This window comes from Elephas maximus, chromosome 22, assembly GCF_024166365.1.
Source record: "Elephas maximus indicus isolate mEleMax1 chromosome 22, mEleMax1 primary haplotype, whole genome shotgun sequence".
Lineage (NCBI taxonomy): Eukaryota > Metazoa > Chordata > Mammalia > Proboscidea > Elephantidae > Elephas > Elephas maximus.
Genome location: NC_064840.1, coordinates 25,929,698 through 26,054,157, shown reverse-complemented (window position 1 = coordinate 26,054,157; position 124,460 = coordinate 25,929,698). Strand labels below are relative to the sequence as shown.

The 124,460-nt window shown below is 49.4% G+C and overlaps 5 protein-coding genes and 1 long non-coding RNA gene across 8 annotated transcripts; 4 read left to right on the top strand and 2 right to left on the bottom strand.

Moving 5' to 3' along the window:
• Nucleotides 1-7,652: 7,652 nt before the first annotated feature.
• SF3A1 (splicing factor 3a subunit 1) lies at nt 7,653-32,349 on the bottom strand. Its single transcript, XM_049865655.1, has 16 exons — nt 32,266-32,349; nt 24,507-24,628; nt 20,418-20,625; nt 18,931-19,188; nt 16,853-16,927; nt 15,700-15,850; nt 15,169-15,362; nt 14,145-14,262; nt 13,868-14,053; nt 12,242-12,363; nt 11,893-12,138; nt 11,124-11,331; nt 10,514-10,668; nt 9,107-9,208; nt 8,924-8,995; nt 7,653-8,143 (listed from the first exon to the last, which is right to left on the bottom strand). The coding sequence occupies exons 1-16, from the start codon at nt 32,326-32,328 to the stop codon at nt 8,042-8,044; spliced, it is 2,382 nt and encodes a 793-aa protein (XP_049721612.1). The 5' UTR covers nt 32,329-32,349; the 3' UTR covers nt 7,653-8,041.
• A 113-nt stretch (nt 32,350-32,462) lies between these two features.
• On the top strand, nt 32,463-58,292 carry CCDC157 (coiled-coil domain containing 157). Its single transcript, XM_049865467.1, has 12 exons — nt 32,463-32,675; nt 46,167-46,286; nt 48,835-49,093; nt 52,383-52,554; nt 53,235-53,880; nt 54,610-54,687; nt 54,950-55,140; nt 55,689-55,865; nt 56,007-56,299; nt 56,969-57,419; nt 57,872-57,954; nt 58,043-58,292. The coding sequence occupies exons 1-12, from the start codon at nt 32,630-32,632 to the stop codon at nt 58,290-58,292; spliced, it is 2,766 nt and encodes a 921-aa protein (XP_049721424.1). The 5' UTR covers nt 32,463-32,629.
• Nucleotides 58,293-58,599: 307 nt separating this feature from the next.
• RNF215 (ring finger protein 215) lies at nt 58,600-67,269 on the bottom strand. 2 transcript variants are annotated; one of them, XM_049865657.1, is made up of 9 exons: nt 66,974-67,269; nt 66,517-66,660; nt 66,018-66,089; nt 65,854-65,939; nt 65,341-65,497; nt 61,395-61,514; nt 61,178-61,321; nt 60,822-60,924; nt 58,600-60,734 (listed from the first exon to the last, which is right to left on the bottom strand). In XM_049865657.1, the coding sequence occupies exons 1-9, from the start codon at nt 67,259-67,261 to the stop codon at nt 60,712-60,714; spliced, it is 1,137 nt and encodes a 378-aa protein (XP_049721614.1). In that variant the 5' UTR covers nt 67,262-67,269; the 3' UTR covers nt 58,600-60,711. The 2 variants fall into 2 exon arrangements, with proteins under 2 accessions (XP_049721614.1, XP_049721615.1); XM_049865658.1 differs by lacking the exon at nt 61,395-61,514.
• A 14,150-nt stretch (nt 67,270-81,419) lies between these two features.
• Nucleotides 81,420-108,581, top strand: SEC14L2 (SEC14 like lipid binding 2). 2 transcript variants are annotated; one of them, XM_049866480.1, is made up of 12 exons: nt 81,420-81,604; nt 83,672-83,747; nt 90,531-90,574; nt 91,113-91,172; nt 91,426-91,614; nt 92,299-92,394; nt 92,584-92,644; nt 93,298-93,381; nt 98,038-98,144; nt 98,227-98,366; nt 98,507-98,676; nt 106,767-108,581. In XM_049866480.1, the coding sequence occupies exons 1-12, from the start codon at nt 81,551-81,553 to the stop codon at nt 106,895-106,897; spliced, it is 1,212 nt and encodes a 403-aa protein (XP_049722437.1). In that variant the 5' UTR covers nt 81,420-81,550; the 3' UTR covers nt 106,898-108,581. The 2 variants fall into 2 exon arrangements, with proteins under 2 accessions (XP_049722437.1, XP_049722438.1); XM_049866481.1 differs by lacking the exon at nt 98,507-98,676 and having other exon boundaries at nt 81,422-81,604; nt 106,767-106,880.
• A 1,427-nt stretch (nt 108,582-110,008) lies between these two features.
• On the top strand, nt 110,009-113,283 carry MTFP1 (mitochondrial fission process 1). Its single transcript, XM_049865924.1, has 4 exons — nt 110,009-110,156; nt 111,087-111,214; nt 111,746-111,978; nt 113,024-113,283. The coding sequence occupies exons 1-4, from the start codon at nt 110,096-110,098 to the stop codon at nt 113,094-113,096; spliced, it is 495 nt and encodes a 164-aa protein (XP_049721881.1). The 5' UTR covers nt 110,009-110,095; the 3' UTR covers nt 113,097-113,283.
• A 5,185-nt stretch (nt 113,284-118,468) lies between these two features.
• LOC126066012 (uncharacterized) lies at nt 118,469-120,171 on the top strand. Its single transcript, XR_007514986.1, has 3 exons — nt 118,469-118,556; nt 119,348-119,446; nt 120,010-120,171. It is a non-coding gene; the product is annotated as an uncharacterized LOC126066012 (long non-coding RNA).
• The last annotated feature ends 4,289 nt before the right edge of the window (nt 120,172-124,460 follow it).

The window sequence follows — 124,460 nt, the reverse complement described above, 5'->3', positions numbered from 1 at the left end:
CGGGTTGGCCCGGGCGGGCCTCTCACCTCCAGCCGCGCCCGGGCAGGTGGCCCAAGCGTCTGTCATGGCTTCTGCATCTGCTTCTGGACCTCCGCTCCTCGCAAGACCCCAGGGACGTGGGTAGGAATTGTTTCACCCATTCATTTATGAGAAACTCTGAGGAGACCCAGATGGATTTAAGGACTCATGGGGAAACGCAGCGACTTAAAAGGCCCGCCTGAGGAGGTCTGGGGACCATGGTTTCAGGGGACATCTAGGTCAATTGACATAATAAAATCTATTAAGAAAACATTCTGCATCCCAATTTGGAGAGTGGCGTCTGGGGTCTTAAACGCTAGTAAGCAGCCATCTAAGATGCATCAATTGATCTCAACCCACTTGGAGCAAAGGAAAATGAAGAACACCAAAGACACAGGTAATTATGAACCCAAGAGACAGAAGGAGCCACATAAATCAGAGAGTACACCAGCCCAAGACCAGACGAACTAGATAGTGCCCAGCTACAACCGATGACTGCCCTGACAGGGAACACAACAGAGAACCCCTGACGAAGCAGGAGAGCAGTGGGATGCAGACCTCAAATTCTCGTAAAAGGACCAGACTTAATGGTCTGACTGAGACTAGAAGGACCCCGGGGGGGTCATGGTCCCCAGACCTTCTGTTAGCCCAAGACTGGAACCATTCCCAAAGCCAACTCTTCAGACAGGGATTGGACTGGACTATAAGATAGAAAATGGTACTGGTGAGGAGTGAGCTTCTTGGCTCAAATAGACACATGAGACTCTGTGGGCAGCTTCTGTCTGCAGAGGGGGACAGAAGCTGACTGAATGGACACAGGGAACACAGGGTGGAGAGGCGTGGGCTGTCTCATTGGGGGGAGAGCAACTAGGAGTACATAGCAAGGTGTATATAAATTTTTGTGTGAGAGACTGACTTGATTTGTAAACTTGCACTTGAAGCACAATAAAAAAATAAAAACGCCATTCCTGAGCTAGAAGTTTGTCCACCCCTGCTCACCATTCCTGGGGCTTAAAATTAGCTTGTGGAAGACCTAATTATTAAGAATGACTCGTGTTTATTGAATCACTCACTGCCCCAAGCTCTACCTACCTTTCTCTTGTAATATTTTTCTTCAACAGCTTTATTGAGATATGTTGTTGTTAGGTGCTGTGGAGTTGGTTCTGACTCATAGCGACCCTATGTACAACAGAAGAAAGTACTCACCGTCATGTGTCGCCCTCACAATCGTTGCTAAGTTTGGAGCCCATTATTGCAGCCACTGTGTCAATCCATCTTGCTGAGGGTCTTCCTCTTTTTTGTTCACCATCTACCAAGCATGATGTCCTTCTACATATCTGAAATACTTAAGTTGTCCTCACCTCTAAAGAGTATTCTGGCTGTACTTCTAAGACAGATTTGTTTGTTCTTCTGGCAGTCTATGGTATATTCAATATTCTTCGCCAACACCATAATTCAAATGCATCAATTCTTTGTGGTCTTCTTTATTCATTGAGATATAATCCACTTCAATTTAAGTATATTGAGATATAAAATGCACCCTTTTAAAGTGTACAATGCAATGGTGTTTAGAGTATTTACAAGGTTATGCAGCTATCACCATAATCTAATTTTATAACATTTTCATGACCCCTAAAAGAAACACCATACCCATTAGCAGTTACTCCCATTCCACCCTCCCCCAGTCCTGGACAACCACTAAATCTACTTTCTATGTATTTACCTTTTTTAGATATTTCATACAATAAGCAGTCTTTTGCATCTTATTTCCTTTGCATAATAATGATTTCAAGGTTCATCTGGGATGTAGTACGTATCAGTACTTCATTGTTTTTTATGGCAGAATAATATTCCATTGTGTGGATAAGCCATATTTGCTCATCCATTCATCAATGATGGTCGTTGGGTTGTTTCCAATTTTTAGCTATCGTGAATAATCCTGCTATGAACATTCAGGTACAGCTTTTGTGTGGACATGTTTTCATTTCTCTTGGGTAGATACCTAGGAGTGGAATTGCTGGCTCATATGGTAACTCTGTTTTAACTTTTTCAGGAACTGGCAAACCACTTTCCAAATTGGTTGCACCATCTCTCATTATCTTTTAGCAATGGATAGTTACTATTATTAGTCTCATTTACAGTTAAGGGAACCAAGGTACTGGAAAGTAGAGTCAATTGCATAAGGTCCCAGAAGTAGCTTGTGGCAGAGTCAGGAGTTAAACCTCATTCTTACCAACAGCTCATACTGGGAGGGATAAGCCAATTGTATCTAGATGGACTTAGCCCCAGTAGTAGACTTCTGACCCCAGGGATTGTCACCTCTTGGAAACATACTGATAGTCCTTCACTTGAGTCTAGTAGTTTATGGCTTACAAATCATAAACATGTTGTCATACCATGCTCCTCTGCACCTGTCAGGAGAAAGGCCCAGAAAGAGGAAGGGACTGGAAGAGCCAGACCTGAGCTGTAGGACCTGGGACAGGCCACCAAGGGGCCCAAGGCAAGTCCCAGGCAGGGGTTTAAGCCTTGAGTGATTTCACCAGCCGTTTCCTTGATGCCATGTGGCCTAGACATTCTTAAAGACTTCACCATGCAGTCTTCACATTCCATGGATTTCTGGTTTTTCATAAACAGGTCAATAGCAAACATGGGAGTGGCGTAGTGGCTCTGTAACCAGAGGTGATGTGCGCACAGACTATTTTGTCTTAAACCCTGTCTGGGAGGACATTCCTCCTCACCAGTGGCTCCAGACAGCAAGTTGGGCTCTTAGTCCCAGGTCCCAGGAGGAATTCCTGGTCTCTCTCTGGCTGGGGCAGAGTGAGCTACACATGGGGCTGCGGGGTGGGGTGGTGGGGTGGCAGGGGCAAAGCCTGACTGGCCTGGATCAGATGTGAAATCCCAAGGATGACAGACAGCAAAACAAAGTATCCATAACTCTATGGCTCCATAATTCTAGTCATATCTCAAACATATTCTTATTGTGAGGGATGTTCACGTCAACACTATTTGGGGTGGGGGTAATGGGGCAGGTTAGAGCCACCCAAATGTCTATCTGATATATCTCAAGTTAAAGCCTTGATGCTTCTAATTACCTCAGAGCACCCAGGATTCAAATCTCTGTTCGTTCGGCATGCTGGCCATGTGATCTTGAGCAAATCATCTCTCATTGAGCCTATTTTCTCATTTGTAAAATGAAAATACCTCCTTGGAGTTGTTCTGAGGCTTTAGTGTAATAACACGTGCAAAGCACCTGGCACATGTAGACAACCAGTAAATGGTAGCCACTGGTGGCAGCATTTGCAGTCTGCAAAGCACTGTTAAATGCATGATTTTTGTGTTTCTCATTACAGCCTGTGGCTGCAGCAGGGGAGTTCACTTAATTTAACCAATGGCACTTGGCTTGTGAGACTTCAATTCATGGCTGTGCCCCTCAATAATTACTTCTTGTGCAAAATTGCTTAATTTCTCAGAGCCTGTTTCTTCTGCTGAAAAACAGTAATAAGTGCAAGCTGCCTGCCTCTGAAGCCTCCAGCACATGGTAGACACTCGATGTGTTCTTTTACTTCCTAAAAACTACAGAGCTCCTTATTGCACTTAATATGTCTTTACTTAATACTTATAATACACCAGACATTACTCTAGTAAACAACAAAGGCTTGGCCTGAGATGGCTTACATTCCAGTGGAGGAGGAACAAATACGGAGCATTTGTCAGGCACTATGAAGAAAAATAAGACAAGAATGAAGTATATAAAGTACTACACCCTACCTATAGAAAATGTTCTGGGAGCGGGGGTGGGGATGTTAGCCTGAGACGACCTGATGAACATGAGGGACCCCCTCTCACGCCCCATGAGGATCTGGAAGGAGGTTCTGCAGGGCAGCTAGTGCAAAGCCCTTTAAGAAGCAAGTTCAGAGGATGGTGTGGTTAGAATGGAAATGAGGTAGCAGAGAAAGGAGTGAATGAATGATGAAAAAAATGATCAAAACAAATGCCCTGCAGAATCACATGGTTCGTTGGAGTACAAACTAAGAGGACTTTGGCAATGCCGTGAAGCATCCTGGTCAACTGGCTGTTGTGGATGCTCTCTTAAAGGTGAGAGATGCTTCGCCAGGGCTACAGGAATTTGTTGCTGTCCTGGAGTCTCGTCTTGCTGGGGTCGTTCTAGAAAGCTTGGCCCAAGATTCTCATAGGCCCCTGTGCAAGCCCCTCCCCTAGATCCTGGAATGTGCAGTTTGCATGTGCTCAGGAAACCTGTCAGTGTTGGCAACGAGCAGACGCCCAGATGCCATGGTCTTTATTTGTAATGACAGCAGAGCAGAGGCTCACAAGGTAGACTACCGGTGCCCAGTAGCCTCTGAAGAGCAGAAAACGAAAGGTTTTTTATCCCAAGGTTTTTATACTGAGGGTATCCAGTAAGAATCTTTTGATCCAAGTGGTATACAACACAACTCAAATTGGCTTAAAGCAAAACTAATTAGTAGTTCCCATAGCTTTAAAAAAGCCCCACAGATAGGGTAAGCTTCAGGAAGTTTGATTCAGTTCGTACCTTCAAGGCTATGGCCTATTTTTCTTTTTTCCTCCTTTTCTGTTTTCTGTCCTGGGGCTGCTTCATCCTCAAGTTAGAGGCCCTCACAGCAGCAGTTTCAGGACTCCCACCCTTCCTACATATCTCCACAGAACAGGATGACTCTTCTGGTGGCTTCTGCTCAATGGTGAAAACATTGTATTGCCCTCATGTCATTGGTTTAAACTGGGTCACATGCCCATCCCTGATTAAATCACCACAACTCAGGGATAGAGAACATTGACTGGCTTAACTGAATTTAGTTAAGGCAAGAGTAGTACCTTCTCTGCATGAGTATACACTGTCCTGCTTCACAGATTGTGGTGTTTGGGGTACCTGAAATTGCTCATCTAAATGGTCTCTTAAAAAAAAAAATTAACGTAGAACATTTATGAGCAAATCCCCAAGTGATTAATAATTCTGAGACCTTACATTTTACTTTTGATAAAAAATTTAAGGAGCCCTGGTGGTGCAGTCTGGAAACCCTGGTGGTGTAGTGGTTAAGTGCTACAGCTGCTAACCAAGGTCAGCAGTTCGAATCCACCAGGTGCTCCCTGGAAACTCTAAGAGGCAGTTCCACTCTGTCCTATAAGGGTCACTATGAGTCGGAATCAACTCGACGACAGTGGGTTTGGTTTTGGTTTTTTTGGTGGTGCAATGGTTAGGCGTTTAGCTGCTAACCAAAAGGTCAGCAGTTTGAATCTATCAGCTGCTCCTTGGAAACCCTATAGGGCAGTTCTACTCTGTCCTGTTGGTCACTATGAGTCAGAAATCAACTTGAGGGCAATGTGTTTGCTTTTCTGCCTTTTTGATTTTTGGATTATAGGGATAAATGATATATTACCTATGGAGCTGTTATAATTAGTTGCACAGCGTATTTCCATTCAAATACAAATCCTAGCATGAAATAACCATTGTATATATTCTATAAAACAAGACATAACTTTCAAAAGCAAAGTGGGTCTGATCATTAGTGGTCCCTGCTAGGCTACATGTGTTCATTTCAAGCAGCTGGTGGAAATGAAAGTAAAATACTTTAATGTCTAAGACTCTTGGAGCCCTCTTCATGCAACTCTGGAATCATCAAGTCCAGCCTGGTATTCCCAAAGGCTCCCCCACAGAAGTATTTCTCCCCATTTCAGTCGGTCCGATGTGGAGGAGTAGACAGTGTGTTAACCAGGCATGGGTGAACTGCTCTGGCCTCCCAGAGCCCCTCGCTGGTTATGTGACATTGGATAGGCTGCCTCATCTAGAAAATGGGGCCGATAATCCTGAGGGGGACACAGTGAGAACTGGAAAAGCTCACCGTAAAAGCACCTTTGTAAAAGGCAAGATGGTGCCCACATGCTGCAGGCCCTGAACAGGAAGCATAGAGTGCTGGGCTGCACGCTGGGCTTGTGGCCACTAATGGTCACAAGGCAGCCTGGTCAATGGGCCTTCTGCAACAGAGAGAGCCAAGACAGATGTTCATTCAGGAGCTCTGGGAAACTGGGTACGCTCCTTGGAGAGCTACCCAAAGCTCCATTCATTCACATTCCACCTAGAAGCATTCTAGCCTCTAGTCACCTCTGTCACAGAGGTCCTGCCCAGGCTCTGAGCCCCATGGTCTATGTCCTACTCCAGTGCCAATCTGAGGAAGAAAGGGGAGCCTGGAATGGTGGACTCATCCAGCTCTCCTGAACCCTCTTCCTACTTGGAAGGAGACCCAGATAGTGCTCAGGGGGCTTTTTGGTGGTAGCCAAGGAAAAGCAACTCAAACCACAGAAGCCATTTCAGGAAGCCAAATTTCAGCCTTGGCCTCTGTAGGAAACTTCTAGCAGCCAGGAGGAGACAACAGACAGGGTGAGGAATGACACCCCATCAACCAAGTTAAAAATGTGAAGGATCCAGCAATTTTTAATGAAGCCATGTGACTGGCACTGTAAAGGGGCAGCCTAAGCCCTTAGTTTGGAGTTGGAAGCCTTGAACTTGGCAGGGTAGGAGGGGTAGGGTAGAGATTAGGATACTGGTTCTGTGACCTTGGGTGAATGGCCTCACTCCTGAGTCCTGGAGATGATCTCTCGGGGAAGCTAGGAGAACCAAATAGAGGGTCTGCAAGTAAAAGGCTGAACACATGATATCTTCAGAATTAGGTCTGCTTTAACAGCAGGAAATAGTTATCACCAGACTCTCACCTTGCTCCCTCTTAACACCAACAGCAATGCCCCTCTGCCTGTGACAGCATAATTCCAAAAATATGAGCCAGTGTTTGGCTCTTATTAGGGGGCAGGGACTGTGACAACTGCTTTACACACATTCCCTTTGCATCTTCTGTGACTTTGGGCATGCGACTCACCCGCTCTGTGCCTCAGTTTACTCAAGTGTAAAACAGGAATACTCACATGAGAATTACAAGAGTTAAAACTGATAGTGTTTAAAACAGTGACAGTTAAACGAGTTAAATTTGGTAGTCCTTAGAACAGTGTATGGCCTTGACACAACATGAGCATTTATGAAATAAATACAATGTTAAAAAACCTCATCATGTCCTTGTGCTCATACCAGGGTAAGCCACCTGCCCCAGGTCACAGAGCCGATCAGGTGATGGGTGAGTCTCACCTGCACGTTTCCTGCCCGATGAACCGGGAACTGCATCTCATCATCCCGTTCTGTGGTAGGTACATGGCATGTTAGTGCGTTAAATATACATGGCCTGGTTAAGCGCTATGGCTGCTAACCAAAAGGTCAGCAGTCCGGATCCACCAGGTCCTCCTTGGAAACTATGGGGTAGTTCTATTCTGTCCTGTAAGGTGGCTAAGAATCAGAATCAACTCGACGGCAATGGGTTTGGTTTTTTTTTTTGGTTACGCCTTTGAAGAGTCAGAATGTTTTAAAAGGAAAACAAAAAGTGTAATGCTTTTAAAAATGTTTTAAAAACAAAGACTCTAATACAGAAAAGCTTTGAAAGTGGCAAGAATTTAGTTAAAAACTCTGGTATTCCTCCGAGGAGAAGGGATGCTACAAGGGCCACGGTCCACACAAGGTGCAGATGGCCAACGGCCAAGTCTTACTGTATTGATTTCACAAGAAGGGTCCAAGAAGTTTATTGATAGCCCACAGCAAGATACAAAATAATTCATGATGATGATAACCATATTCTCTCAGCCCAGTACCACCTGGCACTAGGCAACTATTCCATGGGCCATCGCTGGGCTTTCATTTCCTAATGGGCATCCTGAAAAAACAAATCCCCTCCAATCCAGACTCTGACACAAAGGGATTCCAGAAACCACTGCGAGGAAAAGTGGTTTAGAAAGTCCTGCTATACTACCCAACAGGGAACTGGTGGAGTGAAAGAAACTCTGTAGGATCAATCTGAACGTCCACAGAGAGTCAAAGGAAAACAAATGAGCAGGCAGTTTGGGGACAGGAGAGATAAATGGCAGTGGCTGGGACCTGACAGCAGGTTGCTCTCTTCTACTTCTTCCTCCCACCTCTCTCCTTGAGGGCCAGGTGGATAATGGCACCGTTAGCCATGTTATAGTACGCCAGCGAGTTGGAATCCTTGATGAAGATGCCCTGGAAGACAGATGGCGTGCCTTAAGTATTAGGCAACCCAGTCTTGAGCACACTGCAGCCACCTTCACAACTCCCAACATTCTGTTAACACTCTGGACTCAGAGAACACAGGGGCTGGAGGGGAGGGCATCAGAGGCCCCTGGTTCTGCCCGGAATGCTTTCTCCTTCCTTCCTACCAATCCATGCTCTTCACCTTTGTCCTCATTTGGCTCAAAGCTCAACTTCCCAAGAAGCTTGCCCTGACTAACCCCATAGTCTTGACCCTCAAACCAGAGGACCTTTAGAGATCACTTAGTCTAACACCTTCAATTAACAGACTAGGAAACTGAGACCCAAAGTGGTGGGGTTAGTCAAAAGTCCAAAGAGGGAGCACACGGCACCCCAATGTGACCTCAGACATCAGACTGAGCTGGATCATCACCTCCATGACCATTCACCAAGCAAGGCTGCCTGAGAGCACGCTGGCTGGTGTGGGTGAGTTGGGGAGGGAGCTCCTAACACTGGACCAGAGCACTCTCAGGTCTTAGGCCCAGGTCTCCACCTGTCATTGAGACAGAGGGTTTTCTAGACCCCACTTAACACTGTAGTGAGGCCCTCCCAAAGCCTCACCCTGTCAGGCTAACATGCCTCAGCACTCTCAGTCAGCACCATCACTTCTAGGACAGACTCAGAGGGCCAAACCAACATGTCTTCCCATTTGTGTTTCCATGGAAGACTGAGCTTCTGGGACACCAAAGGTACTGGCACCCAAGCAGCAGGACCATGGACACCCTGACTCACCTCATACTGTAGCTTCTGTTTCCCTGCAGGCATGCCTGTAGCTTCATGAATCTTTACCTTGATGACAGAGACCTATGGGAACAAGATGACGTTTACCCCCCTTGCTAGGGCCAGCTGGAGGAAGCAGCTCCCTGCCCCCTTAGTTCCCATGCACCTGATGCCACGTGGGGGCAGCAACCCTACCTGGTCTGTGAGTGGGAGGGTGAAGACCAGCACCTGCCCATTCAGTTTCCATTCCGTCTTATCCTGCATGTTGGGCACCTGGACTTTGATGGACACCGGACCCTGCAAAAGGAGGTGGCCATTATACCTGTGGAGCCTGAGCCAATCAAGAAAGATGGAATTATGCTCTACTATCCCTGGGCCAGGAGCCCTGGTAGCATAGTGGTTAAAATGCTCAGCTGTTAGCTGAAAGGTCGGTGGTTTGAACCCAACAGCCGCTCCGCAGGAGAAAGATGTGGCAGTCTGCTTCTGTAAAAGATTTACAATCTTGAAAACCCTATGGGGCAGTTCTGCCCTGTCCTATAGGGTTACTTTGAGTCAGAATCAACTCAACGGCAATGAGTTTGTTTTTGTTTCTTTTTTTGGATCCCTGGGCCAGTCTAGATAATGTCATTTGCCCACCAGGGCCAGATTCTGGTCCCTGATTGACCACTGACACCATTTGTGATATTGCACAAGATGTTCTCCCATTTCAAGATCTTGGTTTCTCTACCCTGCCTCCTGATAATTATGGAACTGAAGTGAGGAAGTTATGTGAAAATGTTCTGCAAATCTCAAGAAGCACCATGTGAGGGTAAAAGTATAAACTGATGTCAGAAGACTTGGGTTCCAAACTCTGCTTCCCCACTAGCTGGATCTGAGTCTCAAAACCATTGTCTGTAAAACAGGGTTGATTCCAACTACTGCACAGTAGTACTGTTGTCAGGATTAAACGGAAAAGTACCGTAAATGCTTAGCACTGTCCTGGCATTAAGTGTTTAAGAAATAGAAACTATTGTTAGAAAGAAAGAAAAAAAAAAAAGCAAAGAAGATTTGGCCAAATCCATGGAGAAGGAGAACTGGGATTGTTTCTGCCCCTCCTTTCCCCCATGGCGCCAAACAGCTTCCCTAGGGACCAGCAGTGCTAAGGTTCTAGCACCCTAACAGGACACCACCACCACAGGCAGACCTCCAAAGGCTGGAACTGAGAAGGAAGGTAGCCTTGTTTATTTAGCTTCTGGGCACTGGAAGACTTAATTCTAATTATGAAATTCCGTGTTAACTCCCCAGTCACTCAGAAACTAAGAACTGTGCCCAGGATTCCTTCCAGGTTTCCAGGGCCCCTTTCACATGGTAGTCCTGCTGCCCACGGAGCTGAGTCTCCCCGCTGGCCTCTGTAAGACTTCACACTTGGGGTGCCTCAGAGTGTTGACTCCACATTTAGTATTTGCTCAGAAGCTGTCAGAAGACTCCAAAGGCTGACCTAGGTCCCAGGAGAAGCCACAAGTGTGGCAGTAGAATAGGGCTGGCTTGGGAATGAATGATCAGAGCGGAACTAGACCTCTGGCTAACACTCCAGGCCCACGGCAGCACTCTCAGACCACATACCTTGTTTCTGCGCAGGAACTCCTCCTCAGGCATGAGACTGTCTTCTGTCTTCAGTTTCTTAGAGGTAGGCTCATCTTCCATGGGAGGTGGAGGGTGGACAGGAGGCATTGGGGCCGGAGCTGGGACGGGTGCCACAGGTGGAGCAGGCACAAAGGCTGCAAGAACAGGAATAAGCAGGGCCGTGAATGGGGGCAAGGGCTCTAGGATTCAGGGTGATAAGAAGTGAGAGATGGATCATACTGCCCCCCGAGTCGGAGGGATGAACTGACACTCCTCATTGTGCCCAGCAGTCAGCAGATTCTCAAAGAGGGGACCGGGGAGGCTACCCAGATTGGGCAGCAGAGGATTGGAGGAAGGGCCAGGCCAACGGATGGAGCAGGTGCCTGACCCCTCTGGTCCTCTCTGGGTGCACAGATGCCAGCTACCGCAGGGCAGCCTCTGATCTACCCCAGCTACCATCTCGAGGAGCTTCACATGGGGAAGCCAGAGCTTTCCTCTGGGCTGGCCCCCAGCTGAAACAGCTGACACTACCGTCAGCCACTCCTCTGCCGACAGTTCTTGGTCTGTAGTCCCTGACCCGATGGCCTGGAAAGGAATGCGAGACACTGACCTGTTGGCACAATCATGGGGGGTGGGCGGGGTGCCATAATAGGGGGTGCTGAGGGAGGCATGGGCACCACGTTGATCCTGGGCGCATGGATGATGGGTGGCATGGGGGCGATCACTGAGCCTGGGGGCAAGCGGACCACGGATGCCATCGGGGGCCGGGGCATGACGGGCACTGCAGACACCACTGTGGTGCGGACAGGAGGCGGCATCTGTCGGGGTAGAGGAACCTACAGGTCACAGGAAGGCAAGGCTGGACTCTTACGGCACACACAGCTGGCAAATGGCCACCTGCAGCCTCCGAGGATGGGAGCTAGACAGCTCCAACACAGTCTTCCTGTGGCTGAGAGACTGTCGCCTTACAACCCAGGGCACTTGACATTGCTGAGAGGCCAGGGCAACACTCTCCACTTGGGACTCGGTGGGTCAGAGTCAACCAGCTGCCTGTGGTGGACACTGAGAGAGCCACTAAAGAGGATGACCTCGAATTAGCCTCCTGGAAATGGGCCAAAGTCACAAAGACCAGTTAAGCCCTGCAGCCTTTCTCTGCCTCAAAGCAGCTTCATAAATTTGTCACTTGCTCCCTCCATTCTCCAAGTCTCCTATGCAGATGGAAGATCAGGCTAGATGTTCCCACTTCCACTAAAGGCATATCAACCTCATCCACTTAGCACTTAGGACCCACCACAGGGCAGCAGCCCGTCTTAGCCAACACCCCCCGACCCCAAGAACCAATTGCTAAAAAATAAGTAACAGGGTGGCATCTGGCTTACCGTGGGTGGTCGGGGCACAGAGGTGATGGGTGGGGCTGAGCTGGGGATACTGGTGGCTGAGGATGGAGGTGGTGGCTGCTGGGGGATTTCATTGGGCTTGCTGGGGCCAATTTTCTCTTTGGTGTCGTCTTCCGGCACCAGGCCCTTGGCCTTGTGGATGGCTTCAATCTGCTCCTGGAGGGTGATATTGGCCTGGGCAGCCTGTTGGGTCCGGGCCATGCTGCCTGAGTGGCCATCCCAGGTCACCTGGAAGGGAAAGCAAAGTCACAGCTTGTCAGGGCTTGTGGAATTGAGCCTAAGCATGGGAGATGAAGGGCAAGGAAGGCATTAAGATCCATTTTAGTGGCACCTTTTCCTCTGGCTTCTGGATCTCCTCCTCACCGATCTTCTTACCAATGGCTGTTTCCTCCACACCGAAGATATCGGTACGCCGTTCAGCCAACTGTTTTAAGCTGCTCTCAATATCCAGGCCTGTATAATTGCAGAACAGAGACCCGAGATATAAAGGAACTGAACTAGCTGCCCCACTGACAAGGCAGCAACCTTCCTGGAGTGCAGGGTGGAGGCTGGTTCCATGGGACGAGACCGGCTCTGGGTCCAAACACAGCACTCTTGTCCCCTAGCCTGGGGAAGGTTTTCCAACAAGCAACCAATGCTTGTTCAACCCCTCTGACTTACAGAACGACAGTGGGCCAAAGAGGGTAACTGAGAGGACAAGGTCACAAGAATGGCAAGTGGGAGGGTCAGGATTAAAATCCTGGTCTCCTCCCTTTGGGGGCAGTTTGCTCCGTATTGTGCTGCTCTTCATACACTAGTAACTGGACCACCCTGATGCACTTCACATGTAGCTTAGCTGAGGAATTCAGGGCACTGTGGCCATCAGTCCCCTCATTCTGACAGCCCCAGGAATAAGCGTCCCTCCTGGCTAGCTGGATCTTTTCCTGGGATGTCAATGGGCACATGGTATCTACATCAGGTGCCAGCCTTTGGAGGATTCCTACAGAGAGTCCTTCTGGAAAAAGAGAGTTCTTTGAAGCACTAAAGGTTGAACCTATCCTCAAAAGTTTGTGTTGAGGGGACATGTAAGTCAATTGGCATAATAAAATCTATTAAGAAAACATTCTGCATCCCACTTTGGGGAGTGGTGTCTTGTTCTTAAACACTACCAAGCAGCCATGTAAGATGCATCAATTGGTCTCAACCCACCTGGAGCAAAGGAGAATGAAGAATACCAAAAACACAGGGTAATTATGAGCCCAAGAAACAGAAAGGGCCATATAAACCAGAGACTACATCAGCCTGAGACCAGATGAACTAGATGGTGCCTGGCTACAACCGATGACTGCCCTGACCAGCAGCAGGCCAAGAGAACCCCTGAGGGAGCAGGAGAGCAATGGGATGCAGACCCTAAATTCTCATAAAAAGACCAGACTTCATGGTCTGACTGAGACTGGAATGAACCCAGAGGTCATGGTCCCCAGACCTTCTGTTAGCCCATTCCTAAAGCTAACTCTTCAGACGAGAATTAGACTAGACTATGGGATAGACAATGATACTGGTGAATGAGCTTCATGGATCAAGGAGACACATGAGACTATGTTGGCATCTCTCCTGTCTGAAAGGGAGATGAGAGGGGAGAAAGGGTCAGAAGCTGGATGAATGGACACGAAAATAGAGAGTGGAGAGAAAGAGTGTGCTGTCTTATTAGGGGGAGAGCAATTAGGAGTATATACCAAAGTGTTTACAAATTTTTGTAGGAGAGTCCAACTTGATTTGTGAACTTTCACTTAAAGCACAATAAAAATTACTTTAAAAAAAAAAAGTTTCTGTTGACCTCAACTGTTGCTTTCTATGTTTGCTTACAGCAACGTTCACTATGGTTTTGAGATTCCCACGGGCCAGGATGAGTCAAGGCTGAGTCAGAGAAGAGGTGCAGACTGGGCGGGGAAGTCCCAGGACCTGAGCCCCACCTCACCTGGCGCATACACCTCATCATCGCTCTGCTTCTCTCGGATGGAGCGATCGCGCTGCTCCAGCCAGCGGGGGTCAAGAAGCCCAATGCGCATGTGCTCCTGCATTTTGCTGGCGGGGATCTTCTCCCCCGTGATGGGGGACACAAGATACTCATCTGGAGCAGGAGCTGGAGGCAGCGGCTTGGATGCTAAAACAAAGAGAGAATGGGCAGGTCTGAAGAGCACAGGATGGCATGTAGAAATTTCCACGCAGTCCAAGGGCTGACAAGAGAGCCCTACCTTTGGGGTCATAGTCTTTACGGACAATTACTTGGTCTGGAGTAGGGGGCAGAGGTGGAGGCATGGGTGTCTCTGGGGGTGGGGGCACTTTCTGCCCTTCTTCTTCATCATCTGAACCCTGAAAAAAAAAATGGTGGCAGGACTCAGAGATGGGACAAGAGGCCACCTCCCTGCAGCTGAGCCTTGGCAGCTCTCAGGATGGCAAGGAGCCGTGGCCCCTACCAACCAACATCTGTGTGCCTTCAGGAGCAGCCAAGGCCACCCGGCAGCAGGCCAAGCTGTTTCCTCACGGCATGAATGGGAGAACTGGGGGCCGTGGTGCCAACACTCCTCCCAGGCATTTCCAGCAGCTGGCACCAGGCAGTCCCAAGAGGCCAAGGGCAGTTAACATGCTGGGGAGGGGTGCAGGGTTGAGTAGGCGCTCAATGGTAGCCGCTCACACAGAGCAATGCTGGGAGGGAGAAAAAAAGTCAATTCCCACAGACACAGGGACCTTTTCTTCTCAGGCTGCACACAGATTCCTTCCAAGGGGAGGGCAGCCGGGCCCTGAAGATCCTATGCAATGCCTGCTTGGAGGGCCTAGCTAGAAGGGAGCAGGGTGGCCGAAAGGAAGTGTAGGCTACATTTAGAAAAGCTCTGGGAACTGCTGGGCCTAAGCTCAGTGCTCAAAATGCTGGGAAACTACAGAGTGACGCAAAAAGGCTGCCCTGGCTGTGGGCTGAAGTGGAGGTGACCCGGGGTGGCGGGGGGAACAAGACCTCTGGGCAAATGGGGAGGCCACAGGACAGCAGTGCCAGCAGAGCTGTTAGATCCTTGCCTATCAACGACTCTTTGTTGCCTGAGCCAGAAAGCAGCTCTGTGTTGCCTCAGCTTGGGTGGCTGCATTGCCAGTGCATTCTTGTTGAGGGCCCACGCCTCCCTTCAAGGCTCAGAAGGAGCTCAAGCACAGACTCTGTGGAGAGCACCCCAATGTCTTCGGGCTCCAAGGGAAAAGGTCATCCCATAGGCCCACCCAGGCGCATACCTCATCCATGTCCTGCACTTGGGTGTCCTGGTCAAGCTGGGAAGGAGGCTCTTCTGCCTTATCCTGTTTCTCGTCCTCCTCATCAGACTCGACCTCCATCTCAACCTCCTCACTCTCCCCAAACTTCTCATAGCGCTCCTGGATGAGGATTCGGGCCCCCAGCTCCTCAGGGGTGGTGGGAGGAGGGAAGTTCCCTGGCAGAGGTAAAGCAGAGTCAAAAGGATCCCTCCAGACACTCCTTACCAAAGGCCCCTCTATTACCCTCTCGACTGGGAGCTCTCTGAGGGATGGAGCTGTGTCTCACTTATCTCCACATGCCAAGGCCCACCTAGGGTCTGGTATAGGAAGTATTTGTTGAACTGGGTTTAATTGTTGGCCAGGTGGTAGAATTGAGTCTTCAAGTACAGATAAACACGTGGATAAGGCCCGCTGAGATTCACTGTTCCCTGGAAATGGTGAGCTGTGTGAGGTCTCTAAGGATGGCTCAGAGCGCTGGCTCTTCATTTGTGGCCACTCTCCTCAAGGACCTACCTTGTTCGTTGGGCTGGAAGTCCACTGTTTCCACTACCACGAAATCATGCCAGTCAATCTGAGCATAGGCCACCCGCTCCTTCTCCTTCTCCTCCTCCTCTTTTTTTCTCTCACGTTCCTGGAACTTGGCCCACTCCACTCGGTAGCACACCTGCAGGAGGGGTGGAAAACAGCACAATACTGAGATGGACCAGGCTCTTCTCCCAATGAAGTGGTCACCTCCAGTGCTTTCACCCAAGAAAGTACCTTCTTCAGCACAGAAACTGGCTCTGCCCATAATAGGTACTTCCTGGAGCAAAATTTAGTATTTGTACCTGACTTCAACCACGTCTAGGGAACCCTGGTGGCACAGTAGTTAAAGCACTCAGCTGTGAACCAAAAGCACTCAGCTGCGAACCAAAAGGTTAACAGTTTGAACCAGCCAGCTGCTCTGTGGGAGAAAGATGTGGCAGTTTGCTTCTGTAAAGATTTATAGCCTTGGAAACTCTACGGAGCAGTTCTACTCTGTCCTATAGGGTTGCTATGAGTCGGAATCAACCCGACAGCAGCTGGTTTGGGTTTTGGTTTCAGCCAGGCTCAGAATTTGGATAGGATGAAAAGTCTAAATGCTACAGAAACCTGTCTGGGCCCCAAGGCAGCCATTTATTATAACCTCAAAGTGTTCTGCATGAGTTTGCAAGGTGCCCTCTGCTCAAAGAGGAGCAAAACCATCCAGGAAGTCTGCATGACCAGCAAGTACCCACAAGAGAAACAGCAGTCTCAAGGTCTCAGGAACAAAAGCCTTCATGCAGCCAACAAAAAAAGAGCCAACACCAATATGCCTTCTCTTCTCAGAAAGCTGGGGGTGGGAAGGGAGTGGGGTGTGGAGGCTTCAAAAGGAATCACCCTAGGACCTGCTCAGGCACTGGCTCTCTAGCCAGAGTAGAAAAGAGGGAGACCTGTTAAAGCTGAGAGCAAAGCAGAAAGTAGCGTTAAGTCTGGGAAGCACAGGCTCCTTTGGCCTTTGTAGCCATAATGCCTTTCTTCCCACCTCTACTGAGCCCAGGACATAACAAGGTACTGTTGCAGAGACCGTTCCCAAACACAAAACAGAACCCAAACAGTACAGCTTTCACCATCAGTAACTGGCTGTAAGAAATCCTATTCAGTTTACCTGATCCAGAACTTCTCGGGGATTTTCAGCTTCTTTCTTGAGCTTTACAAGTAAGCCTTTTGGTGGAATCAAGATCTGAAACACAGAAGAGTTAAAGCAACTGTCAATACAGCATCGTCTTCTGACACAACATGGGACAAAGAGCAAAGAGGATGCCTTACTGGGCCTGTGGTAAGACAAAGGAGATGGGAAGAACACAGGATTCTGGGTCCCAATCCTAGCTCCATTTGGCTGTGTGACTTCGGGCAAGTTAGTTAACCTCTGTAACTTGGTTTCCTTCTACAAAATGGTGACATCAGTGCTTAAAGTTGACAGCATCAACTTAAAAGGTTGTTATATGGATTAGCAAGAAAGTATGCAAACCCACCAGATTACTCACCAGTCAGGCTGTGATGCTGCTTTCACAACTGCTGACATGCTACCCTTCTGCACACGCTACCCAGGCCTCCCAACTCCTCCATTTAAGATTGCACCCACCTGCCCTACACCTCCCAATATTTCCATCCTGGTTTTTTTCTCCATAGTATTTACCACCATCTAGCACACACTGACATCGTCCTTGTTTGTTTCTACTCAACTATACTAAAAACTCTACAAAGATGGATTTCTCTGTCTTGTTTGTTATTGCTATCTCTAGCACCTGGAAGGGGACACTCGCTATGTACTTGCACTGGGTTTGTTGTAAATAGCCAGTTATTCCAAACGCCCCAATAGTATCTACTGCCATTGGCAGGTGGAAATGGTTCAGCCTTCCTCCCCTGGTCCTCCTTGTACCTCTACCCCAAAGACTATCTGCTTCTAGAGTTTCCCATGGTGAGAGACAGACACCAGCATCCTGAAGTTAGAGTAATAAACACCAATACCCAAGTTCTGAGGAACAAACAGGAAAGTAACAGAATAAAAAAAGGCATCAGGGGACCCATAATCCTGGAAGCAGTCCACTGGGAGAAATTAACCAAGAGGCTTGCATAAAATTGGTACTGTGTACTTATAAAAACCACCTTGGGCCTTCAAAGACTGTTATTTTAGCCACTCTACTAGCATCTGGGTTTGGCTGTTTTCTAAGCACACTCATTTTTACAATTCTTTACAGGTGTATACTACGAGTGATCGTTAAGTCAGAGGAAGTCATTACCAGTCCTTCACATAGATCTTTAATATGTTGTTTCTAGGCATCAAGAACAGATGTGCAGACCATCGTACTGAAAATAACCTCTGCTAGTGTGTCCTAAAAAAAAAAACTGCCACCGGGCAAATCTGCACCAGTGTATACTTCACAATAAATTTAACGATTTAGCTATTTTAAGTACCAGATTGACTGGTAATTAAGATCTTAGGCTCCAGAGTAAAAATGCCAGAGCTCAAGTCCCAGCTCTGCACCTTCATAGCTGAGTGACCCTGGCCAAGCTATTAACTTCTCTGTGCTTCAGTTACCTCTTCTGTAGAGAGCATAATACTGGCTACCTCACAGGTTACAGGTATTGAACGAGAAAACACTGTAGATGTAAGTACTCGATAAATGTTTGCTATAGTTACGTCTAGTACGTTAAAATGTTTTCCAACATTTAAGTGTTACTTCTGACTTATTGGTACTTTATACCAGTTGGAAAACAACAAAGGTTTTAGAGTCAAATGTGGTTTAAATCTCAGCACAGCTACTTCCTAGCTGAGAGACTGTGACTTTACCTGAGCCTCAGTTTCTTCTGAAAAATGGAGGAAAAACACTCATGGGTTCTTGAGAAGATTATTAAGAGCTTGCTTCTTCTCGAGCCCCAAGCTGCTGAAAATTTCAATGTACTTAAAAACAGTACCACTTGGCCTTGTCACATAGTGGACACTCACTGAATGGTAGTTATTAACCAAGCATCTCATTTCTCTTTAAAAACAAGCAGTCTATGTTGGCTTTTAAAAAAGAGGAAGTGAATAGAAATCAAGACTTCCATTAAACTGGAATTTCTAACACTTGCCCAGAGGCACCACAGACAAGTCACTTTCTCATGAACAACGAGTGGACAGAACGCTTATAGCTAGGTGCCTTTTCCTCCGGCCCAGGACCCTTGCCCTCCGTGACCAGGCACCTTGGTATACTGCTCCACCAGCTTTGTAAAGTAGTTGAAGAGGCTATGTTGCGGGCGAAGAAAGTCAAACTGGTAGTTGCGCTGTTCTTTTTGCATCAGCTGCGTCAGAAACTGGCGCCCATTCCGGGCCACAAACTGAGCCGTTAGCTTCACCACATCCAGGTCAAAGGCTGAGATGGAGGGTGGATCTGCGATGAACTCAAACTCAGGAGGGGGCTCTTTGGGCACAATGGTCTCTTGGATCACCTGGGCTTGGACCTAAGAAACAGAGGGAGAGTGAGGAAAGAGGCACAGGGGTGAGCTAGATCCAGGAAGAGTGGGGTGGGAATGCCCCATCCAGCAAGGTGGTGCTGACCTCTCTGCTTCCATTAAACACACCCACATCACTGGCACCTTGTGTGAGAAAATCCTAACTCATAAGAGCACTGATTTCTTGGCTAACTGTGGTCTAAGTTCCCTAAATGGCCTTGAGTGAGACCCGTTCCCCTCTATTTCTGAAACTGAGGGCCATAGCTGGGCAACAGAAGCTGACAGCAATATGGTTTATTAAGGATGCACCAAGCCCTTCCATGCATGCAGAGGACCCATTGGACAAGGGACTTTCACATTCATCTCACCTCCATATGAATCACATGAGGGAGACTGAACAGATACTGTGAATCCTCTTTGTAGATGAGGAAACTGAAGTAGCTTGAGGCTCTACCAAAAAACCCATTGCTGTCAAGTTGATGGCAACTCATAGCGACCCCAGGTGCAGTAAATCGTAATGCAAGGTCTCGGAACCTGACTTCAACCACTCACCTTTTCTTCTCACTGCAAAATGAGGTGCTGCCTTTTCCACCACAGTTGAGAAGTGGGGCAAAGTGAGGGCGCCAGTCCAGTTCTGTACAAGGTGCCAGCCCTTCCTTCTGTCATTCCCACCAATAGTCCCTAGTGCTGAATCTCAGTGTTCCTGAGCACCACACAAGGAGCACGGTATTAGGTTGAGTCAGATGTAGGGATAGAGAAGAGAGGAAGGCACCGTGCACAGAGGGGCCCACAGGCCACACTGCATCCTTGAGCACAGCAGACAGGTCCGTCACACATCACAGTACTGTTCCCACACCACAGACAAGGAAGAGAGTAGGGGCAAAGAGCATGGACTTTAAAGTCCCAACTGTGTGGCCTTAGGGAAGTCACACTCACTCCGAGCCTCAGGTTCCTCATCTGTAAAATAGTACTCTGTTGGTCTCCTCTTTAGCCACTGTAAGGAGTCAATGAGACAAGCTCCTGAAGCACCGAGCTCAGGGCTTCACAAGCTCAGTAAATGCCAGCTACCATTAGTACTTAGCTTTCTGAGCCTCGGTTTCTGTCTCTATAAGATGGAGATAACAACCTTCCTTCTCTCTCTGGTGGTTGTGAGGTGTGGATAGCAGATGGCCTTCCCCCTCCCTGTCCTTGCCTCCCTCTTGGCCCTGGAACAGTGAGGGGAGGGGCTGGGTTCCAACCTTCTGGGGCAGCTGCTGCTGGGTGGCTTGTTGCTGCTGCTGCATGACCTTGGGAATGGCAGCTGAGGGCTCCTGAGCTTTCCCCTCCTTGAACTCGCTGACCTTGTGGCGGTAGTATGCATGATAAGGGTCATTGGGGTTCAGAAAGTTGAATTTGGGGTTGTTGATCTCATTTTGTCGTATCCTAGCTTCAAATTCAGGCCCATTTCTGGAAGGAAGAAGAAAGAGAATCACATCACAACACTGAGACTGCTTAGATCCTGAACACCCCCCCTTAAACCTTCTTGACACTACCACTGCTCAAAATGAGACTGCCCCTCAGCACAGCAAAGGGCCTCCTTGTACCTCCTGGCATCAGTGGTCAATGTCATCTGCCTCATTTGGCCCGGTACAGGGCTCCTTAATCACAGGATCTCCTAGACCTCAGTCATTCCTATAACTCCTCTGCCAGTTTTGCCATTACCAAAAGCATCTGGACTATCGCTTTTTCTCATTAATTTTTTTAACTGAATTTGCAAATAGTGTTATGTGTATTTTTATAATGATTTAGCACTTTAAAAAATGAAGGTTTTTATTACCACTTCATATAAAAATCAGTATCACTTCACTAACCAAAAAAAAAAAAACAAAGGTAGCCATAAAATCAAATAAATGAAATGTTGGCAAATCTTAGCTAGAAGCCAGCTGAGACTGAGGCCAGTTCTCTTATTAAAATGGGGGACTGGCAAGTGCTGGAGAAGTGTTAAGGACACACTAGCACCAACTGAGACTTTGTCCTTTGAGGAATGAGAAAAATTAGAAAAAAACGTGAAAATTCAAACTACTTGATTTAATGCTTTGTCCAATTGCTGCCTAAACTCACCTAATTTACTACTGGTGAGGCCAACACAGGAAACACTGTTCTCCAAGGACCTACATCTATGCTGTTGCCACCAGGTCTCCCTGTGTAAGGCACACTCAGATGACAGGGAGCAGTAAAATTAGTTCCTGGGGTGGTTCCACAGATGCACCCCCAGGTCCATCACAGCCATGCCTGCCTTCAAAGCCTTAGGATAATGAAAAAATGTCCCTTGCATGAGGTGTGTTGTTGTTGTTAAGTGCCATAGAGTCAGTTCCAACTCATAACGAGGCCAAGGGAACCCTGATTTTTAAAGAGCTCCAAAGGCGTTGGTCAGAAAGAGCACCGGTCTTACAGACACAACATATGGACACGTTCAAGTTTCAGGTTCACTAGGTTGCTATGAGTCGGAATTGACTCGACGGCACTGGGTTTTAGGTATCAACTCATTGTGTGACCCAAGGTAAGCTACTGAACGTCTGTTTGTCTCAATTTCCCTATGTGTAAAACGTGGCTACCACCACCTGCCCTTTCTACTCTGAAATATTATCAAGAAGACTGAATTAATTAAGGAGATGCCAAAGTCTTTTTGAATTTTTTTTTTTTTTTTTGTAAACACAAGGGACTGTTTTTTCTATGAAGGCTAAAAGGGGTTGTTCCTAAATATTTGGGATGATTTAGGTATTGAAAGATGTCTGCGGGACTCCCATCATGCCTTTAGCCAGAGTCCTGCACTCAGAGACACCCCAAACACACCACTGCACAGCTCCAAGGGCTGCAGCCAGTCAGGTCGTCCCGCTCTCTTCAGGCTTTCACGCTCCTGGGCCTGGCAGTCAGTTAGACAGTAGAAAATGCTGTGCCCATTATCAGCTGTCACAGCTATCCGTGCCCCTGTGGTGGTCAACATCCAGGCTGGTTACTCAGCATGTTCTGATCACACTCTGTGGTGTGACTTAACACCGTGTGGTCTCAACTTGACAGCGAAGTAGTCTAACTGGAACCTCATATTTTTGGAAGAAGTGTTTTTCCCCCCTCCTTAAAAAATACAAACCATACTGTAAGGAATGCAGTTAAATATCGCTGAACTAGGCCACTATACCCAGGAACTTCCCAGGACAGACTGATGGAAAAGGAGGCTCTCGTTGTCTCCTACACCACTGCCTTCTAAGCCACAGCCTTACCACATCTGGCAACAATCTGAAGGATAAAACAATGAGAAGGCAGGCATGTTCATTCCAAGCTGTCCTGTTGCTTTAAAGTTGCTCAATGTTAATTTTAGAACTATACTCTAACAGGAGGAATAGATTTAGCAGAAAAGACATTGTGACTCAACCCAGCTGGTGGGACTTTTTTAGGGGTAATTTCCACTTCAGTTTCTTGCCAGGGAAATGCAAGGAAGGAAAGGCCTAACCCAGAGGGAGAAGGAAAAAAAAAACCCTTTCACAAAATCACGCTCAGTTGTTGGTGACTTCTACTGCGTGTTCCATCGATGCATGTGAACCCAGGAAAAGTGAGGCAGAGGGTCCCTGTATGTGTGGTTTACCCCAGAGTGATACCCTGGTAGTTCCCTTCATCTCAACCTGTTTATAAAGCAAGTATACAGATTGCAAAAATGCCTACAAAAGTGATATAAACAGTAATCACACCTATAAACCCATCTATAGATATGGGGCTATGTATTTATTTTTAAGGAAACTTGGATAGACTTATTTCTGTGAGAACAGAGGCTGGCACTAAATTACTGAAAAGCTATTTGGCAACGTGTTTAAGAAAACTTTAAAAATGCTCTTTGAGCCAGTAAAGGGCTATTCAGCATTTTCTCCTAAGGAAATGATCTAAAATGGAAAGAATATGCTCAGAGATTTCCCAGAGTCTCGTTTGCTGAACAGAAATGCTGGCAACGACCTAAATGGAAAATAAGGGGAGATGGTCAAGTCAAGGAAGGTCAATTATATCCTCCCAGCAGAAGACAACACAGCATCAGGAAGACGACAGAGCAACAACAACAAAAAAAAACCCACTTACAACACAAAGTGAAAGGTAGGATATGAAAGTATCTCTGCTGGTCATTACAACAATCTTAAAAAAAAAAAAAAGATGACGTGAAAACAAGACAGCTGAACTATAGTGCTAGTATGATTGTAGGTGTTTCTCACCCAACGTGCTTTTCTAATTTATTGTTTTTAAAATATCAAGATAAAAAGAGGAAATCTGAGAGTTAATATGAGGCATTAAAAATTTATCTTAAACCCAATGCAGGATGCCTACATCTAATGCAGCTCAATGTTTAACCCGTCACAGACCAGCTTTTGACTAAATACCCAGGTTAATCAAAACCCTTGGAATGTGATGAGATGAGTCTGCATGGAGCCTGATACAGTAAAAGACATCCGCCAGGGTAGCATCTTTCTAGATTTAACCTTATCAAGTAGTTACGGAAGACAGGGCCAACTATTAAATGATGTACTGTGATGGGGATGCCACCTCAGGGGAGTGAAGAGCCTATGTCCTGATTGAGGGCAGCAGTTCCACTTAGCACCAGCTTCCTCCTTCCACGTAAGCCAGAAAACCAGATTTTTATGCAACATCTCCTGATTTTTAAAAGTGGCAATCAATTTGAATTTTAAAAAAGTACTGCAAGGACAAACAATCTGTAGGCTGGATGTGGTCTGTCATCTGCCAAAGGACCCGCTAAACTAGGGGGTATGTGGACCTTTGGAGTTTGCAAGGGGCCATCGACAGGGTTCCATTTGAGGGTGTGTGTGTCTTTGTGCGCGCGCACATGCTGGGGAGGAACAGGAACTCTGACTGATTCCCATCCCACCTGAGAAGACAGCAGCAGCTAACATCTGTATAATATAACTGAAATGCCTCACTCCTGCCTCACAACAGTCTTAAGATGGCATTTTATTCCATTTTGCAGATTGGTCCTTTAGAATTGCGGAATGTGGTCCTTGTACAATGAGAATGGTCAACTCTTTTTTTTCCTTCCTCAGGCCAGCAGCTCAGACACACTGCCCTTGACAATACAGCTTTCCAGGCATTTCCTCAACCCAGTTTTCGAAGCGCAGGCTCCTGATGACTCTGGGACTGGGTTTGCCTCTCACTCTGCCCATTGCCTACCTCACCACTGTGTTGTGCTTTTAAATGAACTTACGGGCCTAAGCCAACAACTTCCCCTTGTGCTGACTCAGGAACTCTTGGTACGAAAATCTCCCTCTGACTCTCACGCCCAGAAGCAGCAGTGTTACCTGGCCACAAAGCTAGCAGTCTTGTCGACAATGTTCCTGACCTCTGGAGGAGGGTAAATAATCCCCACCACTGGCTTGGAAGGGGTAGAATCTTCCTTTGAGGATGCTTCTTCTTCTGTTGGCTGTAAAAAGAGGAAAAGGAAATAAGGTCTTAAAGTTCCTGGTTTGGGGCTGGACCCCCACTATTAATCTCCATTAGGACATTGTTGAAAGTATAGGCTTTCTCCCCAGAAAAATTCCACAGACCTCCCTCGGTTTAGACCCCTCTGCTCCAGAAGAGCAGTTCTCTGAACTGCACTGCACTTGCACATGGGACTCTCCTGGGGAATGAGTCAAAGGAGCAGCCTCCCTGGCTCCACCCCAACGAGACTGCCCCACAGGAACCTGGAACCTGCATTTTCAACAAAGTCCAAGGTGGCCAGATGCAGGGGAGCTCTGATTACATTCTGAGAAACCATGCCTGTATCCCCACACCTAGTGCAGAACTTGGCTCAGTATTTTTTTTTTTTTTTTATTGTACTTTAGGTGAAGGTTTACAGAACAAACCACTTTCTTATCAAACATACATTGTTCTAGAACACTGGTTAACAACCCCACAACACATGAACACTCTCCCTTCTAAAGCCTGGGTTTCCTGTTACCAGCTTTCCTATTCCCTCCTGCCTTCCAGCCCCTGCCCAGGGCTGGTAAGCCCCTTTAGTCTTATTTTGTTCCATGGCTGGCTCTACATGTTAATGACTGTTTGCTGAATAAAAAAAATGGGAAACTCCTTGCTGGCATGAGTGCCCTTTCCCTCAGCAACCATTTCATGGTCTCACCCATCGCTGAATGCTCAAATGCTTTGTGAAACTGTTTTGGAGAAGTCAACAGTAATTGTCCCACAAGTTCTGATACGCAGTATTTTAATTTCCCCACCAGCTTCTTCCCCTGAGAAAACAAAGGGTCAAGTCTCCCATTCTAGAAAAATAGTTTCTTCCTTGCCCTAGTATTCCTATCTGCCACTGCCTTCTCTCTCCCCTTCCTCTGGCAGCTAAACATCTTGAGTTCTCAGTCTTGCCATTGCTACTTCACCTCCCATTTGGTGCCCATCTATTTTAAATATTCTTGCCAAAGTAAAAAAAAAAAAAAACTGTCTCCAGTCAACTACTGAGGTAATCTGAGCATGTAACTGGTGATGAAAACCAAAAACCAAACCTGTTGCCGCTAAGTCGGTTCCAATTCATAACAACCCTATAGGACAGAGTAGAACTGCCCCACAGGGCTGCCAAGGAGCTGCTGGTGGATTTGAACTGCTGACCTTTTGGTAAGCAGCCAAATGTTTAACCACTACTCCTCCACAAAACTATTCCCTCCTCAAGTCCCAGGCCCCATCCTCAGCTCTTGTTCCTTCTTGCTTTTGACCACTCCATCCAGGTTTCCTTCCTGGCCTGTTTCACTTTCTGCCTTTACATGTTGGAGACCCTCAAAATTCTGTTCCTGGTTCTCCTCACAGTATTCACACCGTCTTCAGTCAGACACTTGTAAACACATCCTTCACTTTCACTCTCAAGTTGGCGTCTTAGTCCAGATCACCCTCGTGTGCCACAAAGCCTTAGATCCAGCTGATTCATGGATACTAACCCCTTTCCTTGTGAATGGCCTACAATGTACCTGGTTATTCAGGCCAGAAACTTGGGTCTTCTCTCTCTTCCTGATCCTCCACATCCAAACAATCACTAATGATTATACCAAACCAAAAACCAAACCTGTTGCCCTTGAGTCGATCCCAACTCATAGCAACCCTACAGGACAGAGTAGAACTGCCCCATAGAGTTTCCGAGGAGCACCTCATGGATTCGAACTGCTGATCTTTTGGTTAGCAGCTGTAGCACTTAACTACTACACCACCAGGCTTTCCAAAGATTATAATAACTAATATTTACCAAGCACATACTATGTCCCAAATACTTTTCTAAGCACTTTAAACATACTAACTGTTGCAGCCAACAACTAGCACCCTTACGAGAGCCCTATGAGGTAGGTACTCTTACATGACAAAAACGAGGCATGGATAGCTTAATTGGGCCAAATGGCAGAGCCAGGATTCCAACAGAGTACTGTGGCTGTAGAGCCTGCACCATCAGCCACTTTATGACAAGAGTCTGACTGTCCTCCGCCACTGTTTTGACCAGACCGTCAGCATGCTGAACAGACTGACTGCTCCCCAATCCTCCTTTGATTCTCCACATCGCTGCCTGCCTACCTGAATTTCTCAAACACCATCTGTCAGGTTTCCTGCCAACCCCTAAGCAGACACTCTAAGCAAAGGTCCCTTGAGGAAGTGATGACTTCCAAGCTCTTTGCATGTTGGAACAAAAACCTGATGTCCACACCATTAAATTTAAAAGTATTCTATACTCACATCTCTTGTTTTTGTCGTCTCTCTCATATCAGCAAAAGGTTCTGTGAGATGCAGAAAGCAATTTGGCCTTTGTTCTGGCTTCCTTAGAGCAGGCCTACATCTGAAACATGAGGGCTGACCAGACCAAGAGGGGCCAACTGGTGGCACAATGTTGACCAGCCTCAGGAGATATGATATAACCTATCAGGACCATGTGATGAGGCTGACAAAAGCCCTGAGCCTCCTATTTGGAGAATATCTCATCTCCAGAGGGTCACTGTCCATAAGGACATGGAAGTTCTGTACTGGGACCCCTCCTAGGCCCCACTCTATGTGCCTCTTCATTTGTATCCTTTTTGGTTATAATAAATCTTTAGTATGGTAGAAATACACCACTTGTCTGTCAATTTATTGTACAATGGCAGTTCATATATTGCTGTTATGCTAGAAGCTATGCCACCAGTATTTCACGTATCAGCAGGGCCCCCCATGGAGGACGAATTTTAGCAGAGCTTCCAGACTAAGACAGACTAGGAAGGACCTGGCAGTCTACTTGTGAAATACTTATGAACAGCAGTGGAACATTATCTGATATAGTGCTGGAAGATAGCCTCTCAGGTTAGAATTAAAAAAAAAAAAAACAACCCCACTGCTGTAGAGTCAACTCTGACTCATAGCAACCCCACAGGACCAAACAGAACTGCCCCACAGAGTTTCCACGGAGCACCTGGCAGATTCGAACTGCCGACTCTTGGTAGGCAGCCATAGCACTTAACCCACTATGCCACCAGGGTTTCAGAGGGAACTCAAAATATGACTGGGGAAAAGATGCGTCCTCAAAGTAGAGTCAACCGTAATGATATGGATGGGGTAAAGTTTTTAAGACCTTCGTTTGCTGATGTGGCACGACTCAAAATGACAAGAAACAGATGCAAACATTCATTAATAATCGGAATGCGAAATGTACGAAGTATGACTCTAGGAAAATTGGAAATTGTCAAAAATGAAATGGAATGCTTGAAGATCGATATTCTAGGCATAACCGATCTGAAATGGACTGGTATCAGCCATTCTGAATCAGACAATCATATGGTCTACTACATCAGGAATGACAAATTGAAGAGGAATGGCATTGCATTCATTGTCAAAAAGAACATTTCAAGAACTATCCTGAAGCACAACTCTGTCAATGATAGGATAATATCCACACACCTACAAGGAAGACCAGTTAACGTGACTATCATTCAAATTTAGACACCAACCACTGATGCCAAAAATGAGGAAACTGAAGATTTCTAACAACTTCTATAGTCTGAAATTGATCAAACATGCAATCAAGATGCTATGATAATTACTGGTGATTGGAATGCAAAAGTTGGAAATTAAGAAGGACTGTGGCTGGAAAATATGGCTTTGGTGATAGAAACTATACCGCAGACCACATGACAGAATTTTGCAAGGCCAGAGACTTATCCACCAGGCGCCCCTTAAAAACTCTATGGGGCAGTTCTACTCTGTCCTATAGGGTTGCTATGAGTCATAACCGACTCGACAGTAACGAGTTTTTTTTTTTTTTTTTTTTTAACTACTTATTCATCGCAAATACCGCTTTTGAACAACGTTAAGTGGTTACTATACGCCTGGAGCTCACCAGGTGGAATATAAAGGAAATCAAATCAACTACATCTGTGGAAAAAGACAATAGAGAAGCTCAATATCATCAGAACAAGGCTAGGCAACTCCTGTCTGGTGGCAAGATAAGAAGAGGGGGGACGGGAGCTGGTTGAATGGACATGGGGAATACACGGTGGAGGGGAGAAATGTGTTGTCTCATTAGGAAAGCAGCTTGGAGTACATAGCAAGGTGTGTATAACTTTTTGTATGACTGACTTGATTTATAAACTTTCATCTAAAGCACAATCTATCAAGCAACCAATCAAGAAAGAAAAAACAAGGCCAGGGGCCAACTGCAGAACAGACCATCAATTGCTCACATGCAGGTTCACACTGAAGCTGAAGAAAATTACAGCAAGTCCAAGAGAGCCAAAGCACAACCTTAAGTATATCACACCTGAAATTTAGAGACCATCTCGAGAACAGATTTAACCTACTCAACACTAATGACCAAAGATCAGATGAACTGTGCAATGACATCAAAGGTATTAGATATGAAGAAAGCAAAAAACCATGTAAAAGAAAGAAAAAAAGACCAAAATGGATGTCAGAAAAGACTCAGAAACTTGCTCTTGAATGTAGAGTAGCTGAAGTGAAAAGAAAAAAGGATGAAGTAGAAGAGCTGGACAGAAGATTTCAAAGGGTGGCTTCAGAAGACAAAGTGTTATGATGAAATGTGAAAAGACCTGGAGTTAGAAAACCAAAATGAAAGAACATACTTGGCTTTTCTCAAGCTGAAAGAACTGAAAAAAAAAAAAAAACTCAATCCTTAAGTTGCAATACTGAAGGATTCCATGAGCAAAATACTGAATGATGCAGGAAGATGAAAGGAATACACAGAGTCACTGTACCAAAAAGATTTAGTCAACACTCAACCATGTCAGGAGAGAGCATATGATCAAGAACCGATGGTACTGAAGGAAAAAGTCCAAGCTGCACTGAAGACATTGGTGAAAGACAAGGCTTCAGGAATTGGCGGAATATCCATTGAGATGTTTCAACAAAGGAATGTACACTGGATATGCTCGCTCATCTATGCCAAGAAATTTGAAAGAAGCTACCTGGCCAACCGACTGGAAGAGATCCATATTGGCCCATACCAAAGAAAGGTGATCCAACACAATGCAGAAATTGTCAAACAATATCATTAATATTCCACGAAAGTAAAATTTTGCTGAAGATTACCAAAAAATGGTTGCGGCAGTACGTCAACAGGAAACCGCCAGAAACTCAAGCCAGAATCAGAAGAGGACATGGAGCAAGGGATATCACTGCTGATGTCAAATGGGTCTTGCTGAAAGCAGAGAATACTAGAAAGATGTTTACCTGTGTTTTATTGACCATGTAAAGGCATTTGACTGTGTGGATCATAACAATTATAGACATTTCGAAGAACAGAAATTTCAAACACTTAATTGTGCTCATGTGGAACCTACACATAGACCAAGAAGCAGTTATTTGAGCAGAACAAGGGGATACTAAGTGGTTTAAAGTCAGGAAAGGTGTACATCAGGGTTGTATCACTTCACCATACTTGCTCAATCTGTATACTGAGCAAATAATCCATGAAGCTGGACTATATAAAGGTGGGAGCATCATGACTGGAAAAAGACTCATTAACAACCTACCATATGCAGATGACACAACGTTGCTTGCTTAAAGTGAAAAAGACTTGAAGCACTTACTGATGAAGACCAAAGTCTATAACCTCCAGTATGGATTGCACCTCAACATACAAAAACAAAAATCCTCAGAACTGGACCAATAAACAATATCATGATAAACACAAAATACTGAAGTTGTCAAGGATTTCATTTTACTTGGATCCACAATCAACGTCCATGGAAGCAGCAATCAAGAAATCAAACAACACATTGCATTGCGCAAATCTGCTGCAAAAGACCTCTTTAAAGTGTTCAAAAGCAAAGATGTCACTTTGAGGACTAAGATGTGCCTAGCCCAAGGCAACCCATGGTATTTTCAATCAACTCATATGCCCGCAAAAGCTGGACAATGAATAAAGAAGACCAAAAAAGAATTGATGCCTTTGAATTACGGTGTTGGCAAACAATATTGAATATACCATGGACCATCAGAAGAACAAACAAATCCATCTTCGAAAAAGTACAGCCAGAATGTTCCTTAGATGCAAGGATGGCAAAACTTCGTCTCAGTGTTTCAAACTTTGGGCATGTTATCTGGAGGGACCAGTCCCTGGAGAAGGACATCATGCTTGGTAAAGTAGAGGATCAGCCAAAAAGAGACAGACCCTCAATGGGATGGACTGAAACAGTGGCTGCAACAATGGGCTCAAACATAGCAACAATTGTGAGGATGACACAAGACCTGGCAGTATTTTGTGCTACTGTACATGAAGTCACTATGCGTTGAAACAGACTCAACAGCACCTAACAGCACCATGGTAGAAGAACAGTCCGTCACTATCCTGCTTTTCTTTTTTGTCTGTCTACAAAAAGTTCAAATCCTCAGAATTATACTGCCTGCCACCACCCTCCCAACCCTATACTTCAACCACAACTATCTATTTAACCTTGACCAGGGCATCATCGGCTGCCTACTTTGGTGCCTTTGCACTTATTATCTTATCTGATGTTACTTTATTTTTCCCCAGTGCCTGGTTATGTTCCCTGTTGTATTCTGAACCCAAGGCAGTAGATACTAAGTGCTCGATAAATGGATAAAAGCTGAATTAAGAATACTATCTCCCTTCTCCAAACTCCTACTCATCCTTCTAAAAACAATGTATCTTTCACCCCTTGGGCTTCACCTTACTTAACCCCCCCTCTACCCCATCAAAGCAGCGTGGGTTAAATTACCATTTTTGTCCCTGTTACATACTCCTATTGCAGGGCATAGACCACCATGCTGCAATTACCCATGGGCATTCTCCCCCTTAGCTGATTAAGAGCTTTTCAAGTGGTGGTGAACTGGGTAATTTATGGTGACAAAGACAATAAATATTTGTTGAGTTTTCATGTATATGTCTCTCTCATTAGTCTGTGAACTCCCTAAAGCAGGAGCTGGGCCTCATTCAGAGCCTGGCACACTATCTTGTAGATGCTGACAATTAACATCTAAAAGTGGGAAGTACAGACTGGAAAATTAGGGATTACTGGGCATAAGGCTTGGAAATCCTGGTGGCGTAGTGGGTAAGTGCTACGGCTGCTAACCAAAAGGTTGGCGGTTCAAACCCACCAGGCGTCCCTTGGAAACTATGGGGCAGTTCTACTCTGTCCTACAGGGTGGCTATGAGTCGGAATCGACTCGACGGCAACGGTTTGGTTTTTTGGTTTGGGCATGAGGCTGGCAGGGAAGAGGGGACGGGGGGGGGGTGGGCTGCTGATCAGTGCTTCTCAAGATTTTATGTGCATATGAATCACCTTGGGTGCACGTTAAAACGTAGGTTCCTATTCACACGGGTTGGAATCAGATATTCCCGGAATTCTTATAAGCTCGCAGGTGATGCTCATGCTGCTGGTACGCGGACCACACTTTTAAGAACCACTGTTGCAACATTCTCTTGGTTACCAAAGAGCAGCGCGGCACGGGAAGCGCGCTGCCTCCTGGGACTTGTAGTCCCTCCAAAACGGCCGCTTCTTCCTGCACGCGTGAGGAACACCCGCGCCGGGGGGGAGGGCCCAGGCCTAGGCTGGGGCTACCGGTCGAGGTACGGGGGTGCGGTACCTGTTTGGGCTCGGTGGCCACGGGCGGCGGCGGAGGCACCGCCTGCACGGGTCCAGCCGGCATGACTGCGACGCTCAGGGCTGCCAGTCCGCCTTGGTTTCGGTCAGCAGTGCTGCGCCAAGACACCTTCCCTCACGGACGGTACGACGAGTTCACAAGATGGCGGCGGAGACAGCCGAGCGAGTAATCTTCAACCAGGCGAGCCTGACGCACTTCCGGGACCGCCCCTCGGCGTGGCGTGGCTTCCCCTCCCTCCCCCGCTGGTACTGGTTTCACGCGACGCCGTTGCCATGGCAGCGGTTCGGGCGCCTTACCTGGGGTTTCCGGGGATCCAGGGAGCCGCAGGCGTGCCAGGGCCAGATACATGAGCCGGCCAGATTCAGGGGCTGAGGCCACGAAGCTGAAGACAGGTGAGATGTCCTACATCTCCCCGCCAGCCGCTCCCCGCACACACCGTGCCTCCCTGGCCCCTCATTTACTCCACGCCTGTTTCCCGCTCACTTAGACCCGCCTCCCAAGGCCCCTCAGACCGCCTCCTCAAAACTTCGCCTCCCTGCTGCCTTAACCCTTCTTATTCGCTTTAGACCGGCATCCTCCAACCCCCTCAACCCCCTTTAAAGTCACAGACCCTAACTCTCTCTGGTCTCTTTCTCGCGGCCCGCCTTTTTTAGGTTCCACTCCCTTCTCTCCATGCCCTCCTCTCTCCATAGGCCCGCCCTCAAACCCCACTGGTGAGTCCCTGCTGACCACGCCCTTCGCTCCCTCGAATCCTGTCCCTTTCGCTTCCCCTCCCGAAGCCCCCTCAACCCTGGCTCCTTTCCCCTCAACCCTGGCTCCTTTCCCCTCCCTCCTGGCTCCAGAATGCGGGGAAGGGGTTCTGAGCAGTGCCTGAACCTGTTTTCTCACCTGTGAAATAAGGGTGATAGATGGTCTCCATCATACACACACTATAGCTGGGTTGTGTCATTGTTGTTATAATTAATCGAGAATACAAACGACAGCTAGGATTTACTGAGCATTCACCATGAGCTGGACCCTGTGCCCAACACTTTATGTACATTCTATCATTTATCCTTTTTAGCAACCGATTTATAGATGAGGACAGTGGAGTTCAGAGTTAGCACAATGGGAATCCAAACCCAGGCCAGACTTTCTCCTCTACAAGTGCAATTTGTTATTCCTGTCTTCACTGGTCCCCTCAGTGTCTCCAAGGATCCAGGCAAGGTTCCTTCAGTGTCTCCAGGGATCCAGGCAATTAGCATTCCCCGAGTTAGAGACTGACAGCTGGTTTTAGCGATTCCAAAGTGTTTGCACGGTGGTGACCTTGATTCTGACCAAGGTAGGCGTAATCTTTACCAATGACGTAGGGTACTAGAACTCAGAGAGGGAAATGGGGCTTCAATATTGAATGGAAGGGGAGGCAAAAGCTTGCATTGAGGTCATGGAAGCTCCATAGACACATCCAAACTCCCTGAGGGACCCAGCTGCTGCTGGGCTGAGGACTGTGGGGACTGTGGCCTCAGGAACATCTAGCTCAATTGGCATAACACAGTTCATAAGGAAAATGTTCTACATTCTACTTTGGTGAGTAGCGTCTGGGGCATTAAAAGCCTGTAAGTGGTCATCTAAGATTGGTCTCACCCCTTCGGGAGCGAGGGAGAATGAAGAAAGCTAAAGATACAAAGGAAAGATAAGTCCAGAGGACTTAATGGACCACATTTACCACTACCTCACCAGACCCCACAACCATCACTGACTGCTCTCACAGGGATCACAATAGAGGGTCCTGAAAAGAGCTGGAGAAAAATGTAGGAAAAAATTCTGACTCAAAAAAGACCAGACTTACTGGCCTGACAGAGACTGGAGAAACCCTGAGAGTATGGCCCCCAGATACCCTTTTAGCTCAGTAATGAAGTCACTCCCAAGGTTCATCCTTCAGCCAAAGATTAGAAAGGCCTATAAAACAAAACAAGACCAAAGGGGCACACCAGCCCAGGGGCAAGGACTGGAAGGCAGGAGGGGACAAAAAAAGCTGGTAATAGGGAACTCAGGGTCCGGACAGGAGAGTGTCATGGGGTTGTTAACCAATGTCATAAAACAATATGTGTACTGTTTAATGAGAAACTAATTGGCTCAGTAAACCTTCATCTAAAGTACAATTAAAAAAAAAAAAAAAGCTTGCCTTGAGCCAGGGGGAGCTGAGGAGACACAAGTTAGCTGCTGCTCCTACCTATTGGCAGTGCTGGCTTAATTGGTGACTATCACTTTTGTGGCCATAGGTACAGTGGATGGTGCAGGGCTGCAGCTCCAGGCTGAGGAATTACAGAGAAAATCCTTATCAAGTCTGCTTTACTTGACATGATTCTCAAACCATGCGTATATTTGCATATCCCCAATTTTCAGAAAAACAATATAAAGTAATTTTAGGTGTTTTTCAATGTTATGTTTTCCTATTGTATATTCTCGTTGCTTTGCCAGAATCTAAGGGGCATTGATACCTAAGATGCCCCCAAATAGCAGCTATAGTGATTTGAAGGTGGACAGATTGGTGTTTCATTGTGTCTTCAAGAAGCAAGCCCATGAGTTCCAGGCACTTTGCCACCTGCATATATCTCTGCCCAAGTTGGGGCTTCTTGCTTCTTTCATTTGTCTCCTTCCCCACCCCCCACCATTATGGGAGGGAAACCCAGAATGTTTCAGTCTGTTTTTTTCCATTGGTGTTTTCCTCACTCCTTAGGGACATAAAATCTCTTGAGCAGCAAAATCTCATGACAGGTCAGTGCCTGTGAGGGATGTGGCCCATTCTAGAACAGTGCATGCATATGCCTGCCAAGCGGCAGACGCACATGGCCTTCCCAACCGTGTAGGTGAAGCCCATGGAGCTCACAGACCCAAGGCTGACCCACAAAAGAGACCCTCAGACATGGATGGTGGGTCCTTGAGGACATGGCTCTATGTACCCTCCTCAGTCCCCAGTTCTTCACGTGGTGCCCGGTGTGTAGTAGGTTCTCAGTCCACAGTTGTTAAATGAAGAGACAGTGTCGGATCCTCCACACCTGCACATTCCAATACTGTGGCCACCAGCCCATGTGACTGTCAAGCATTTAAATTGGTGGCTGGTCCAAGTTGAGATGTTCTATATCAAATACACACTGGCTTTTCAGGCTTAATAAAACAAGAAATGAAGAATATCTCCTTAATAACTTTATATTGATTTCATGTTGAAATGAGAGTATTTTGGATTGTTGTTGTTATTGTTGTTAGGTGCTGTTGAATTGGCCTGAACATAGTGACACTGTGTACAACAGAACAAAACACTGCCTGGTCCAGCGCCATCCTCACCAGCGAAGCTAAGGTTCAGCCCGTTGTTGCAGCCACTGTATCAGCCCATCACATTGAGGGTTTTCCCCTTTTCCACTGACCCTCCACTTTACCAAGCACAACGTCCTTCTCCAGGGACTGATCCCTCCAGATAGCATGTCCAAAGTATGTAAGAAGTCTTGCCATCCTCACTTCTAAGGAGCATTCTGGCTGTACTTCTTCCAAGACGGATTTGTTCGTTCTTCTGGCAGTTCATGGTATATTCAATATTCTTCACAAATACCATTAATCAAAGGTGTCAATTCTTCGGTCTTCCTTATTCATTGTCCAGCTTTCACATGTATATGAGGTGATTGAAAGTACCATGGCTTGCATCAGGCACACCGTAGTCCTCAAATTGACGTCTTTGCTTTTGCACACTTGTCTTTTGCAGCAGATTGGCCCAATGTAATAAGTTGTTTGGTTTCTTGAGTGCTGCTTCCATGGGCATTGATTGTGGATCCAAGTAAAATGGAATTCTTGACAACTTCAGTATTTTCTCTGTTTGTTATGATGTTGTTTATTGGTCCAGTTGTGAGGATTTTAGTTTTCTTTATGTTGAGATGTCATCCGAACTGAAAGCTGTAGTCTTTGATCTTCATCAGTAAGGACTTCAAGTCCTCTTCCCTTTTCAGCAAGCAAGTTGTGTCATTTGCATATTGCAGGTTGTTAATACGTCTTCGACTAGTCCCGATGCCACGGTTTTCTTCATGTAGTCCAGCTTCTCAGATTATTTGCTAGGCATGCAGTTCGAATAAGTATGGTGAAAGGATACAACCCTGATGCACACCTTTCTTGATTTTAAACCATTCAGTATCCCTTTGTTCTGTTTGAATGACTCTCTCTTGTTCAATGTACATGTTCTGCATGAGCACAATTAAGTGTTCTGGAATTCCCATCCTTCACGATGTTATCCATAATTTGTTATGATCCACTCAGTCGAATGCCTTGCATAGTCAATAAAACACAGGTAAATATCTTTCTGGTATTCTCTGCTTTCAGCCAGGATCTATCTAACATCAACAATGCTATCCCTTGTTCCACATTGTCATGGATTGAATTGTGTCCTCCCAAAATATGTGTTAACTCAGTTATGCCATGATTCCCAGTATTGTGTGATTGTCCACCATTTTGTCATCTGATGTGCTTTTTCTGTGTGTTGTAAATCCCGTCTCTATAGATATTAATAAGATGGGATAATCTTAATTATGTTGATGAGGCAGGACCCAATCTATAAGGTTAGATTTTGTCTTAAATAACTCTCTTTTGAGATATAAAAGAGAAAAGCGAGCAGAGAGACATGGGGACCGTATACCACCAAGAAACAAGAGCCAGGAGAATAGCGCATCCTTTGGACCTGGGGTCCCTGCGCTGAGAAGCTTCTGGTCCAAGGGAAAATTAATGACAAGGACCTTCCTCCAGAGCCGACAGAGAATGCTTTGCTCTGGAGCTGGTACCCCGAATTTGGACTTCCAGCCTCCTAGGCTGTGAGAGGATAAATTTCTGTTTGTTAAAGCCATCTACTTATGGTATTTCTGTTATAACAGCACTAGAGAACTAAGACACACATCCTCTTCTGAATCAGATTGAATTTCTGGTAGTTGCCTATCAATGTACTGCTGCAACTGCTTTTGAATTATCTTCACCAAACTTTTATTTGTGTATGGTGTTAATGATATTGTTCTATAATTTCTGCATTGTTTTGGCTCACCTTTCTTTGGAATGGGCACAAATACAAATCTCTTCCAGCCGATTGGCCAGGTAGTTATCTTCCAAAATTCTTGGCATAGACGGGTGAGCACCTCCAGTGCCGCATCCATTTGTTGAAACATTTCAACTGTTATTCCATTAATTCCTGGACCCTTGTTTTTCACCAGTGCCTTCAGTTCAGCTTGTACTTCTTCCTTTAGTACCATCTGTTCTTGATCATACGCTACCTCATGAAATGGTTGGACATTGACAACTTCTTTTTAGTACAATGATTCTGTGTATTCTTTCCATCTTCTTTTGATGCTTCCTGCATTGGTAATATTTTACCCATGGAGTCCTTCAGTATTGCAACTCAAGGATTAAATTTTTTTCTTCAGTTCTTTCAGCTTGAGAAATGCCGATCATGGTCTTACCTTTTGGTTTTCTAACTCCAAGTCTTTTCACATTTCCTTATAATATTTTACTTTGTCTCCCCAAGCCACCCTTTGAAATCTTCTTTTCAACTCTTAATTCATCATTTTTTCCTATATTTTTAGCTACTCTACATTTAAGAGCAAGTTTCTAAGTCTCTTCTTTTTTTTTTTTATTGAACTTTAGATGAAGGTTTTCAGAACAAACTAGTTTCTCATCAAACAGTGCACACATTGTTATATGACGTTGGTTAACCCCACAACCTGTCAACACTCTCCCTTCTCATCCCTGGGTTCCATATTACCAGCTGTCCTGTTCCTTCCTACCTTCCAGTCCCTGCCCCAGGGTTGGTGCGCCCCTTCAGTCTTGTTTTCTTCCATGGGACTGTTCAACCTTTGGCTGAAGGGTGAACCTCGGGAATAACTTCATTACTGAGCTGAAAGGGTGTCCGGGGGCCATACTCTCCAGGTCTCCAGTCTCTGTCACGCCAGCGAGTCTGGTCTTTCTTTTTGAGTTAGAATTTTGTTCTACATTTTTCTTCAGCTCTGTCTGGGACCCTCTATTATGATCCCTGTCAGAGCAGTCAGTGGTGGTAGCTGGGCACCATCTAGTTGTACTGGACTCTGTAATGGAGGCCGTGGTAGATGTGGTCCATAGCCCTTTGGACTAATCTTTCCCTTATGTCTTTAGTTTTTTCATTCTTCCTTGCTCCCAAAGGAGTGAGACCAGTGGAGCCGCTCACAGGCTTTTAAGACCCCAAACGCTACTCACCAAAGTAGAATGTAGAACATATTCTTTATAAACTCTATATGCCAATTGAGTAGATATTCCCTGAGACCGTGGTCCCCACAGCCCTCAGCCCAACGATTCGGTCCCTCAGGGATTTTGAATGTGTCTGTGGTGCTACCATGGCCTTCCCTTGTACAGGTTGTACTGGCTTCCCCAGTATTGTGTACTGTCTTACCCTTCACCCAAGTTACCACTTATCTATTGTCTATAAAGTGTTTTTCCATCCCCACCCCCACTCCCTTGTAACCATCGAGTATTGTTTCTTTTTGTATGTAAACCTTTTCATGAGTTTTTACAGTCGTGGTCTCATACAATATTTGTCCTTTTGTGACTGACTTATTTCACTCAGCATAACGTCCTCCAGATGCACCCATATTATGAGATGTTTCACAGATTTGTTGTTCTTTAGCGTTGCATAGTACTCCATTGTGTGTATTTACCACAGTTTGTTTATCCATTCATCTGTTGATCGGCATCTGTGTTGTTTCTATCTTTTTGCTATTTTGAACAATGCTGCAGTGAACATGGGTGTACATATATCTATTCATGTGACAACTCTTATTTCTCTAGGATATATTCCTAGGAGTGGGATTGCTGGATCAAATGGTGTTTATATTTCTAGCTTTCTAAGGAAGCACCATATTGTTTTCCAAAAAGGGTTGTATTGTTTTGCATTCCCACCACCAGTGCGTAAGAGACCTGATCTCCCCTCATCCTCTCCAACATTTGTTATTTTCTGTTTTATTGATTCGTGCCAGTAATGCCTGTGTGAGATGGTATCTTATCATGGTTTTCATTTGCATTTCTCTGATGGCTAGAGATTGTGAGTATTTCCTCTTGTGTCTGTTGGCTGCTTGAATGTCTTTGGTGAAGTGTCTGTTCGTTTCCTTTGCCCATTTTTTAATTGGATTATTTGTCTTCTTGTTGTAGAAGTATTGGATTTTCTTGTAGGTTTTTGAAATTAGACCTTTATCTGATTTGTAATAGCCAAAAACTTTTTACTAGTCTGTAGGTTCTCTTTTTATTCTTTTGGTGAAGTCTTTTGATGAACTTAAGTGTTTAATTTTTAGAAGATCCCAGTTATCTACCTTATCCTCTGGAGTTTGTATGTTGTTGGTTATGATTTGTACCTGTTAATGCTGTGTTTAGGGCCTTTAGTGTTGATTCCATTTTTTCTTCTATGAACTTCATGGTTTTTGGCTTTATATTTAGGTCTTTGATCCACCTCGAGTTTGTTTTTGTATATAGTGTGATGTATTGGTCCTGTTTCATTTTTTTGCAGATAGGCATCCAGTTTTGCCAGCACCATTTGTTAAAGACTGTCTTTTCCCCATGTGATGGACTTTAGGCCCTTGTCAAAGATCGGGTGACCATAGGTGGATGGAGTTACACCTGGGTTATCAATTCTGTTCCTTTGGTCAATATGTCTGTCATTGTACCAGTACCAGGCTGTTTTGACTACCGTAGCTGTATAGTAGGTTCTGAGGTCAGGTAGTGCGAGTCCTACTTTATTCTTCTTCTTCAATACTGCTATACTTATCCGGGGCTTCTTCCCTTTCCATATGAAGTTAATGATAAGTTTTTCCATCTCTTTGAAGAATGTTCTTGGTATTTGGATTTGCACTGTATTTGTAAGTCACTTTGGGTAAAATTGTCACTTTCATCATGTTGAGCCTACCTATCCATGAGCATGGTGTTTTTCCATTTACGTAGATCTCTTTTGGTTTCTTGCAGTAGTGTTTTGTAGTTTTCTTTGTATAGGTCTTTTACATCCCTGGTTAGATTTATTCCCAAGTATTTTATTTTTTTAGGGGCTATTATAAATGGTATTTTTTCCTGATTTCCTTTTCATTGTTCTCTTTATTGGTGTGTAGAAATCCAACTGATTTTCGTATGTTTATTTTGTATCCTGAAACTCTGCTGAATCTGTCAGTTCTAGTAGTTTTTTTGTAGAGTCTTTCGGATTTTCTAAGTATAATATCATATCATCCGCAAACAGGACAGTTTAACTTCTTCATTACCAATTTGGATTCCCTTTATTTCTGTTTCTTGCCTTATTGCTCTAGCTAAGACTTTCCAACACAATGTTAAGTAGGAGTGGTGATAAAGGGCATCTTTGTCTTGTTCCTGTTCTCAAGGGGAATGTTCAGCCTCTTCATTGAGAATGATGTTGGCCATTGGTTTTGCATAGATGCCCTTTATTATGTTGAGAAATTCCCCTGCTATACCTATTTTACTGAGAGTCTTTATCAGGAATGGGTGTTGGACTTTGTCAAATGCCTTTTCTGCATCCATTGAGATGATTGTGTGATTCTTTTCTTTCCTTTTATTTATGTGGTGGATTACATTGATTGATTTTCTAATGATGAAACATCCTTACATACCTGGGATGAATCCTACTTGGTCGTGGTGTATTTTTTGATATGATGCTGAATTCTATTGGCTAGAATTTTTGCATCTATACTCATGAGAGATACTGGTTTGTAATTTTCTTTTGTTGTGGTGTCTTTGCCTGGTTTTGGTATCAGGGCTATGCTGGCTTCATAAAATAAATTTGGAAGTGTCGCTTCCTTTTCTATATCCTGAAATAGTTTGAGTAGTACTGGTGTAAGCTTTTCTCTGAGTGTTTGGTAGAATTCTCCAGTAAAGCCATCTGAGCCAGGGATTTTTTGGGGGGGAGTTTTTTTATTACATTACTAATCTCTTCTCTTGTTATGGGTCTGTTCAGATTTTCAACATCATTTTGTGTTAGTTTGGATAGGTAGTGTGTTTCTAAAAATTTGTCCATTTCCTCTAGGTTTTCAAATTTGTTGGAGTATAGTTTTTCATAATACTCTGTTATGATCCTTTTTATTTCAGTTGGGTCTGTTGTCCCCCATTTCATTTCTTATTTGGTTTATTTGCGTTCTCTCCTGTTTTTCCTTTGTCATTTTGGCCAGTGGTTTCTCGATTTGTTGATCCTTTCAAAGAACCAACTTTTGGTTTTGTTGATTCTTTCTGTTGTTTTTCTGTTCTCTATTTCATTTATTTCTGCTCCGATCATTATTATTTCCTTTCTTCTGGTGGCTGTGGCCTTCTTTTGCTGTTCTCTCTATCTGTGCAAGTCATGTAACTAATGTTTTGATTTTGTCCCTTCTTTTTTGATGTGTGCATCTAGTGCTATAAATTGACCTCTGGGACTGTGTTTGCTGTGTCCCAAAGGTTTTGGTATGATGTGTTTTCATTCTCATTTGATTTCAGGAACTTTTGGATTACATCTTTGATTTTTCCTATTACCCAGTGGTTTTTAAGCAGGGCATTATTCAGTTTCCATGTAATTGATTTTTTTTTTTTTCCTTAGTCTTCCTGTTGTTAATTTCTATTATGATGGCATTGTGGTCAGAGAAGATGCTTTGTATTATCTCAATGTTTTGGATTTTGTTGAGGGTTGCTCTGTGGCCTAAGATGTGGTCTATTCTGGAGAATGTTCCTTGTGCATTGGAGAAGAAATGTATACTTTGCAGCCATTGGGTGGAATGTTCTATGTATGTCTATAAGATCAAGTTGGCTGATTGTGCCCTTTAAGCTCTTCTGTATCTTTATAGACTTTTTTTCTAGATGTTCTGTCCTTTACTGAGAGTGGTGTGTTGAAGTCTCCTACTGTTATTGTGAAACTGTCAATTCCTGTTTTCAGTGCTGTCAGAGTTTGTTTTATGTATTTTGGAGCCCTGTCATCGAGTACGTAGATGTTTATTATGGTTAAGTCTTCATGATGGATTGTACCTTTAATCACTATTATAGTGCCCTTGTTTGTCTTTTATGGTGGATTTTGTTTTAAAGTCTGTCTTATCTGCGATTAGTATTGCCACTACTTCTCTTTTTTGGTAGTTATTTACTTGATACACTTTTTTCCATTCTTTGATTTTTAATAAATTTATGTCTTTGTTTCTAAGGTATGTCTCTTGTAGACAACATATTGATGGATCCTGTTTTTTTATCCATTCTGTCACTCTTTGTTTCTTTATGGGTACATTTAGGCCATTTACATTCAGTGTAATTATTGATAGGTGTGAGTTTATTGCTGTCATTTTGTAGTGCTTTCTTTGTGGTAGGAAACCCTGGTGGCATAGTGGTTAAGTGCTATGGCTGCTAACCAAAAGGTCAGCAGTTCAAATCCGCCAGGCACTCCTTGGAAACTCTATGGGGCAGTTCTACTCTGTCCTATAGGGTCGCTATGAGTCGGAATCAACTCAACGGCAGTGGGTCTCTTTGTGGTGCTAACATTTTCCTTGTTCCTCTTACTCTCCTGTGCTGAGTTCCTTTTGTTTGTGGATTTTTTTTTTTCATTTCTTTTGTTTTAGTAGATTTTGTTTTTATTGAGACTAAGTTTTTCTTCTTTATTTTGATGAGTAGGTTTGTTAATTTTCTTTGTGGTTACCTTGAAGTGTACTCTTATGTTCCTAGGTTTGAACCGGTCTGTTATTATTTGTTATCGCCTTGCCTTCTTCTCCATTAGAAAGTTCTATATTGTTTATTCCCTCTTTTATTGTTCCGACATTGTTGACCGTTAAAGATTAACCTCTCTGGTTCCCTGTTGCAATTGTTTTGGTTTTGGATAATCCTTGAGAGTTCATTTCGTAGGTTGGTATCTGGCTGGTACAATCTTGCATCCTAGATTCAGGCTGTGGTCTGATGTTAGTTCTCAGACCAAGGGACTCACTAATAATTCTTCTAAGTTTGGTCTGGTTTTTACATATTCTCTTAATTTCTGTTTATCTAGAAATGTCCTAATTTCACCATCATATTTGAATCAAAGATTTGCAGGATATATTATTCTTGGTTGGCAATTTTTTTCTTTCAATGTTTTATGTATGTCATCCCATTTCCTTCTTGCCTGTATGCCTGTATGGTTTCTGCCGAATAATCAGAGCTTAGTCTTATTGTTTCTTCTCTGTATGTGACTTTTTGTTTTTCTCTAGCTGCTTGTAGGATTTTTTCTTTGTCTTTGGTTTTAGTGAGTGTAATTACGATATGCCTTGGTGTTTTTCTTTTGAAGTCTGTCCTACATAGAGTTCATTGAGCTTCTTGGATGGTCAGCTTTTCATCATTCATGATATTAGGGAAGTTTTCTGTCAGCAGTTCTTCAGTGATCCTCTCTGTGTTTTCTGTTTTCTCTCCCTGTTCTGGAACTCCGATCACTGGCAAATTTTTGCTTTTGATTGTATGCCACATAATTCTCAGGGTTTCTTCATTTTTCTTTGTTCTTTTTTCTGATTTTTCCTCAAACGGAGTTGTATCCAAGTATTTGTCTTCAATTTTGCTGATTCTGTCTTCCATCGTTTCAAACCTGCTCCTCAGCCCTTCTATGACACTGTCCATTTCTGAAATCTTGTTGTTTACCTTTTGGATTTCTAATTGTTGTTTTTGAATGATTTCTAGTTGTGAATTTATTTTGGCATTTTGTTCCTGTATTATTCTCCTGAATTGTTCCATTTTTTTGTCTGTATCTTCCATGAATTTGCCCGCCTTTTACATAAATTTGTCTATTTTTTCCTCATTTTTGCCTGCTTTTTGCTTCAACTCTTGGATTGCTCTGAATATTAGAGATTTGAATTCCCTATCAGGTAGTTCTAGTACCTTTTCTTTTACTGGAAAGTCATCTGGTGTTTTATTTTGGATGTGTACTGGAACCATCCTGTCCTGTTTTTTTAATATGTTTTGATATTGTCTGCTGTCTTTGGGACATTCGGTAGTTATTTTGTTTGTTTGTTTCTCGATTGTAGATTTGTTTTGTCCTGCTTTTTTGTTTTATTTGGTTATGCCTCAGCAGGCAGGTTGTACATTCTTTGCCGTTTGCTGGTCTGTAGTCATGATACTTTTCACCTCCTTGTCCAATGGGCAGGGCCAGTCATTCAGCTGTGGTGCAGCAGGGCAGATCCAGCTGAAGGGGAGGGGCTGAGATGGGCTGTTTGTGGCACGTACTAGGGCCAACAGCGGGGGCCAGGAATCAGTGCTGGGCAGGTTCCAGTAGGCTGCTCAGGGGCGTGATGCTCAGTGCACAGTGCAAATAGGCAGGAAAGAGGGGAGAGGTTGTGATGTGTGGAGCTAATAGGGTTATGGGAAAGAGGAGAGTGAAACGGGAGCCAAAAACAAACAAGCAAACAAAGAAAAAAAAAGAATGCTAAGGGAGATTGCCATTGGAATGGATAGATGAGAAACTGAGAAATGGAGGAAATCAAAAAGGAAAAAAAGAAAGAAAAAATAACTAGATAAAAATTTGGAAAATATAAAAAGAAAAAAAGGAGTCCCAGAGTCCCACCGATGGGGCTGCTAAGACTAGGGAAGTCGCTCCAAGGCTACGCAGTATAGTCTGGCTAGAGGGGATATAGATGCCACACGGCACGAGGTATTCAGGAGACAGGAAAAGAAGATAAGTGTAGAGAGACGAGAACCGAGCAATGGAGAAAGACAGAAAGGGAAAAAGAGAAAAGAGGAGAAAAAAAAAGAAAGAAATGCCCCCAGGAATCTCATCTATGCAGCTGTGCAGATTGGGGGAGTTGCTCCTAAGCTGTGCTGTGCAGCCCAGCTAGAAGGGGCTCTGAAGCTGTGAAAAGAAAAAGAAAACAAACAAAACAGAACAAAGCAAAACAAGGGAAATAAAAGCCCCAGGGCTCCCATCAGTGTGGTGTCACAGGCTGGGGAAGTGGTTCCCCAGCTGAGCATGGCTTCACAGCCTTTCAAGAAGAACCAAAGATAGCACACGGAGGCAGGTATTCCAGAGAAAGGAGGGGGACGTGGTAGGAGGCACAGAAGAAACCAAAAGAGATGAAAAAAACCAACACCAGCTTAGGGGCCCAGCCAGTGTGGGCAGGGCAAATGGAAGCAGCCTAAGGCCAAAGCAATTGCTTCCCAGCCAAGAAACCGCAGCTGGTGGGAAACAGAGGAAGCTGGGGGTAGGGGGAGGAGTAAGGGAGGGGTTAGGAAAGCATACATCGCTTCCTACTGGGTGCTCTGTCTCCTGCTGGGAACTTTGTGAAGCTGCTTTCTCGTACTCCCTGTCCGCTGACCTCTGACATAAAAAAAAAAATCCAGGTGGCATGGACGCTGCACTTCCTGGCCAGCCAAGCCACTACAGCTAGGCAGAAAGCTTGGTGGTAACAATGTGCGTATAGATTTTTGTAGCAGAAACTAACTTGAACTGTAAACTTTCACTTAAAGCACAATTAAAAAAATTTTTTTTAATTCTACTGTGGCTCACATTACATTTCTTTCTGCTGTGCTGCTCTAAGCAGCATGATGCGAGGATGGAGCACCAATTTTGGATTCAGAATCCCAGCTCCCTGAGTGACCTTGAGCTAACTCCCCAAATTTTCTAAGCCTCAGCTTATCTATAGAAAGGGGGCACTAACACCACCCTGTTTGACATACTGTATTTGGGGACATAAACACATAGTATGTCCTCTAGATGGAGCTAGCACTATTGAAGCGTACCATCTGTGCTCAGGCTCGTGGCCAGCATCCCACCTGTCCTTTCCCTTACCCCATTCTTCCAGCTTGGAACACCCCCTTCTTTTTCCTGGATAGCCCCTCCCTGTTCCCAGGAAGCCCTCCCTGACTGCCTTCTACTCACTCTCACCTTCATCCGTTCCCAGGGACAGAACAGCTGCTCAGGGCTAGACCCTGCATTGGAGACAGGAAGCCAGAGGCCAGCCGGAGAGCTGGACACACTCAGATACTCCAACTCCTGCTCTACGACAGACATCTGCGCAGAGGTGAGGGCAGGGCCCAGTCTTCTGGGAGGCCAGAAAGGCCAGCTCAGCCCTCAGCAACCGTCTCTGGGCACCTGTGAGCTTTCCAGCATCTCTGGGCCCAGGCTGCTGGGTCATACCACAGTGAACTCAAAAGACACGGTCCATTACTCGCAAGGGAGATAGGCCAATGACCACAAATAGTTACTCAAATAATAAGTTAGTTCCAGTGGTGGTGTATGCTGGAAGAAAAAGAAGGGGGTGCTCTGAGAATGTTTAACAGGTGACCTAACCTGGCTTAGAAACCTGGGGAGCTTTCCTGAGGAACAACACTGGATGGAGACCTGAGGGATGTGCTGGTGGTGTCTTATCCAGAGGAAGTGACGGTGGGGGGGCGGGAACATTCTGGGTGATGAGACACAGAGGTGGGGGCAGACCACACAGGGCTGGGAGATCGACCACAGGAAGCATTCTGTCCTTTAGTGCTGTGGAAAGCCATTAAAGTCTTTAAGTGGGGGTGACAGGCTATGAGTTGCCTTCTTAAATGAGCATGCAGTGGACAGAACGGATGGGTGGGGCTGGGCAAGGAGGGAAGCAGGTAGGCTGGGAAGAAATGGGAGGTCTGGAGCAGTGTCCACGAAAGCAACAGGTTCCCTCTGTGGTCTGGATGCAGGATTGGCAGCATCAGATGCCTGGACCTGAGAGTAAGGGAAACAGCATTTGAGGAAGTGCCCAGACTTAGAGAAGCCACAGGGTACTCATAGGGGTGCTGTTTTCTGATAAAAGGGAGGTTGGGGGAAGGGAGGTTTCCCAGCCAGACCTGGATTTGCTGGGTACCAGAAGGGGCCGTGACCTCAATACTGCCCACAGAGCCCCTGCATTTCAGGAAGGGGTAGTGGTACAAGGAGGTTCTTTCTGCAGCTGAGAGATCCAAGAAAGACAAAGGACCTCTGCTGGCAGGATGGGGAGGGCCTGGGGCTCAGCGTCCACACAGCCGCCCAACACCCAACAGCACTGTCTCTGAAACTAACTGCCAGCTCACCCCCGCCCCCGCCAACCCTGCTGGAGGGTAAAACCCCTCCAGCACCAGAACCACATTGGTGGAGCCAGAGCAGTGCCAAGTTCTCCACCTTCAGAGTCAGGGGCCATGAACGGTGCATCCAAATCTCTGTCTTCAGGTGTCCACAGGTTCTGGAAGGTGGGCAAGACGAATTCTCTGTGACCCCAAGGGGAACTGGGGAAGTATAGGAGCTCAGCCATCACCCAAGACAAGGATGGTCCTTGCTGTTGTTCCTACCACTAACATTAACAGTAATGATAGTATGGTTTGAGACCTTTTTCTGGCTGCCTTGCCAGTGCACATGTTCATGTCTTCACAACAACCCAGTCTGGCTACAGACATGCCCTCATTTTACAGCTGAGGCAGTTGGGGCCCAGAGGGGTGCGGTGACTTGTCTGAGGCTGTGCAGCCAAATGCCGGGGCAAGACTCCATAAGATGTAGTGGGCTCTCTGTCACCAGAGAGATGACAGGATAGGTCTCAATAAACACGTCTTCAGGTTTTTCCTCTTACACTTTAGGACTTGTTTCCCACCCCCTGAAAGTCAGTGCATTTTAAATTTTCTTTGCAGACTTTTTATTCTTTTAATCACTCAATCCTCCACTTGCCAATGAGCCTCAACAGTGGGCCAGGCTGCGGGCTGTCCACCCAGAGGAGACCACAGTGAGTCAGGTGGGCTGAGGACCCAGCCTGCAGTGTGGAGACCATTCTGGTGGAGAGTTGTAGTCGGGGGGAGCCCAAAGGGAATATCTTTGCCAGCCTGGTGGTGATCCGGGAACCCTGAAGGGTGAGAGACATTAGCCAGGTGATGGGAATTGGAGGGAAGGCAAGTTTCAGATGGAGGGGACTGATGAACAGGGTTCAGAAGCAAAAGTGCCTGGTGCACATGAGCTGCTGCTCATCGCTGATGGTGGCTGGTGTGGTGAGTATGGCACTGAGAGAGGGGTGACAGGGAAGGTGAGGGATGTGGCCAGAGGTGGTCAGATGGCTTGTGGAAGGCCTTTCTCCCCAGTGTCACCATGATCCTGAGGAGTGGTTGGCCAGCAAGATGTGGTCAGATGGGGTTTGGCCCAGATCTCTGGCAGCTGGAGTTGATCAGGTAAAGCCAGGCCTATGGCCCAGCTGTTAGCTGCTGGAATGGTCCAGGCCAGCAATGACAGTGGCCTGCATACCCTGTCACACTGTAGCTGTAACTCTCCTTCTACGTAGTTGGCAGCTGTCCTGTTCAATGGTCCACCCTGGGAGGGAAGGGCTGTAGGGACATTCTGGTTTACAAGTCTGTCCACCCAGCATTAGTGTAGGGCCTGCACATACAGGGTGTCAGGAGGTACTTGGGAAATGATGGAATCGGAGTGTGGGGCACGGAGCGGGACCTGGGCCTGAGGGCAGGCTTCTCCCAGGGTCTACGGGTAGACTTTGGACCTAGAGCAACGTAGCATATTAGGGTTTTAGGAAGGTTCCTCCAGCAGTGGCCACCTGGCTCTGCTGACAGAGCTCCTTTCTGCCTCCCCAGGAGCTGTGAGGATGGCGCACCTGCTGGGCAGCCAGGCCTGCATGGACAGCCTGCGCAAGGACCTCACCGATCTGCAGGGTGCCATTGTGGATGTGTTCTCCCGTGCCGGGCCTGTGCACTTCCCCTCCTGGAAGTTCCCCGACCGTATGGCCTGTGACGTGGACATGGTGGCCCTGTTGGAGCACTATGACTATGTGCCCAGTGACCCGGAGTTCACGCAGCTATCCCATGTTGTGCTGCTAGAGCTGGTCATTGACAGGTGAGAGCCTCAACCAAACCTGGGTATCTCAGGGTGCTGGCATGTGCCCCTTAAAACTGTAGCAGCCACAGGAGCCCCTCCAGAGGAGGTGATGACAGTCCCCATTGACTGAGCACCTGTCAGGGCCGGATGGGAGCTCAGAGCTCTCCTAGTGATCTCCCACTTCAGTTCCGTTCAGTCCCATTTTATTATCTTTATTTTATATATATATTTTCTAATTTATTTAACGGATCGTGTTGTTGTTGTTAGGTGCCATTGAGTCGATTTCCACTCGTACTGACCCCATGTGAAAGAGCAGAAATGTGTCATAGCGTTTTCTTGGCTGTAAGCTTTTCAGAAGCAGATTGCCAGGTCTTTCTCCCATGGAGCTGCTAGGTGGGTTCGAACTGCCATCCTTTTGGTTAGCAGCCGAGTGCTTAACATTGCACCAGCAGGGCTCCTTTAACAGACCTTAGATATACAGAATTGGATAACCCTAACTCCTGGTTCATGACCAATGTTAATCACTGGTCTACACATAAAAAAAAAAAATTTATAGCCCTTTTTTATTTAATTTTCTATTTAATATTTTATTTGATTTTTTATGTAACTTTCACAGTTGTGAACGCACCACCCACCCAACACGGGAACCAACAGTTTAGCAGTGACTTCTCTTTCCCTGTTGACCACGCCCTACCTTTCCATGGCTTTCTGAGAGGGTCCCACTCTCCTGTGGTTATTGCTTTGCCTTTGTGTGTGTTGAGCTGTGTATCCAGTGGCATGCTGTTTAGTATTAGTTGTTCTCATTTTCTTCTTTATAAAAACGGCATCATACAGCATGTGGTCTTGTACCACATGTGAAATTGTGTACTACAGATTAGTAAGTAAGCACGAGTAAGTCCGTGAGTACCTTGCTTACTGGGTAGCTGGGAACACTCGAGAGGCTGGAGCAGACAGGCTCAAAGGATTGACTTACACTCCAGAAGCTCTGATGTAACCCAGCAGCATGTCCAGGTGATATTGGGGGCTCTGGGCTTCTTTCCTCATCTGCGAAATGGTGGATGCTCATTGCTCTGATAACTAGTACCCCTCAGGAGGCTGTGTTGCCACAGAATGTAGGGCAAGTGACATCACCTCTCTAAGCCTCTGTGTCCTCATCTGTGAAATGGGGATAATAGTAAGTCTTGCCTCAGGAGCAATGAGATGGTGCCTGTGAAGGCCTTGGATGCTGGCTGATGCACAGCCAGCACTTGGCACGTGACGGTCATCATCAGTGACTCTGTGGCTTGATGGGTGGAGAGAGCCCGGCCTGGGAGGGAGGTGCCAAGGGCTCCAATCCCAGCCCCGTTGCCAAGTTGTTGTATTATCTAGGGGAGTCCCCTTCCTTCTCTGGGCCTCAGTGGCCTTGTTTATAGAATGTGGAGTGGACTGGTGCTCTCTGAGGCACTGTCTGGGCCTGACTTCCCTCCATCCCTCCAGCTCCTGCTGGGCTCAGAGCAGAGATCACGCTTCCTGGTCCTTAGCCCCCACCCCCAGCTCACAGGGAGTTGCCAGCCACACTATTGTCCCTGTAACTGCTCCTGGGGGTTTTGTGTGTTGGGGACACCACAGCTGCCACTTGGAGTTTCCATCCCAGGCTGTTTTTCCTGGCATCTTGCGGCTACACTATTCCCTCTTCATGTCACACGGCCAGACACAGGATTGTTTTCCTAACTCCTCGCTGGCCCTGCTGGGAAGAGGCCATTGGATTCTATGCTATCATTTAACATGGTCATCAGCCTTCCACCTCCTGGGGGCTACAACCCAGGCTCCCTGTGCTCAAAAACTGTTGTTGTTTTTGTTAGCTGCTATTGAGTTAGCCCCCGACTCATGGCGTCCCCATGCACAACAGAGTGAAACGCTGCCCAGTCCTGCACCATCCCATCACTGGTTGTGGATCAGACCGTTGTGATCCATAGGGTTTCCACTGGCTGATTTTTCCAAAGTAGATTGCCAGGACTTTCTTCCTATTCTGCCTTAGTCTGGAAGCTTCCCTGAAACCTGTTCAGCATTAGAGCAACACGAAAGCCTCCACTGACAGACAGGTGGTGGCTGCACATGAGGTGCGTTGGCCAGGAAGTGAACCTGGTTCTCCCACATTGAAGGCAAGAATTCTACTGCTGAACCACCAATAACACCCTAATAAAATGGTGGGGGCAGACAGGCAGCACAGATGGGGGAGGGACCTGCCTGAGGACAGAGAAGCCAGGGTTAGCATTGTGAGGCCTGAAGGAGCCCTTGGTATGAAAGCACCATTTGTAACCTGTGAGGAGCTGGGCATGTGTGAGCACAGAACATGCCTTCCTTCTCCATGGCTTTGCACATGCCCTTCCCTCTGTGAGGAATGCCCCTCCCACCCACTTCCTGGTCTGGCCAAGACCTCCTTATCCTTCAAGGCCGAGTTCACTTGTCCTCTCCTCTGTGAAGCTGTCACTGATGTGAGCACACCCATTCCCACCCCCTGCCCACATCTTGCTGAGTTAGTGGAACCTCCTCTGGGCCCCCGTGAGTTTGCAGGACTCTTGGCAGAGGCCGGGTCTGAGACCCAGACAGATTGGGTGCCCTGAGGATGGGGCCATGGTGAAGCATCTCAGGAGCCTGACTCTGGCGCAGAGTGTAGCATTTAAATGGAGTTAAGACTGAGGAGGAAGGTAACACTAGCAGCTCAGCAGTCTCCAACTGTGAGGAGCTGTCTGTCTAAGCAGACAGATCGCTCCGTCCTTCTTCCCCATCCCTCAGAACAGGCCAGGACCAGAGCCTTACAGTTAGCGTCTCTGCCTCTAATTTGGAATTTCAAGGTTGGGTAGAGACCTGCTTATCTTCTCTCTACAGCTCCATTGTCACAGAGCAGCTTGCCCTGTAGCAGAACCTCCTGAAGTAGGCCCAGGGGCCTGTACATGTGCCCCTGCCCTGCTCTCCCCACCCTGTGGCTGTGAGTAGGCTCTGGACCATGTGATAGAAGGCAGCCATGTACCCAGTGCTTTCCAAGTACTTAGGGTACAACTGAGTCAAGACCAGGCCTGGTCTTGAAGCTCTCTGGAGAGCCCCAGTCCAGTGAGGATCAGCCAAACAGAAGTGCTGCCACCAGGAGGTGCAGAAGAGGCCACTGAGAGAAGTCTGGGAGCCAAGAAGGGCTTCCTGGAAAAAGTGACCCTGGCTGGGCTGACCTCTTCAAGTCCCTCATGCCTGGGCCAGCCCTTAGAGCCAGAGGCATGTGGTTCTGTGATGTGCTGGCCTCAGCCCCAGCTTGCCCTGGCATCTCTGTCCACAGGCTCCTGCTGCTGCTTCAGAGCTGTGCAAGCTACCTAGAGAACCTCAGCTCAGAGCAGACCATGCCCCCGGGCCAGGCCTCAGGGCCCTGCATGTCTGTGGGGCTCACAGTGCGGCGCTTCTGGAACACCTTGCTGGGGGTGGGCATGCTCTACCAGCAGGCAGCTCCCCAGGTGGGTTGGCCCCAGCCCTATCCCCTCCCCCTGGTCCTGGCTGGTATCCGTATGTGCTCACCCTCCTGGCCACCCTGCCCTAGCCTCCTAGCACACCATTGTGGGCCCCTGTATTCTGCACTGGGTCCCTACTGTCCATCAGCTACAGTATAAATTCTGGAGCCTCACAAGCCAGTGTAGCACAGTGGTTAAGAACACACACCTTGAAGCATGTCTGGGCTACCTGGCTCAGCTATTTATGCTGTGAAACTTTGGGCCTCAGTTTGTTCATCTGTACAATGGGTACATCCTTATCCCTGAAGACATTGTGGATGATACTGTAATATGAACTCACATCTACTACAGGTTATTCTGTAATCTCACAACCACCCAGTGAGGGAGGACCCAACTACCTTTAGTTTTAGGAGGAAACTAAAGGTGAGAGCAGATTTGGTGACATAAGAAAGCCTGTTAACCAGCAGCTGTTATTATCACTGTCGCCTTCCCAGTACCAGGCATAAAATTGCATCAAACCTACAGGGCAGCTTGGAAAAGGCCCTGGCTTAGTAATTTGTGGGAGCAGGAAGGAGGGAAAGGTTCCCTCTCTCTCATTCGCGTTGGTGTCAGATAGCATCAGGCAGGCTGGTCACCTCCTAGGCCTGTCTACCTCACCTGCCTTCCTTTTCTTTTTCTGATCACAGAAAAGGGCAAACCAGGGGGAGACCCCCACCTCCAAGCCCACAGCCAAGGGTGAGCCAGCCAGGAGCCCTGAATTTGTGACTGCCAAGTTCATCAAGCCTCCTTCCCCAATGCCAGGCTTGTCCCAGACCTGCCAAGAGTCGGACACCATCCCTTCCAGGGTCTCCTTGCAGTGTCCAGCCAGAACTGCTGAGAACACCAGGAGTGTCTACTCCCAGACGGTTGAGACGGCCCTAGTGCCCTGTGATGCGTGCACCAGCGTCCAGGGCAGCTTGCAGGAGGTGGGCAAGGTGGTCATCAGCCTCTGTCAGGGCCAGAACCTACCCTCGTCTTTAGACCAGTTCCAGCAGCTGGTGCAGGACAGCATGGGGCTCAGGCCACTGCCAGCCGCCACTGTGGGCCGCTGGGTGGCAGAACAGAGCAAAGACCTGATGCGCATCAGTAAGCATGTGGGGGCCCTTGCTCAGCTTGTCGGGCCCCTCAGAGCCCAGCTGGAGGAGGCCGAGGGGCAGAAGGATGGACTCAGGAAGCAGGTGGACGAGCTGGGGCAGATGCTGCAGCAGGAGCAGGAGGCGCGGCGGCAGCAGGCAGAGGAGGCTGAGCAGCGCCTGGTGGAGTGGAAGTGTGACAAGCAGCAACTGCTTGCAGGTCTGTGCCCCAGAGGCCAGATCCTTAGTGGCCCAGAGGCTCTGCCACAGTCTTAGCGGGGGCTTTCCCGAAGCAGACCCTAAGACAGGGCTCCTAGTACAAGTAGTATGCGTGAGAGGACAGGGAAACCTGGGCTGGGGAGTGGGGAAAAGAGACAGGGAAGGAAGGCAGCAACAATGGGTACATTTACGAGGCCCATCACATTGTGAGCAATTGGAGCTGCATCCCACTGGGGAACACTGAGACTGTGGAGAGCACATGCCTCAGAGTTACTCTGCCAGAGGGATGAGGGCACTGGGGTGTTTATCCACATACTCCTACTAGGCAGTGAGGATTACTCCTGGGGCAGTGATCCCTTAGCATTTCCAGCCAAGCAGAGCAGCATCTGCAGGTTGGCAAAAGCCATCAGGCAAAGAGATACGGCTATTGGAATGGGAGGTTGGCCAGTGCCCACTGATAGATTTGGGTAAGTCACTGCCCTCTCTGAGCCTCACTGTCATTCTCCATGGAGAATACTGAGGCCAGAGAGGTGTAGAGACACGGCAGCCAGCCAGTAAGAAGCAGAGTAGACGGGCCTAGCTCTCCTGGCACTGTCCCAGAGTCCTCCTACAACCCTGCGCAGCCCCTCGACAGGGCTATGGCTGCCTCCCCACTGCAGGGTGTGCGGGGCATGAAGGTAGCCAGCCGGGCCCAAGAGTGTCTCTGAAGGGCCTCTCTTGGCTGCTGTAGAAACAAGTGACCTAAAGAAGAAGGTGGCAGTCCTGGAGGGGGAGCTGAAGCAAAAGCAGGAGTCCACACAGGCTATAGGTAAGGAGCCACTGTTTGTTCCCTGGGCTTATAGGGCAGATGTAAAAAAGGAGCCACAAAGGAGGGTATGTACCGCTTGGTCACACTGTTGGGTGAGGGCCCGAACTAGAGTGTCACCTCTTCCCCAGAGAGTGCCTCCCATTTTCTAACCCCCCTGAGGCAGGATTTAGAGCCCTCACTTGCCCTGGATGAAAGGCAGTGCTGGGACTCACACCTAGTGCTCTCCTACCCGAACCGTTCTCACACCTGGTCAATCCCGCAGAGGTAAAGGCCCAGCAGCTGCAGGAGGAGGCAGAGCTCCGAGTGGCGGCTGAGAAGCAGGTGCAGCAGCTGGAGGGGCAGGTGCAGCTGCTGGCGGGGCGGCTGGACGGGGCCAGCCAGCAGATCCGCTGGGCCAGCACAGAGCTGGACAAAGAGAAGGCCCGCGTGGACAGCATGGTCCGCCACCAGGAGGTGAGGCCAGGTGCCTTTCTTGCCCCCTGGATGCCTACCACGTGGGCTTTAGGGAGAGAGGCTCCACAGGCGTGGAGGGGGCCCATCTGGGCAGGGCACCCACTCCCCAGTACACAACCAAAATTGGGGTTGACTCACCTTTATGGAGGTCCTTCCCCGAGCTAAATGTGGAGGGATGGTGACCCAGGGACCAGTAAGGCCAGGTGAGGCCAGGACCAGCAGAGGTGTCATAAACAGCTCTCCTACCAGATGACTGGTTGGACCAGGGAAAGTGCTGCAGGGTCCCAGAGCAGGATGGCCATGTCTGCTTGTTGGAATCCAGAAAGTTTCTGGGAGGAGGTGGATGCCAAAGGCTGGTGGTTGGGCCATCAGCCTGAGGAAGTATGAGGAGGGCAGAGCATGAGCCACAGCCCAGGGCCCAGGTGCTGCTGTGCCCCCATGTACAGACAAGGCACAAGGCAGCCAGAGGTCCCATAGCTTCCTTGTTCCCACACAGCTGGCCCATCCCTGTGGGCCTCACAGCCTCCCTGGCCCCTCACCCTCCTCAGTCCCTGCAGGCCAAACAGAGAGCCCTGCTGCAGCAGCTGGACAGCCTGGACCAGGAGCGTGAGGAGCTGCGGGGCAGCCTGGATGAGGCCGAGGCCCAGCGGGCCCAAGTGGAGGAGCAGCTGCAGAGCCTGCAGAGCGAGAGGGAACAGGGGCAGTGCCAGCTCCTGGCCCAGCAGGTGGGGGCAGGGTGAGGGCATGGGTGTGTGCCTCCCTCCAGCCAGCTGAGTGCATACGGGCCTGTCCCATGCCCATGTGTGTATGTGTCAGGGGTCGGGGGTGTACCTGGGGATCCAGGCGTGAGCCTTCTGCTGCCCTAGGAGCTGCTACAGAGCCTGCAGTGGGAGAAGCAAGGCCTGGAGCAGGCAACGACGGACCTGCGACTGACCATCTCGGAGCTGGAACGGGAGCTCCTGGAGCTGAAGGAGCGGGAGCGGCTGCTGGTGGCTTTCCCGGACCTGCACAGGCCCCTTGAGGCCCAGATCCAAAGTAGGGGCCCGGGGATATTGCAGAGGGCTCACCTGGGCAGGATGCTGCAGTGGAAGCCACAGACCAGAGGAGAGCAGTCAGCAATGCGGCCCCCTGGGGAGGAGGGACCTGACCCCTGGGCCCCGTGACACACAGGGGCTTTACACCATCTGAATCCTCTACGTGGATGGGGAAACAGCAGCCCAGAGAGGCAAGGCGACTGCCAACGGTCATGCAGCCGAATTCAGACACAGGTCTCTGCCTCTGAGGCCCATGCTCCTAACCACACCAACGCTAGCCTTCACTCAGCCTCCTTGTGTCTCCCTTTCTGGCATCTTGTCAAACCACACCACAGGCCCAGCTCCAGGGGTATACCCCCAGGGCTGTCTGGTGTCCTTGAATCCCATGACAGACAAGTGCTAGGCATCTGTCTCGGCACAGGACTGGGTACCAGGCAACCTGGGTTCTTGTCCCAGGTCCTCCAGCCCTGTAGTGCTGAGCTCCCTCATGGTAGAGTAGGGTGAACCCATCATCAGAGCTGTCAGGAAGATCCACCACGGTTTAGTGGCCATGGTAAGTTATCCTCCTGACTGTGGACTGCATGCCAGGCCCATCTGTTGCCCTCACAACCGCCCTGTGAGACAGATAGCAGCTGCTTTCTAAAGATCAGGAAGCCAAGAACCAGAGAGGGCAGCAACCTGCTCATGTCTGTGGTACCATGAGCTGGAAGCATCCACCACCACCAAAGCAATGGGAAAAATTGCTGAATCCCGTGACTCACAGATTCTGAGTCTGACTCTGTCTGACCTTGGAGAGCTCACTCTGTCTCTGTGGCCTTCCGGAAACAAAGTGTGGGAAGAGACCCATTCCCTTGCTTAGGCCCCACCCAGCTTAGATTCTACAGTGCTGTGGTCATCTTCCTGCTGGGTGGGAAGAGGGAGGCAGGGTCTTGCGAGAGGGTCAGGTGGGAGGTCCAGGGACTGGCCCTGCCTAGCTCCCCTGTGCCTGCAAGCCACCCACCCAAGGGGCACACAAATGGGTATGTCTGCTCTCTGAGGTCCTTTCCCATCTGGTGCAAGAGGCAGGCCTGGTGGGGTGGGGTTCCAGATAGTGTGTGCCCCACAGGCTCTGGCAACGTCACGGACGACATGGAGAGGCAGGTGCAGGCCAACAGCATCCGCATCCGGGTCCTGCAGGAGGAGAACGGGAGGCTCCAGGCCATGCTGTCCAAAATTCAGGAGGCAGCCCAGCAGGGGGGCCTCAAGGTGGGCAGCCCGGCCCCCCACCTGAGAAGGTGGGCCCTCAGTGACCTGGAGGAGGCTCCCCACCCAGCAGAGCTTATCACACTCCACCCTGGGAACCTGTCAGGCTCTCATCCCATGGGGCTTTAGGCTGGGCTTCTGTGAAGCTGCCACGTCTTCCGCTTATACAGAAGGCATAAGGAGAGTATGGGCCCATTTATTCCCGGCTCCAAATCCTTCTTCGTAGCCCTTCGTACCTTTATTCCACGCTAATCAGGAGCTGTGTTGGAAAGCAAACCTCCTGACACTTAATGCCTGTGGCTTAGGATGGGCCCTGGAAGCTTCCCAAACTCTGCCCCTTGGTGGAAGGGGTTGTGAGTTCGGGCTCATGCTGTCCACCACCTCTAACTATGTCACCGTCTCTGTAAAGTGGGGAGGGGACTATTGGGTCTCTCTGACCGTGGCCTTCTTTACAGCTGATCCCCCAGGACCAGCTCTGGTCCCCTCTCACTAAGGGAACCCCAGGAACAGCACGCCCAGCCCGGAGAGCCTCCCCAGGGTGAGTGAGGCTTTTGCCAGAGGTAGCAGGTGGGGTGGGTGGTCCAGGCTCACTCACAGGGGGCTCCTGTGGTCTGATCTTCCCACAGGTCCCTGGGCAGGCGGCCCCCACCTGGCAGCAGGACAAGCAGTGCAGGCAGGACCCTGTCAGGCCAGTCCGGAACATCCCTATCTCAGCAGCCTGGCAGCCGGCCCAGCAAGTCCTCCCTGGAGGATGTGCCTCACTCAGCCATCTGCTCCCAGAACCCTATCCACGCCTTGGCCAGGCTGAGACGGAGACTCTCACCCTGCCGGGGCCAGGCCAGCTCTGCACACCAGCCCCAGGAGCGACCTATGTAGCCTGCTGCGGCAGCGGGGCTCAGTGGGGGCAGGTGGCTAGCAACCCACCCAGTACAATAAAGCCCCAGCCACCTGCCCACTATGATCTTGGTCTCACAGCACTAGCCTCTTGGGTGGGGGCTGCTGAGTGCCAGCCACATGGGTCATTGGCCAGCAGCACAGTCCTGGCACACTGTGGGCCCACAGCAAATGGCAGCTTCCTGCCTCCTGACAGGAGACAGGAGAGGAGAACACACAGAGGGCGGAGAGAAGCTTCTAGCACTTGGGTAAGGTGAAGGACAGTCTTTCCTCATAGCAAGGGCCAAGTGGGAGACATGGACTCTGATCTGTACCAAGTGAGAGGAGATGCAGGGTGGGGGAGGGCCAGGGGATGGGAAAGCAGCTGCCGAAGAGGGTCTGACAAGGTTGTCTGAGGCCAGGGAGGCATCAGAGGCTGCCACCCTGGCTCTGGGCTCATGGAGGCCAGCAGGGCAGTGATGCCTTCCCAGCCCCAGCTCTGAGGCCTGGGGAAGGGACATTAAGGATCTAAGGAAGTCAGCCCTCTTTAATAGAGAACTCCCACCTCCAGAAAATGGTGAGAAGAAAAGGTTTCTCTAAATCCTGGACATCAGATCCCCAGGAGGTCAATGAGGGCAGGGCAGGGTCTTCCCCAGCCAGAGAGGTGGACACCACAGCCAGCTCTGGCTTTCCTGGGTCCCTTGGGGTCCACCCTGCCACTGATGTCACTGGCCACACCAGTCCACTTTATTGCCTCAAGTTACCTCATCTGAGAAGAACAGGCTCTAAGACCTTGCTGAGGCTTTCTGAGGGTGAGCACTCCCAGTTGAAATTTTCCCCTAGTGAAGCAACCTGGTGCAGCACCTCAGTTCACAGAGAAGGGTCAGGAGGGGTGATGTGTGTAGCTGAGCTGGCACAGCCGAGGTCTGCCTAACCGGCTCCAGTGGAGCCCAGGGGTTCCTGAGGGAGGCTGATCACTGGCCCAGCCCTCACAGGTGAAAGCCAGGGTGCCTGTGCCCAGGTCCAGGTGAAGGCTGGCTCCTCTCTCAGGCCTCCACCTACTTGGCATCCATTAATTAGCTAAGAGTTCTGCAGGTCAGCAGTCTGGTCCTGTGTAGCTGGGTTCTCTGCTCAGGGTCTTAGAAGGCTGAAATCAAGGTTATCTGCAAGGTTGCATTCCGATCTGAAGGCCCTGGGGACAAATCCACTTCTAAGCTCATCCTGGTTGTTGGCAGAATTCAGATCTTTGCAGCTGTAGGACTGAGGGCCCTATGTCCCTGCTGGCTGGCTTTCAGCTGGGGGCAACTCTTGGTACCTAGAGGCCATTCACATTCCTTGCCATGTGGGCCCCTCCATCTTGAAGTCAGCAAGTTTCTCACACGTTGAATCCCCTTATGTTTCAAATCTGACTTCCTTTTCTTCCATCAGCTAGAGAAAACCCTCTGCTTTTAAAGGGCTTGTATGATTAGGTCAGGTCTACTTGGATACTTGCCTTACTTCAGTACCATATAAAATAACTGAACCACAGGAGGAAAATCCGTTACATTCACAGTTCTAGCGATTACACAGGATGTGAGCACAAAGTGGGGTGGAACGTTTTGGGGGCTATCATAGAATTATGCCTCCCATAGGCAGTAGAGCCCAAGGTAACTTTTTATCTTAAAAAATACACACAGGTTTTCTATTTTCTGTTAAAATATATCCACGTTTAATATTAAACCTTCCCCACCCCAGATCTTCCCTAAAAAAACCCGATGCCCCTGGGGAATGCACCAGTTATCCTGTGGCTTCAGGGATCCCAGCTGGCCCGTGTAGCTCTGACTGAGAAGATCAGGATTGGATAGTCTCTAAAGCCCCTGGTCCCAGCCAGGCCCGGGGAGGGACACGCAGCGGTGTCTGTGGCTGGGGGCAGCAGGCAAAGTGAGGACTCTGGGTCTAACATCACAGCTTGGACTGAGGTGTATCCTGAAAGATGGTCAGGCCAGGGTGCCCCGAAGGCCAGAAAGTTCCTTCCCCAACCCATGCCCCAATAAATAAACACAAAATACTGTAGCCTCAGCCTCCAGGGACACCCTAAAAGGTAGGCCAGAGAGCCCCCAATCCTTGAGAGCAGCTGTACTATCCCTCACCCTCTTACCCAGGCCTCTGCCTGGGTGCTGAGGAGCTGCCTGTGAGGAGGGCAGGCAAGAAGCCCCAGAATTGCAGAGAAGGGCCCCCAGCAGCCTCTCTTCCTGGACTGGCTGGTCTCAGCCCTGCATCCTGCTTGGGGATGTGGCCCCACCTTCCCAGTGTGGACACAGCAGGGTACCCTGCCCCTCATCAGGGGAGGGGCCCTTTGTCCCACCCACAGGGACCTCTGTCCTGTGCACCCTGCTGTCCTGTTCCAGGAGCCCAGGTTGAGGGCCAGGGTACAGGCAGGCAGCTAATCATCTGAGTAGTGGTTCCCTGTAGGGGCAGGAAGAGAAAGAGCAGGGAGACAGGCATCAGGCAGGGCCCAGGTGCCATCAGCCGAGGGCCCCTGCCCCTACTCACCCAGCACGTTGAATTTGCACAGTGGGCAGGTCTGCTGGAGCAGCAGCCAGGGGTCCACGCAGTCTCGGTGGAACTCGTGCTTACAGGGCAGTACCCGGAGCCACTGTGGCGGGGGCGGGGAGGGGGTCCTCAGGCCACAGGGGCAGGACTCCAGTGAGGGTGTCTTTTTCTGTGCCCCACACCTGAGCTGGAAACAAGCCCCCAGTGGCCTGGCCTGTCCCCTCCCCGCCATTCCATAGCCCTGGCGCCTAGGAGCGAATCTGGAGAAGGGTCTGGTTGGGGTGGTTGAGGTCTCTGGAGGAAAATGGGGGACATCACTGGTCAGTCAAGGGCTGGTCTCTACCCAGGGCACTAACCTGCTTGTGGCAGAAGTGGTCCAGACACACAGCACAGGTCTCAGCGCCCGGCTCCAGGAGGCCCTGTGCTGCCCTGCCCAGACGGCAGCGCCGGGTCTTGAGGGATGCCAGTCTCTGTACCACACGGCGCTTGAACAAGTCCACCTGTGGGAAAGGGGCAGGTACAGTCTCTCTGGCAGGAAAGCTGGGGGTGGCCGGGGCTCCCGTGGGCTCCCACCTGGCCTCCAGGCTCCCGCTGGCTCTGCCGCGACGCCTGCCGCTGGGCCTGGACCACAAGGCCGGTGCACAGGAGCATGGCCACCAGCAGGATGGCATTCCACAGCTGCTGCAGGGGCTTCTGGGGAGGGGACCGGGGTTGTCAGGGCCTGTGGCTGCCCTGCACTCTTTCCCCAGTGAAGTCCATCCCCATGGCACCAAGGACCAGGCCAGCAAGTGCACCAAAGGTTCTGCATCCCCGTGTGCTCCCAGCTTCCTCTTCTGCCAGCTCTGTGCCTCCCACACGTGAGACCCTCAGGTCTGCTCCCAGCTGCCTTCTTCCTATCCTACACATCTCATTCTCCTACCCAGGAGACCAAATCTGTTCCCAGCCCAGGCCTCTCCTGAGCAACAAACCCTGTATTTCTGTACATATGAAAGCTTCTATCTGGCAGCCCCAGAGCCTCCCCCACCCAGGACCTTGCACTTCCTCCTGGTCTCTCAGTGCCCACCACCACACCCCAACCAAGCCAGGAATTTGTTCCCACTCTCAGAGTGAGTCCAGCCCCGTCCTGTTGCTTCTCCTTCCTAGATCTCTTGTGCCCTCCCCGGGCCATCCCATGACCTTCCACTGCTCTGTGGTCCCCGGCCTCCACTCTCGCCTGCTCATCCCAACCTGGCAGCCAGGAGGGCCTCAACTACAAACCTGACTGGGCAACCCTGCTGGACACGCCACCCTGAGCCTGTTTCCACCCTCAGGAGAGAGCCTGAACTTGGCTTGGCCTGGCTATAGGACCTCGCCAGAGATGTGGCCCACCTCAGCTCTCCTGCTGCTGCCCTCCTCTCAGTGGCCCATGCTCCTAGCCCTTCCCACGCCTGCACCTTTCCACACACTCTTCCCTTCCCTGGCTACTGCCCTTGGGCCCCCCCTTGCTCCAAGAAGCGCTCCTGCTTGCTTCCGCCTCCCGGTCCTCCTCACACCTAACCTTGACTGCATTTCTCAGCTACCTACTCTCCCTCTGTGCTCTGGGGGTACCTGTCAGTCTGAGAGTACCTGCTGTTGAGAACTATGCCTGACATGGTCACAATACAGTCTCAGCGCCTCACTTAAGGAAAAGACTACTGAGAGAATACTTAAAACCTGTGGTCCCTGGATCCCTGGTTGGGCCTCAGAGTGACTGGGGGACCACAGTGACCTTGATTTCATCTCAACCATATGCAGTGTGGCTGCTCAGAAATAGGTGCGGTGGAGTGAGCAGCAGCACCTCCTGGCTGAAACGTAGCTACTTGCCACAGGCACACTTCCTCAGGGTCTATAAATCCAGACCCACTGCCGTTGAGTCGATTTCAACTCATAACAACTACATAGGACAGAGCAGAACTGCCCCACAGGGTTTCCAAGGAGTGCCTGGTGGATTCAAACTGCTGACCCTTTGGTTAGCTGCCAAGTTCTTAACCACTATGCCACCAGAGTTTCCCAGTGTCTGTGGAGATGATTAATACATGCACTTAAAAGCTTTCTGCAATCTTAATAGCTCTCTGCCATCATGTTCTTCCTCAACCAATGCTCAAGTTCAAGTACCATCGGGGGGAGGACTACGGAGTGATCTGATGTTAAAAGAGACCCCCACCCTGCTGTTAAGTGTCAAACCCGCTGCTCTTGCTCAGGCTTGGAGCTGTTACCAAGAGAGATCTGTGAGCCCAGCTCTCCCCTCAGTCCTGCACTCCCTTCTCCTCCTGGGCCTCTGTCCCCATCTCCCCTCCAGCTGCGGTGGTGGCACTGGCACTTACTCCAGGAAGCTGTCCTAGGCTGGGCTCAGGGGTCTTCACTATGCCCACCCCACTTCCCCCCAGCTCAGTGACAGCGTCTCTGGCCCATCTCCTCCCCGGACAAGCCCTGTAAGCCTGGGCCATGCTGAGCCAGGCTGACACAGGCAAGCCTCACCGAGTGGCCATTATAGCGTAAGTTCCCAGGGCAGGCCCACTCTAAGCCTCCATGCCTTGGGGAGACCAGAAGGTGCTGGGTGGGTGGGCCAAGGGTATGGGCGGCCTAAACCTCCACTGCAGGCCACAGAATCAGCCACCCAGGCTCAGCACATCTTGGAGCCCCTGTGTGAGGAGGAAGGGTGGAGTTGGGGAAGTCGTTTGTTCAGACCTTCCTGACCCATGAGTGCTGCAACTCTCTGGGTTACCGGGGCCAGAGTGATGATGACCGGGTCCTGGGCCTGAGTATCAGATCCACCAGCTGAGATGCCTGCCCCAGTCGCCTTCAGACAGCAGTATGGCCGCAGCTGCTCAGCTTTGCTCTTGGTACCAGCTAGTCCACCAGGCAGACTGTGCACACTCCTCTCCAGCCTCTCTAGGCTGTCTCCGAGTCTACCTTCCAGCCTGCTCCCTTCTCTCCTCTAGCCTTTCCGCCGGCACCTCCTCAGGCCCCTCATCAGACGTCTATGGTGCTGCCCTCACAGAGGACATACACTGGGGCACCCTTCTCTTCCAGAAAGCCTTTCGCATCCCTAGTCTCAGTGCTTGTTACCCCAACAAATCTGTTCAGGCTGAGTTGCCATAGTATCTTTCATGTTCAAGTCTCTTCTTGCCTGCTCATCTTTGAGCCCTGTGAGTGCAGACACAGGGTCTCACAGGCCTTTCGTATCCTCCACAGCCTTCACATCCTTCACATCCAGCCCCGTTTGTGAAACAAAACAATTTGTTGATGGCTGATTTATTCAAGTGCTTACAGCAAGAAAGATGTTAAGAGCAGTACCAGCTACCTGTTTGCTTAACACCCACTGCAAATTAAGTGCTTTGCATACCCTATCCGAGACATTCTTGTGATGGTTGTACTATCCCTGTCCACAAATACAGACAATGAGATTTACAGAGGCTGAACACTAGGCCCAAGATCATTCTGCTGAGCTTTCCAAGCCAGAATTTGTACCTGAGTTCCTGGATGGTGCAAACAGTTAAGAGCTTGGCTACTATCCAAAAGGTCGGTGGTTCAAACCCACCCAGAGGTGCCTCAGAAAAAAGGCCTGGTTATTTCCTTCTGAAAGGTCACAGCCATGAAACCCTATGGAGCACAGTTCCAGTCTAACACACACAGAGTCACCATGAGACAGAATCATCTCGACCTGACGGTCTACTGATTTGGTTCTCTGCCTGACGAGGCTGCCTCACGTTGCCCATGTCCACCGACACCTGCTGGAGGCTGCGTGCCGAGACGGGGCACATCTGCCCCACATAGGATAGATGCTCAATAAATGCTATGGATGGAACACTGTTGGACCCCCTTGATGGCAATAGATAGGCAATCCAGAGATAAGACTTAGCCCCTGCCCTTGGGAGACAAAGTCAGGCGACCCGAAACACAAACAGGAGTGGCTGTCCTAGGAGCCGTATGAAGGGCCTGACAAAGTGTGTGATTTAGAAGAGAAAGGAAGGGACTTTGTACTGAGAGCACAAGGGAGACTCTCCAAAGAAGACAGGCAGGATGAGTCATGAATGAAGGCTCTGCTACACATGGAAATGGAGAAAAAGGGTGTCCGTGCTGATGGCCAAGCCCAGCCAGAGGCCCAGCAGCAGGGTCTCCAGAGGTATGTACAGGCAGCAAATGTCAGGACTACGGGAGCATAGGGCAAAGAGAAGCAGGGGAGAGAAGACTAGAAAAATAGAATGTGTGCGTCAGATCAGGCGAGCCTTGAAAGCCAGGCTAAACAGTCTGAATTTTATCCTGCAGGCAATGGAGAGCCCAACGCTTCTGAGCAGAAGCAACACAACAGCAGCCAACAGTAAATGACTCTAGGCCAGGAGCCACATCGAGAACCCACGGGCATCACGACAACCCGCTGAGGTAAGAGTAGCCATCGCCAGCACCAAGACATGAAAGGCCACAGGACTTCTAAGACAAGGCCATATGTGTGGCCCACCAGTACCTCCTCTCCCCAGCCCTGTATAATACCAACACCTACCTGCTCCTGGGCACGACTGCCTCCCAGGCACACCAAGTCTTGCCAGCCACCGTAGCCATCCTTAGAGAGGCCACAAGTGGTCCAAAGGGTCAGCTTCCACTCAATGTTGGCTGACAGAGACTCTCCACTGGTGATCTCAGCAGTAGCCTGTGTCCTCCTATGGAAGAAAGAATACCACCCCAGCCATTTCACTTTGGCCCCAGGCCTCTCCTAGCCATTGCTTTTTCTACTTCTCACACAAACCTGGCCAGACACCGCAAGCCCACGGATCAGCCTATCAATCAAGTGTCCAGCTTTCTCTTTTCCGGGCCCATCCCCTCTGCTCTCAGAGTCGCCTCCTCTCTCCAGGCCATGGCTCCTCCTTCCAGTCCCCTTACCAAGTTTTCAGACCAGGTGACCACCATCTTCAGGCCAACAGGAAGCACCCAAGTTCTGAGACCCCTGAGCCCAGAACAGAGATGGGGAACCTCAGTACCCAGGCCTAGTCCTCCTGGAACCCAAACCCCAACTCACTGCAGCAGTGCCTCCAATAGCTTGGTGACGTTGGAAGAATAATGAAGGACAATCACTGGCCTGAGCAGAAGCTGGGATATGTCCAGCTGCAGGAGAACAGGCAGGTCAGCACACCTTGGTCCCCTGTATTCAGCCTGTACCCCCACTGCTTGCTCCAGGCTCACCTCTCGGACCACGTTGTGGTTCAGGATGAGGAGAAGCAGGGCAGAGGCTCCCAGGAAGAGGGCTCGACGCATCTGCAGGACAGAGGGCAGGAGGCTGGCACACACCTGACCACATCTCTCTTAGCTCCTAGCTCTACAGTGAGAGCTTCCTCTGCAAACTAGGATAAGCTAGCTCTTTGAGGCCAAAGGCAGAAATTCCTCTTCCTCCTACCCAAACAATGCTGTGCCTTCCTTGGTGCTAGCAGGGCAGGCACCCCTACCTCCCCCTGGAGGAACTCCCTGGCCGATCCCCTCGGAGCCTGATCTAACCTCTCCTCACCACTTCTCACCTCTAGGTTTCCACACCGTATTGACCCAATTCTCCAGACTAGGGTCCCCTGTCCCACCCAGGCCCACGGCTTGTCTGGAAACTCCTGGGGATCCACCTGAGAGCCAGGCTCCAGCAGATGCCTGGGCACCCCTTTCTCTAGCTCCCCTCCCCTACACACTCCACCAGCACCTGCTGGACCAGGGCCTTGGGATAGGCCTGGGGGCCGCTGCCCTGATTCTCCTGGTGGAACACGGCCGCCTGCTCCTTGCCCACGTAGGCCACTGCAATCCAGCCTTCCACCGGCACCTCCTGCTCGACATCCACCATGTCCATCTGTGGGTGAGGGGCCACGGGCAGAGGAAGGGAAGGGAGGAGGAAGTGCTCGGGGTCAGCCCCACCAGGATCCAGGCCAGGGTTTGGGAACGCGTTTGGAGGGGCAAGCATCCGGTTCTCAAGTTTTGAAGCGCGAGTGCTGGGGCCCTGGGCGTCCTGGGGAGAGGGCACTGGACTGTCAGCGCCCAATCCAGGACGAAGGCTGGTTCTGGGAGCGGGGCTGCGGGGATGCAGGGCTCAGGGAGGGGTGTAAGCCGGGCGGCAGAGGCCCAGTCTACGTGGGTCCAGCTGGAGGAGGCGCGGCGGCGCTCACCAGCAGCAGGCGGCCGCGTAGCGGGGGCGCTGGGTCCGCGTCGGGGCCAATCCGGACGCCCTCCAGGCGCAGCGCGTCCGGCCGCGGCAGCCTCACGTCCACCCGCACCGCACGGGCCCCGCCCCGCCCCGCCCCGGCCGCGGGCTCGCCGCCGTCCGCCGCGGCCCCGGGCCCCGCCAGGCCCAGCCAGAGTGGCAGCAGCGGCAGCAGCAGCAGCAGCGGCGATGGCGGAGGCGGAGGAGGCGGCGGCGGCGGCGACCTCAGCGCGGGGCGAGCAGCGGGGCCCATGGCTGGACCTGGCGGGCGGGCGGGCGGGCGAGGCGGGGCCGGGGGTCCCGGGAGCGGGTGACCTGAGAAAGCGAAGCCGCGGCCGGACGGGGCGGGACGCCGGGAGGGGCGGGGCCGCGGCCGGACGGGCGTCGAGGGGGCGGGGCTGCGGCCGGATGGGCGGGGCGCCGAGGGGGCGGGGCTGCGCAGGGTTGTTTCCGCGCCCTGGACGGGCAGCGCGCGCCCCCTGGCGACCACAGAGAACCTCGGCCCCAAGGCACGGAGAGAGAGGAGGGGGCGGAGCCGGGGCCGCGGGCGGTTGCGGAAAGTTAGAGAAGGGAAGGGCTCATAGACTGCAGGTTGTCAGACAGACTGGGATAGTTGGAACTGATGACGGAGGGAGGCGGAGGCACGACCAGGGCCTGAGAAGGGTAGGGACGCCGTCTGGAGGGACGTGGCGGGGGACCTGGGGTCTGGCCCTTGTTCTGCTGCGACCCGACGGACCCACGTGTGGCCTGGGCCAAGTCGTGCCCCCCTCTTCCTCGGACCTCCATTTCCCAGCCAGACCAGGATGTGGATCCCTGGCTCTCTAAGGGGCCTTTCAGCCCCCAAACTCCAGGAGGCAGAGATCCAGAAATGGGCGTGGGAGGCAGACGGGGAAACTGAGGCACGGTCAGGAAGGAGCAGGTAGCGGGACTAGGGACTGAAGGCTGGATGAAGCAGGATAGACGCAGGACCTCAGTAGGTCACAGAGGCTGGACGCTCAGGCGGTGAAATGGGTACGATATATAAAAAAAAAATGATATAAGTAGGGGCGAAATATCCAATAGACAAAGTAAGCACGGGCTTACTTGTGTTTACTTACTAATCTGTAGTGAATCTTTGATATTTACCAGAATGTGAAAGATGCATGTAATGTCCTAAAACTCATCCTTTTCTCCATCGAAGAGCTGGAGCTGCTGGGAGCTGGCTGGGGCTGAAAGCTAAGCCTATAAAAATTGCACCATGATACAAGCAAAGGCCAGATGAGCCAAGGCTCTTCTCCTGAATATTTTTATTATGAAAAATTTCAAACATACAGAAAAGTTGAAAGAATTTTACAATAAACTCCCCTCTATCCACCACCTCAAATTGCCAAAACACTCCTGAAGAAGAGTAAGATGGAGAGAATAAGACAGCCTGATGTCCACCCAAAGATAGATAAGGTGTGGAAACAGAGAGGCCAGGAACTGACCCACACATACATAGCTGGTGTATGTCAGGAAGCACTGCAGTTGGCAGGGGAGGGTGGTATAATAAACTACTTGAAAAAGTGTGCTAGGAAAACTGGTTAGCCATAAGGAAAATAAATGAAATTGGATCCCTACTTCACACCATACACACACACAAAAATCAATTCCATGTAGATTAAAGACCTAAATATAAAAAGTAAAACTTGAAACATTTTTAGAAGGAAACATAGGAGAATGTCATGATTACCCCAAGGCCAGGAGAGATTTCTTAAGAAATAAAAACAAAATGTAAAGGAAATAATTGAGAAATTTATCCACAATAAAATAAAAATCTTCTGTTTATCAAAGCATCAGAATAAAGTGCACACTTTATTGCGCACCTCTCCCACAAACTGGGAGAAGATATTTGCAGCCAGATGATTCATGTTTAGGGTATGTAAATATATAAATATGGACGAGAGATACAAACAGGCATTTGGCAAAAGAAAACAATGGTCAATAAATATGAATTATTCAATATGAATTTTAAATATGAATAATTACTAATCAGGGAAATATAAATTAAAATCATAATGGAAGATCAATTGGCAAAAATTAAGTCTGAAAACATGTTGGCGGGATGTGGGGCAATGGTATCTGTCCACTGCCGATAGATGTACAGCCTGGTCATACTGGTCCAATACACCCAATTTGGAAAACTATTTTACATCAAATAAAGCCAAAGATGCATATTCTTAGGCAGTCCCCTCCTGGGTGTATACTCTAGAACAGTGTTTCTCAACACGGACTGCACATTAGAATCATCCAAGGATCTTTTAAAAAATACCAATGCCCAATCCCTACTCTATATCAACAAATCATCACCTCTGCAGATGGGGCCTGATTGCTGTTGATTTTTAAAAGCTTGTACCCCAGATGATTCTAATGTGCTTTCCTTGCTGAGAACCGTGCCCTGGGCATGTGCAGTGCAGCAGTGTTTGAACAGCAAATGGCTGAAGACAACTCAGGAGATAAATTGTGTTCCTTAATGGGTAGGATACCATACAAGAGAAAAAAGTGAACAAACTAGCTATGTACATCAACATGGGCGATTTTCACAGAATATTGAGCACAAAAAACAAGTCTCCAAATAATACATACTGTTTAAGCTCAAAAATATGCAGGGCTGAATTCTTTAGGGATACATGTATATGTAACAAAACTCTAAAGAAAGTCAAGAGAATGCAAAAGATAAGGTTCAGTTTAGCTGAATGGGATGTAACCGGGAAGGGGCATCCCGAGGGCTCCAGTAGCTTTGGGGGATGTTCTGTTTTTTAACAGGGCTTCAAACTGATTCAAACCGGTTCAGACATAGCCGACGAAAAGAAAACCAGAACAGACCTAAATTTTTACAATTTGGGCGATCGGGAACAGGAAAAATTACAGGTCAAAGCTCTGGAATGGAAGACTCAGGCATAGTGAACCCTTTCAGGAGCCTGATGGACAAGTTTGGATTATTGGCTGGACTGTGGAGAGTGACACACATTCAAAGCAGCCTGGTCAGCTGCCGTCTTGGAAGGGGGACTCTGCTCAAAATCAGACATGCAAGAGATTTGGTTGCTATGCAATGCATACACTGCCCTCATTTTCTAAGAGGGAGATTAAGTTTGTAGCAGGGCTTTGACCTGTAATTTTTCCCATTCTGTTATTATCCCAGTTTACCCAAATTAAAAAAAATTTGTGCCTGTTCTGATTTTGCTTCCTTGGTCATCATGACTGAACTGGGAAGAAGTGGTTTGAAGGCCTGTTTTTTAAGTTACATGAGTACTTGTTATATCTTTGTTTCATAAGTACAGAATCATTCTTCATAAATTGCAAAATGCACCTTGGGGTCACCTTGGTGCCCAGGGAGAATCTTCATGGATGCTTTCAGTATCCCAGCCCATCTGTCAACCCCAATGACAGGGTTGCAAGGACACACCCTGTAATCAGGCAGTCCCTTGGCTCTACAGTCTGCCTATTGCTGTTCCCACTACTTGCTCTCTCTATAACCCCAGGCAGGGGATCCTAACTGCCCCTACCCCAACATACACACACCAATCAGGCACAGATCTTTGCTTACATTTGTCCCTCACCTACAAAGAACACAGGCTCACTTCCATACAACTATCCACATCCTAGCCTTCCATCAATAGGATTTGGAGCTCCCCTGTAGACTTGGCAGGTATCCAACCTGTGGTCTGTCCTACCACCAAGTAACCATTGGTTATCCTGGAAGAGACAAGAGCTTGAGAATGTTCCTGTGGGAAGATGTAGCCTAGCCCGACCCATCCAAGGCCCTTGTGCTGGTGGGGCCAGGTGCTGGGGGGTAGTGGGGGGCAGGGGTGGAAGAGCAGTGAAGAATGGAGCTGCTGCTGGAGAGAGTATGAGCCCAGGAAGGGAGGCAGCAAAGGACTAGAGATTTACTGCAGATAGATGAGTAAGCCCATGAGGCTGTCCTTGGCGCAGAGCATCTGAAGAGGAGGGGGCTGAGGACCACAGAAGTGATGGAAGAGCGGGGAAAGGAGACCAGGCCACTGCCGAACCTCAGGCCACTCCACTTCCAGGAATGAACAGGCAGGACACTCAGTTCTGTGGGGCCTCCCCAGGGAAGGCAAGTCCACAGACCCCAGCATTTTGAGGGTACTTTCATGAGACATCCCAAGTTCCCATTTGACAGCTGGGGACACAGGCCAAGAGAAGGGACGTGGCTTGCCCAGAGACATATAGTGAGAGAGTGACAGTTCCTATCCTCACCAGCTCCCCATCTGGCCCTGGAAGTGAAGCACGCTGGGACCTGTGGGCTTGGCTTCCCTTTTAGGGATCCTTTCATGAGACTGGCAACCCTGGTAGCATAGTGCTTAAATGCTATGGCTGCTAACCAAAAGACTGGCAGTTTAAATTCATCAAGTGCTCCTTGGAAACTCTATGGAGCAGTTCTACTGTGTCCTATAGGGTTGCTATGAGTTGGAATTGGCAATGCATTTTTTTTTTTTTTTTTTTTGGTTTTCATGAAACATGTAGCCCTGGGTGGCACAACAGTTAAGAGCTACAGCTGCTAACCAAAGGGTCAGCGGTTCAAATCCACCAGCTGCTCCTTGGGAACCCCGTGGGGCAGTTCTGTTCTGTCCTATAAGGTCGCTATGGGTTGGAATCGACTCAATGGCAAGAAGTTTCATGAGACCTGGTTCCTATAGGGTTGTTATGAGTCGGAATTGACAGCAATCGGTTTGATTTTCGTTTTGTTCATGAAACATACTGTTATTCCAGGTGGTTTCTTCCTTGGAAACCAAGGTTTCCTGGCACTGGGCTGGGCTGTGTGCAGGAGGCCCACAGTTCCTCCTGTCTCTCCTCAGCCCCTAAAGCTGCAGGGAACCTAGGAAGAAATGAAGCTGTTAATGAAGGTGTGAGATGTGGAACACACTGCCGCAACAAGGAATGAGATGGGAGGGGGAGGGGTATTTTAGAATTGGTACGAGGAATGGGGTATGTGGTAAGGTCAGCTAATTTTGGTTACACAAGCCCACTGCTGCACTTCTCTGCTGTGAAATGACCTCCTTGGTCGGAGGCAATGCCATGCAGAAGACAACAGAAATGGAGAAGGCATTTCGGCAAGCAGGGAAAGCAAATCTCTATCTAGAATATATGTCTATTCCAGTGAGGGCAAACCTCGGCCCCCAATGGAAGGGGTCAATGTAATCAACCTGCCACCAGGTGGCAGCTTGGTCCCTGAGGAATAGGGCCATAGTGGAGATTTAGTGTTGATCTCTGCTGTATTTACAAAAGGACTTTGGGGAGTGTAAAAAGAACGTGATCTCTCTAACTTTAGGGAGAGGAGAGAGAATCACCATCAGCATCAGCCCAAGGCTCATTCTTATGAGGTGGAGGTCAGACATACCTCTAATCTGTAATCTTTTTACCAATCCTGAAACCAGCCGTCCCTCCCACAGCACTCTCTACTTCTCTGCTGGTTCTGTAATTCATTGCACTGGCCACACAGAACTCACAGACCATACTCGTGTCTGTGGCTTTTATTAGGGAAGTAACAGGTCACAATTCAGGAACAGGATCAACTTGGAAGTAACAAAATGACTCAGGATACAGTTCTTTGATTAGGAAAGCTTCTCAGCCATGTCTTTAAGTAGGCCTCTCAGCCCTTGGGCCCTTGATCTTGGCTCTTGGCCCTTGGCCCTCTGCCCTTGGCCCTCGGCTCTCAGCCCTCACCATCAGTCAGCCTGGCCTCTGTACTACTCAGGCAAGTGTTACAAAGCTTTTTAGCTCCACTGATGTGCCTGGAGGCACCTGGTTCCACCAGAAAACCTCCTGCCCGAAGGCGCTCAGCTCTCTCACTCCATGGGTCAGCAAGCCTAGCCTGCTGATCCATTGTTGCTGCCATCTCATGCTGTCTTCAGGGTCTCTCTCTCTCGGGTCTAGGTAGTTAGTTCTCAGCTCAGGGACCCTGCATCCAAAGGATGTGCTCTACTCCTGGCTCTTCTTCTTGATGGTAGTGAGGTCCCCCACCAACCTCTGGGATTCACTCCCTTTAAGCCTAGCACGAGGCAAAACTGACCAATCCCCTACAAGGATTTTATGCACCTTATTTGCATTAGCGAAACTGTCCAATCCCCTTGGTGGGCAACAAGCACCTTATTTGCATAGTCCCACCTAATCATTTTGTGGGAGTTACAAGACCATGGCTAGAAGGGCCATATTAAAGCAGTTCACTGCACCACAGGGAGGGCAATGCCTAACTCACAGGAACTCACCACCTGTGGGGGCTTCAGGCCCAGTAACACCAAGAAAGGCTGGGTAAGGGGGTATTTTAGAACTGGGAGGTCCCTCAGATTCCTTAACCTTATAGGCACGAGCCCCAGGATCTATAACACGTTATCTTAGAAAATCTTAGACTGTCCCTTGGTCGCCTAGTTCCATCCCCATGTCTTCCCACTGACCCCCACAGGCCCAGAGAGGGGTGATGACTTGCCCAAGGTCACAAAGGGCAGGTGCAGAGTAACAGCAGCCATACTGTGGTGTGTATGTGAAGGGAGTCTGGGAAAGTGGGGGTGGTCGGGGGCCTGCCTCCTTCCCCAGGCCGCCCTCAGGGAGCAGGGTGAGGGTCGGTCATGCCCACAATGGATGCTGGGTGCCGACCCTTGGGAACAGACAGTAAACCATAAGCCCATACATGAGTAGGACCATTTTAGGCCGCTCTAGGTGCCACATGATGGGGATAAAATAGCACGAGAGGGTCTGGGGACTGGCGCGGCTTTAGATCAGTGCCAGGGCAAGGAAGGCCTGGATGAGAGGTGGTGTGTGGTTTGAGACCTGAATGACGAGAATATCTGGGGACAGAACAGGAATTGCAAATAAAAACAGCCATACGTTCACTGCATACCAGGTACTCCTAAAGGGCTGTTCCATTTACTGGATCAATTAATCCCATCACAACACTGTGAGGTAGTATGATTATCATTGCCATTTTACAGATGGGAAACTGAGGTACAGAGGTCAAGTAAGATTGGTAGGTGATAGAACCAAGGATGAGCCCAGTAGTCTGGCTCCAGAGTTGGTGGGCTCACTCCTGAGGCCATACTGCTTCCCAAAGGCACTGGCATGGGAACCGACCTGGCTGTAGACTCTGGCCTCCATCTGGGTGCAGGGGGTAGGAATAGAGCTGGCAACCCACCCTTCCCAAGGGGGTCTCTAGGCCCATGCCAGGTAGTGCCAGAGCTGGAGCAGGGTCTACAGCACCCCTCCAATCCATCTCTACCCCCTAGGGAAGTCCTGAGGTCCCTGCCCCCAGCCTCTCCCTCCACCACTAACTGGGCCACCTCATTCTAAAGGGATTTGACTCTTCGAGACAACTGGAGACTGGTGAGAAAGGGCTTAGGGATTAGACAGCGATACCCGGGGAGGTGAGGGCCTTAATCAGGGAGTTCGGGTGTGGGGAGTGGGGCAGGGAGGGATTTGTGTTGTCACAAAGCCGGGATGGACTGCGGAAGTAAGAAGGAAGTGGGGCTCCTGGGGAGGAGTGAGATGGGCTCAATTTCTCAATTTTTTTGTGTCTTCAGAAACAACATAGCATAGTACTAATAATCCCTTACATTTGTGCACACATGGCTTTTCCAGCCATTATTCCACTTGGAATTTCTCACAGCGGCTGTGGGAGGGAGGGGAAGATTATTTTTCTCCTTGTTTATAGGCACCCAGAGAAGGCAGGTGACTTTGCCATGGGAGCAAGGCTTTGGCACTGGGTCTCCTGGCTCCTGATCCCGAGCTCCTTCCTCAGCTTTCATGGCCTCAGTGCAGGGGGAGAGGCCAGAGCACGGGCCAGGCAGCTGGAGCAGAAGTGATCCAGAAGTCACCAGCCAGCCTCCTAGACTGAAGTCCCTGCAGACCCCTGGCCTCTTCACTGGGGGGAGAGTGGAAAGCAGGAGGGAAAAGGAAGAGGAGCAGAAGGGTCATCATTCTGTATTCTGGGTATCTGGGCTTTCACTGCCCTGCCACAGGGGCCTGCTAAGAGGGCTCCTTCTCCCTCCTCCTCCCCAACACACACCCCCAGACAGGTACCCAGTGAGAGCCATCTGTGGCCTCCAACCTTCAAAGGCACTTCCCATCCCCCAGGCTGAATTCACCCCTGGAAGGTGCTCTATTCTTGTTCCACACTGAGCATGCCAAGCCCCCAAAAGGAGACAACCCCACTCCAGGCCCCACAGAGCATACCCAACTCAGGATAGCCCCCTTCCTGACATCCTCCTGCCCTCTCCACATCCACACACCCTCAAGCCCTGCTGTTCCTCTGGACTGTGCTCCCCACTCTGTTCTCCATGGCCCATCTCAGTGACCCTCCTTCCTGGGAATGTTTCTCAACCCGCACCCCCACCCACAAGCACCCCCAGTCCTGTAAGTTACATGAAGGCAGTGTTTTACTCCATGGTTAGCACACTTCTCAGTCATTTAAGTATTTCTTGAATGGATAAATAGAGAATAGAGGAACGAATGTTGTTGTTAGTTGTTAGATGCCACTGAGTTAGTCCCAACTCAGAGCGACCCTATGAACAACGTTGCTATGTTTGAGCCCATTGTTGCAGCCACTGTGTCAATCCATCTCGTTGAGCGTCTTCCTCTTTTTCACTGACCCTCTACTTTACCAAGTCTGCCATCTTTCTTCAGGGACTGGACCCTCCTGATAACATGCCCAAAGTATGTGAGATGAAGTCTCTCCATCCTTGCTTCTAAGGAGCATTCTGGCTGTACTTCTTCCAAGACAGATTTGTTCATTCTTCTGGCAGTGCATGGTATATTCAATATTCTTCACCAACATCATAATTCAAGGGCATCAATTCTTCGGGCTTCCTTACTCATTGTCCAGCTCTTACATGCATATGAAAAAAAAATTGAAAATACCATGGCTTGGGTCAGGCACACCTATGTTCTCAAAGTGACATCTTTGCTTTTCAACACTTTAAAGCAGTCTTTTGCAGCAGATTTGGCCAATGCTTGATTTCTGCTTCCATGCATTGATTGTGGATTTTTGACAATTTCAGTATTTTCTCTGTTTATCCCAATATTCCTTATTGGTCCAGTTGTGAGGATTTTTGTTTTCTTTATGTTGAGGTATAATTCCTACTGAAAGCTGTAGTCTTTGATCTGCATCAGTAAGTGCTTCAAGTCCTCTTTACTTTCAGCAAGCAAGGTTGTGTCATCTGCATATCCCAGGTTGTTAATGAGCCTTCCACCAATCCTGATGCTGTGTTCTTCTTCATATAGTCCAACTTCTTGGATTATTGTTCAGCATACAGATTAAATAAATATTGAAAGGATTATTGAATGAATGTGTGAATAAATGAGTGAATGGCCTCCAAACATCCTGCCCACTCCAATCTGGCCTCCACACTAGTGCCAACAGTAGCCCTGGCCAGCCATGCCCTGATGGGCATTCTCCTGGGGCCCTTTGCCAGCAGAACCTCCCCTTGGCCAGCTACACTCCTAGGTACAGCCTAGAAATCCTCTCAGGCTCTGCCCTGCCCCCTCCTCTCTTTTGTCCACACTACAGCCTGCTGACTACTTCTCCTGTGGCCCATACTCTCTCACCTCCAGGAAAGCATACTTCTTCCCCTCTCCTGCCCCTGCTGACTCCTGCTCAGCCATCAGGTCTCCAGGGAACCTGGGACACCCCACCTCCCAACTGGGTGGGCAGTCTACTGTCTGTACCCCTCTGGTGGCACTGGCTACACTGTACTGGAATGACCTGTTGCCCTGGCTGTCCCCCACGGACTGAGAACTTCTCAAGGCAGGGGTTGGTCTCATTCATGGAGGTGTTCCACACCTAGCACCCAACTCCCAAGCCTAGGACTGTCACCCACACTCCCACTACATCTCTGTGCGCCAGCAACCTTCTTTCAGTTGCTCACACTTTCCGTGCTTCCTCTGCCACAGTCCCTGGCAAAGTATACTCAGAACAACACTCCAGTCACACAGTTGGTGAGGAGTAGGCCCTGGCTCTGACCTCAGGCTTGCCTGACCCTGGAGGCTAGACTCTTCCTGTTGGAGTGTCAGCACTCCAAGACAAATAGACAGTGTCAGGGTCCGGAGACATGGCCTGCTTGAGGGCAGAGGACACATTGGGTTGGGTAGATCGGGGGAAGTTCCTGGAAACATTTTCATTTCATTTAATCAGAGCCTTGAGGGTGAGGGAGGCTCTTGCAGGAGGAAATCAGAGTGAGTGGCAGTTGTGGAAGAGGCAGAGGCAGAGGCAGAGGCAGGGGGGCAGAGATAGGTCTAAAGGACAGCATGTTGCTTCTCTGGCTAAAAAGGAAGATGCGTGGAGGGGTGGAATGGCAGTCAAGGCCACAAGGGATATTAGGAGAAGATGAGGGTAGGACCTGAGTGCAAGTCAGTGAGATTGGGCTGACTCATGAAGGAACTGGGGAGCCATCATAGATTCTTGAGCAGGGGAGCAACATACCTCTCAGGGAAAAATAGTAGGGAATAGGAAGGGGTGTGGGTGAGGAGGAGACACTTTCTCCCCAGTAACCAGCTTGGTTGCCAGATTATGTATTTAGGATTTACATCATCAGATTAACTAGCTGTTCTACAGTACACCAGAGGTAGGTGAGTTCCAGTGGAGGAAGGAGGAAAAGCAGGTAGCCAGAGGATCTGGGAAGGACAGATGGAGCAAGGGTTCTTTTCTTAGGTTTTTACTTTGGTAACTCCAGATTCCTGGGGGACAGGGTGGGGGGCCTTGGTTGGGGTTGGGGTCTGTTTCCCGCTAGGCCGATGTTACTTGTACTTCCTGGGCAGCCTCTGCAGGCAGCTCCCAGAGCAGCTGACAACCCTGTCCGCAGGCATTTGGGAGCATTCAGCCTAGAAGCTAGAGAATTGGGTTCAAGTCCCAACTCAGCACTCACTCTCACTTGACCTCCTCTCACGCTCAGGCTCCTATTTTGTAACAGGGGCATAATAAAACACCTGATCTGCTACCTTTCAGGATCATCAGGGGCTTAAATGAGAAGGCAGGTCTGAAAGTGCCTTGTAAACTGTAAAGTGTTGAACTAACACACCAGTTGCCATCGAGTGGACTCCAGCTCATTGTGATCTTATGTGTGTCAGAGTAGAACTGTGTTCCCCAGGTTTTTAATGGCTAGTTTTTCAAAAGTAGATCGCCAGGCTTTTGTTCCGAGGTGCCCAGAAGTAGATTCGAACCTCCAACCTTTTGGCTGGCAGGCGAGTGTGTTAACCGTTTGCACCACCCAAGGACTTCCAAAACTTACCTACCAAGTACAGTGCTCCTTTATTTGAAGGGATCTAGGAATCTGGTGATTTAGTAACTTTCTTTACTCATTGCAGAACATAAGGGGTTGTTATTCTTCTTTTCTTTTGAGTAGGCTCTACCCTGAAAAGAACATCCTGCCTGTCTTAAATAAAGATCTCGACCACGTATCTAGCAAGGAAGGCAGCCATGCTACAGTGCTATTGATTACTGATTGATTAGTTTTGTGTGGCCTTTCTATCCATGGTCTTGTAACTCCCACCCAGGTGATTGGGCAGGACTGTGTGACAGGGTAATCCAAGGGGATTGGTCAGTTTTGCCTTAAAAGAAAGCCAATTCCAGAGCAAAGGAGCCCATCACCACGAAGGAAGGAGAGACCCAGCAGCAGCAGGTGGCTTGGTGGGTTTCCTGGCCCACAGAGAAAGCTGAGTGCCTTTGGTCAGAGACTGGGAGCCAGGGAGAGGTTATCCTGATGGAAGAACTGTATCCTGACTGTTCTTGAGCCTGAATTGTAACTGTTATTTCCCTAATAAACCTCATAATTGTGAATCCAAAACCCGCTGCCGTCGAGTCGATTCCAACTCATTGCAACCCTATGGGACAGAGTAGAGCTGCCCCGTAGAGTTTCCAAGGAGCGCCTGGTGGATTCAAATTGCTGACCTCTTGGTTAGCAGCCATAGCACTTAACCACTATGCCACCAGGGTTTCCATAATTGTGAGTATGGTCTGTGAATTCTGTGTGGCCATTGCAATGAATTATCAAACCCAGCAGAGAGTGCTGTGGGAGAGACAGTGTCAGAGTTGGGAGAGGTGGTGGAGAGAGGAGGCTTGTCTGACTTCCACCTCATAAGAATCAGCTTTGGGCTGTTGATCTTGGTTCTTTTGCCCCTCATGAAGTTGGAGGAGATCAGACACTGCCCCCACGCCGTTCTTAAACATGCCCTGCCCCAGGCCAGAAGCTGCTGGATGGTTCAACTAGGGCAGGAATGCTGAGACTGACTGAGAATTCTTTTCAGAAGTGGAGCTCTTTTCAGAAGTGAGAGTATGCCTGTAACCTACGACCCCCACTCTGTGCCCTACAGCAGACCCATATGTTGGGGCCCACACCAGGAGCAAAGTAAAGTCCTCCCAAGCATTTTGACTGCGCCTGCTGTAGGCTGTCTCAGCCCCCTATCACCTCTGGGTGAGGAGAGAGGCTGGAGGTATTTGCTTTCCACTTCCCTGGAGACCTGAGTGTTGAGGTGGCCTGCATGGCTCTAGGAGGTGGTAGGCCCACAGTCATTAATTCCCAGCAGTGAGGGAAGGGCACGACCAAACACCCTCCACATGCCAGACATTGGGCAAGGCTTCTCACATCTGTCATGCCACTAACAACTTAGGGCAGGCCATGCCCTCTTTGGGCCTGAGTTTCCCCAGCTGTTAAATGAAGTGAGTGAGCTGCGAGATCTCCGCGTGATCTATGTTTACCTCTGCCCCCCAAGGGCTCCCCCGCACCTGGCTCTGTGCCTCTATTGGGGCATTTCTTGCATCCATTCATTTAACACACACTTATTGGACAGTGAGTCCCTACGTACAGGATGCTGTGCTGGGGGCAGAGGGTGCATGGGGATGCAGAGACCACAAAGCCTTGGGCCTAAGGACCTCATGGTCTAGAAGGGCAGATGCTACTAAGGCAACACCAAGGCTCTCTGGGTCCTCCCTGCCTTCTCCTTTCTCCCCACCTTTCTGGCTATAGCCACAAATCCCAACTACCAAACCTTTGCTTATGCCACTCCACTGGCATGGAGTGAACAAGTCTCCCTTCTGTCCCCCTCTACTATCCCGTATTCTAAGGCCCAGCTCAAATGCTACTCCCTCCATGAAGCTTTCTACAATTCGCCTCTCCTTGGGACATTTACGTTGCTCTGGTTTCTGGGTGATGGAACTTGTGTCTTATCTTTGGGAGGACAGGCTGGTATCTGATTCATTTCTGGGTCCCCAGAGCAGTGCCTAGGGCCTGGCACACCGTAAGAGGAAAGGCCCAAGGCACTGATGCTGCCATCAAGGTAGGAGTGAAGTGATGGGGCACACCGGGATCCAGGCAAAGAGGGAAGGCGGCTGAGCTGCCAAAGAGGGAGAGGGCTTCATTGTGTGAGGCAGGGGCTGGGCCTGGGGCATGAGGAGACAGGCAGACTACACGGGCCAGCCAAAGGTTGCTGACCTGCCGCTGCTGGGTGCATCCACCCCACAGGTCAGCAGCACAAGAGACTAGAGCTCTGGTCCCGCCTGAGCTAGGGAAGCAGATAAGCTGATAGCAGGTGTCATCGCTTTCACTGTGGCAGTTCAGGGAAGCTGCGGGTGGCCTGGGAAGTGCTTACTTGAGGCTAACCCTGTGCTGGACACAGCCCTAAGTGAATCTGTACATTAATGGACTTTCTCCTCATGCTGAGTTGATGAAGCCTGGGTGATCACCCTGGTGTATCAGATGAAGTAGCTGGGGTTCAGAGAGGTGAAGTTACAGGTGAAGCCTCAAAAGAAGTGGAGGATTTGGGATTTAAGCTGGGGTCTTCTGATTCCCAAGGAGAAGAACCACTCCAGCCAGCTGAGGGTGTGCTTCCTTTAGGAGCGACTGGAGGACAAGCCCCAGGGTGAAGAGACAACGGTCTGCTCTTCTTTGCTTCCTCAGCCTGGTACCCTGCTCTCCACCCTCCTTGCCCACAGGTGGAGGGGGAAAGGCTCTCAACACATAAGGCACCCCACAGGGTTGCTGTGACCCACAGTGGTGGTGGTAAACGGATGGCAGGACAGGAGGACGACGAGAGTCCCAGAGAGGGAAAGCCAACGCCTCAGTTTTCCCAGGAAGCAGGGTACCAGCAAACTCCCAACCGTTTTGGGGGTGGGGGCTCTACCCTTTCGGGACCTGATCTTAGAAGAGTTCATTAGCACTAGTCCAATCTTATTGTTCAGATGGAGAAACTAAGGCCCAGAGAGCTCAAGTGTCTCACCTAGAATCACACAGACCGTTGAGGGTAGTAAATTCGGGACTAGAACCCAGACTCCCCGCTCTTGCCATCAGGCCACCTGCTGGCGTCCTCCTGCCTCGGCCTCCTTGCAGGGCTTCAGGCTTCAGGAGGGCGGCCGGGCATGCCTTCCCCTGCCCCTGGCGCCCCGCCCCCGGATCCTTTAAGAGGCGGGCCTTGGCCGCGCGCCCCGAGGCCCCGGCAAAACGCTGGGACTTGGCTCTGGCCGCGGAGAGCGAGTCTCGGCCCCATCAGCTGCCGCAAGCGCTGCGCCGGAGCCTGAGCCACGATGAGCGGCAGAGTCGGCGACCTGAGCCCCAAGCAGAAGGAGGCCCTGGCCAAGGTGAGTCCTCACCGGGCCCGGCCCCACCCGGGGCCCTCGCCCGTCGGCGGCGGCGAGGAGCTGAGAGATGGGAAGCGAGGGGAAATGCGGCGGGCGGCGGAGGGAGCGGGAGCGGGGGGCGGCGCACCTGCCTCCAGCGCCCCTCTGACGCCCCTTCCGACCTCCTTCTCTCGCTGGCCGAGGAGGGGTCCCGGGAAGTTTTCGCCACCCCCGCCCCAGCCCCGAGCGAGCGCTGGCGGTGCCACCTGGGAAGAAGTGGTTTCATGGGAGCCCTCGGAGGGAGCTGAGGGCACAAAGGCAACATTCATTGTCGGCACTGGCAACTGGGCCCAGGGGCAGGGGCAAGGTCCCAGGTTTCCTCCCATTTCCGGGAGGTTTTCCTCCCCTCGGGGTAGTGGCGCGATGGGAAGGGGCGGACAGCCCCTTACACTCGGATCCTAGCCACTGCTGCAGCATCAAATCGCCGTGCGACCTTGGGCAAAACCCTGGCCTTCTGTGAGTCTTTCTGCTCCTGATGAAATGAGGTGGCATTAGATGATGTTGAAGGGAGTTCCTCTGTGTCTGAAGCCCAGGCTCCCGGAGACTCACTGGGTCAGGGCTACTGTGAGCTGAGGGGCAGCCTTCCACTATCCTGCAACCCAGGCCCCTCCCTGGCCTGGGACTTGGGTATGATGCTTCTCAGAAGGCAGAGGTGAGCCTGGCTTTGCCTTGGCACCTGGGCCTACAGCAGAGGAGGAGGGCAACAACTTGAGGGCTGGACTTCCCACCCCACATCTCCGTTTCTCGGTCACACTTGAGGAGAGGGGAGGCTGGCACTTCTTGGGGCCAGAGCTGGAGGCTCCAAAGCTGGGCACTTTTCCATTCTGGGAAGGAGTGCGGGAAGGGGGGAAGCTGTCTCGTGCCATGGCAGCAGGGCCTAAGGACCCACCCCATAAGGACATGGAGGCTTTGTCCCAGACTGGGCCTCCCCCACAGGGAGGCTGGAGAGGGAGGCTCCAGCTATTGCTGCTGACCTGCAGGGGAGTCAGGCAGAGAAGGGATTAGGTGGTGATTAAACTGGCAACCAGGGCTGGGTAGGAGGGCTCTTGGTAAGGGGTGGCCCCATGCCTGGGCCCTGGATGAGCAATTTTCCTAGGGGTCTGCGAGCTGTTGGGGTGGCCTGAATCCCTGGCTGACCTAGGTATGGGGCAGAGGTGGCCAATCCTCATTGGTCCCCGCTGGGGCTGCTCTGTGGGGTTAATGACCAGGGAAAGCAAGTGGCTAGGAGCTGGAGGCTGGGAGACAGCACGTGGGGCCTGTTTGCCTCAGAGTAGTGAGTGGTGTGTGTCATCCCTGGGGTCACTGTCCAGTCCCTTGTTTTGATACTCCCTGAACTTCTCCACCTTCATGACTTCACTCATGCTGTTCCCTCCACCTGGATTGTCCTCCTCCCTCCCCGTGCTCCAAGCCAGGAGACCATCCTCTTCCTGGCTCCAGTCAGAATCAAAGTCTCCCTTCCCTCTGCTCCTCAGCCAGTCCATTTTGAAGAGAGCAGGAGATAACGATGGAAAGAGTATGCTCTGGACTTGGACAGACCCAGCTTTGCATTCCAGCTCTGCTAATTACTAGCTGTTTGACCTTGGGCGTGTTACTCAGACTCTCTGAGCTTTAATTCCTTCATCTGTAAAATGGGGACAGCAATACCTCTAGGGACCCTGAATGAAGAATGAATAGGATACTGTGCCAGATCAGTGCTGGGCACATGGTGAATGCTTGGTCCAGTGATAACTTTTATTGTGGCATGTACCAGAGTGCCTGCTGTCACAGTTAGCTGGGCACACGCCTGCCTCCCCACCAGCCCAGGGTGTGGAAGTGTGTGCAGCGAGGCTGGGACAGGATCTAATTCTCTTCCCACCTCCTCCCCTGCCACCCTACACCGGCCAAGTGTCCCACACAGCACAAGTGAGAAGCCGTTGTCTATGAGTTGACCTTCGTTGAAGAGGGGTCAGCAAAGGCCCCTACGCAGAGTCCTGGGCATAGGGTGGTCAGGATAGGACCTGCCGTTCACCCAGCTGCCTCTCCCCACAGTTTCGGGAGAATGTCCAGGATGTGCTGCCCACCCTGCCGAATCCAGATGACTATTTCCTCCTGCGTTGGCTCCGAGGTGAGGGAAGAGGGGCAGTGGGGGGTGGGGACAGGGGCTTGTTTGCAGTCTGAGAATCTGGAGTGTTCAACCTTTACAGCCAAAAAGTCCTGTGGAAATTAAATTCCTTCAACCCTCTGAGGCTCAGAGAAGTGAAGTGACTCACCCCACATCACACAGTGAGTGAGCTTCGGGGAGAGAAAAGACTAGAACCCAGGTCTCTGGATTCCCAGTTTGGCGCTCTTCTCATGCCTCTTAATAAATTCACTCTTCTGATGGACTTGGGGAAAGGGGTGGAGGAAAAGTGAAGCGAGAAAGGCCCACGTGAAAAGTAGGAGGTATGGTTGAGTTTAGAACCCTCTGCGCCCTGTTGGGCAGCTTGAAGGAGGGCAGTGTGCACTGGGCAAGGGAGCTCAGCCTGACCTGTATTGACAAGACTCTTCTCAAGCCATGGCCAGGCTCCAGAAGCCCCAAGTTCTAGTTCCAGCTCTGCCCTGGCCTCACTGTGGCAACCTGGGCTGGAGGCAAACCTCTGGCCTAGGCTCCTCTTCTGGGAGGACAGGACCAGACAGGGTGCCATGCCTGTTGCAAGACGTGACTTGACAAAGCTCTGTACATAAAATGAAGCATACTCGTTTCTATTAGCATTAGGGGTGCTACCGGCATGCCCCCAACTCCTGAAATCTTTCTGTTCTTTTCCCACTCCTCTCTGTAATTCACATCATGCGTCACTCTCTCTGGTCCTTCTGACATAAAGTTTATAGAAAGTTTATTACCAGATGTAGGAGTAATAAAGAAAATTCCAGAAATTAAGGTATGATGCAGAATCACACTCCAAAGTATTAAGTACAAATCACACCCGGTTATTTACTTATACAAACATATACATACATTCTCTATGGGTCCTGGGACAGGTGCGGAGATATATTTTCCTCTTCTCCCCAGAAATGTCATCGGCTGACACACTCTTGAGGAACTGCTAGCAAACACCCGAGCACAGGTGCAGCCGGGAGAGCCACGTGGGGCCTAGCATGCTTCTGGAAATGCCATTTGTTCCTTTTCCCAAAAAAGCTGCAAACCCACCCACCCACCCAGCCTGCCTAGAGAGGGGGGAGGGGTGACATGGGGGTGGCAGCAGAGTCCTTCCAGAGCTGGAGGAATTTCTGGCCCAGCTTTTGCCAAACGGCTGTAGCTTGAAGGGGTGGGTGGAGAGAGTGGGAAGACTGGCCTCCTTAAAGGCCCAGCTGCAAGATGAATCAGGACTTTGAACTGGGTCCTTCTGGTTTGAACCCCTGCTAAGAAATTACATTTCCACCCCAGATACACTGAATCAGAATCTACATTTTAACAAGACCCCCAAGTGATTCTTTTTTAAAAAAAATTTTTATTGTGCTTTAAGTGAAAGTTTAAAAGTCAAATCAGTCTCTTATACAAAAACTTGTGCACACCTTGCTGTGTAACCCTAGCTGCTCTCCCCTTAATGTGACAGCACACTCCTCACCTCCACCCTGTATTCCCCATGTCCATTCAACTAGACCCTGTCTCCCTCTGCCTTCTCTTCTTACCTCCAGACAGGAGCTGCCCACATAGTCTCATGTGTCTATTTGAACCAAGAAGCTCACTCCTCACCAATATCATTTTCTGTCCCATAGCCCAGTCCAATCCCTGTCTGAAGAGTTGGCTTTGGAAATGGTTGCAGTCTTGGGCTAACAGAGGGCCTGGGGACCATGATCTCTGGGGTCCCTTCAGTCTCAGACCATTAAGTCTGGTCTTTTTAAGAGAATTTGAGGTCTGCATCCCACTGTTCTCCTGCTCCTTCAGGGATTCTCTGTTGTATTCCCTGTCAGGGCAGTCATTGGTGGTAGCCGGGCACCATCTAGTTCTTCCAGTCTCAGGGTGATGGAGTCTCTGGTTTACGTGGCCCTTTCTGTCTCTTGGGCTCATATTTGCCTTGTATCTTTGATGTTCTTCGTTCTCCTTTGCTCCAGGTGGGTTGAGACTGATTGATGCATCTTAGATGGCCGCTTGCTAGCAGTAAAGATCCCAGACACCACTCACCAAAGTGGGATGCAGAATGTTTTCTTAATACATTTTGTTATGCCAGTTGACCTAGTTGTCCCCTGAAACCACGGTCCCCAGACCCCCATCCCTGCTACTCTGGCCTTCGAAGCATTTGGTTGTATTCAAGAAACTGCTTTGGTCCAGTTGTGCTGACCTCCCCTGTATTGTGTGTTGCTTTTCTCTTCACCCAGGTGATTCTTACGTATGATAAATTTTGAAAAGTACTGCTCTACTAGTGGTTCTCACAATTGGTCCTTAACCAGTACCATTAGTATTAGCATTGTCTGGGAACTTGTTAGAAATGCAAATTCTCAGCAGGGGTTTGAACCAGGATGAACCCGTTGGAAGCCCTGTTTCATCTTGCAGCTGGCCCTTTAAGGAGGCCCAGTCTACACTTTCATGGGAATATTGAGAGTGCTTTCATTCTCACTGGTCAGATGAGAAAACTGAGGCTCAGAGAGGGGAGGGGATTTACCTAAAGACACACAGCTTATAAGGAGCAGAATGAGGGCAAAAGCCTAGGGCTCCAGATTCCCGGGCCCACACCCTTTCCAGTAAGCCACAGCTGCCCCCTGAGGAAGTGGCTCCCTGGTGCATCATTTGTGCCCCATGTTTCCTGGGCGGGCGCTCAGGCCTGGTGTCTGGCTGCTCAGACCCTACTACGAATTTCAATTAGTGTTTTCCTTGTTTTTTTATTTTTAAAGAAACATTTTCTCTTTGACTCTTTGATTCTAAAGGAAACACTTGTAATCTGTACAGCAGAAGAATGCTTTCCTCTAACCTAGGTGGGAGCTCCAGGTTCCACTCTTCCCCCCTTTCCTCCACGTGGGGCTGTTTTCTAGTGGCTGCCAGGCATTGAGAGCAGGTACAAAAGTCCCCACTGCCTCCTCTGCCTGACTGGGGCTGAGCTCTGGGCACCTCAGGAAGGAGGAGCCAGATGGCAAGATAAAAAAAATAAAGGGGGGTGGGGGGGACTTGCTGTCAAACTGGTCCTTTGTTCTCAAACCCTTTTTACTTCCATCATCATTTCCTGGAAACCCCGTGAGGAAGAAAGGCAGGTCTGGGTCTCCCCATTTCACAGAAGTACAGAGTGATCAAGCAAGTGATCTGCCCCAAAGCTGAGTTCTCTTACAAGCACCAAGCCACACTTGGAGCTGCCCTGAGTAGGGCGGCAGGAGCCCTGGAGAGGCCTGACACAGCAGCCTGGGGATGCACACAGCAGGGTACTCCAGGAGCAAGTGGCACCTTGGGGAGACTGTGGCAAATAAGGGTTAACTGGAGAGCCTCCCCTGAGATAAGGGGCTCACAGTTTACCACTGCTTCTGTTCCCTAGGAAGATAAGAGCTCTCCTCACAGTAGGATGTCCTAGTTCCTATGGAAGATCATGGTCCAGCTGGGCTCCCTCCTCATGAGAAGGTGTTGCCTTGCATTTTTCAAGTGTTGCTAGCATATTAGATGATTCAAACAGAGATGGTCAGTATCGTGACCAAGGTCAAACAGAGACAAGACGGATGAGCTGGGATGTAAACCCAGGTTATATGATTCTAAAACCTGCCCCATGCTGCCACGATGGCATGTGAAGAGGGGTAGTCAGAAGAACTTCCCAAGAGTGAAGGGTGTTTGGCCTTGCAGACATGTCTTCAGCACCAGTGACATGTGACATTGAATCATGTCTGTTGTGATGCAACCGTGGGCTACAGAGAGAGGATGGGACTTCCCAACAGCACAGTTAGGGAATGTACGTGGCTGTTCCTGGGAAGTACTGAGTAAGGGCCCAGCAATAGCCCAGAGGGCAGCCTGTCTGGCTCAAGTTCCGGGGCTGTCAGCAGATCTAGTTGCCGATCAAATCCACAGAAGAACATGCAGCTGCGAGGGGCGATTCACAGGTCCGATGGCAAAGTTGGTCAGAATCTGGATCTCAAAAGGTCTTTAAAGGTTGACATGAAGCTGACTAACAAGATGAAATTTGAGAGGGATGGATTTAAGGACCAGAAAAGTACCTGTCCATACGTGGGCTGGAGGCTTAGCAGTAGCACAGGTGAAAAGGATTTGGGGGTTTCAGTTTACTGTAAGCTCCACCTGAGTGAAAGGTGTGACATGCCACCAAGAAGGCTCTTTGGCTTTACTGGAGAAGGGCAGACAACACCTGCTGCTGTGCTTTAGACAGAACGCTTTAAGAGGGGGCACTGGCAAACTGGAAAACATCCAAAAGAAAGTGATTTGGATGGACCCGAGATGGGCAGCATGATTGCAGGGGAGACTTGGGCTGGCAGCACGGAATTCCCCAGGATTGGAAGGGTTGTCATGTGATACTCTCGGAGTGCCCCCGGAGTGGATCTCAGTTCAGTACAACAAGGAGAACTGATTGCAAACAGGCAGCTTTGATTATCTGGGAGCAGGTTGGGGCAGGGGGCAGTGAGGTCTTTGTGCTCAAGTTTGGGTGGGACAATTTGTTGGGGTTTATGCATAAAATTCAAGCCTCGAGTTGCAATAGTGGAGGATTCCATGGGGAAAATATTAAACGACACAGGAAGCATCAAAAGAAGATGGAAAGGATACACAGAGTCATTATGCCAAAAAGAATTAGTCAATATTCAACCATTTCAAGAGGTGGCTTATGATCAGGAACCGATGGTACTGAAGGAAGAAGTCTAAGCCGCTCTGAAGGCATTGGCGAAAAACAAGGCTCCAGGAATTGATGGAATATCAATTGAGATGTTTCAACAAACAGATGCAGCGCTGGAGGTGCTCACTCGTTTATGCCAAGAAATGTGGAAGACAGCTTCTTGGCCAACTGACTGGAAGAGATCCATATTTATGCCTATTCCCAAGAAAGGTGATCCAACCCAACGTGGAAATTTAGAACAATATCGTTAATATCACACGCAAGCAAAATTTTGCTGAAGATCATTCAAAAACGGCTGCAGCAGTATATCAACAGGGCACTGCCAGAAATTGAGGCTGGGTTCAGAAGAGGACGTGGAACCAGGGATATCATTGCCGATGTCAGATGGATCCTGGCTGAAAGCAGAGAATACCAGAAGGATGTTTACCTGTGTTTTATTGACTATGCAAAGGCATTCGACTGTGTGGATCATAACAAACTATGGATAACACGGCGAAGAATGGGAATTCCAGAACACTTGATTGTGCTCATGAGGAACCTTTACATGGATCAAGAAGCAGTTGTTCGGACAGAACAAGGGGATACTGATTGGTTTAAAGTCAGGAAAGGTGTACATCAGGGTTGTATTCTTTCACCATACCTATTTAATCTGTATGCCGAACAAATAATCCGAGAAGCTGGACTATATGAAGAAGAACGGGGCATCAGGATTGGAGGAAGACTCATTAACAACCTGCGTGATGCACATGACACAACCTTGCTTGCTGAAAGTGAAGAGGACTTGAAGCACTTACTAATGAAGATCAGAGACCACAGCGTTCAGTATGGATTACACCTCAGCATAAAGAAAACAAAAATCCTCACAACTGGACCAATGAGCAACATCATGATAGACGGAGAAAAGATTGAAGTTGTCAAGGATTTCATTTTACTTGGATCCACAATCAACAGCCATGGAAGCAGCAGTCAAGAAATCAAAAGACGCATTGCGTTGGGCAAATCTGCTGCAAAGGACCTCTTCAAAGTGTTGAAGAGCAAAGATGTCACACTGAAGTCTAAGGTGCGCCTGACCCAAGCCATGGTATTTTCAATCACATCACATGCATGTGAAAGCTGGACAATGAATAAGGAAGACGAAGAACAGTTGATGCCTTCGAAATTGTGGTGTTGGTGAAGAATATTGAATATACCATGGACTGCCAAAAGAACGAACAAATCTGTCTTGGAAGAAGTGTGGCCAGAATGCTCCTTAGAAGCAAGGATGGCAAGACTGCATCTTACATACTTTGGACATGTTGTCAGGAGGGATCAGTCCCTGGAGAAGGACATCATACTTGGCAGAGTACAGGGTCAGTGGAAAAGAGGAAGACCCTCAACAAGGTGGATTGACACAGTGGCTACAACAATGAGCTCAAGCATAACAACGATTTTAAGGATGGCGCAGGACCAGGCAGTGTTTCGTTCTGTTGTGCATAGGGCCGCTATGAATCAGAACCGACTTGACGGCACCTAACAACAACAACAATGCATATAATAAAAGGGTGGCCCAGACGAACTTTAATTCCAAAACCCTCTAGGGATTCTGGGAGGAGGGTCTTTGGGTGCCTTCTGTGTATACATGGGTCCTTTGAGGACATGACAAGGGTGGCAGGGGGTTCAGCAACCCCTCTATTCCACTGGGATGTTCTTCCCTCTCTGCCTCAGATTACGGGACAGCTATGTTCATCTTTGACCTGTGGGTCAGATTCTCAGGTCTGGATGGAGTAAGCTTTGTCCATGTAAGGGGGAAGGCCAATTGATAAGGGGCCCAGAGTTCACTTTGCCTGAGAGGAGATAAGACCATTCACCTGATTGCATCCAGTAGGGTAAAACTTTTTTGACCCTGAAGTCACAGTGCTGCCCCCAACTGCCCTGAACCATGACCTGCTGTCCCCATAAACCCAGGAGCTGTGGTTTTCTAGAACCCCTCATTGAAGGTCCTCGCATTAGCTTCTGCCTGTGGGATGACCTTGAGAGTCAGCTAGGGAGATGACTGAGAGGAGCCGGCCCCAGCATGGGACTAGGGAAATCTCCCCATCGTTGGACATCCAGACTCTGACCATGTTTCCCTGTTACAGCAAGAAGCTTTGACCTGCAGAAGTCAGAGGCCATGCTCCGGAAGGTGAGATCCATTTGGTTCTGCATCGCACTGTTGCCTCAGTTCCTCCCCATCAGAATCACACCTTGCCTGGACCTCTTTTGCTCACCCCACCCATCCTAATTGTAGCCTTTGGCTTGTGTGACATACCTGAGTGTTAAGCCAACCAGAATTATCTTACCCAGGGGCAGATTAACCAGTAAGCAAGGGACACACAGGCTTAATTATGTTTCCTTAACTAATCTGTAGTGCACAATTTCACATGCTGTGGTGAAAATGTGTAGTACAGATTAGTAAGTAAGCACAAGTAGACTTGGGCATACCTTGCATATTGGGTAATCCATCCTTGGCCTTGTCCTTTTGGGACCCAGTACATTCCCTGTCATGGAAACAGCTTTCAGAGTTCTGGGCTAGCCAAGAATTCTATCATCTGTTCTATCATTCCTGCCTATTGCCTTCTAATGACTCACCTGTAAGTCTGTTCATGTTGTCACCTATTGCTAGATGCCTATTAAGGGGTCCCCCCCGCCCCCGTTTTTGATCCCTAACTCTGTGTTTGCAGCATGTGGAGTTCCGAAAGCAAAAGGACATTGACAGCATCATCAGTTGGCAACCTCCAGAGGTGAGGACACATTATCCTGCCCCATGCCCACTCTAGGCCTATTAGACCCCAGTCTGTGTCCTGGATCTGTTGAACTGAGACCCTCAGAGGAAAGGTGTGACAATGCCTGATGGTTCCAGTGTGGGTATTCATTGTCACCCAGAGGAGGGGTGTGGGGGAAGAAGCTGAAGAGCTCACGGTCAGCCCCTGTGGTACAGGGATGGTATGAGTGCCCTGGGCCAGCAGACCAAGCACCTCTACTGTCTCTGCCCAGGTAATCCAACAGTATCTGTCAGGGGGTATGTGTGGCTATGACCTGGATGGCTGCCCAGTCTGGTACGATATCATCGGACCTCTGGATGCCAAGGGACTGCTGTTCTCAGCCACCAAACAGGACCTGCTCAGGACCAAGATGCGGGACTGTGAGCTGCTTCTGCAGGAATGTGGCCGACAAACAACAAAGGTGGGTGGATGACCACGGTTGAAAATGAGCTAACCATTGGTGGAGGCATTCAAGCAGAAACAGGGATGTCACACAGGGCACATCTTCAGGGCTTAGGCCTAGACTTTTGGACCACTGAAATTTCAGATTTTAGGGACTGACATAATGTTGCCAGATTTTCATTTTGCCAACTAAGGCCTTAAACAAAGTGTCTGTTATCGCCATAATTAACCCCAGAAGCTACAGGAATGGCATACTCTCAGAATAAAGGACAGTCCTTTAAATTGAATAAGTTTTACTTTTAAATAAACTCATTACATTATCTTTATCTCTGTCATTTATCTGGGGCTAGTAAAATCTTTGTCACAGACCAACTCTCTTAGGTTGGACAGAGAGGATCTGTGCCTAAGGGATAAGTGGCAACACAAGGGCCCTCAGCAATTCAGAGGAAGGCCACCACAGGTCAAACTGCTGACCAGAAGGAACCTCAGATCTAATCTAGATCCACCTAGATCTAGATGAGAACGCGGAGACCTGGGCAGGAAGAGTGGCTTGGGTTGATTATCTCAGTCTGGAAGACCCTAGGCACAGCCCTGCCCAGATGGAATTGCTTCTTCAGCGTGTGGAGCCATCAGCATTTGCCCTGACCTGGGTGGGTGTCAGCCGTGGAGCAGCCGGGTGAGACTGCTCCTCCATTCCCTGCAGGTGGGGAAGAAGATAGAGACCATCACCATGATTTATGACTGCGAGGGGCTTGGCCTCAAGCATCTCTGGAAGCCTGCTGTGGAGGCCTACGGAGAGGTGAGGGGGCTAGGGTATGTCCAACGAATCAAGAGGGCAGAAGAGAGCGCGGAGGGAGTTGGGCCTCTCTGCTCCGATACCCTGAGGGATGGGTGAGGCGATAGGGACAGATGCTAGCCTGGAGGAAGCAGGGCATCTCTCCTTGGCAGAGGTCTGAGCCTGCAGGAATCAGTGATTTTGTTTCCACAGTTTCTCTGCATGTTTGAGGAAAATTATCCCGAAACACTGAAGCGTCTTTTTGTTGTTAAAGGTAAGTTGGGAATTTCCTATGAGGAAGCCAAATGGGAAAGAGGGCCAAAATGTTACTGGGGCAGATTAAGAAGAGTAAAATGGAGTGAGCCAAAGAAGGGGGCCTAAGCCTGTGCTAAGAAGGCTGACTTTTTACATGTGCAGACCACTTTAAAATGTACAAATCTCTTTGTTTACTACGTCCTGTGAAGGAGTCCCTGGGTGGTGCAAATATTAAGTGTTTGACTACTAACCAGAAGGTTGGCGGTTCAAACCCACTCAGAGGCACCTTGGAAGGACAGGCCTGGTGATTTGCTTTTAACAGGCCACAGCCTTAAAAACCCTATGGAGCAGTTCTACTGTGCACACAAGGGGTTGCCTTGAGTTGGAATTGACTCATTGGCAACTAAGAACAACAACCTCCTTTAAGTCACAAAGCTGAGTGAGATAGAAAGAGAAGTTTGACTACCCACTCTATAGATGAGGAAGCTGGAACTCAGAGGTTCCTGGCTGGTAAGAGGCATGCTGAACCACAGACCCTGGGCAGCCTTTCCAGGCTCCACAGCACTAGGGGCATGTAGACCTACACTGGGGGCTGTAGGGAGGGCTCTGGAGGACACCGTTAGGGCTAGACCAGGCACTGCTCCCGACCTCATCTCCTGGTCTCTATTCCAGCCCCCAAGCTGTTTCCTGTGGCTTATAACCTCATCAAACCCTTCCTGAGTGAGGACACTCGTAAGAAGATCATGGTCCTGGGAGGTGAGTGGTCTAGACTCTTCTCAACTCCACCCAATGATCTGTGTCCCAAACTGGGGCTGGTTTTCTTTTTTATTATTATTTTAATAATACTTTATTGAGTTTTTGATGAAAGTTTATACAGCAAGTTAGGTTCCCATTTGACAATTTTCACACAAATTGTTCAGTGACATTAGTTACATTTATCACAATGTGTCAACATTGTCTTTAATTGTGTTCAGTTTATTCCCTTTCCAGTACTATAGTTTCCCTGCCCTGTATCTCCCCCCGCCACACCTTTTTTTTTATCTCATTAAAAAATGTTGTTTGGTGACATTGGTTACAATCCCCAGAATGCGACAGCACACTCCCCCTTTCCATTCCAGGTTCCCTGTGTCCATTTGTCCAGTTCCTGTCCCTTCCTGCCTTCTCATCCTGCTTTTGGACAGGAGTTGCCCGTTTGGACTCGTATTTTTGATTGAACTAAGAAGCACATTCCTCCCCTGTGTTATTTTTTGCTTTATAGGTCTGTTTAATCTTTGAAAACTGGGTTTCGGGAATGTTTTCAGTTCTGGGTTAGCAGAGTATCTGGGGGCCGTAATTTGGGGGGTTCCTCCAATCTCTGTCAGACCAGTAAGTCTAGTCTTTTCTTGTGAATTTGAATTATGTTCTATATTTTTCTCCTGCTTTTTTTTTTTTTCTGTCCGGGAGTATCTGTTGTGTGATCCCTGTCAGAGCAGTTGGTGGTGGTAGCTGGGTACCGTCTAGTTCTTCTGATCTCAGGCTGGTAGAGTTTGTGGTTCATGTGGTCTTTTAGTCCTTTGGGCTAATATTTTCCTTGTGTCTTGGGTTTTCTTCATTCTCCTTTGCTCTGAGTGGGATGGGACCAATAGATGTATCTTAGATGGCTGTTCACAAGCTTTTAAGAGCCCAGATGCTATTCACCAAAGCGAGATGTAGAACTTTTTTTTTTTTAATGAACTATGTTACACAATTGACCTATATGTCCCCTGAAACTGTGGTCCCCAAGCCCCAGCCCCAGCTATTAGGTCTGTCAAAGTGTTTGGATGTGTCTAGGAAATTTCTGTGCTTTTGCTTTGGTTCAGTTGTGTTGATTTCCCCTATATTGTGTGTTGTCCTTTCCTTCACCAAAGTCCGCCTAGTTAGTGACTTTCCCTCCCTCTCCCTCCTCTCCCTCGTAATCATCAAAGAATGTTTTTTTCTGTGTGTAAACCTTTTCTTGAGTTCTTGTAATAGTGGTCTCATACAATGTTTGTTCCTTTGTGACTTACTTCATTCAGCATACTGGGGCTGGTTTTAGAAGTGTGGCCATAGCAGTAGGGGCGAAGGCTCCCTCTGCTGGTTTGGGACCCAGGAGCAAGCCGGGACAGAGCCTTCCTATTTGTTTTCATGAGAACTCTCTTACTTTAGAAGAAAGTATTGGGCTCATCATTGTAGATTCAAAGATGAATGAAACCCCAGTCCTTGCCCTCAAGGAGCTTACAGAATAGCAAGAGAGATGACCAATAGAGAGAAAGCTGTGACAAGCTACAAAGGACACTAAGAAAGGCAAGAGAAGGCACCACGGAAGTCCTAGAAGCAGAGCTTGCTTTCACTTGGGAGCAAGTAGGAGTGGCTTCATTTAACAAGCACCTACTATGTTATGTGCCAGGCCGTGGTCTAAGTGCTGAAGCTGCAAAGATGACTAAGACAAAGCTTTTTGAAGAGCTTCCAGCCTCTCGAGGAAGGGAGACACAAACAGATGTGACAGTATGACATGGTAAATATGAGGGAGGGGACCACAAAGTACATGGGAACAGTGAGCGGGCACTCACTTCACCTCACCTCATGTAGGTGGGGTGCCTGAGCTGAATGCAGCAGAATGAGTAAGCGTCCGCCAGATGAAGCAAAGCAGAAGGAACAGCGTTGAGCTAAGACCTTCAACAGCACGGCATAGGTAGTTTTTGTGGAGTGTGTCAAGAGATGAGCTGGAAAAGGACCAGGATCCAGGTCACAGAGAATCCAGGGCACCATGCTGGGAAGCTGAGACATGACTGTGCAAGCCACTGGGAGCCAGAGAAGAGCTCTGAGCAGGGGAGTGCCATGATCAGATTTTAAATTGAGACATATCATACTAGCAAGATTGTGAAGAACCGATCCACAGAGTCACAGGTGCCAGTTTGCACACTGTGGCTATTGTCCATACAAGGGGCATTACATACCTGAACCAGGGCAGTGGCAGAGGGGCTCGAGAGGAGAGAATAGGCCTAAGACTTTAAAAAGAAAAACAGCAGAACTCGATTGACTAGATGTGGGAAGTAAGGGAGAATGAGGAATCTAAAACGACTCCCTGGTGTCTGGTGTGACTGAATTGATAGTGATAGTTCAACATACATTTTGTATAACTGGAAGAAAAAGTTTAAAGTTGAATTTAAGGGGCCTGTGAGATATACAGGAGCTCTGGTGGCACAGTGGTTTAAGTGTTCAGCTGTTAAATGAAAGGTCAGCCATTCAAATGCACCAGCAGCTCCATGAGAGAAAGATGTGGCAGTCTGCTTCCATAAAGATTTACAGTTTTGGAAACCCTGTGGGGCAGTTCTACTCTGTTCTGCAGGGTTGCTCCGAGTCAGAATTGACTTGATGGCAATGGGTTTGGATGGGCTTGGGGAGATACCCAGATAGTGGGAATACTTGAGCCTGAAGTTTAGGAGAGAACTTCAGTCTGAAGATTCGGGCATCATCAAATCTAGGCAGTAGCCTAAACCTCTCAAGTAGATAAGACTGCCCACCAAAGAACAGAGGCTGACAATGGAGCCTTAGGGACTATCTAAACTCAAGAGCAGGCAGAAAAAGAGGAACCACCAGGGAGACTGAGAAGGATTGATTAATGAGGTTGGCAGAGAAGCAGGTAAACAGGGATTGGATATGCGGGAAACCAGGGAGAACATCAGAGCACAGGGGAAGGTATGACCCAAAACCCAGCAAGGAGGACAAAGAGGAGTCAAGTCAGCCACAGACAGAGAGGAGTTCAGTTTGGCTGGAGCATGAAGTCAAGTGCTGGGAGAAAGAGCTAGAAAGGTAGACTAGACTGGCTCATGGAAGGCCTGATCCCACCTAAAGAGTTGAACTTGGAAGTAGGTATTAGGAGTCTGACGGTTTCTGGACGGGAAGGGTAAACAGCTTTAGCTCTTGTCCTAGATGACACATTAAAAGTGGAGATTTTCCCATACGTGGGCTAGTGAGACACTGGCATGGAGAGAGAAGCTGTTTGGAAAATGTAGGACTTCTGGGTTCTAGTCCTAGCTCTGACAGCAAGTTCTGCTTCTTTTTGCCTCAGTTACTCTCTCTGTAAGATGGGAATAATCTTCTTGGCCTTATCCCAACTCTCCAGCTGAGTTGGGGGAAGAAATACAAAATCTGAGCAAAAGGCTTATGATTTTTGGTTTTTCTGCTGTTGCCACCCACCATGTGGGTGGTTTCCTGGCAGCAGAGCTGTATAGAAGAGTCAGCCTGTTCTCCACCCACACCTGAAATTCTTTCAACCAAACCCGCCTTGGGCTGAGAAGATACAGACTCTTCAACAGAGGAGGAAAGAAATTCACTTTGAGATGGTCACTGGAGCTTAGCAGCACAGATTAAATCATCCAAAGACCACAAGAAACTGTGTTCCCAGGAGTTGCATCGTCTTATGTCCACCTGAGGGCTGGAGGACCCTGGACAGACATACAGGTTTCCAGCCAGCACGAGGGCAGAGGACGCTGGGTTGTACCCCATGGCTTGGAGCTGCGGCCGATATGTAGTCTATATAGTCAGCATGCAAAGGGTTCCAGTATCAAAATACTGTACTTGGCTGGAATTTGTTTAGGAATTTGGATTGGTGGAGAAGTGGTTCTCAGCATTGGCTGCACTGGAGTCGTACTCTTCTAGCTAGGAAAACGGCTTGCTTAGAAAAATAATAAGCCAAATCACTGGCAGATAAACGGCCCAGAACAACAGAAGTGAAACTACCTGGGAGAAAGCAAAGGTCAGCCACATGAGAGGTCACACTACAGTGATGCATTCGGTCAGTCAGCAATGACTGCGACGGCCATATGTGGGCTAAAGTGAGGAACAAGACGCACAGGGGCCACCCTTATGGAGTTCAGTCTAACCAGAACAGTGCAGGTTGATTCAGGCCTGCCTGTCCTCCACACATGATGTTCCCTCTGCGTGGAATGCCCTACCCCCTTTCTCTGTCCCTTCCTGCTTCCTTCAAATGTGTGGATCACCTTCCTGGGCGTGATGATATACTCTTATACCTGTGGAGCACTTTAAAATTTACAAAGCCCTGTCAAGCACTTGGTTTACTTCATTCCCATAACCCTGGAGGGCAGGAGGAACAGGACCTCTCTTCTTAGCTAGGCTCAGAATGAAGTGGTTTTTCTAAGGTGACACAGCTGGTCAGAGGCCATGAGGACAGGAACGCAGGTCTCCTGATGCCTGGTCCAGGGTCAGGCAACCCTCTGGTGATGGCTCCTCCCGCAGTACTGTGTACACATCACGTCCCTACTGCTCCTAATGCCTGTGCTGTATGTGGGAGGGTGGGGAGATTTTTTTCTGTCTCTTTCATGTAGACTGCCAGGGCCTTGAACTCTTGCCTAGTGGTGACGTGTCTTTCTCCTTCCTTCCCTCTCCTGCCAGCAAACTGGAAGGAGGTTTTACTGAAACATATTAGCCCTGAGCAGCTGCCTGTGGAGTATGGGGGCACCATGACTGACCCTGACGGAAACCCCAAGTGCAAATCCAAGGTATAGGCCACCAGGGCTTGGAGATGAACAAGGGAGCTTGGCTCAAATCTGTATTCTAGCTTACTTCATGCTCTGCTTCTAGATCAACTACGGGGGTGACATCCCCAAGAAGTACTACGTGCGAGACCAGGTGAAACAGCAGTATGAACACTGTGTGCAGATTGCCCGTGGCTCCTCTCACCAAGTGGAGTATGAGATCCTCTTCCCTGGCTGTGTCCTCAGGTAGGGGGATGCCTTCCAGGATACCTGAACCTCACATCTGTAGGCACCAGTGGCCTGAGGTGGGAGAAGTCCTGGTGCCAGGACTCCAGAGAGGGCACACACGGAAGGATTATGTCTAAATGGGTGGGCATACCCTGCAGGTGGCAGTTCGCATCGGATGGGGCAGACATCGGCTTTGGGATTTTCCTGAAGACCAAGATGGGGGAGCGGCAGCGGGCAGGGGAGATGACAGAGGTGTTGTCTAACCAGAGGTACAATGCCCACATGGTGCCAGAGGACGGGACTCTCACCTGCAGCGATCCTGGCATCTGTAAGTATCTGTCTTGGCAGTGCCTTGAGTCCCTTGCCCTATCCCTGTGTGTAAGGTCCCCCTTCCCCCATGGATTTATGATCTCAGACTGTTAGAGCTAGAAGTGGTCCTCCATCAGTTCACCCCTCTCCTTACATAGATGAGGAAACCTAGGCTTGGAAACAGGGCTTCAAACAGTTGTTCCCAGGAAGTTATACCTAAGAATCACTGGGGATCTTGTTTAAAGATGGATTCTGATACAGTATATCTGGGGTGGAAATGCAAATTCTCAGTGAGAAACTTGTTAGAAATGCAAATTCTCAGCAGGGGTTCGAGCCAGAATGAATTAGTTTGAAGCCCTGCTTGGAAATGACTTGTTCAGGTGACCCAGCTTGTTTATAATAGCCACATTGACAAGCAGGAAAACCACATAAACACCCTCCCACCCCTGCCCATCAAATCTCCAGTTTGTTCTGTCAGAGCCAAGGGGCCAGGTGTGGAAAAATCAGTGAGAGCAAGGGCTTATCAGGCTTGCTTTAGGCAAGCGGCTGAACCTCCCTGAGCTTCAGTTTCCTGATGGCTAAAATGAAGATAAATTTTCTGCCTCGCGGGAATACGATGATGATTAAAATTGATAAGGCCTGTGTAGCACTTAGCCTGGTATATAGTGAGCAGCCAACAGAGTGTAGTCACCATTATTATTTAGCAGGGCAAGGCCTAGGGGAGAGGGGTTGTCCCTGAGATAGTGCTGGGAGATGGAGAAGCTCTGTGCCCCATTTCCATGGTAGGCACCACCAAGAGATCTGAACTAGTCCCACAGATGTCTTGGCTGTGTTCACACATCACCCAACCTCAGATTCTGCCACCTCGCCCACATCCCAGGCAACCGTCAGTCTCTACTGCCCCCTCCTTACAGCTGCTCTGTGATACAATATGGCTCCCTAGGGAGGGGGTGTATTCTCGTTAGTGAGCAGCCACGTTCTGGGGGAGAAGGCGTAGACTGTGTGGTTCAGCAAGAATAAAGGCTTTGCACCAGCCCAGACACTGTCATCCATAGCGGATAGAGCACTTTGTACATACAAGCTTGAATTTTGTTTTTTTAATGGATGGGGATGCTGAGGTACAGAGAAGGGATGCATTTCTCTCAGAAAGTAGCTTGTAAAAGACCAAGAGACAGAAACACCAGAGAATCCTACAGTCCTGGTCATGGATCTCTTGATCAGAGACTAGCCTGGAGATTATCAGGTCCATCCCTTGATTTGACTGTGGAGAAGGTAGAGTCCCAGGCCAGGGAAGTGATTTACCCAAGATCACACAGCCACACTACTCATTTCCCAGCACTGTCCGTTACCCCTTTATTGCCTCTATTGTCTCTGAAGGACACAGCCTGAGAAAAGATCATAGCTCTAACTTAATCAGGCTTACGTTTGCAAATCTCAAATTCGTTTCAGCTCCTTTTGGCTGCATTCCCAGCAGAAACCTTCATCTGCCTGCAGGGCCTTGATCTGCTTGTTTCCTCTTCCCAGGAGGAGCAGAGTCAGGCCATACCATCCATTTGCCCTTCCCAGGTGTAAAGACAATGAGGTGGGCTCAGCTATTGTATGGAGTTTGGCTCAGCTAACCTGAGCCCAGGGAAAACCCGGGTTAGGTTGCAAGCTCACCTGAGGAGGGCAATGCCCTTGGAGAACTAGGTGACCCCTGCAGAGCGGAACATAATCATCTGTGGAGAAATTCAACTCCAGTTGCAAAAGCACATTAACCTTCCCAGGCCTCTCTGGTCCTTGTCCAAGAATACTAACTTACTGAGGAGGAGAAACAAAGTCTGAACTGATATCACTTTTTTTCACTCAACTAATACTTACTGAGGCCCTACTGAGTGTAGAATACTAAGCATAGAAAGAGCCTCAGAAAAAAAGTTCTGGACTCTGTCCAGCAGGAATGTACAGTGTGGTCCAGAAGGCTTGAATCACCATATGAGGGTTAAATAGTACTTCCAGGCATTGCTGCGTGTGAAAAGAGACCTGATTGCTGAGCCCAGCTCTGCCACTAACTCTCAAGTGTCTCTAAATGATGAGATTTTGCCTTCTCATTAAAATGAAAGGAGTGGACTAGAGCAGGATATCTTAATCTGGGGCCCATGGACCCCTCCCCCTTAGCACTGGTTCTAAATCCTAAAGACCAAACACTCCCCTTTCATAATAATTTCTAATGTCACTTTTACTATTCTGAAATTCATAGTAGTATGACCAACCTACATGTTTTTAAAAATATAGTGTCACATCTGTAATATAAAAGAAAAATAAAAGGAAGCTACCTTAGAAGAACGTATGTTTTTTCAATACATAAGTGAGAGGGCAAGATTGCATCAAACTCTGTCTAGAGGCACCTCTTCAGAATGCTACCTTTCCCCAGAGGGTCCGTGATAGGATCCAGGGATCTGCGATTTTGTGGTTCATCAGATTCTCAAGGGAGTCAGTTACCCAAAAAATGTTACGGAGTCCTAGATGGGAGGATCTCTGGGGGCTCTACGAGTCCAGAGTGTCTGATGACTGTCAAAATGAACCATGTAGACTCGGCGCTGCAGTGACTGTGCTGCCCTTGGGCCTGTGCCTCAGAACAGCCTCTTCCTTGTTTCGGAGGACAAAATATTCTAGACAGAGCCATCTCAAGCTTGCCGTTTGGTCCAAGCAGCTCAGCGACCTCTTCTCCAGTGTGCCCAACTCTTTGGTTGCTAAGGCTTCCTCATCCAGGGCAGATGGAAGCTTCCCTCTTTGCAGAAGTGCCTGCATTGGAACCCCTGGTCCTGAAGGACCTCTGGTGCAGAAAGAAGGAGGTGACTAATTCACTCACTTCACACCATGAAGAAAGGGTGGGTGCTGTGTCTACCCACAGTCTATAAACTATGTGTTTTATTCAGGGCAGGAAAGGGGAAGGGTTAAATTTCAGGATTAAATACACATTTGTTTGCTGGGAAAGGGGAGAGAAGACCAGGATAGAGAAGGGGCGGAGTTGGTGTTTTTGTTTTCACACTCCATTCTCTTGAAAAGGGGTGTTTGACTGAAATGGAACAACTTCTCAAAGAAACGGGGTTAGATTAAAAGCAGTCTGTTCTTTGCCAGGGTTTGGCTTTCTCTGCCAATTGCATGGCTATTTTCTCTCCTCAGAGGGAACCGCAGCTAACAGGTCTTGTCTGTTAGCCTATGTCTTAGTTATCTAGTGCTGGTATAACAGAAATACCACAGACAGATGGCTTTAACAAACAGACATTTATTCTCTCACAGTCTCGTAGGCTAGAAGTCCAAATTCAGGGTGCCAGCTCCAGGGCAAGACTATCTCTCTCTGTTGGCTCTGGAGGAAGGTCCTTGTCATCAATCTTTCCCTGGTCAAGCAGCTTCTCAGCACAGGGACCCGGGATGCAAAGACATGCTATTCTCCAGGCTCTTGTTTCTTTGGTGATACAAGGTTCCCCTGTCTCTCTGCTCACTTCTGTCTTTTATATCTCAAAAGAGATTGGCTCAAGACACACTCCAGTCTTGTAGATTAAATGCTGCCTCATTACCATAACTGCCACTAATCCCGTCTCATCAATATCATAGAGATAGGATTTACAACACATAAGAAAATCACATCAGATGACAAAATGGTCGACAGTCACATATTACTGGGAATCACAGCCTAGCCAAATTGATACACATATTTTTGGGGGACACAATTCAGTCCGTGACAGCCTGTCAGATATTTTCCATGTCTTTAAAAGTATTGTGTTTCCATAGTTTACAGGACATATACATTCACAGGAGTTATACATGTCATTCAGTGTATGTTTGAAGAAAATTTTGAAATTTTAGAACTTACCAGGATTTGAGAAAAACTTTCCCTTTAGTACAAACCCCTGAGTGTTACTAGTAGATGTTACAAACTATTTACAAACTGTTCTGCAACTTGCTTTTTTGCCCTTCAGATATATTGTGGAAGCTTCCCCAGTCACTTCTTACAGTGTTAACTTCTTCCTTTTTACATCAAAATAGTATTCTATCATACGGAAGTACGATATAATCTGTTTAAGCAGTTCTCTTTTGAGGAACATCCGAGTTTTTTCCAATCTGTATTATTACAAACCACCACGCATCTGTCAATTTGTCGTACTGTGGTGGCTTACATGTTGCTGTGATACTGGAAGCTTTGCCACCGGTATTTCAAATACCAGCAGGCTAACCCTTGTAGACAGGTTTCAGCGGAGCTTCCAGCCTGAGAGACTAGGAAAAAGGAATCAGTGGTCTACTTCTGAAAAAACTGGCCAGTGAAAACTTCATGACTAGCAGCAGAACACTGTTTGATATAGTGCTGGAAAAGGAGCCCGTCAGGTTGGAAGGCACTCAAAATACGACTGGGGAAGAGCTGCCTGCTCAAAATAGAAGAAACTAAAAACCAAACTCATTGCCATCAAGTCGATTCCAACTCGCCAACCTTTTGGTTAGCAGCTGTAGCTCTTAACCACTGACGCCACTAGGGTTTCCCCTCAAAGTAGAGATGACCTAATAACATGAATGGAGTCAAGCTTTCGGGACCTTCATTTACTGATGTGGCATGACTCAAAATGAGAAGAAACAACTGCAAACATCCATGAATAATCAGAATGTGGAATGTACAAAATATGAATCTAGGAAAATTGGAAGTCATCAAAAATGAAATTGAATGCATAAAGATCAATATCCTAGGCATTAGTGAGCTGAAATGGACTGGTATTGGCCATTCTGAATCAGACAATCATATGGACTACTATGCCGGGAATGACCAGTTGAAGAGGAATGGGGTCACATTCATCGTCAAAAAGAACATTTCAAGATCTGTCCTGAAGTAGTGCTGTCAGTGATAGAATAATATCCATACACCTACAAGGAAGACCAGTTAATATGACTATTACTCAAATTTATGCACCAACCACTAAGGCCAAAAATGAAGAAATTGAAGATTTCTACCAACTTCTGCACACTGAAATTGATCAAACATGCATTGATAATTACTAGGGATTGGAATGTAAAAAATTCAGAAGGATCAGTAGTCGGAAGATATGGCCTTGGTGATAGAAATGATGCCGGAGATCCCATGATAGAATTTTGCAAGATCAATGACTTCTTCATTGTAAACACCTTGTTTCAACGACATAAATGATGAATATATACGTGGACCTTACCAGATGGAATATATGGGAATCAAATTGACTAAATCTGTGGAAAGAGACTATGGAGAAGCTCAATATCATCAGTCAGCACAAGGCCAGGGGCTGACTGCAGAACAGACCATCAATTGCTTATATGCAAGTTCAAGTTGAAGCTGAGGAAAATTAAAACAAGTCCATGAGAGCCAAAATACAACCTTGAGTATACTCCATCTGAATTTAGAGACTGTCTCAAGAATAGATTTGATTCATTAAACACTAATGACTGAAAACCAGATGGAGTTGTGGAATGACATCAAGGACATAATATATGAAAAAAGCAAGAGCTCATTAAAAAGACAGGAAAGAAATAAAAGACCAGAATGGATGTAAAAAGAGACATATGTTGGGAGCTAAAGTGAAAGGAAGAAATGATGAAGTAAAAGAGCTGAACAGAAGATTTCAAGGGCAGCTCGAGATGAAACGTGTAAAGACCTAGAATTAGAAAATGAAAAGGGAAGAACACACTTGGCATTTCTCAAGCTGACAGAACTGAAGAGAAAATCCAAGCCTTGAGTTGTAATATTGAAAGATTCTATGGGAAAAATTAAATGATGCAGGAAGCATCAAAAGAAGATATAAGGAATACACAATCACTGTATCAAAAAGAATTGGTTGATGTTCAGCCATTTCAGTAGGTAGCATATGGTCAAGAACCAATGGTCCTGAAGGAAGAAATCTAAGCTGCACTGAAGGAACTGGCGAGAAACAAGACTCAAGGAATTGATGGAATACCAATTGAGATGCTTCAACAAAGCTGTAGCACTGGAAGCGCTCACTCACCTATGCCAAGAACTTTGCAAGACAGCTACCTGGCCAACTGACTGGAGGAGATCCAAATTTGTGCCCATTCCAAAGAAAGGTGATCCAACAGAATGCAGAAATTGTTGGATATCATTAATATCACACACAAGTAAAATTTTGCTGAAAATCATTCAAAAGCAATTGCAGCAGTACATTGACAGGGAACTGCCTGAAATTCAAGCCTTTTCCTGCCAGAAATTTAAGCCAGAGGACGTGTTAAAAGGGATATCATTGCTGATGTCAGATGGGTCTTGGTTGAAAGCTGAGAATACCCAAAAGATGTTTACCTGTGTTTTACTGTGTCAATAGTGTGGATCATAACAAATTATGGATAACATTATGAAGAACAGGAATTCTAGAACACTTAATTGTGGTTTTTTTTAATTGTGATCATGCGGAACCTGTACATAGACCAAGAGACAGTCGTTCAAACAGAACAAGGGGACGTTGTAGTTTAAAATCAAGAACGGTGTGTACCAGGGTTGTATCCTTTGGCCATACTTATTCAATCTCTATGCTGAGCAAATAATCTGAGAAGATGGACTATATGAAGAACTCATCAGGATTAGAGGAAGACTCATTAACAGCCTGTCATATGCAGATGACACAACCTTACTTGCTGAAAGTGAAGAGGACTTGAAGCACTTATCGATGAATATCAAAGATTACAGTGTTCAGTATGGATTACACCTTAACATAAAGAAAACAAAAATCCTCACAACTGGACCAATGAGCAACATCGTGATAAACGAAGACAAGACTGAAGTCATCAAGGATTTATTTTACTTGGATCCACAGTCAACAGCAATGGAAGCAGCAGTCAAGAAATCAAACGACACATTGCATTGGGCAAATCTGCTGCAAAAGACCTCTTTAAAGTGTTAAAAAAGCAAAGATGTCACTTCAAGGACTAAGGTGCGCCTGACCCAAGCCATGGTGTTTTCAGTTGCCTTGTGTGCATGCGAAAGCTGGACAATGAATAAGGAAGACCAGATAAGAACTGATGCCTTTGAATTATGTTGTTGGTGAAGAATATTGAATATACCATGGACTGCCAGAAGAATGAACAAATCTATCTTGGAAGAACAACCAGAATGTTCCTTAGAAATGAGGATGGCAAGACTTTGTGTCACATACTTTGGACATGTTATCAGGAGGGTCGAGTCCCTGGACAAGAACATCATGCTTGGTAAAGTGGAGGGTCAGCGAAAAAGAGGAAGACCCTCAACGAGATGGATTGACACAGTGGCTGCAACAGTGGGCTCAAGCATAACAATGATCTTGAGGATGGCACAGGACAGGGTGGTGTTTCATTCTCTTGTACACAGGGTCGCTATGAGTTGGAACCAACTCAACGGCACCTAACAATGACATTCTTGTCCATTTATCTTTCTGTGAGATAAATTCCTGGTTCAAATAATTTGCACATTTACCTTTTATCAGAGGCCGAATAGGACTGGGTTTTCCTGGGCCTAAGCTGGTAGGACAAAGGAAGCAATGGGGACTGATGGGTAAAGTGGGGGCTCTGAATCTGAAATTCCAGGCCCATCATTTCCTTAACTCCATGACACAGGAATTACATGATCTCTTTTTTATTGTATATAAAACAGGGCTGATGCTTAACTCATGGAGTTATTTCAAGAAATAGTGAAATAACAGATTACCAACCCAGTGCTGGGCATAGTGGAGATGCACAAATAGCCATTATTACTATTACTACTACTACTATTGTTGCTGCTACTATGTAATTCTGTTGCCTCTTTTCAAGGCCCAGTTCAAGCTCCTTTGGAAAGCGTTTCACCTGATTTCAGTTTACAGGACCCTCTGATTACAGACTGCTACAGAAATGATTGTCACTCCTGTCGACATGGCACTTGGCATGTTCTTATTGTGTGTGTGTGCGTGTGTACATGAATATCTTGTCAGCCCAGCTAGACTAGGTTTCAGAAGGTTAAGGACCGTGGGTTATGCCACCTTCATGCAATTATCTACCATACTGCCTGCTTAGTCAACAAAAATCAACAATAATCGCTGTCCCAAGCCCTTTGTCAGAACTGTCTGAATGTCTGGTTTTTCTGCCTCTCTTCAGATGTCTTGCGGTTTGACAACACCTACAGCTTCATTCATGCCAAGAAGGTCAGTTTCACTGTGGAGGTCCTGCTTCCAGACAAAGCCTCAGAAGAAAAGATGAAACAGCTGGGGGCAGCCACCCCAAAGTAACACCTCCTCCCATAGCAGGCCTGGCCCCCTCAGTGTCTCCCTGTCAATTTCCACCTCTAGTGGCAGTCATTTTCCTAGCACTCTGCAGCCCAAAGAAACTGGGCTGGAGGTTAAGATCCTAGGCTGGATCTGAGGAGCTTTCATTTCAGAATTAGGGAGAGAAAGAGTTGCTGGAGTGGATCTCTTGCTTCCGAAATTACTAAGGAGTCCCAGGGGCTGGGCACCGTGACAGGATCTATTGATCTCATACGCTGTGCCAACTTAACCTGTCCAGTGACAGCTAAGACAGGGAGAGGGGACCTTGGGGTGACAGCAGGGAAGAAATTAGAAAAAGGGGAGAGATTGAGACCTAGTATTTCAGGGAAGCCAGCTCTAGGGGAGGAACTTGCTCCCACATGAACAAGTAAGTCTAGATCACAATGAGGAGTAGCAAGTTAGCCAGTTGCTAGAATTATGGTGGTGATCAGAGCCTTCCAGACTTTCCATCACTGAGGCCTAGGTAGCTTTGGGCTTTTCTTAGATCTTGGGAGGTGGCCTGAGTCGGCATAGATCTTCCCACTCAAGGGTAGATAAGCAGGCCTCTCCCCCATCCTCAGAAGTTCAGCAACTCCTGGGTGCCACTGTAATTACTCGTGATTGTCAGTGACTCAGCTTCCTGAAACAGTGAGCTTAGGTACCAGCCGCTGTCCTCCAGTGCAAATAAAGCACAAGGGAAATTACCTCGAGGAATCCCAGCCCAGTGAAAAGCCAGGGAGGCTGGGGTGGGAATGAGCCCTGGGCCTTTCATTCTCCTTTCACTGCCGCTGGCCTCTCACCAAGTAACCCTCCTGCTGAGCACCCCAGACAAAAATGACACGTGGGATCATAACAACAGCACACAGAGAGGGCATTTCCCAGTCTGAGTCTTCCTCCGGGTCGCCAGCCCGCTTCCTGACCTGAGCGGGGTCTTGGCAGTCCCATTTCTGGGAAACGCAGGGCAGGAAGCCAACGGCCGGGCCAGCATCTTACAGAACCAGGGGCTGGTGCAGCACCAGGCCGCTTCGCAGGCCCCCAGCTCCTCCGTCCGCGGGGCCTCCAAGCAGGGACGGGCCATGGGGACGGTCGGCGACTGTCCGGGGGCTGGAGGACACTGGCCCTTCGGGCAACCACAGCACTTAACCCAGACCACGCCCTTCTGCGGATGAACGCCAGGTCCTGGGCTGCCTAGAACATGGGACGGCGTCCCGGCCCGTCGCGGGAACGCCTGTCCCTCAGAAACCCAGGCCTTGGCCCAGCTTGGGAAGCTTGACTGGGCAGGGCTGATGCGGACGAGCCATGGCCCCAGCCAGCTTCCTCAGGAGGACATCCCGACCTTGGTTTACAACATTCTGTTAGGAAAATTAACCAATGAATAAAGCAACGTTCAGTGCACAGGGCGTGGAATTCAATACCGATGCTCGTTCCTCGCTGCCTTTCACTCAGAGGCCAGAACTTCTGCCTCAGGAGCCCAGCAACGGCTTCCCCAACAAGTAGAATGCATGCGCAGAAACGCTTCGTGCTCGGCTGTAGCGTAAGCTTTACCTAGGGCCCAACGGCCAGCTTGCCTTCTGATTGGCCCAGCCCCTGGGCTGTCTTCCGCCATTTTTTCTAAGGGTTTTTTAATAGTGGTTACCGCCTTCACGGTGAGGGCAGAGGCCCCGCCCCATTCAGGATACCCCGTGCGCGCGGAAAAGTGCGCGTCCTGGCGAGTGCGCGCCGCGCCTGCGGTGGGTTGGGACCGGGAGTGCGAGGGAGGTGGAAGAGCGGCGATCACGTGGTGTTAGGGACCGTCTCCTAATTCCGCGCTAGTACTGCCGGTGTTTCAAGGGCTGGGGACCGCTTTGAACCCCGGAACCCAGCTCCTCTCCAGGTCGCCGCTGACCGGGGGTCATCTTACGCGACCCTACGATGTCAGTGGCGCCCAGGATTGAAAACGTGGCTTTTAATAGGGAATCAATCATTTTCCCCATTTTTGATTATACTAAAAGCTAATCCTTAATAAGCGCCTAAGTTTTTAATGAGCGCCTACTAGGTTTTGTTTTTTTTTTACTGGGTACCACGCAACGACCGCCATGGGTTGTTGCAAAGATTGGTGGAAAGTGCTCAGAAGAGAGTCTGGTACAATAAGCGCTGAGTAAATACCGGCTACTTTCATTTTTTACATACGTGGGAACTGGGGCTCAGGAAGGCCAACAGCTAATACACGGCACAGCAGGGATTTGAACCCAGGACTGCCTGCCTCTAATGGCATGCCTTTGCCTCTGTGACATTCACAAAGTTTTAGTGAATTGTAGCCCCACCCATTGCTCAGATGGGTTCACTGAGTTCTAGCAGAGGAAGGGGCTCCTCCTGCCGTAAACACTAACCTCCAAGATGTTCTGCTCATTTCCCTGGATTCCAACCCTGCCTCCCTTCTCATTCATTCATCCATTCAGAGTCCCGCACCCAAGAGGCTCGGTTTGGGGTCATACCAATACCAGTTAGACCCGAGTGCGTGACAAATGAACATGGCACCTGCCTGGAATAGATTTAAGAGTCCGGGCATCCACCTCGTCAAGGAGCTCACCACTCACTTCTCCAGTCTCATTTAGCGAGCTCACTGGAACAGCAGGAGCTCTGGAGCCACACTGCCTGCATTCAGATCCCGGCTCCACCCCTTAAACAGCTGTGTGAACCGACTAAGGGACCCGCCATCTAGAGTCCTTAGCGAACGTCCCGGGCCGGACCCGTAGTAAGCTCAGTAACTGTGACTCTTATAATTAATCCCCGTTTTTTTTTAACCGTCCTAGGGAGTGGACGTTGTCGTGACCCCCATTTACACATGAATAAAATGAGGTTCAGCTAAGTAGAGACTCTGCCCAAGGTCAGGCAGCTAGGAAGTGTGACATCCGAATTAGAAACCAGCCCCTTTGGCTCCCCAAGCCAGTCAGTCCAGGGAGAGGGGCGGAGAGATGGCACCGCCCCCTCAGCCCAGGGAAAACGTACAATCAGGAAAACCTGAGCCCGGGAGAGGGGCTTCGGTGCGCGGGAGAATTTGCAGACGCTCCCTGCGTGCTGGAACTGCACGACTAGCCCTTCAGCCGGGGACCTTTGGCCGGTCCTGCCGCGGCCGACAGGGGCGCTAGTGGGGGTCGAGGTGTCAGAGGCAGTTGCAGTGGCCGGGACCGCCGCGGGAACGCCATGCCTGAGCCGCGGGCCGCTGAGCGTGACCTCTACCGAGACACGTGGGTGCGGTACCTGGGTGAGAGCAGGCGAGGGGCGCGATGATCCCTTCACCACCCTGTGCCTGGAGTGATGGGGGACGCTAGGTACCTGCCCGTAGCGAGGAGGAGGCGGGAAGGTCTTAGTTCTCATTCCGCCTGGGGCCAGAGACTGGGCTCAAAGAGGGCTAGGGACTTGCCCAAGGTCACACAGCGCTGGTGGGTCCAGTCTTGTGCTCGGGTGTCTCTGCGGACTAGTCATCCCGGGGCGGAGGCTCGAACACAGAGCCACGAGGAAGGGGGAAGCGCGCTGACCACTGGAATGCCTGAGGACAGGCGGATCTGGACTCCCATCTCAGCACTGCACAAATCGTTAAGCGCTGGACCACTGGCCGAAAGGTTGGCGGTTCCAAACTACCCAGTGGCGCCTGGGAAGACAGGCCTGGAGATCTGCTCCCAAAGGTCACAGCCTTGAAAATTCTATGGAGCAGTTCTACTCTCCACACATGGGGTGGCTACGAGTTGGAAATGCCTAGTTGGCAACTAACAACACCACTCACTGGCAATGTCTGTGCCTCAGTTTTCTTCCCGGCAAAATGGGTCAAAGAGGAGGGCTTCCTTGATGGGGTGGTGGTTGTAAGGGTGGAATGAGATAAGCCTGGCACATGGTGAGTGCCCGACCCATGGGGCTGCTCATGAGCAGGCTTCCTGCTTCCTGTTTCCCCATTAGTACAGAGTTTCTAGAACTCAGACTAGGAAGACAAGGACATCGAACCAATTAGTGATGATTGTGTGTGTTCAGCCTCCCTACAATGGCCCCCATTTACAAGTTAGGAAACCGAAGCTCAGAGGTAAAGATGTTTGCCTAAGGTCACCCTGCTTAGCAGGCAAGGATTAGAACCAGCTCACACCAGCGCCCCCTTGTGGGACAGCCGTGGGCCTGAGAAGTGTTGTCTTCCCTCTTTTTCCAGGTTATGCAAACGAGGTTGGGGAGGCCTTCCGCTCTCTGGTGCCGGCAGCTGTGGTGTGGCTGAGCTACGGTGTGTCCAGCTCCTATGTGCTGGCTGATGCCATCGACAAGGGCAAGAAGGCAGGAGATGTGAGTGTTAGCCTGCTGCCCCTACTGTGGGACATCCTACTCCCCGTGTGGTTCAGTCCATAGTTTGCATGTGGTAAGGCCCTTGTGGGATTGTTCACCCCTCAAAACCTCACCTGTGGTGCAGTCCATACCCTAGCCTGCGTGTGGTGGAGTCCTCCTTCAGCCCCAGTGTACCCTCAGCCGTGCATATAGTACAGTCCTGACCCAACTCTGGGATAATTCTTCGTCAGCCCTTCCGGTGGTCTAGTCTATACCGTGCATGTGATACAGCCTACCCCCAGCCCCGCATGTGGTCTAGTCTATACCCCAGTCCTGGGATGTGGTAGAGTCCATTCTCAAGCCCTTCCTTGTAGCACAGTCTTCCCCCAGCCGTGCATGTGGTGTACTCTAAAACTCAACACTACTGCAGTTTGGTCCACCCTCCTCCATGGGTACTGGCCACCTCCCCCTCCCTGGTCCAGCCTCATGCCTCTTGTCCCAGAATTCCCAGCCTCCATCCCAGGCTGTGTTGAATGCCACTTGTGTCCACAGGTGTCAAGCCCTGAAGCTGGCCGCAGGACTAGGGTGACTGTGGCTGTGGTGGACACCTTTGTGTGGCAGGCTCTGGCCTCTGTGGCCATCCCAGGCTTCACTGTCAACCGCGTGTGTGCAGCCTCCCTCTACGTCCTGGGCACCGCCACCCGCTGGCCTCTGGCTGTCCGCAAGTGGACCACCACTGCAGTGGGGCTGCTGATTATCCCTGTCATTGTCCACCCCATTGACAGGTGGGTTCCCCTCCTAGCCTCGGGGTCATCGACTTGGCGGAGATGGAATTAGGCTTGGCGAGGCTTGCTCATATTACGTAGAACAATGGCAGCAGAGGCAGGGCTGGCACTTGGGGCTCCAGAGGTGTAAAGGACAGTCTGTTCCTTTGTCATATGATCTGGCAGGTACTTGGCAGTAAAGGAAGGGGGTACCTTGAGGGTATGGGACACAGGATAAGTAAATTCCCAGAAAGAAACTCTATTGTTGGAAAGACAGGCAGGAGCAGGTGCACCTTGGAAGGGGTGGGTTTTGGGGGTATTGGTGACAGAAGCCCAATTCAAACTGGGTTAAGTAAAATAGGAATTGTTTTGTGAAACCAAAAAGTCCAGGTTTTGTTGCTTTCGGGCATGGCTGGATCTAGGCCCTCAAATGATGTCATTAGGGGTCTGGATCTCCCTGTCCTGCTGCCCTTCTCCCCACCCCACCCCAACCCACTCTGTGTTGGTTTTGATCATTTTCCCCTCGTGGTAGCATAGGTGGCCCCTAATAGTCCCCAGCTTTCATCCCACGAGCTTAACAAGCCCCATGGGAAGCTTCTAAATAGGGAGAGCAAAAATCCCAAAGAAGGCTGTCATTGGTCCATCCTGGTGCCCACCTCTGAGCCTGGCCAGGGTTGGGTCATGTGCCTCCTCTTAGAACCAGAGATGGGGCAACCCGACACACCAGCCCTAGGATGAGGCGTTGTCTATCTTCCTTGTGGCTTCTCCTGAGCTACTGGAAGAAGGAGTCATTCCCCAGGGGAACATAACGGACCCTGAGGACCTGAGCAGGTCCTCTACCCTCTGTCTGCCTCAGTTTCTCCCTCTGAAGAAAGAGGAGGAAGTCTTGATCCTGGCTTCCCCAGGTAGCCCAAGGTGGGAGGAGGGGAGAGAAGACAGGTCTTTTCACCTGGGTGGCATTTGTATCCCACATCTAGGAGTCCTTCTCTCTAGCCCTGGCTTTCTGCCTTTTCTTCCCCTGTTAGCACCCATGGCCGTTTGCTCACCATCCCCAATCTCTGCTCAGGTCTGTGGACTTCCTCCTGGACTCCAGCCTGCGCAAGCTGTACCCATCAGTGGAGAAGCCCAGCTCTTCCTGACCCCACCCTGGTACCTGGCCTGTGCGTTGGCCCACTCTTTGCTCCATGCCAACTTCTTCCTCCTGCCCAGGGATGTGGGTGCCTGGCTCCTTGGGGTCCTAGGTCCTGGCAACCAAGTGGGTTCAAGCTGGACCGAAGCTTCAAAACAGGCCCTAGAGGAGCTGCAGCTGCTGCTGAACCCTGTCTGCTTCCCAGGAATCCAAGATCCTAAGTGGGAGTGGACCCTGGGTGGTCCATCCCTGTTTTCCACATGAAAGTAATGCCCTCCCAATTGATAGCGTTGGAGACTGAGGCTCAGAGAGGGCAAGGGATGTGCCCAATGTCACTCAGGAGCCAAGGGTCCAGGCCTCCCGGCTGCTCAGCCTCATGAGACACCCCATGGCACATGGAGAAATGGGGGAGTTGTCGTAGCGGGGACGCCTGAGGACTAATTCTCCGAACTGCCCATCCCTGGCGCCGGGTGCAGGGGCCTGGCAGGAAGGCAGGATAGGTCTGGGCCAGGCCCGCCCAGGAGCCCAATAAATCCTGAAGAAACTGAGTTTTATTCTGCTTTTCTGTTGGGGGTGACCAGGATATGATGGTGGGGAGTAGGGCTGGGGCCCCCAGGGGAGGCTCACTCTGCAGCCATGCATCCCGCACAGAGCCTGGCACTGGGCCCTGCTGGTGCCTCCCAGCCCATCAACACTGCCCTGCAGGTGCCTGGGGTTCCACCACTGGTGCTTCAGGGCCCTCTGGGGTAGGCATTGCCCACTTTCTGCAAGCCTCATAAAGCACCAAGACTCTGGGAGGAGACCCTGTTGGACAGATACCACCTGGGCCTGAAGGTGCCCAGAGACAGGGAAGGCAGCTCCTGTCTGAGCACCTCATGGGACCCCCATGAGGGGAATCGGGAGTCCTGGAGAGAAGGGAGCTACCCTGGGGGTGGTAGTGGGGGCTTTCTACCCTGACTCTGGGCCAGACCATTTTGCCAGCAGCTCAGAAGGGTGGAGAGCTGAGGAGGGAGGGGGTTCAGTCTGGTTGAGGCACGGAGGCTGGTGTGGGGTGCAGGGCAGAAACAGCCTGGGGCCCCTCTCACTCAACCCACAAATCATCGCTCACCAGGACCCTGGCCCTGCCCCTTGCTGCCCAGGTGCAGCCAGGTGGGCTAACCCCACCGAGGTGGGACCGTCTACACCTGGGCTGGACTTACAGGGGCTAGGGGTCAGGCAGGCTGCTGGTGAGTCAGGATGGGGGCGCTAGGATCGTGGTTCCTGCTCTGGGGGTATCTGCAGCTGCAGGGTGAGTGTGATGACCTCCTCTAGGGCTGGGGGTCCCTCAGGGTGGGGTTGGCCTTTCCCTGCCACCCTTCGTGCCCCATGCTGGCCAGGTCCCCTTCCCAAGCCCCCCAATGACCTCTGCCCAGTCTACTGCTGCTCTCTAGCTCCCTTAAGTGCTCTGAGTCTCCCTCATTCCCATCCCTCTCCCCCTAATTCCCACATCCCTGCTCAGGCTGACACCCACCTAGCATTCTCCCATCCCCTCCCTCCCACCTCCCTCATGACAGCTGCTTCTCTGTGATATCGCCCTTGCTCACTCCAACTTCCAGCCTCAAGGCTCTCCCTAATGCTAGGATCAACCAGGCCTGCTTTGGGCCTCTGTACTCCGCGTCTATAGTCTAAGCTGTCAGCATGCCCCAGCATTGTCCTCCTCTCCATCACCTGCCCTTCTGTGCCTCTGAGTCTCCCACTTGGCTGGAAATTCTTTTTCTCTTGGCCGGCTCTGAGCATCTTTCAGGACCACTGCCCCTTAGCTGAGCCCTCTGTGAGCCCCTTCTGGCCCTTGGTTGCCTTGCTGGTGGTCCTGCCTTGTAAAGAAATACTGGCGTGCACGTGTGCAGATATCAAGAGCCCTTGGGTCTTCATCTTTGGGTCCTGGGGCCTGGCACATAGTAGGCGCTCACATGAGGGGCCCTCAGGCTCCACAGGCCACGGTGTGGAGAAGAGAAGGTCTGTGGACCCCAGACACACCTTACCTGGCTCCTGCTCCACGCTGGAGCAGTGGATTGAATGGGGAGGTGGGTACAGTCGGGGAGGGTTCTGGGCAGGCACTACTGGCCACACCCTGACCTAGGCTGTTCTCTGCACACCAGCCTGGGCCAGGCTGCCAGGGGACAGCCTCCTTCAGGAATGTAAGCCGACAAAGGTCATCTTGGCAGTGAGGAGGGAGCCGCAGCTCGATGGCCGCCACCTGCGTCTCAGTTCCTGCCTGTCTTCCCTGGTCCCTGTCATGCCTGGCTATGTGGTCTTTGCTGCCCCATTTAAGGCTGTGGCTTCACCCAGCTGGTGAGGGGGCTGTTGAGGCTCACGGGGACCAGGCTTTCAGGAGCCTGAGGGTACCTGGGAGATCTTGAGGGAGGTGCAGAGCTGGGGTGTCTGGGCTGGAGAAAAGGGTAGAACGAGATCATACTTTTGCTGTGTGACCTTGGGCAAGCCACAGCCTCTCTGAACCTGTTTCTTTTTCTAAAAGAAGCAGAGGCCTGATTGTATGGAATTTGGTGGCCAAGGGCGTAGTGCAGACTTGCTATTTGTCATCTGCGTGTTTACCATGTGCCCTTGCTTGTATTTGTTCCTTGCATCCTCAACAGCTCTACGAGGGAGGTGGACTATCATCCCATTTTCCAGATGAGGAAACCAAGGCTTACAGAGGGGAAGGCCCCACTGTCTTGCCACCAGATGCAATTAAGCACATCACTCTCCAAAGCTTTTGAGTGGGAATGAACGTTGAGCATGTCCTAAAAAGGAAACTGAGGCCCAGAGAGGGTGAGTGGCTTTGATGCCACCCAATGAGGTGGGACCAAGCTGGGGAGGTACTAGTCCTTGCTTCTTAAGGTGCCGGTATCCCCTCAGATCCCAGGGAAGATGGTGGAATTCTTTGCTGACCCCCAGCTAATCGCCCTGAGCAGCCCCCCATTCCTGCCTTCCGCCATTGAGTCAGCTGCACAGCCAAGCGGTGAGCACTCTCTAGTGCCCCTTAGCCTGTCTTGGGCCCTGCACCCCTGGAGGTCCTGCAGGAAGGAGGAAGGAGGCTGGGGGGTTACCCCTTCCAGTGGTCCAGGAGAACAGACACCGATCTCACGCCCCCCTTGGTGTGAGCCAGATTAGCCTGGGAGTCTATATTTGGAACTCTGGATTCTCCTGGATATTTCTCTTCTATCCCTTTCTCTGGCTGGGCTGTCCCGGGACCTTGTCATGAGCCTTCAGTGTTTGCTTTCTGGGCACCCTGATATGCCAGACTCTCACTAACCCCTTTTGCTTCCCTGCTAGCTTGGAATCCCCCACCTCACCCCCAGTCTCCCTGGTTACTGGATCTCTGGCTGGCCTTGGACATCTGGACATCAGTGTGAGGCTTTGGCCTGGTTCATCCCTTCCCACAGGTGGGGGCATCAGCTGGGCCGAGGCAGTGCCCCAAGGGGGAAAGGTCCCAAGCTAGTATACCCCTGGTGAAGGCAGGAAGAGATGAAGGGCAGGGTGGCAGGGGGGCAAGGGCCTGGGCTTCAGGTGACCTGGTCCCAGCTTTGCCTGCCTCCCTCTTGCTGTGTGGCCTTGGGCAAGCCCCTCAGTGTCTCTGGGTCTCCTGACCTCCCCATCTGGTTTTCATTCCAGCCCAGGATGGGGCCAACACCAGCACTGTTTTCCTGGGCTCTGAGCTCCACCTGGAATTTGCCATGTTTGGCGGCTCCTATTTTTTTTTATCAGCCCTTACAGCTATATGTGGATGAGTGTGTGACCAGCCCCAGCTGGGATCTAGAAGTGGCCCCTGTGTACTACAGCTTCATCAGGCATCATGAGGCATCATGGGTACTGGACCTGGGGGAGGGGGACAAGGTACAGTCTAGACTATTCAGTGAGTGGTGTCTCTGGGGAGGCTGGGGGAGGGGCTGAGAGCCTGTCCAGAGCTAGAAGAGACAGATGTCCAAATGGTGTCCTCTAGGAATTGTTGGGTGGTCATCTCCAGGCCAGGGGAGCAAGAGACGTTTACTGGCTTCTTCACCTCTGTTGCCTCAGCCCCTCTGTAAAATGGGAGGAGTACCAGACTGTTCATAGCATTGTTATGTAGATTGAATGGGGAGATGCTTAGCTCAGGGCATGGCGTGCAGAATTCTCAACAATGATGGCGTGTGATAGTTTGAGACCAGGCTGGGGCCAGACCTCAGTTCAGGGTTGTCCTCTGGGCAGTGCTGACCTCCAGCCTGGGCCTTCCAGGTGCTTGGTGGATGTTAAGGATGCCCATTCCCGCTTCCTGCCCCAAGAGGTCCCTGATACCCTGGAGTTCTCCTTCCAGGCCTTCACCTTTGCTGACTCTCCTGATGACCTGAGTGGAAGCAGGTGCCCTCAGGGCCTGAGTCCCTACTTCCATCTCCCCACGTTTCCTCAGCCTGGGGCCTCTCTCCCCACAGGTTTATGTCCATTGCCAGCTGCTAGCCTGGGACCCAAAAGTCCCACCTGATGCTACCAAGAAAGCCTGCTCCTTCCACAGGGACACAAACAGGCAAGTCATTATACAGTTAAAGTGCCCTGCATGCCCTACCCTGTAACAGGTGTTTGTATATATGACCTCATTAATTGCCTGTGGGAGTCCCTGGTGGTGCAAATGGTTAACATGCTTAGCTGCTAACCAGAAGGTTGGAAGTTTGAGTCCACCTAGAGGTGCCTTGGAAACCCTGGTGGTGTAGCGGTTAAGTGCTATGGCTGCTAACCAAAGGGCCAGCAGTTCGAATCCACCAGGCGCTCCTTGGAAACTCTATGGGGCAGTTCTACTCTGTCCTATAGGGTCGCTAGGAGTTAGAATCGACTCGACGGCACTAGGTAGTAGTGGTAGAGGTGCCCTGGAAGAAAGACCTGACAATCCCCTTCTGAAAAATCAGCCACTGAATCCGTATGGAGCGCATTTCTTTTCTGACATACATGGGGTTGCCAGGAGTCAGAGCTGACTTGACTGGGAACTGTTCTATTTTTTTAATTGCCTGGGAGGTAGAGTTTTGGCAGGAGAGGAAACTGAGGCTCAAAGTGGCTCAGACTAACTTTCAAAAAGCTTGGCCCTCTTGTAATAGTTCCCCCCTGGCCAGCAAAACCAGCCTAAGTGCTTGGCCTAGAGTGGGCAGTGTGAGGTATGTTGGGAATGGAGACTTTGGACTCTGCCTGAGACACAGGTTCAAATCCCAGTTCCAATTTTTGTTGGCTGTGGCATCATAGGCAAGTCACAGAACTTTTATAAGCCTCAGTTTCTTTACCTGTAAAACACAGGTCTGGCCTATGGGGGGTCCAGTTTCTGGTGCACTGACTTAAGCAGATCCTTCTCTACCCCATCCTTATCGGCCCTATAGGTGGGAACTTCTGGACGATGCCTCTCTGAGCGGTATGTGTGACTGTTGTGAGGTTACCTGCCCAGCTCCCTGGTCACCCCATTGAAGGGCCCTGGCAGGTAAGAGCCCCCTGGTTTGGTGGGGGAAGGGGTGAGCTCTGGGGCTGGGGAGGCAGTTGGCCCTGGGAGCCACTCATGATCTTGGGTGGGTGGGCCTACAAAAGGGACCATCTTGCTACTAAAGACTTTTGAGGAACCTGACATTGGCCCCCTGAACTGCAAAGACCCAGGTGAAGTAATACGTTGATCAGTAGAACCAAGGAAGGGGCTTGGCCCCTGGCCCCTGTCTGGGGAGCCTACTACTGTATGTGACCTTGGGCAAATCCTTTCCCTTTCTGGGTCTCAGTTTCCCCAAGTGTAAAATGAGAGCATTAGGTTGGTTTACCACTTTTGAGCTTCTTTTGTTGTTGTTAGTTGCTGTCAAGCCGCATCATGGCGACCCAATGTATACAGTGTAGAACTGTGCTCCCTAGGGCTTTCAAGGCTGTGACCTTTCCCAGATCACGCCTGTCTTCAGAGGCACTTCTGGATGTGTTCGAACCACCAATCTTTCAGCTAATAGTTGAGCAACTTAACCATTTGCACCATCCAGGGACTCCTTTTGAGCTTTTAGTATAAGCTTTATTTACAGGTACCTGGAGACCCCTTCATCTGCACAAATACAACCCCTGATCTGTGCCCTTCTGGGAGTTTTAGAGAAGAGGGAGAAGGCTCTTAGTAACTCATCATTTCTTCTCTCTCCCTTCCAGCAGCAGTGAGCTGATACTACAAGGTTAGCAGGTTAGGTGTATGGGTGTGTGTGTGTAGGAGTACTTTAATACCCTCTGGTGTGGGGTGTCTTTGTCTTCCAGCCTTTGGGCAGGTCCCTGAGGAGGTCTTTGACCGGGTGACAGAGGAAGCTGCCCTATCGTCTGAGTTGAGTCAGGCTTCTGACTCCAGGGGGCTTAGAGGTGAGTGAGAGAGGTCTGTCCAAGAGCCTGAGCCCCTCTTGGGGTCCCCTTCCATGAGAGACACAGCCCCAAGTCCAGTGGTCCTTGGTGAGTCCCAGAAGAACCTGGCTCCGGCTGCCTCCTTCTCCCCACCCCACCACAGCCCCACTGCCTGTTTGGGGCCTGCTAGAGCAGAGCCTGCACCATCAGGCCAGCTGGCTGTAAGCTTGCTCACCTTGTGACCTTGGAAGCCACTTGCTCTCCAAGCTGCCTTACCCTGAAGAAGATTAACTGACACCCACTCTATGTTGTTAATCAATGCTTCCCTACCAAGTCGGGCTAGGACTTTCACTTTCTGTGCCTAATCTCATTTAAACCCCCCAATAATCCTGTGCAGGAGACAAAATCGGTCCCACTTTCTAGATGAGGAAACTGGGGCTTGAGAGCCCAGTAGCCTTGTACTGTGTCTCCCATGTAAACAACATGGTTCTGGGTGGCCAGGGCTGTCACCAGACCCCTCCCTGCCCCTGCCAGCGCACTCCTTGCCTCTTCAGGCACTAACCAGCCCCTTCTTCTTGTTCCAGGAAGCCTCCCCAGCTTGCTGACACCGATGGCTGGGACTCTGCTCCTGGAGGTGGCATTGATGTTTGCCCTAGGCATGACCTTGTGCATCTTTACCCGCTGCTGCTGGCTCCGGGCCCAGAGCCTGGCCACACATTCACCTGCAGGACTGGGCTGCAGGGTCTGAGGAAGCCCCCATGCCTGCCATGGTTTTTCATTAAAAAGATATTCACCACTGGCTTCAGCCTGTCTAATTTTCCTGTGCAGGACTGGGAAAATGAGGCCCCCAGGACAGGGGCCAGAGCTGGGCCTCCAGTGAAGCAGTGCTCCGGATGTTGGCTTGGGTCAGTGGGGGAGTGAGGTGGCAGGCACGGGGAGGCTGGGCTCAGCTCTACTTCTTCCTTCACCCTTTCAGTGTTTGGGCAGGGGCTGAGCGGGTGGGGCCTCTGCAGGGTGGCTGAGACCTGGGCCCATCTCCAGATTTACTTTGCCACATCTTTAAATGTTCAGAAGAGTCCAGGCTCTGGACTTTGAAAAGATAACCTGTTGTTTACACTATGGTGTGAATGACTAAGAGTCTTCTCTCTCCCCTCAAACTCTCAGAAGGGCACAGATCAGAGGTGGTACTGGTAGAGATGAAGGGGTCTCCAACATCTGTAAATAAAGATTGGACTAGTAGCTCAAGCTGCAAACCAACCTAATGCTCTCATCTTACACCTGGGGAAACTGAGGACTGAAGTGGGAAAGGATTTGCCCAAGGTCACATGCCCAAGGCCCTGTATGATGGAGATAATTCCTCTCTCTCCTGCCAACTACTTCTACCACCACCACCATACACACCTTCCTCACCTGCCTACCCCAAATCTTCACTTCTGCCTTTCTGTCTTTTGGTTTCTTGACTCCAACATTTCTTACACTGTCCCCTCCAAATGGGCCACTTCCACACCTTGCCCACTCCTTCCTGCTGGCCCACATTCCCCTGATTACAGCCTACTCATCCTACAGTTCAACACCTCAAGGAAACCTCTTACCCCTACCCGGGCTTGGGAGCCACCTCTGGGCTCCCTCCTGCCCTTCCTTCCTCCATCATGGTGGTAACAGTTTGTAGCAGTCTCGACCTCCCCTCCTCTCTGGGAGCCTGAGGCCAGGGCCATGGTCTGTTCTGCCTGGAGGCTGCAGCCCAGCCCAACCCTAGGACCTGACTCCTGCTCTGCACACATCGCCTGTGAGCCTTTGAGCAGTGGGGTGCCTCAGTGGCCTCATTGTGAAAGGGGAGGTGGGGTGATGGAGACCCCTCCCACTGACTCATGAGGGCTAAAATGAGAAGCTGGAAGTGCCTGGCACAGCATGAGTCATGCCCTCCCCCAGGCAGCTCAGCCCCCTTTGGCGTAGAACCCTTAGGAGTGGGGTTGTCAGATTTAACAAAAATACAGTATGCCCAGGTAAATTTGAATGTCAGATACACAACAAATACTTTTTAAGTATAAGTATGTCCCTAACATTGCATACGACACACTTATAATAAAAAAAATGATTCACTGTTCATCTGAAATTCGGATTTAACTGGGCATTCTGTATTTACCTGGCAGTCCCCCCAAGCCCTCCCTCTGCTCTGATGCCATATCTGTATCTCTCTGTGGCACGGAAATCCCTCCTCCAAGCACCCCAGACTCAAGCGGTGGGGCATCCTCTCTCCAGCTTGCCTCTTTGCTGAATAGGGGATGGGAGACAATCCTTAGTGACCAATGTGGGTTGTCCCCATTTGATGGATGGGGAAACAACTGCAGAGAGGTCAACCAGATATGAGGTGGCAGGTGCTGGGAAATTACAATTTTCTTCCCATTCCTCGATACCCTTGCTTCTGTGTGGGGCCAATCCCTACTGGTATTGTGGGGAAGAGAAAAAAAAAAGAAACAACCAAACCTGTTGCCATTGAATTGATTCCAACTCATGGCGACCCCATGTGTTACAGAGTAGAACTACTCCGAAGGGTTTTCTTTGCTGTAATCTCTACAGAGGCAGATTGCCAGGCCTTTCTTCTGTGGTGTTTCTGGGTGGGTTCAAACTGGCAACCTTTAAGTTAGTAGTCAAAGGTGAACCTTTTCTGCTACCAGGGACTGGGGAAAGAGAGGAGAGGTCTTTCCCCTCCCCAGGCCTTGAGGCCTTTGCCCCAGAGCATGCTGGGAGTTGGGTCTCTGCAGGGGCCTGCTCCAACAATGCTCAGCCCCACCACAGGGGGGCAGCACCTCTCAACATGCCCACAGGACCTGAGGGCTCAAAGTGCTTTAAGGTTTTTTTGTTGTTGTTCTTTAAGGAAAGTTTACAGTTCAAGTTAGGTTCTCATGCAAAAATTTATACACACATTGTTATGTGACCATAGTTGCCCTCCATATAAGGTGACAGTACACTTCCCCTTTCCACCCCGGATATCACATCCGTTCAATCAGCTCCTGTCCCTTTCTTCTTTCACATCTCACCTCCAGGTGGGAGCTGCCCATTCAGTCTCATGTATCTACTTGAGCTAAGAAGCATACGAATATCATTTTATGTCTTATAGTCCAGTCTAATCTTTGAAGAGTTTGCTTCGGGAATGGTTTTAGTTTTGGGCTAACAGAGAACCTGGGAGCCATGTCTTCTGGGGTTCCTCCAGTCTCAGACCATTAAGTCTGGTCTTTTTACTAGAATTTGAGTTCAGGGTGATCATTGGTGGTAGCCGGGCACCACATAGTTCTTCTGGTCTCAGGCTGATGGAGTCTTTGGTTGTTGTGACCCTTTCTGTCTCTTGGGCTAATCTTTTCCTTGTATCTTTGGTGTTCTTCATTCTCCTTTGCTCCAGGTTGGTTGGGATCAATTGATATAACTTAGACAGCCACTCACTAGCTTTTAAGACCCCAGATGCCACTCACTAAAATGGGATGCAGAACATTTTCTTAAACTTTGTTATACCAGTTGACCTAGATGTCCCCTGAAACCATGGTCCCCAGATCCCTGCCCCTGCTACTCTGTCTCTCGAAGTGTTTAGTTGTATTCAGGAAACTTCTTAGCTTTTGGTTTAGTCCAGTTGTGCTGACATCCCCTGTGTTGTGTGTGGTCCTTCCCTTCACCTAAGATAACTCTTGTCTACTATTTAGATAGTGAATACCCTTCTTCCTCTCTCCTCATCTGCTTAACCATCAAAGAATATTTTCTTCTGTGTTTAAATCTTTTCTTGAGCTCTTATAATAGTGGTCTCATACAGTATTCGTCCTTTTGTGACTGACTAATTTCACTCAGTGTAATGCCTTCCGGATTCATCCATGTTATGTTTTACGGATTCATCGTTGTTCTTTATCGTTTCATAGTATTCAATTGTGTGAATATACCACAATTTGTTTATCCATTCCTCTGTTGATAGGCACCTGGGTTGTTTCCATCTTTTTGCTGTTGTGAACAGTGCTGCAGTGAACATGGGTGCACATACATCTATCTGTGTGATGGCTTTTGTTCCCTAGAGTGTATCCCAGTGCCATCAAGTCAATTCCAACTTACAGCGACCCTATAGGACAGAGTAGAACTGCCCCATAGGGTTTCCAAGGAGCACCTGGTGGATTTGAACTGCCGACCCTTTGGTTAGCAGTCATAGTACTTAACCACTACGCCACCAGGGTTTCCCTAGAGCGTATAGGTGGGTGGATTTTGCAGCCGGACTATGGGCACCCAATGCTGTTGGCTGTAAGGACTGGGAGGCACCACTTACTCTTGGGCCCCTGTCACGGGTGGCTAGGTGGTATGGGTGGAGCCATCAGTCCTGAGGCCCCTGATGTGGGTAGGTGAGGACCCTGCTTAATGGGCAGAGCAGTGTCAAATGTCACTGACCTGCCACTCCACCATATAGCTGGTACAGTTGAAATTAGGCTTCAGGTATATACCCTGTTGTACTATGCTAATGAGGGCCTATGCTATTGAAATGGGCCCACATAGGTCTATGCAGGGGTGAAAGGCATTCAAAGTCCGTGGACCCCTTATGGCTGTCCCTAGGCAAAGGAACTGTGTCTGCCCTGACTTCCCGGTTTTGGGGAGCTGGCATATTATTTTTCCTGTTTGTTAATTTGTTCCCTCTTCAAAGCCAGGAGAATGGCTCAGGACACAAGGGGTCCTACTTCCAGCCCATGGGATGCAGCAATCACTGAATCTGGCCTGGACCTGGTACAGAGCAGGGAGGGCATGTAAACCGGAGAGAGGCTCTTCCCAAAGAGGGTGTTTTTTGATCTGTGCAGTAGGTTAGACGCATGTACTTATCTTTTGCCAATTGAGCACCACTGGTTCTGGAGGGTTGAGCAGGTTCTCCGCCTGTTGGCCTCTCCTGATGTGGAAAACACTTCCCGAGTGCCACTGTTTGCTTCACCATGCACGCTGGCCGATCCAGCCCGCAGGGTGCCGTTCCCCACCGGCTCAGGTCTGGCAACTCCTTGCTGCTCCTGAACCATCTCTCCCT

Coding starts and splice junctions, on each gene's coding strand:
- SEC14L2 (XM_049866480.1), top strand. CDS start 81,551: ATGAGCGGCAGAGTCGGCGACCTGAGCCCCAAGCAGAAGGAGGCCCTG. Junction 91,173..91,425: donor TCAGTTGGCAACCTCCAGAG/GTGAGGACACAT, acceptor GTCTCTGCCCAG/GTAATCCAACAGTATCTGTC. Junction 98,367..98,506: donor TTCCCTGGCTGTGTCCTCAG/GTAGGGGGATGC, acceptor CATACCCTGCAG/GTGGCAGTTCGCATCGGATG.
- CCDC157 (XM_049865467.1), top strand. CDS start 32,630: ATGAGCCGGCCAGATTCAGGGGCTGAGGCCACGAAGCTGAAGACAG. Junction 54,688..54,949: donor GGAGTCCACACAGGCTATAG/GTAAGGAGCCAC, acceptor TCAATCCCGCAG/AGGTAAAGGCCCAGCAGCTG. Junction 57,955..58,042: donor GCCCGGAGAGCCTCCCCAGG/GTGAGTGAGGCT, acceptor ATCTTCCCACAG/GTCCCTGGGCAGGCGGCCCC.
- MTFP1 (XM_049865924.1), top strand. CDS start 110,096: ATGCCTGAGCCGCGGGCCGCTGAGCGTGACCTCTACCGAGACACGTGG. Junction 111,215..111,745: donor AGGGCAAGAAGGCAGGAGAT/GTGAGTGTTAGC, acceptor TTGTGTCCACAG/GTGTCAAGCCCTGAAGCTGG. Junction 111,979..113,023: donor ATTGTCCACCCCATTGACAG/GTGGGTTCCCCT, acceptor ATCTCTGCTCAG/GTCTGTGGACTTCCTCCTGG.
- SF3A1 (XM_049865655.1), bottom strand. CDS start 32,328: ATGCCGGCTGGACCCGTGCAGGCGGTGCCTCCGCCGCCGCCCGTGGCC. Junction 12,364..13,867: donor TGATGAGGTGTATGCGCCAG/GTGAGGTGGGGC, acceptor GCAATTATACAG/GCCTGGATATTGAGAGCAGC. Junction 11,332..11,892: donor CTGTGCCCCGACCACCCACG/GTAAGCCAGATG, acceptor CTACCCCGACAG/ATGCCGCCTCCTGTCCGCAC.
- RNF215 (XM_049865657.1), bottom strand. CDS start 67,261: ATGGGCCCCGCTGCTCGCCCCGCGCTGAGGTCGCCGCCGCCGCCGCCT. Junction 66,661..66,973: donor TACGCGGCCGCCTGCTGCTG/GTGAGCGCCGCC, acceptor CCTCACCCACAG/ATGGACATGGTGGATGTCGA. Junction 65,940..66,017: donor ACCACAACGTGGTCCGAGAG/GTGAGCCTGGAG, acceptor GTTCTCCTGCAG/CTGGACATATCCCAGCTTCT.